Here is a 144,179-nt window from a genome sequence, read left to right on the forward strand (position 1 = left end):
GTGTCTCGGTGTGTTTTTCCTTGGATTTATCCTGTATGGGACTCTCTGCACTTCCTGGATTTGATTGACTATTTCCTTCCCCATGTTAGGGAAGTTTTCAACTATAATCTCTTCGAATATTTTCTCAGTCCCTTTCTTTTTCTCTTCTTCTTCTGGGACCCGTATAATTCAAATGTTGGTGCGTTTAATGTTGTCCCAGAGGTCTCTGAGACTGTCCTCAATTATTTTTATTCTTTTTTCTTTATTCTGCTCTGCGGTAGTTATTTCCACTATTTTATCTTCCAGGTCACTTATCCATCCTTCTGCCTCAGTTAATCTGCTATTGATTCCTTCTAGAGAATTTTTAATTTCATTTATTGTGTCGTTCATCATTGTTTGTTTGCTCTTTAGTTCTTCTAGGTCCTTGTTAAACGTTTCTTATACTTTTTCCATTCTACTTCCAAGATTTTGGATCATCTTTACTATCGTTACTCTGAAGTCTTTTTCAGGCAGACTGCCTATTTCCTCTTCATTTGTTTGATCTGGTGAGTTTTTACGTTGCTCCTTCATCTGCTGTGTATTTCTCTGTCTTCTCATTTTGCTTAACTTACTGTGTTTGGCATCTCCTTTTCGCTGGTTCCAGGCTCATAGTACCCATTGTTTTTGGTGTCTGCCCCCAGTGGGTAAGGTTGGTTCAGTGGGTTGTGTAGGCTTCCTGGTGGAATGGACTGGTGCCTGTGTTCTGGTGGATGAAGCTGGATCTTGTCTTTCTGGTGGGCTGGACCACATCCAGTGGTGTGTTGTGGAGTGTCTGTGAATTTTGTATGATTTTAGGCAGCCTCTCTGATAATGGGTGGGGTTGTGTTCTTGTCTTGCTAGTTGTTTGGCATGGGGTGTCCAGCACTGGAGCTTGCTGGTCGTTGAGTGGAGGTGGGTCTTGGCGTAGAGACGGTGATCTCTGGGAGAGCTGTCGCCTATCGGTATTATGTGGGACCAGTAGGTCTCAGGTGGTCTGACGCCTCAACTCAGCTCTCCCACCTCAGAGGCTCAGGACTGACACCTGGCTGAAGTACTAAGATCCTGTCAGCCACACGGCTCAGAAAAAAAAGGAAGAAAGAAAGAAAGAAAAATAAGGTTATTAAAATGAAAAATAAAATTATTAAAATAAAAAAATTAAAAAGTAATAAAGAAAAGAGGGGAGAACAAGCAAACCAATAAACAAATCCACCAATGATAACAAGCACTAAAAACTATACTAGGATAAACATACAAATCATAAACTAGTCAGTCACATACAGCAAACTCCAAGTCTACAGTTGCTCCCAAAGTCCACCACCTCAATTTTGGGATGATTCATTGTCTATTCAGGTATTCCACAGATACAGCATACAACAAGTTGATTGTAGAGATTTAATCCACTGCTCCTGAGGCTGCACAGAGAAATGTCCCTTTCTCTTCTTTGTTCACAGCTGCTGGGGTTCAGCTTTGTATTTGGCCCTGTCTCGGCATGTAGGTCGCCTGAGGGCATCTGTTCCCCACTCAGACAGGATGGGGTTAAAGCAGAGGCTAATTAGGGAGTTCTGGCTCACTCAGGCTGGGGTGCGGGAGGGGTACGGAATGTGGGTTGAGCCTGTGGTGGCTGAGGTCAGCATGACATTGCAGCAGCCTGAGGCATGCTGTGTGTTCTCTTGGGGAAGTTGTCCCTGGATCACAGGACACTGGCAGCGGTGGGCTGCACAGGGTCCCTGAGGGGTGTGGATAGTGACCTGTGCTTGCACACAGGCTTCTTGGTGGCTGCAGCAACAGTCTTAGCGTTTCATGCCTGTCTCTGCTGTCCGGCTGATAGCTGCGGCTCACGCCCATCTCTGAAGCTCGTTTAGGTGGTATTCTGAATCTCCTCTCCTTGCGCACTCTGAAACAATGGTCTCTTGACTCTTAGGCAGTTCCAGACTTTTTCCTGGGCTCCCTCCTGGTTAGCTGCAGTGCACTGTCTCCCTTCAGGCTGTGTTCACGCCGCCAACCCTGGTCCTCTCCCTGGGATCTGACCTCTGAAGCCCCAGCCTCAGCTCCCAGCCCCCACCTGCCCCAGCAGGCAAGCAGACAAGCCTTTCAGGCTGGTGAGTGCTGGTCGGCACCAATCCTCTGTGCAGGAATCTCTCTGCTTTGCCCTCTGCACCCCTGTTGCTGTGCTCTCCTCCATGGCTCTGAAGCTTCACCCCTGCCCCCCTCCTCCCCCCCCCCCCACGTCTCAGCCAGTGAAGGGGCTTCCTAGTGTGTGGAAATTTTTCCTCCTTCACAGCTCCCTCCCAGAGGTGCAGGTCCCATCCCTATTCTTTTGTCTCTGTTTTTTCTTTTTTCTTTTGCCCTACCCAGGTACGTGGGAAGTTTCTTGCCTTTTGGGAAGTCTGAGGTTTTCTGCCAATGTTCAGTAGGTGTTCTGAAGGAATTGTTCCACATGTAGATGTATTTTTGATGTATTTGTGGGGAGGAAGGTAATCTCCATGTCTTACTCTTCTGCCATCTTGAAGGTCAATCATATGGTTTTTATTCAGTTTGTTCATGTGGTGTATCACACTGGCTGATTTGCGGATGTTGAAGAATCCTTGCATCCCTGGGATAAATCCCAATTGATCATGGTGAATGATCCTTTTAATGTGTTCTTGGATTCACTTTGGTAGTATTTTGTTGAGTATTTTTACATCTTTGTTCATCAGTGCTATTGACCTATAATTTTCTTTTTTTGTGATATCTTTGTCTGGTTTTGGTATAAGGGTGATGGTGGCCTCGTAGGATGAGCTTAGGAGTGTTCCTTCTTCTGCAGTATTTTGGAAGAGTTTCAGAATGATAGGTGTTAACACTTCTCTAAATGTTTGACAGAATTCACCTGTAAAGCCACCTGGTCCTGGACTTTTGTTGGAAGTTTTTAAATCACAGTTTCAATTTCAGTACTTTTGAATGGTCTATTCATATTTTCTATTTCTTCCTGGTTCAGTCTTGGAGGGTTGTACCTTTCTATGAATTTGTCCATTTCTTCTATGTTGTCCATTCAAGATAGCAAATATAGAATAATTTCTCTGGACTTCAACTTATTTCGTTTTTAACATGCAAGAAGATTTAAATTTTGTACTTTCATTTCTTCCAGGGATTTTTTAATGGAAGAGGATTTATACAAAAGTGTGGCATGTCTGTTTTGTCAGAATTTTATGATGGAAGTGCTTTTATACATTTTAATATTAGATATGCATGTGTTATGTAATCTCACTACAGAACCTCTGATTGACTGTACTGGATAATATGATGGACATAGTTTTGATGGCAAAAAGAAAGAGGAGGTTGTTGGGTTTTTTTATTTGTTATTTCTTTTTTCAGTCCTGAGTGTAGTGTGATCCTAGGGTTGATTGAGTTAGTGAACTATTTTCATCCATTTTACAATTTTCTAGGGATAAAATCTCAATTGCTTGCCACTGGTCCTGAGAGGATCCATAAGTAAGGAGTGTTGGCATTGGGGAGATGACCTCATCACGTACTACCCTAGTAGCTTCTCAGATTTTGGTTAAAACCCATATCTTCACCATAGACAAAGGGTTATGTACAATTGATTAAGAATATAAAGATCTGGGGAATAATATGGGGAGAGGGTCTTCTAATCCTTCATGTTAGTTTAATGTGGAGTGTATAATAATCTTTCTCTCAACTCCATCCCTCACTCACTCCTTTCATGTGGTATGAATTATCCAGTTTTAGAGAATTTCAAATGAGATTATTGGATGAGAAATGCATAGTTCTGTCCTTTCTCTACCCTTCTTCTTTGGCGCTAACTTCCAGAAGAAAGTGTATCATTCTGTTGTGCCCATCCAGATGGTTAAGTTTTACAGGGGCATTCCAACAGGTAGAAGTGATGTTGTCTAGCATTGCCTGAGAAGGGGCACAGAATCTGTCTCTTTCTGGTGTCCTCTTGCCCACAGATACATGCCACACTTTCCAATATTGACTTTATCAGCCATAGGGTAATCTGTCATCTGCCTTTCTTTCTTAACCTTTTTCTCAAATGGTCTGAATTTGGGGAAGGAGAAAGGTATAATGGATTGTTTCCCCTCCTCAAATCCTGAGGCTATATAGGGTATTTTGTTTCTTGGCTAAAAAAGGGAAATCAGGACAATTCGTCACTTCTAGAGCATCTCACTGAGCTCAGTGGAAAAGAAAAATATCATCGATATGATTGTTATAATCTAAAAATATACTGTAACTTGGAAATATAAATGTTCTCGATTTGAAGAAATGGATAACTATTTAATAATATACTAAGTGACTAATTAGAATAATGTGGGGAATTATTTCACCAGTGCTTGAGATGTCTTCAACCATGACCTCTAGCTATGGGACTGTTTTAGCATCATTAAGCTGCCATAGCTGTACTCAGTCCATTCCACTATGTCACAGAATGTTTATTTCCCACATTTCCAGCCCATTAACATCTCTAATACAACATGGACTCTTGCAACCACTCCTGGTCTCATAATTGGTGAATAATGTTTGTGAAACACTCCTGACATCTTTGTATTCAGGAAGCAGAGGAAAGACCTTCCTAGGAAGTAGATTTTAGTTCACGGAGGGCCAGTCTATAGCTATATAGGGATAAAGATATTTTGTATTTTCTTTATGCCATAGAGGAATGAACCAATACCCTAAGCATGTTGGCATCTCTATTGTGGGGAATTTTAACCTGGAGAGAAGAGTATAGGAAATATGGTAGGTGACTTCAAGTGTTTTAAAGAGGTTTTTGGAGAGTTTGTGTTCTAAAATGTTCCAGAAGGCAAAGTAAGAATAAATGGGTGGTAAGCACAAGCTGGGATACTTTAGTTTAATGAAAAAAGAACTTTCAAACAAACAATTACAGCTGTCCTGCCATGAAATAAGCACCTTCAGGAATAGTAAAACTGCCTTGGATCAGCTCATGGTGATGTCATCCAAAGGATTTCAACTAAGACTGCAACATCAGACCCAGTCCACTTGAACTCAGAGAATCTATGATTCTATAAAAGTTTTTCCCATAAGCAAAACACAAGGAAGTTTGAATTCCATTTTTGGAGGAGAAAAATTTAATATATTTTATCTTATTATACATTTCCCCTAAATTACAAAGTCAATAGCTGCAAATATATTCTGCTACAGAGCTTTCTGTAAGAAATATCTCTATAAGAAAATACATCTCATTAACATTTCCTGTAAATAAATTACTTCAAATAATAATTTTTGAAGGGATGTACATAAGGAAAAAAATGTAGAAACCAGATTGCTATATAAGAAGTGTTTGACTAAAATGTTCCATTTTCATGTTGCCAAGCTTATAGAAATCTGCTTGTGTACAGACTTTGGTTCTTGGATAGATTAGCTAATAAGAAGTTTTAACAGACATGTGGGGAAAATGTAAATCTTAATCATACTTGTAAATGTATGTAGGAAGCTGAAATTCTTAATAGACATGCAGGCTCAGGTTGAGTTTCTACTGGGAGAACTTGAATGTGAGACTGCAACTGGGATTTAAGTAAAAGAAAATTAAGGAGTGACTTAAGGTCTATAAAAGTAAAGGTCAAAAGTAACAACTATAAGATAACTTTTTTGCTTTATGCTCTAGACATAATATTTAGAACTGAGTAAAGTAAAAAAGTAATAAAATGGATTCAAAGAATTTAGAACCTGTGGTTTCTATAGATTAGCAAAATGTACACTTTACAAGTTATTCCATTTATACTTTTTAAATCTCAATGACTGCAGAAAACAGAAACTGTTTCTTTGGCAAAGAAACAGCTGTTGCAGAGAGAGGCTGGTGCAGAAAAAATCAGATGGTGCCAGCCAGTTAGAAAGAAGCTTACCGAGGGCAATGGAAGCTTACTATCCTACCTGCCTTGGAGTCCATTTAATGAGACCTCCTCATATAAAGATTATTTTAGGACCTCAAAAATAGAAAATAAATATTTTGAGGTCAAGTAGTTAACTCACGCTGAACTCATCTGTGTAGTAAATATTTTGATAGCAAATCCCATGGAAAACTTCCATTTAGGTTGTGCAGCCTTGGGCTTCAAATATGAAACGTGAGTTTGTGCTTCAGACATACGATCTATGTGTTGCCAAAACCTGGACACTTGACAACATTTTCCCTATTTATTTCCTTGCTGTGCTTCAGTGCAGGACACATGTAGCTCGTCTCTTCTATCAGCTTTACCCTACTATACTGCAGAGTATGTAAAGAATAAATGTCCAATTCTATCAAAAATAGGGAATGCCAAAGGTTTAAAAAATGTGATCTAGTAACTTTTATTTTGGGCATCTTAAAACTTTTACAATCTGAAAATTCTGCTTGGTGCTATTCACAAATAACGTGTATAATATGGAGAATAAAATGGGTAGGAATCACATACGATCAAGAGAGATGAAATTTAGATCCTTTAGAATCTGAATGGATTTTTTTTGTCTTATTATACTGGTTCTTATTAATTATAAGTGAAATTAAAATTTTGAAAAATGTAAATAAGCAGTGTGAGGAAAAAGGAGTTTGTTTTTTTCTGAAGGACTAGACAAAAGACCTGTGGTTATTTTGATATTATTTGGAAAATATCGACTGCTTTTTTTCTTATCATCTACGAAGGTCTTTAATTGAGTGGTAAGAAGTAGTGTTCCAAATTAAAAGGTGATTCTGTGTTGCAAATTAACTCTGCTCCACGCTTTCATTTCCTATTTAACAACTCCTCTTTTCATGTTTTAGAGTCTGTTGTATGCCAGGATATATGGGGAGTAATTTGTTGTTAAAGTATAACTTAAAAGAGAAATATGGCTTTTAGGTTATTTTTATAGGCAATCAATCACCAATGTGAAGGAAACTGATCCTCTAGCACAACCTAAACTGCTGGAAAGTCACATGGTATTCGTCAGTAATTTCACTGTTTTTTTTTTTTTTCCCGAGTCATAGCATTTTCACAAATGTATACATTATTTACATAAACAAGGTGCATGGTGGAAACACAGATTGTACCACACTTGTCACCCTTTCTAATCTGCTCCATTTTCTTTCTCTTCCTGTGATCTATATTCTTATGATATTCCTCATTTTAGCCCTTCTGAAATCCAAATCTGTTTGCCCCCATGCTATAATGTATTAAATACACAGATTCACAGTCTGCTAGTGATGCGTTTCTTCCCTCAGAGGTGGTCATATTTTCTGGCACACGTGGAGTCTGGCTTTAGAGGAGTAGGTGGCATCTTTCCATACTTTACAAGACAGGCCTTTTGCGCAGTCACACCGCTGGAAGATTTCCAGCCCGTGAGAGCCCTTCTTGCGTTGCTTGGTACAGACTTCTCCCTGATGGAGCACTGGTTTGCAGATTTTGGTCCAGAAGTGACGAGCACAGCAAAACCCTTCAGTGCAGTCTGATGATCGTAGACAGGGGTCTCCTTCATGCCCTATGGAGATGATGACCAAAAGATTTTACCATGACACTTTAGAAAAAAAATCTTCTCTTTACTTTGGCATGGTGTGCTTTTAGATATTTCTCTGTTCTTTTTTTGTTTGCTAGGTGAGTGAAAATAAGTAAACAGAATTGCTTTCAAATTAATTAATTTGGTATCTTCTTGGAAAGAGTAAACAAACTCTGATTCAAGGAGAAGGCTGTAATTGTCTGGGACTCCTAAAGACCATTGTATCAGTTAAAATCTAGCCAGGAACACAGAATCTCTGAGTATTCAAAAGAGAAGATATTTATTGCAGAGAACTGGTCACATAGATAGTGAGTGGCAGGGCTAAGAAGTACCAGAGGATGGTAAAGCAACACAAAAGGAAGCCACTACCACATTTAGTCTGGAGGATCCAAAGGAGCTGGTGGTATCTGAATGGGGCAAGGGCGGGAACTGGAATCCCAACAGGCCCACCTGGCAGGAGCTGAGGCCCCAGTGAGGTATAGCTCTGCCAGGAACACTACCCGAGGCAGAGAGAATCTGTTGGCTTTTCCATTCCTCTGCCTCTCAGTCTCACCACAGCCAAACCCATGTGGTTGGAAGCCATCTGACGGGGAGCCCAGGAAATGAAGTCTATAAAAAGCTGAGATGCAGAGTGGAGCAGAGCAAGGGCAGATAGCCTCAGGGTCAACCAAGAACCCATCATAAAAATGACGTAGGAGCCCAAATCTGGGTATTTAATTCAGAAAAACAATCAAGACAGCAAAGAACACCCACACATCACAGCTGTGTTGATGTGTAATCTTTATAAAAAAGTACTAGTCAACAAGCTTCTTTGTAACCTGCCAGATTGTAAATACTTTAAACTTTTTAGGCCATGTGATCTGTGTCACAGCTCCTCATCCTGCTGTTGTATCATAAAAAACGCCATAGGTAATGCCTAAGTGAATGGGCAAATCTGTGTTACAGTAAAACTTTATTTACAAAAATGGTGGCAGGACAGACTTGGCTCACCAGTTCCACTGTGTGATGTGGATGCAACTCACTAGCTGAGTTGTATAAGATTTATTACTGGCTGCCATCAGAAAATTCCACATATAATTAGATAAAAGCAATAAATTTGGAACTGTACTGTGACATAGATATCTGTCAGAATAAAGAAAGATACTCAAATACTAACAAATGCATGTGAATTTGGTGGACTAGAAATAGGAGATGTGGATAAAGCACTTAGGCCTTCAGGGGGTGTAGACAAGGGATAATTGAAGAGGAATTGTCAGTCTCTTTAGCCCTATTGATTTGACCATTAGTATTCCAGGTTGGACTAATAGGTCAGGTATTCTCTAGGATACTAGCTCTGCAGAAGGTGAAAATGTGGGGAAATGGTTTTGTGGTCAAGTAAACCAGGGAAATACAATGTTTAAAAAAGTTAACCAGTTTTCCTCATTGCTGGACTTCAGTATATCAATGTTAATTATAAAGTTCCAGAAATGGGGAGATACCTTATTACAAAACTCTTGAACACAGGGCTCTTTCATTCACAGAACGTCTTGAAAGAATAGTGCTCCACAGAATACACTTGCAAAAACTTCCTTTAAAAATATAGGTATTTCAAAACAAAAAAATATAGGTATTTCTATTTTTCAAAATTTTACTATTAGTAACTGGGTTCAATAATTTCATACTTTTAAATTTTACTGTTAGTGATTAGGCTTCCCAAATATTTTGACACAAGGAAGGGCATTTTATGGGCATATATAATCTCAATTATTTTTGGTAAATTGGTTTATGTGCAGTATATTATCTGGTTGTTAAGTGAAATACAATTTTTGAATCTGAAAAAATGAGAAAAAGACTCTAAATCTTAGTGATTTAATCATATGGCAGCAAACATTTTCCCATTTATTTTTTGGAATGCTTTATGCTTGAATATAGAAGAGAAATGCTTGTATAAAAGATTTATTCTAAACATCCTGTAAAAAGGCTGTTCAGAAAATGGCATGGTTAATTAGGGTACTGCAATTCTTGTAATAAGTATTTTCTAACAATTTAAGATCTCTAAGAAACCTCTAGCATCCTCAAAATTAAGAATTAAGAAATTCAGTTAAAATCTTGCTATTAAAGTAACTTCCCAATATTTTTTCAAATTTCACACAAAACCAATGGAATTAATTATCGATATTTTTCTTTTACTTCATTATAAAACAAGAAAAAGTAAACATAGAGCTACAGATATCCCTACCTTTTATATGTGACATCTTAGTGTGTGTTCTTCCTAGATTCTGCCATCCCAAGTCGTGGTTTGAGTAGTGACCGTGGTTTCCACCTCTGTGCCGAGTGCCGTCCAGAGCTGGGATGTGAGCAGTTAAGATGCTCTCAGTGACGGGGATACAGATGCCTGGAGATGGTCAGGTAATCAGTTAGATTTATTCAATTCTCTAAAGTGTGATTCTTATCCAAGTATTCTCCTGATGTGAGGTATGAAGCCATCTATCTATCATCTGTCTATTCATTCATCTATTCATTTATTTACATATTTGTCCAGACTGAGAATTGAATAGTTTGGTCCTGAGCCAGGCTTTCTTGATTTGAATCTTGCCACCCTCAAGACCAAGTGACCTTGGGCAAAAATAAGGATGAAAACAGAATTCATTTCAGTAAATTACTGTGAATACATGTGAAGTGCTTAGAATAGTGACATAGTAAAGTATTAAGTTATTATTAGCTCTTAATACCTTAAAATTGTCTAATCAGACATCTGATCAGAAAAAGATCAAGGTTCCTTTTTCAATCAACAGTATAATCCTTGTCTACACTATAAACACCTCTAATGGTATGAGGTCTTCTTCCCTTCACCTCTTCTTGTCCAGGGTACTTCCAATAGGACTATGCCCAGAGGTCAGGAATAAGTATAGGAATATGAGCTTGATTATGTTGTTTTGTATGACTAAGTGTATGTTTCTGATCACCTTCTGCAATTATTTAATGGTTTTACTATGTGTTGTTGGTGGTTCTTCATTTTATCATTTATGCTGAATTGTCTGCCTCTAAGCTCATTGAGATTGGGTGAAGGCCAGGGAATAGACTCCTGTGTCTCCTTTTGGAGGAACCAATTACTCCATCAGCATTTGTGCATGCCACGGGGTAGGGCCTTCAAAAGAGGACACCTTGGGGGCTTCCCTGGTGGCACAGTGGTTGAGAGTCCGCCTGCCGACGCAGGGGACATGGGTTCGTGCCCTGGTCTGGGAAGATCCCGGAAGATCCCACATGCCGCGGAGCGGCTAGGCCCGTGAGCCATGGCCGCTGAGCCTGCGCGTCCAGAGCCTGTGCTCCACAATGGGAGAGGCCACAGCAGTGAGAGGCCCACGTACCACAAAAAAAAAAAAAAAAAGGACACCTTGAGTATAAGAGTAAAAGTATGAAACTAGTATGGAAATGGAAAACAGATTCACAAGTGTATTGCTAAATCATAGCATGTTCCTTTCTTTGGTTCCTTTGCACATATTTGCTTAAGTGTTTAGTGGAATAGAACATCTAGCTATTTATATGCAACATTTCAATACGGCAAATCCTAGATCAGCATAGATTATAAATTATAGGAGATGGTCAGAGCCCAGGAAAACTAAGATTTGAGAGGGAATGCAGGTAATCTTATACATATCTAAACTCTGATCCCATTCCTGCCAATTTTGAAAGGCTCCTTACATTTCAGGAGTCTGACTAAGGAGAAGGCAGCCTAACTTGGTAGCCAGGCCTCCTACATGAAAGGAAAGAGGCCCTTCAACACTGAGCGAGACCTTTACCATTATTGCAGCGGGTGCCAGGACAACACATGCCATCTCTATGGCAGCGCTTCTTTTTCCTTCGACACACCATGCAGGCCGAAGGTCCTTGGTGGGGACTGTGGCAGTATCTCCCAACTTCACATTCCTTATCACTGCTACAAGGGTAGGCCTGTCATGAAGTGGAACAACAACACCAAAAGCAAAGATGAGATCTTGTAACAAAAAGTTACTGCACCAAATCATGATGGAAAATAAATCACAATTTATCCCTCCTCAAAGGAAATATACCATTGTAATAATGTGCTCAGCAGAGATATTACACAGTAAGTTACTTAATTGAGGACTTTATAAATATTTACTCTTGATGGTGACGAAGATAAAGTTGGCACTATTCATATATTTTCATTGACACAAATTAGCGGTTAGGATTTAGACTTTATGTTGATTAGTAGAGCCCTAAAGAGTGACTCTGGGAGCTCAAAACCAGTTCTAAATGTTATATCGCCACTGATTTAAGGTGTAAATGAAACAGCCTAGCCACTCCGTTTTTTATCCACTAAACTAGGATGAGGAGAAGGTTAAATAAAGCAACAAAGGGCTGTGGTAGCAGCTAAAACACATCTCCTGCCCAATTATGGAACAGATAGAGGAGCAAAGAGGGGAGACGCTTCTAAGAAGAGCTTGAAGCAGTGAACCTTTTGGCACAAAGAAATCAAGGAGCAGCATCTTCATTCCAAACTCAGTGGTGAGCAACAGCAGAGCTCTGAGTGGTCAGAGAGACGCTGAACTCCAGTGACTGATATACAACATCATGTTCTCAGGAAACAAAACAGCAGGCTCTTAACACACAAAAACAGCCCTATGGTTTACTGTACCTTCAACTTATACAGAAAGGACTTCTGTTCCTACATTTCTCTACCAAGTTGTATGTTCAGAAGGCTACTTAAGCAGTGTCATATATTATCTCAAAAACAAAAGAATATATATTATATATATATATATAAACACACAATCCAGTTATATACTCCTTGTCTCTTGCAAGTTACTGGAACACTTAAAATGTCCCTGTTTTCAGAGACTGAGAGTTGAGACACTGAAATATCACACCACACATCAAGTGTACAGTACTCACATTTTGAGGCATGTTGACAGGGAAAATTATTTGTAAGTCCTTTTTTTTTTTTTGTAGTTCATTTTTTTCCCTGCTTGTCAGAGTAATGCATTTTTTAAAAATTGAAAAATATAAAAATAAAAAGAAGCTATGTAGCTGTTTTTAAGCAAGCATAAATGATATGACTGTAAACCTACGGGATAAAATTTTTGTGACACTAAAATAAGTAGTGTGGTTTGAGCGCTTTACTTTTGAAATGAGGCTTGATGACCTCACCCCTGCATGCATTGCTTATTCCTTCCCCCCTCTCTCGTTCTCTCTCACTCTGTTCCATCGCCTTTTCTCCCTGTGCCCTTCTGCGTACGTGTGTATGCATTCTGCCCCGTGTTTTCCATTTAGATCTGTTCATCTTAGAAAGAGGAAATAAATACGAAGTTGATATGTGACTCTGAAAACTTTACATTGTTGTTCTATGAAAAAAAAATACACTTTTAGCATCATTACAATTTACTGTTTACCCTCAGAAGAGAATAGAAAAACCTCTAACTTCAAACTGAAAGTGCTTTTGAAAAATTGCACAGTGGCAATGTTTGACACCCACATTATAACTGAAGCCAGATAAAGCTATAAAATTAATTTGAATACTATTGTCCCATTCTATAACTCCATCTTTAGACTTAAGAGAGACTCTGAATGAGGTTGAATTCAGAGTATTAGGCCATTTTCAAGAGTCCAAGACGGATGAAAACAAAACAAATGTCACTTCCCGACCTGCTACACTCTTTCCCCCCTGAGTGCTTTACTGCCTTCATACCTAAACCCATTAATTTTAACTGAAATACAATTCATATGTTTCTGATTCATTTACATTTATTTCACCAAATTGTTTTGCAAAAAACATCTGATGTCTCACAAGTTTCTTTTCCTTCCTCAAAAATAAGACATGTTCTTTCAATGGAAGTAAACACATGCCACCTAAAACATCATGTGCAATTCAACTCAAACAATGACTCCTCAAGGGATTCTGAATATAGAATAATACTTGATTCCATTCCTAAAAACTAGCCTGTATGGTAGAAAGCAAGTTGTTTGCTAAAAGTAGCAGTTCATTTACGCAGAAAATTGTGGAAGGCACATCATAGTCTTCCCATTCTCAGTTGGTGGGAAATGGAAAATATTGAAATGGAAAATACTTGAGATGGGAAATATTTGATGCTATTACAAAAAGTAATATGCACAGTAGTACTTTGTGAATAGGATCACAGTAAAATTCTCACCAATTTTTAGAGGGAAGAGAAAAAATATCAGGTAGTTTTATTATGTTCCAATATATCTTTTAATTGGCTTGAAATATAAATGATATAGGCAGAAAAAGTATGCAGGATTTTTTTTTAAATTGAAGGTTATTGTTAATGTGAACTTGTCCTTGGAATGGAATCCCAGAACATAATATTAAGAGGAGTGCTATGATAAAAAAAATAAATTTTAATAATTGAAATGAGAGGTTATATTACACAGCTTCTAGTATGCTTATGGAACTCCTGGCTCCAAAAAACAGCCTTTATATATGAATAAAATCAAGAATGGATGAGAAAAATTGATTGAAACAAGTTTAGGGAAAGCAAGTGATATTTCAGAAACATCTGAAATCAGTGTTCCCCCAGGATGGATCTAGTCAGCCATAAAGTTTCCCTTGGTGTAACCATTAGCAAGAGAATACAGAACAGGAGAAAATATGACTCTGACCCATTAATACCAATTCTCATGTTTTCAGCCTAATGCATTGTTTTTTAGTAAAGAGTTTTCAACTCAAGTATGAGGCTCTGCAGCTTGCTATTGGGTTTTTCCTACGTTAACCCTTTTAACATGTCTGGAAATGGTATCATATTAGGCAAGGGAGTGAGGGAGGGAGGGAGATTTGGAGAGAGACAGAGATGGAAAGAAAAGCACATAGTTAAAGCAGTTATGGAGAATCCTGAAGAAGTGACCTGTGGCAATTAACAGACCACTGAAAGGAATTATATACATTAATAAAAGTGTCATTAAGAAGCTTTCCCATGGAAAAATACTTTACTTTGGCCTCCAAAGGTCCCATTTAATGATGATTTTTACATTTGAGTACCTTAGTCTTAAGTTTCCATTTAACAAAAATAATAATAATATGCTTCCCTGGTACTTATTTTATAAATGAATAAGACTGATTTTCTTAACCTGCTATGGAAATTATTAATAGTCAATTTTTATGGTTCTTCATTTACTTGAGTTTAGGAACAATGACAGTCTGTGTGGAAGACTGGAAATCAAGTGAAAGAATTAGGGAGAGACTTTATACATGCCTCTCCTGTACTAAAAGTTCCAAAACTGAATCAGAAATTTGGTTGCCTGAGCATCCAGGAATACTCGCCTTCATGCAGAATCATTCATGACTTAGCTTTAGTCACACTTAGGGGATAAATTCATTTGTGATATCTAATAATAGCAGATGATGGTCCATAAATTAAGAAAACATGAGAGCTGTCCATGATCAGGCCAAAAAACAAAGAAGTTTTGCCCAACCCCCTTTCTAGGCTAAAAATACAGTTGTTCCCATAAATAGCAGTGCTACTTATTACCACCATGACACGACTAAAATAAGAGTGAACACATTGGACACAGCCTGAAAATAAGTCTGTCAGAAGTGAGCATTTCTTTTTTTAGTATAAAGGATATTTTTGCTAATCTAGAACCTTTATTTATTACAGTTTTAACAATGAAGTGAAGAGAGGTTAAGTAACTTCTGCAGATAAATCACATGTGCTCAGTGGCAGAACACTTGGGGATCAGAGCCCTGCCCTGGCTTTTAGGCCTCCGTGTAAGGTGTCGTGACTGAGAGCATTTAATAATGACTATTAATGCACACATAGAAAAGGTGTTTGAGTGGTGACCTATGTGCTGAATTTAGAGATTAGGAAAATAAACTTGGCCACTTCTCTTTCTAGAAGCCTCCAAATACCAACAGCATGTCCTGCTGCAGCTGTTGGAAAAAACAGAATACTGGCGGAAAACACAAGACTGTAAACAACATCTTTTCATTCCATTTTTGTGACAACGGTTTTATGTCCACTTAAACTCAGTGTAATCAGAGTTATAAGCAAAACCCCATCATGCAAATAATGATAATTAAATAACATTCTAATGAACAAAATAAAATGTTACTGCATCTTATTTAAACTAATTGAGCCTTTTTTTTTTTCAATTATTCTTAAAACTGCAGGGAGAAAAGGCCTGTTAAATCAAGACTTAGATTTAGGGCTGAATTTATTCTTTTTTTCCAATTACTGCCCATCCCTTAGAACACCCCAGTGCAACAGTGAAGTGATTATGAAAGGAGAAAAAGTGTTTCAGGTGTCTCAGCGGCACTGACTATTCAATAGACCTTTGGCCACAGCTAAAACCTTAGTTTAACTCCCAGGCTTTCAAAACAATGACATGTTCCTGTTTAATGATGGGGGGAACGAAGAAGAGAGAAACAACATAAGATGTTCATGTTGGCTACCCACCCATTCGGATTCTTGCAAGACTGTCCTAGTTTTGTTGTTGTTGTTGTTTTAATTGAGACAATCCTTTGTCCCCTGTAAGCACTGTTTGTAACAATCTCGGAAGTTTTCTGGAGCCAGAAAAACGTCATCAGCTGGGCAGGCAGAAGAAAGCCTGTAGGGGGACAACCCAGCTGTGGGAATGAAAAACATCTGAGGCAAGTGGACAGAGGGGGGTAGCAGCAAAGGGCTGGGGATTGGAACATGTCTGGGGTCTTAAAGAGAGCACAGCAAAGGGTTGGCAATTACATTTGGGAAACCAGATCACACTGGTGTCCTCTAGGTTCTTAAAGATTAATTTCCCTTGTCATGGCATTCCACATGATAGATCTTTATTTCAGTGAGCATGCAAAATATGCTATCCTTTAAGGTCGTCATTTCAAACTCAAACCCTAACATTGCAACTGCAGGAGGTGCAGGGAAATATAACTCAATCCGGCTAATGTGCAGTTGTACACTTCATGCCAAAGGCTATGCAATTTGATCTTTTCCTTTGTCCACAATTACCTCTAGGGGATAGGGGTTTACTAGATGCATCTTTGAGGATTCCTGAACCTAAGGCCAGGAGAATTGAGCTATTTTAAATTTGAGAGGAAATTTTCAGATATTTCATGGTGTTCTGGCTCTGTGCCATAGGTTCTTAGGGTGGCTGCTTGGGTATTCATTCAGTAATCAATAATTATTTATTCAGCTTTTATTTATTGAACACCAGCTATGATCCAGACACTAACAACTATGTTCTGTGATCTACAAATGTTTTGGCTGCATTACCCCTAAACTAACTTTGAAAAACATGTATCATTGCATTTGACATGTAAAATGTTTCAGCATAAGTTTAAGTTTGTTTTATTAATATGATATATAACATTAAACATTTTATAAGGTGAAGTTCACAGTAATTTGTCATGATTCAATAAAATATTGATCAACGCAGCCTGATCCTAAATGCATCCTGATCCTAAAATAAATCACAACATATTTACCAATAGATGATATTCTTCCTTGAACAAGTTAGTCTTAGAAGACATTCAGTTAAATTTTAAAATGCACAAGTCATAACAACTATTTTGAATGTTCTATATCCAGAACTTTCCAACTGGGGCCAAGATTCACTTTTTAAAAATTAGTAATAGGAGAAGGATATTTAAAGTGATGAAAAGGAAAAACCTACAACCAAGAGTATTCTATCCAGTAAGGCTCTCATTCAGATTCAATGAAGCTTTACAGATAAGCAAAAGCTAAGAGAATTCAGCACCACCAAACCAGCTTTACAACAAATGCTAAAGAAACTTCTCTAGGTGGGGAAAAAAAAAAAAAGAGGCCACAACTAGAAACAAGAAAATCACAAATGGGAAAGCTCACCAGTAAAGGCAAACATACAGTAAAAGTAGGAAATCATCCACATACAAGTATGATATCAAAACCAGCAACCATGAGAAGAGGAGAGCACAAATGCAGGTAATGGGAAATGGATTTGAAATTAAGAGACCAGCAACTTAAAACAACCTTGGATATATATATAGACTGCTATATCAAAACCTCATGGGAACTTCAAACCAAAAAACTACAACAGATACACACACAAAAAAGAACAAGCACTCCAAACACGACACTAGAGATAGTCATCAAATCACAAGAGAACAAAAGAGGAAGGGAAGAAAAAATACCTGCAAAAACAAATCCAAAACAATTTAAAAAATGGCAATAAGAACATACATATCGATAATTACCTTAAATGTAAATGGATTAAATGCTCCAACCAAAAAACATAGACTGGCTGAATGGATACAAAAACAAGACCTGTATATATGCTGTCTGCAAGAAACCCATTTCAGATCTAGGGACACAAACAGACTGAAAGTGAGGGGATGGAAAAAGGTATTCCATGCAAATGGAAATCAAAAGAAATCTGAAGTAGCAATACTCATATCAGAAAAAATAGACTAAAATAAAGACTGTTACAAGGGACAAGGAAGGATACTACATAATGATCAAGGGATCAATCCAAGAAGAAGATAAGAGAAGGAAAGAAAGTGCCTTTGTACATTTAGGATGCCCTGATCAACCATTAAGAATATCTTTGTTAAAACCAATATTCCAAATTCTATTTTAGTTTTTCATCCAAAAGTGGATTTTATACCTCTGGCTAATGCAATATATCAAGATTTGGAATGCGTGACGGTTTTGCTTTTTTTCCCACATAAAATAGCAAAAGACTTATTGTAAACACAGGCATATTCCAGACAATTCTAAGAAAAAGAACCATGGAAGTTGAGGATCTGGAAATTGATTCCCTAAAACAATTCATGCTGTGCACACCGTGGAAAACCTTTGAATACTTTTTATACATATTCATTTCAAGGCTAAGTTTGTTAGACATTTGATTTTTGATATAAAAGTTCAAAATTGAGAGAATTTCTACAAATACTGCCTGGATTATAAATTAGGAATGACAGATTTCTGCCAGGGGTTCATTGACCTCCCCAATGTATTCAGAAAGCCTCATTTAAATCCTAAGAAACAATAATTCTGTGAAATAAAGGCAGGGTCCTCTCCAACTTTAGCTGCTTCACCCTGTTCTCTGTATGTCATTAAGCAGAAAAGAGATTCCAGGGAATTCTCTACTTTGAACATAGACCACATTCTCAACTGTAACATGTCCATTACTGCTGTTGATCATGGGGTGAATGGGAAGAGGAACCCTTCCCGTATGGTCTCAGCACCTAAAGAAATCTAAACAGTACTTGGCTTTTTATTTTTGCTTGTTTTTGACCATTTCACCCTCATTTGGAATATATAGGACAGAACACTTCTATCCCATGTTCAAAAAGCATTTCCAGAGTAATTTGGCAGCAGTGGTTGGAGCCCTTTATACTCCGCATATAACTATGAAGCCCTTTATAATTCTGCAATTGGTTCAGTATAACTGTCCTAACCAAAACAGAGGAAGGAACTACACAATTTTATGTTTTCTTTTAAATCCAGAATTGAATGTCTATAATACAGAATTTTCATTGTAGCCTTACATATTTGCTTGACCTCATGACCTACAGCAAGGTAACATGGTAGGAAGAAATTTGGAGTTATATTGCAATTTGAATTATGCCTTCACAGTTAATTTGTTGTACAAGTTACTTAACTGAGTCTCCGTTTCCTCCTTGATAAAATGGATATAATACTACCTTCAGCAGCATTTCCCTCCTTACCTAATCTTAAAAATCTCATGAGGTGTCTTTAAAAACTACTTATTCACAGACTCCTCATAGAGACTAATTCTGTAGGACTGGATGTGGTCCAGGAATCTATATTTTTTAATGAATACTGTCCTGGTGATTATATGATAAGGTAAGATAGGGAAACACTGCTTTATAGAATTGTTGCAAAGATTAAAGATGCTCTTATACATTTTTATACAGACAGTGTCTGGTCTACGTGAGATATGAACTCCGTAGTACCTCCCAGATAGACATGGGTCTAAGGGGGGGATTGGTTCCCTAACATCAATATGAGTCTAAGAGACCCACTGACAACAACTATTTCCAGGCAGGTTCATCTTCACTCCTAGTACTTAGCACTGTGTTTAGGAGTGGGCTTGAGGATTTCTAAAACAAATTAAAAAGTAACAACATAAACACACCAGTGCACTTTGGGAGAAACACAGTGTGGACTCATAACTGTCAACACACCCATTACTGCTGGCTTGTTTCATATCCTCATGTGGTGTACACCTGTGGCGTGTTGGCGGTGTACAGCTTTGCAATTTTCTTTGCATTGTGTATCCTGTTGGTCTTACAAAACAAATACTCTTCCTCCCTGTATCAAGTATGATAATAGATGATGTATGATTTTATTATTTTCTATTCTTTGTATAGCATCAAATTTTCCTTTCCAATGAAAAGCACATTGAAAATTCAAATACTGATGTACAGGTAGATATGAAAACTTAACATACTTTCAAACTGCTGTTTAGACCTTCTTTATGATTATAGAGTAGGTCAATGTTGGTAAAGATTTCTGTGTCCAAACATAAACACCTGTGAATTTGAAATGTTTCATTAGTTGGAGTAAGTTTTCACTTATAATATCATGGGTTTAGAAATGAGAACATGAGAACTCCATGAAGATGTGTGTGGCATGTGTGTGTGTGTGTGCGTGGAACACACCGACATGGGACCCACCGACACAGAGGCTTGACTGTACTAAGCCATTTCACCTAAGGGACTTGAGCATCCTTGAATTTTGGCAACAGTGGGGGTTCCTGGAACCAATCCCCTGTGGACACCGAGGGACAACTTTAATATTTTGAGATTGAAAGTGTAATTCTTATTACTTGCTAATTTTATGCCTCATGGTTTTCATATTAGGAAGGCTTGGAAGAACTTGGGTTTCCTAGAGACAGGGCTTCTTGCAAATGTATCAAAAATACAGATTGAAGTTTCGTGATTAAAAATTCTCTTTTGTTTCATAAATGTCATCTTATTAGCAGAATAAGACCATCAATGCAACATTCAAATGATACATACACACACACACACACACACACACACATATAAACAATCCATTGTTCCAACAGTTATTTAATTGAGCTAATGTTTATTGCTTTGGCTGATTTCATTTAGTATAAAATGTACAAACTTTATGCTTTTAATTCTCTTTTACTTCTTCTAAGAATTAGGCTAGACTAATAGACAAATGGCCTCTCACCATATTCTAATCTGATTTTTGAGGAAACAATTGATGGAAGCTGATAAAATTGAAAATATTGCTCTTTTATAGTTGGGAAGATGGAAAAAAGCACAGCAAAATATAGCCCTCAGTATTCATTTGCAGTGAAAAATACTCAATTTCTGTTTAAGAAAGAACTACTTTAAGTCCTGTGTAAATACTGCTTGAGAATATAAAATATACCATTTAAATTTAGAGTCATAAATAAGAAAGCAGGCAGCATTTTATCCTCTAGGTGTGCTGGGAGGAGAAGCAAACATTTGAGATGAAGCACGGTCTCAAAAGATGACCCAGAAGGTTGGAGCAAGAGGTTTACGCAATAGCAATAGCCACAGAGATTGAATCAAAACCTAAGAAACCTTTTGATTAAAAAAAGTAGGGCGAAGAGGTGGCTCACAGGTCTAACACAGAAGAACTCTGCCTAAGTAACTCAATCTATTTCTGCCTTTGCCATTTGGAGGAAAATAAACAGTAAGTCCATGAAGAGTCATGGACTAGAATCATTATGATATTACACACTCCTGAGATATAGAGGGACAAGAGGCAAGTTATATGTGCAACAGGATGAAGCACTTCAACTCCTGAACTTTGGATGAGTTACTAAAAGATAAGTTTGTGTAAGTTACTAAGCTTGTCTGTTACCAAGAGAAAGGAATAGGAGTTATCTCATATAATCAGTTATTTTACCATCCTTATTCTTTCCCATTTTCCAGTTTGATTCCTTCCCTAGGTATTTTAAGCTGATATTTATATAACCTGTAAAATAGGTAGGGACCTATGCTACATGCCTGTGTTTCATTTTTATTTATTTGGAATGTTCAGTTGATAAGGCAGATCTCACATAGGAGTTCTTCATGCAAAGAGCACTCTAAGTACACCTATGTTGTCATTTCTGGGTTCCAAAGATCAGGACAATGTTTGAGAGAGTTTGAATCAGTCTCAGAGTCTCTAACATAATCATAGGTTTAAAGCATCCAGGGGAATTATTGCCTGACTTCCTGACACATGAAATTACAATATCCAAGGCTACTCATTTATTTCAGGTATTCACAAGACGATTGGGTTGAAAAGTCCCAACCTGGAGAGTATTTCTATTTTTAGTGTCAGATAATAGCAATTATATGACCATATGTTGTTTATTAAAATAAAACATTTTTCCAAAAAATAGTCAATATCTTGATACATATGTGGTCTTACTTCTCAGCCTCCTGCCCCCGTGAACAAATTTAAATTCTTATTGTGTAGAAGGAGGAAGGGACGGTCAGCACATAAGGACAAAGAAAATTTACTTCTAGTGAACAATATGGCATAAAGACATCACTGATTGGCTTATAATCTTCTATCAAAAAATTCTATTTAAATGCTTTGCTAGAGGATTGGAAAGGAAGGAAATTATGAGCCAGATGACAGATTCGTTGGTTTGTGTGACCTTGGTGTTCAAACCTCAGCCTCAGAAATGTGGTTCATTTAGGATGACATATTCAGTGTGTTAATAATCTCAAAGAAAACACATAGAAGACATCGGTCCCCCCACACCACCCACATCTCTGTATATCTGCTTGCTGTGGTGACCAGGACACTCTCAAAAGTGTGAGAGAGATCAGATGATTTGTTACTAGATGAAAAAAATGAAATCATGTCTCAGGGCTTAAGTCACTTCATCACACTGGTCCTTCCAGACCCTGCAAAGAGTATGCTCCTCTGTATTTCTGCTACTCCTTTTCTTGGCCCTTGTTCATTCCTAAGGATCCCCAGATGTACTGGCATTGGACTCTTTGTAACACCTCTGTGTCTGGCCTCACATTCCAGCAGAATTTTCAGCAAATATGGGGCTTTAAAATGTGAGATGTGGGAGGGAGAGTGGGAAAGAGAAGTGGAGTGCAGCTAAGAAAGCAAGTATCACCCCAGGGATTGGGGTAGATATGTCCTGCCTCAACACAACTCAAGTGCTATTTTGGTCAAAAGGAAGTCTAGACAAACAAATCAAAATTCATCAGCCAAGTTGTTAATAAAGTTTGTAATACAACTTTACTGGGGTCAATCTGAAATCCTATACTTTTTTCAAATTTTTTTCCCTCACATGCAGCAGTAAAGTGTTTCTGGAACTATGTTTGGGATGCTATCTGAAATCTATCCCATTTATTTTTGTTTGTTTGTTTTAACCAAAGAAGGCAATTTTGTAGCAATGAAGATGAGCAGAAAATATTTCTGTTTTTAGCATGGCATATGACCCCTATCTACCCCCCCAGCCAGTACTGCATTATATATTCCAGTGATAGGGGCTGCTTGCACATCCCTTAGTCAGCCACACACCCTCATGTCTATGGATCTGCAAACATTTTTCCTCTGCCACAAATACCTTTCCTCCACTCACTTCATCATCAGAATAATTCCAACTCATTCAGAGATTATATCAAGTAACTTCACTTTTTGGAAACCTTCTGGGCAGCTCCTCACTCCTAGCTGATTTGGATGTCCAATTTAACCTTCATTCTGCTAACACCTCATGCTTATTTGTCCCATGATACAGATCATGTTCTGTTAGATTCTTCCTCTGCCTTCTTTATACTCTCTGATTATGGAAATCATCTTTCATGTCTATATTCTCCAATGGTCATGTGGAATAAGTTAGCATTCCACATTTTGTCCAGTAATGAATTAATGAATGAGATACTGTTGCAACAGTGGTTTGAAATTTGTACCATTGATTTGATAAAAATGCTCATATAAGTACCCATCAGCAGATGGTAAAAGGAATGAAGTTGAAAATCAAGAGATGATTTTGTATATATTTTGAAATAGATTTTTAAAAATCAGCTAAGTCCTACATAAATCATTTGTAACCTGTAACTGTTTAACTTAGGACGCCATATGTGTTTAAAAAAAGAAAGAAAATTGATTGATGAGTAATTTTCCAACCAGCAACTTGGCTGCAGATATTTCATGTTGAGCCTCAGATTCACATTTTCAAGTGCTATCATCAGCTCCTTTACATTACAGTCCTATAACTGATGATATTTTTCACATATAAATTATCTAAAGGGAAAAGTAGGCTCTTTATATCTAAGTGGTATTGATGGTCTCTATCACAGCAATAATGCTGCCCTAGCAGCCATTCATAGTAATGACTCTGTATCTCATCTCTTTCCTAATTGTCCTCAGGAAATTGTTTAAGCCTCTTGGTGGGTGGGAACTATGACACTGGGTACTTCTGAGGATCAGATGAACCTGTTGACATTCCACCCTAAATACTTCTTTATAAATTTTCTTTGCCTTTGTCTCTCAATATTTTTCTTATTGGAGGTCATATCTGATAGTGTTCCTAGTTAACCTCAACCACTGAGATATTTTTGTAAAGAAGCAAAAAGGTGAGCAACTAATGATGGCTTCCTTTAAACATCCTAAAGGTATGTAGGTGGAATACTAAAGGGATTCAATTTCTTGATACACCTTCGTCACTGCGATATAACAACCAGCACAAAACAAAGACTAATGCTTGCCAAATTGCTCACCCCATGGAATGCCACCACCAAAACATTTATTTAATGTCTAACTTGTTTATGATCTTAAACAAATTGAGTTAAACAAGGTTCTCACCATGTTAAATTAGTTAAATCTCACTGGCATGTCAATTTTTACCCCAAAATGTGGACAGCGTGTTTATGTTATGAACCAAATTCAATTCAAATCATGTCTACAATTCTTACATACACCTAACAACTCCCCTCATTATGCCCACACATCAGAATTTTGGGGACATCCATACGTTTTTCAGGCCCTGCTCCCAAGTTTAAGAACTTAGAGAAATTTGCAAAGAACTTATTCAGCTTAAACTAGATTCACATTTGGTATTTGTAGAAAGATTCTATGAGCCTATTGCGTGTGCAAAAAGGAAAAAAATAAGAACTCTACCTTCTAGGTCAAATTTCCTAAGTGAAATGTTTGTTACATGTTTTGAGTCCAAGCAGAGATGTCACTGTGTGTTTGAAAAGGTTAAGTCTCTATAAGACTCCTGTACACTTTAGCTGCACAGTCTAGAGACTAGAGTGATTGGATTCCCTTGTTCTGTAAGGAAAGGAAAGACACAGCCACACCTGGGCACAGCAGGTATCAGATAGGATGGATTACAGTCTGACTATAACATTTCCCGGGTTTAAATGAGATCACCAGAACTTTATTCACCCAAACAAATCAAGTTGTTTCCACATTAACATCGGATGAAGTGATTTTTATTACAAAACCCAGTACTCGCCAGGCTCTTTTCTGAGGGTGGATAAAAAGCATAAGGATCTGGTCATGTACTGCTTTTCATCTCCTCTGCTTGAGCACAGCACTGACTAATACACACTGATCAAATTCTGCCTACGATTTTAAACAGGATGTTTTGGAAAAGCCAAGAACGAGCTCTTGAAATAATACTGTTTATCCCATAGTAACGAGAATTGGAGCTGTACTTTCATAAATGGTACACTGAAAGCTGTTTACAGCTTGCAAATGATGATTCCAAGAAACATCAGGATGCCTTTCTTATACTTAGACATTAATAAATAACAGCAAATTTGCTAAAAAGTCCAGTCCTGCTTTTTGGGAACCTTCCAAAAAGAAATCACAGTTCTTTAAAACACAGTTTCATAGAATGAATCAGTTAAAAGAGTAATCAGCCAGTTACTGACTATATAATAATAGTTATTATTAATATTTAACAGTAACTGTGCATAGAGCTATTTGTCTTCAAAGCAGTGAATTTCTTAAGTATTAACAAATTAACTCTCTCTGTCACAACTGCCAACATGTGTTTGGAGAGCTCTACAGAGAAGTTCATTTAACATCTATACATCTTGTCCTCGTAATGTCTGCAGAAGGTCTTTCCATTGTTAGATAAACATGTTTGGATGTACAGAGATGGGGTAATAATATACACCCATGTCCTGCTGTCTGGCTGGTTCAATGCCAAGTTCTCAACCAATACCCAATCACAGGCAAAAAATGTATTTCCAGTGATAGAGCAGGATGGTTTTCACTGAGGACAGACTTTGCCGAAAATAACACAAAAATTGGGAATTTGGGTGCATAACCTGGGTGTGGTGAGGATGAATTCAGTACTCTCCACATAACCTCAGCCCAGCCGTAGATCCTTAAATTCACCATCTCACCAGCCAGAAAGACTCCTCCTGCTAACAGATGCCACAGTTGCTAGAGCTTCTCTACAAACTGCACATATTTTCATGAGACCCTGAAAATAACAGGCTCCTGGAAACTACAGATATTTTGCAGATGTGCTTTTTACAAAATGATTTCACAATTTGCCTAAGCACATTATCGATGTGTCAATTTACAGACAAATAAAGACCAAGCACTGGTCTTCATTACACATTACAAATTTCAATTGTAATCACTTTTCCTTGATAATTTCCAAAATTGTAAACATTCAAGAATTCTACTTACTGGATATTTAATGATATTAAGGAATTACTGTTAACTCTAAGTTTTGATAATATTAATAGTATTGCAGTTATTTTTCTAAAGTTCTTTTCTCTTAAAGAAACAACTCCTCAATAAAATACTAGCAAACCAAATCCAACAATACATTGAAAGGATCATACACCATGATCAAGTGGGATTTATCCCAGGGATGCAAGGATTCTTTAATATCTATAAACCAATCAGTGCGATACACCACATTAACAAACTGAAGAATAAAAACCATATGATCATCTCAATCGATGCAGAAAAAGCTTTTGACAAAATTCAACACCCATTTATGGTAAAAGCTCTCCAGAAAGTGGGCATAAGAGGGAACCTACCTCAACATAATAAAGGCCATATATGACAAATCCACAGATGACATCATTCTCAGTGAAGAAAAGCTGAAAGCATTTCCTCTAAGATCAGGAATAAAACAAGGATATACACTCTTGCCACTTTTATCCAACATAGTTTTGGAAGTCCTAGCCACGTCAATCAGAGAAGAAAGAGAAATAAAAGGAATAAAAATTGGAAAAGAAGAAGTAAAACTGGCACTGTTTACAGATGGCATGATACTATACATAGAAAATCCTAAAGATGCCACCAGAAAACTACTAGAGCTCATCAATTCAGTAAAGTTGCAGGATACAAAGTAATACACAGAAATCTGTTGCATTTGTATACACTAACAGTGAAAGATCAGAAAGAGAAATTAAGGAAACAGTCCCATTTACCATTGTATGAAAAAGAATAAAATAACTGGGAGTAAACCTACTAAGGAGGCAAAAGGCCTGTATTCTGAAAACTATGAGATGATGAAAGAAATCGAAGATGCCACAAACAGATGCAAAGATATACCATGGTCTTGGATTGGAAGAATCAATATTGTCAAAATGACTAAACTACCCAAGGCAATCTACAGATTTAATGCAATCCCTATCAAATTACCAATGGCATTTTTGACAGAACTAGAACAAAACATTTTAAAATTTGTATGGAAACATAAAAGACCCTGAATAGCCAAAACAATCCTGAGAAAGAAAAACAGAATGGAGGAATCAGACTCCCTGACTTCAGGCTATACTACAAAGCTACAGTCATCAAAGCAGTATGGCACTGGCACAGAAACAGAAATAAAGATCAATGGAACAGGATAGAAAGCCCAGAAATAAACCCACACACCTATGGTCAATTAATCTATGACAAAAGAGGCAAAAATATACAATGGAGAAAAGACAGTCTCTTCAATAAGTGGTGCTGGGGAAACTGGACAGCTACATGTAAAAGAATGAAATTAGAACATTCTCTAACACCATACACAAAAATAAACTCAAAATGGATTAAAGACCTAAATATGAGGCTGGACACTATAAAACTCTTAGGGGAAAACATAGGCAGAACACTCTTTGACACAAATTGCAGCAATATCATTTTGGATCCACTTCCTAGCGTAGTGAAGAGGAAAACAAAAATTAAAAAAATGAGACCTAATTAAACTTAAAAGGTTTTACATGGCAAAGGAAACCATAAACAAAACAAAAAGACAACCCACAAAATGGAAGAAAATATCTGCAAACAAAGTGATAGACAAGGGATTAATCTCCAAAATATACTAACAGCTCATGCAGCTCTGTATCAAAAAAGCAAACAACCCAAGCAAAAACTGGGCAGAAAACCTAAACAGATATTTCTCCAAAGAAGACATACAGATGGCCAAAAGGCACATGAAAAGATGCTCAACATCACTAATTAGTAGAGAAATGCAAATCAAAACTACAGTGAGATATCACCTCATACCAGTCAGAATGGTCATCATCAAAAAGGCTACAAACAATAAATGCTGGAGAGAGTGTGGAGAAATGGGCCCCCCCCACTACACTGTTGGTGGGAATGTAAATTGGTACAACCACTATGGAGAACAGTATGGAGGTTCCTTAAAAAGCTAAAAACAGAACTACCATATGATCCAGCAATCCCACTCCTGGGTGTATATCCAAAGAAAACCATAATTCGAAAAGATACATGCACCCCAATGTTCACTGCAGCGGTATTTACAATAGCTAAGACATGGAAGCAAACTAACGACAGAGGAATGGATAAAGAAGGTGGTACATATGTACAATGGAATATTAGTCATAAAAAAGAATGAAATAATGCCATTTGCAGCAACATGGTTGGACCTAGAGATTATCATACTGAGTGAAATAAGTCAGACAAAGACAAATATCATATGATATCACTTATATGTGGAATCTAAAAGAAAAATGTTACAAATGAACTTATTTACAAAACAGAAACAGACTTAAAGACTTTGAAAACAAACTTATGGTTACCAAAGGGGAAACATGGGGGCAGGGTAAATTAGGAGGTTGGGATTAACATATACATCCTACTGTATATAAAATAGATAATCAACAAGGACCTACTATGTAGCACAGGGAACTCTACTCAATATTCTATAATAACCTATATGGGAAAAGAATCTAAAATAGAATAGAGGGACTTCCCTGGTGGTCCAGTGGTTAAGACTCCACACTCCCAATGCAGGGGGCTCGGATTCGATCCCTGGTTAGGGAACTAGATCCCGCGTGTCGCAACTGAAAAGATTCTACATGCTGCAACAAAGACCTGGCGAAGCCAAATAAAGAAACACTTTTTAAAAAGAAAGAAAGAAAGAAAGAAATATGTGTATGTATAACTGAATCAGTTGTACACTTGAAACACAACACTGTAAATCAACTATACTCCAATATACAATAAAAATTAAAGTTTAAAAAAAACTGAAATACTTGTGGATGAAATAACATGCTGTGTAAGATTTATTTTCAAATGCTCTGCAGAAAGTGAGGATGAGTTGGGGTATGTGGATGAAGCAAGGTTAGCCATGAGTTAAAAACTGTTTAATCTATGGGATGGGCACATGGGGGTTCACTCATACTATTCTCTCTACTTTCATGTATGTATAAAAATTTCCATGAAAAGAACACTAAAGAATTCCTGCAACGTAGGCAGAACTCTAAAACAAATCTTTAAGGAGCAGCCAACTACAAACGTAATCTGAAATCACTCGGTTCCACACAAAAAGCACAGGCAGCATCTTGACAACATGGAATCAAAATTTTGTCCTTCTCCTGATTCCATCCTCGCCTTGGAGAAGCTGAAATCAAGGCCACCTCGGATAAGACTGCATCAGGCTGACAAGACCTCTGATAATGTGAGTAAACTTAGAGCTTCTATAAACTGGATTATTCACAATCTACCATATGGTGGTAGCCATGACATCACTGGATTTATAAATTAGTGCTTCAGCCTCTGGTCCTCAAATCTCTGTAGTGAAAAATTGTCCCAGGAGCCCTACAGGAAAACATCCATTTCAAGCCATTGTCATACATTGACATTTACTAAAGTGCTACTAATGTAGGCATTTTAGGGGTGGTAAAGATGCATAAGACATGGTCACTGCCCTCAAGAGACTCATATAGGATAGAAACAAGCCATTGCTTTTGTGAGTAGTCAAAACTCAGGTAGTGGCAGTACACATACTCTCAACTCATCTTTTCAGGGAGCACACAGGAACTCCATTATCTTGGAATGAGCAAACAAAGGAGAAGAGAATTGATAATCAGACTGAGTGAAAAGTTTCTAAGTACATTCGTGTACTTTCAGTTTGGGGATAACTTGGGTGCATGTATGACCTGTAGTTGTAGGACTGTATCTCTTGATACTAACCACATCAGCTGCAGCTGGTGTTCCCCTCTGCCTACCTCAAATTCACCCCTTGACAGTTGTTTGAAAGGTACCATAAAAATAAAATGTTTTCTTTAAAATGCCACATTGTTTGGCAACACTTGCTAAATGTCTATCTAAATGACAGGGCTCTCTGTTTCTCAGGAAAAATAAAAGTACCTGAGGAAAGTTACTTTCTGAATAGCCTTCCTATAAGCCCACATCTGTATAGCACCTTCTGATTGGCAAAGAGCCTTCACGCACATTCTTTCATTCAGTTGGGAAGTGAGTTGAATAGGATTTTTTAAAAAATTTATTGATGTGAAATTCACATAACAAAATTAAACATTTTTTTTAAAGTAAGTCAGTGGCATTCAGTACATTCACAGTCTTGTGCCACCACTACCTCTATCTAATTCCAAAACATTTTCATCACTCCAAAATACCCCTCCTCTGCCCACCGTACAGATTAAGCAGTGTGGGTAGGCATTATCAACTTCAGCTTTGTAGGTAAGGAAGCCTAATCAGAGACTGTTAAGTGGCCTGCAGTTAGTAAGTGCTAGAGCCTGAAACAGAACCCAGTTTTTCTAACTCTAAATTCTTTACCAGACCAGTTCTCAAACTTTAGCCTGCATGGAATCACCTAGAGGTGATTGCATGGCTCCAGCCTCAAAGATTCTGGTTAAGTCTAGAGCGGAGCCTGAGAGATTGCATTTCTGATAAGCTCCCCAGTGATACTTGATGTTGCAGGAGACCGTACTTTGAGAACCATCATGCTAAACTGAGTTGCCTATTCACCTATTTTCTAATTATAGGTTTTGCTAATTCAACCAAGGACCGTTGTATATTTAAACAAAGTAGGCTTATAGGAGGTGTCCACTTTCTCTACATCACAGGTTTATTGGCTGGATCAACATCAAAATGAAAATGTGTACGTAAAAGCACTGTATCAGCTTTAAAATCATTATGTAAGTTAGTCTTATTCCTTGCTGAAGATCAGTCCTTTTACTTAACTAGTTAAGCCCTTCCAGCATGGCTGAGGAAACTATTAAACTGTTTCAATTTGTACTTCCAAAATGCCAGAACTAGAGGTGTCTCCTATCTTGGGTCTGAAACACAGTGCCTGGCATGGTATAGTCATTAATGTTGAATGAATTAGTTTGCTTAAAATCAAAGGTAAGAGGGCTTCTTTTAGTATTACTTGAGGCACTTACTAGATATATAGCTTCAAGCAACCTATCTCATTGACATGATGGACACAGGTCAATCCTTACACATAAGGTTTCCTGCCAGTGTCCTAGTCTGTATACACCAAAAGGTCTTAGAAGCACTGATAAGGGCATCCACTCCTCTCCTGCATCTCTGCAGGAGTCGATGCCAGTGTTTTAGCATCAACCCCCAACCACTTTCTTTGCCCTACCCCATGTGTGTACATGTGTATAGATGACAACTGGCAATATAGCCAACATATATTCCAACATCTGCCTACCAGATCTGTGCACGCTCTCCCGGTCACTTTGCTTGGGGTTGAGTATGGACAAGCATTGTTGGGGAGTAAACAGTAGAGCTGACAATGTCTTGTTTCTAAAGTGCTGGGATCCTTTAATCTTCTTTCTTCCTTTGATGTCTGAGATTTCCTTCTTTATGCACTGACACTGGGACTAAATGAAACACCAGGAAACCATTTACCAGTAAAGGGTGTGTGTTACAAACACCTGCAGAGCCCATGGTACCAGGTGACTTGAATTACACATTTCTAGAGCTCTGCTCTGTGTGGGGGGTGGCTATTTGGACTCTTATTTTGGGTAAAAAGATGACAGCTCTAGTCACATTTTTATGACTTCTATTTATTTTCTATCCATACATAAAATAAAGGCACAAACAATGGAGGAGGGGAGCTTTTTGTCTCTGATGAATATAAAAGCAGTTGCTTGAAAACAAATAGAATCTTTGTACAAATGGCTTTTGGATTCAAACAAAAGAGATAATATTGTTGTGGTCCAAATAGCTGAGCACTGGGAGGTGGAATTCTGGGTTCAAGTCCTGACTCTTGCATATCAGCATGTAGACTTTGAACACATCACTTAACATCTGTGGGCTCTGGTTTCCATCTACATAATGAAGGGAATCACCTTTAAAAAGCTTTGTTTTGGGGCTTCCCTGGTGGTGCAGTGGTTGAGAGTCCACCTGCCAATGCAGGGGACACGGGTTCGTGCCCCGGTCTGGGAAGATCCCACATGCCGTGGAGCGGCTGGGCCCGTGAGCCATGGCCACTGAGCCTGCGCGTCTGGAGCCTGTGCTCCACAACAGGAGAGGCCACAACAGTGAGAAGCCCATATACCGCAAAAAAAAAAAAAAAAGCTTTGTTTTGGTTTTTGTTTTGAAAAAGCTATTTGTTGCAACTAATTAAAAAATTGCCCATTTTCCAGGGGCTACTTGTCATTAACCTGTTTCTTTAACATTACAGAAATAATATGATATTACTTCCTTTTATTGTTTGTTTCTATCTAGTAGAACAAACGAGATCTAGACAAAACCTTTGATAAATATGAAATAGCATCAACCTCTCAATAGCCTGACACTACAACAAATTCTAATAATAGATAATATTTATTGAGTGTTTACTATGGACCATGGTCTGTGTTAAGTGCTTTACAAGCAATAACTTGGGTGTGAGCCTTCTGCACAGTGTAAAACATGTCTTGAATTGCAAAACTTCAGTTCATTTCCAAATTGGAATGTGAAAAAGGTCCCAGTAGGTAATATGTTTTGTGAAAATCAATATAGGTAGGGATGATCCTTTGGAGATCTTCAAAAAAATATTACAAATGCTATTCTATTTCTTTTTCACAGAAGTTCTCCCCATCTCAGTAAATGGCAAGTCTATAATGGCAGTTGTCAGGCCAAAACCTTGTTGCCTTGTATTCCTCTCTTTCACTCTTAACTTCATATCTATCACCAAATCCATTGAGCTCTATCCTTAGAGTGTTTTTGGAATCCAATCTCTTCTCACCATCTGCACTGCTCCACTCCACTCCATGCCTTCCATCTTTGCTCTGCCATCCTAGAAGTCTCCTACACCATTTTATTCTCAACACAGCGGCCTTAGTGGGCCTGTTGAAATGGAAGATCAATCCTGTCAGTTGCTAACTAAAAACTGTCCACTGGCTTTGCATCTCCACACAAAAGCCTGAACCCCTTCTGTTTGAGATGAGCTGACCCTGTGCTTCTTTGTCACTACTCACCCCACTCCAGCCATGCCGATCTCCTTGCTATGATTCCTACACACCAGACATCTTCAAACTTAGGACCCAGCACCAGTTCTTCTCTTTGCTGGAAGGCTCTTCCCTAGAGAGCCACCTGGCCCACTCTTTCCTCTCCTTCAAGTCTTCGCTTACTTTATTATTGAGGCCGCCCGTGACATCTCGCTCTACTGCTCCCTCAGCTCCTTTACCACTTTATTTTTCTCTATAGCATTTTTCACCCTCTGACATGCTGCTTATTTTAATCATTTGCTTGTTTATTGTCTCTCCCTTCACTGAAGTTTAAGCACCATGAGGGCAGGGATTTTTTATTTTGCTTTGTTTATGACCGTATTTCCAACATCTACAGCTGTGCCTGGGATATAATATATGCTTAAAGATAAATGAATGAATGAATGGATATATTTTATAAACATGGTTTTGCACATCTAGCATTAACGGGGTCATTTTCCCTCCTGCTGCTCTCTAATTTAGGCTCTGTAGACCCTTATTTCTCTAATCTTTTTTTCCTTTCTCTTGTAAAAGTTTGGCCCACTACCTGAATATATTGTTTTCCTGAGTTTGACTAGTGAGAGTTTAGTTAGAAAGAGTGGTGTATCTTTAGTTCTCCCCATCTACTAGCAAATTGTCTTTCCCTAGCAAAATTCTCTTACTAAAACAAAATCTCGGCGGCTAACAGCACAGACCCCAGAGACAGGCATGAGACGCTAAGGCTGCTGCTGCCACCACCAAGAAGCCTGTGTGCGAGCACAGGTCACTATCCACACATCCCTTCTGGGGAGCCTGTGCAGCCCGCCACTGCCAGGGTCCCAGGATCCAGGGACAACTTCCCCGGGAGAAAGCATGGCACGCCCCAGGCTGGTGCAACGTCCCCCCGGCCTCTGCCGCCACAGGATCGCCCTGCATCGTGCCCCTCCCTTCCCCTGGCCTGAGTGAGCCAGAGCCCCCGAATCAACTGCTCCTTTAACCCAGTCCTGTCTGAGCGAAGAACAGGCTCCCTCCAGTGACCTACATGCAGAGGCGGGGCCAAATCCAAAGCTGAGCCCCGGGAGCTGTGCGAACAAAGAAGAGAAAGAGAAATCTCTCCCAGCAGCCTCAGGAGCAGCGGATTAAATCTCCACAAACAACTTGATGTACACTGCATCTGTGGAATACCTGAACAGACAACAAATCATGCCAAATTGAGGAGGTGGACTTTGAGAGCAAGATTTATTATTTTTTCCCCTTTTCCTCTTTTTGTGAGTGTGTATGTGTATGCTTCTGTGTGAGATTTTCTCTGTATAGCTTTGCTTTCACTATTTGTCCTAGGGTTCGATCCATCCGTTTTCTTTCTTTTGTTGTGTTTTTACTTTTTAAAAAACTATTTTCTTAATAATTATTTTTTATTTTAATAACTTTATTTTATCTTTATTTTATTTTCTTTTATCCTCTTTCTTTCTACTTTTTCTCCCTTTTATTCTGAGCCGTGTGGATGAAAGGCTCTTGGGGCTTCAGCCAGGAGTCAGTGCTGTGTCTCTGAGGTGGGAGAGCCAACTTCAGGACACTGGTCCACAAGAGACCTCCCAGCTCCACGTAATGTCAAATGGCGAAAATCTCCCAGAGATCTCCATCTCAACACCAACACCCAGCTTCACTCAATGACCAGCAAGCTACAGTGCTGGATAACCTATGCCAAACAACTAGCAAGACAGCAACACAACCCCACCCAATAGCAGAGAGGCTGCCTAAAATCATAATAAGTCCACAGACACCCCAAAACACACCACCAGACGTGGACCTGCCCACCAGAAAGACAAGATCGAGCCTCAACCACCAAAACACAGGCACTAGTCCCCCCCACCAGGAAGCCTACACAACCTACTGAACCAACTTTAGCTACCGGGGACAGACACCAAAACAATGGGAACTACGAACCTGCAGCCTGTAGAAAGGAGACCCCAAACACAGTAACATAAGCAAAATGAGAAGACAGAAAAACACACAGCAGATGAAGGAGCAAGATAAAAACCCACCAGACCTAACAAATGAAGAGGAAATAGGCAGTCTACCTGAAAAAGAATTCAGAATAATGATAGTAAAGATGATCCAAAATCTTGGAAATAGAATAGAGAAAATGCAAGAAACATTTAACAAGAACCCAGAAGAACTAAAGGTGAAACAAGCAATGATGAACAACACAATAAATGAAATTAAAATTACTCTAGAAGGGATCAATAGCAGAATAACTGAGGCAGAAAAATGGATAAGGGACCTGGAAGATAAAATAGTGGAAGTAACTACTGCAGAGCAGAATAAAGAAAAAACAATGAAAAGAACTGAGGACAGTCTCAGAGAGAGACCTCTGGGACAACATTAAATGCACCAACATTCGAATTATAGGGGTCCCAGAAGAAGAAGAGAAAAAGAAAGGGACTGAGAAAATATTTGAAGAGATTATAGTTGAAAACTTCCCTAATATGGGAAAAGAAATAATCAAGTCCAGGAAGCACAGAGAGTCCCATACAGGATAAATCCAAGGAGAAACATGCCAAGACACATATTAATCACACTGTCAAGAATTAAATACAAAGAAAACAAATTAAAAGCAGCAAGGGAAAAACAACAAATAACACACAAGGGAATCCCCATAAGGTTAACAGCTGATATTTCAGCAGAAACTCTGCAAGCCAGAAGTGAGTGGCAGGACATATTTAAAGTGATGAAGGAGAAAAACCTACAACCAAGATTACTCTACCCAGCAAGGATCTCATTCAGATTTGATGGAGAAATTAAAACGTTTACAGACAAGCAAAAGCTGAGAGAGTTCAGCACCACCAAACCAGCTTTACAACAAATGCTAAAGGATCTTCTCTAGGCAAGAAACACAAGAGAAGGAAAAGACCTACAATAACAAACCCAAAATAACTACAAAAATGGTAATAGTAACATACATATCGATAATTACCATAAATGTAAATGGATTAAATGCTCCCACCAAAAGAAAGAGACTGGCTGAATGGATACAAAAACAAGACCCATATATATGCTGTCTACAAGAGACCCAATTCAGACCTAGAGACACATACAGACTGAAAGTGAGGGGATGGAAAAAGATATTCCATGCAAATGGAAACCAAAAGAAAGCTGCAGTAACAATTCTCATATCAGACAAAATAGATTTTAGAATAAAGACTATTACAAGAGACAAAGAAGGACACTACATAATGATCAAGGGATTGATCCAAGAAGACAGAACAATTGTAAATATTTATGCACCCAACATAGGAGCACCTCAATATATAAGGCAATTACTAACAGCCATAAAAGGGGAAATCAACAGTAACATATTCATAGAAGGGGGACTTTAACACCCCACTTTCACCAATGAACAGATCATCCAAAATGAAAATAAATAAGGAAACACAAGCTTTAAATGATACAGTAAACAAGATGGACTTAATTGATATTTATAGGACATTCCATACAAAAACAACAGAATACACATTTTTCTCAAGTGCTTATGGAACATTCTCCAGGATAGATCCTATCTTGGGTCACAAATCAAGCCTTGGTAAATTTAAGAAAATTGAAATTGTATCAAGTATCTTTTCGACCACAATGCTATGAGACTAGATATCAATTACAGGAAAAGATTTGTAAAAAATTCAAACACATGGAGGCTACACAATACACTACTTAATAACAAGGTGATCACTGAAGAAATCAAAGAGGAAATAAAAAATAAGTAGAAACAAATGAAAATGGAGACACAATGACCCAAAACCTATGGGATGCAGCAAAAGCAGTTCTAAGAGGGAAGTTTATAGCAATACAATCCTACCTTAAGAAACAGGAAACATCTCGAATAAACAACCTAACCTTGCACCTAAAGCAGTTAGAGAAAGAAGAACAAAAAAAGCCCAAAGTTAGCAGAAGGAAAGAAACCATAAAGATCGGATCAGAAATAAATGAAAAAGAAATGAAGGAAACGATAGCAAAGATCAACCAAACTAAAAGCTGGTCCTTTGAGAAGATAAACAAAATTGACAAACCCTTAGCCAGACTCATCAAGAAAAAAAGGGAGAAGACTCAAATCAATAGAATTAGAAATGAAAAAGGAGAAGTAACAACTGACACTGCAGAAATACAAAAGATCATGAGAGATTACTACAAGCAACTCTATGTCAATAAAATGGACAACCTGGAAGATATGGACAAATTCTTAGAAATGCACAACCTGCCAAGACTGAATCAGGAAGAAATAGAAAATATGAACAGACCAATCACAAGCACTGAAATTGAAACTGTGATTAAAAATCTTCCAACAAACAAAAACCCAGGACCAGATGGCTTCACAGGCGAATTCTATCAAACATTTAGAGAAGAGCTAACACTTATCCTTCTCAAACTCTTCCAAAGTATAGCAGAGGGAGGAACACTCCCAAACTCATTCTTCGAGGCCACCATCACCCTGATACCAAAACCAGACAAGGATGTCACAAAGAAAGAAAACTAATGACCGATATCATTAGTTCATATGAACTATGTTCATATGAACATAGATGCAAAATTCCTCAACAAAATACTAGAAAACAGAATCCAACAGCACATTAAAAGGATCATACACCATGATCAAGTGGGGTTTATTCCAGGAATGCAAGGATTCTTTAATATATGCAAATCAATCAACGTGATACACCATATTAACAAATTGAAGGAGAAAAACCATATGGTTACCTCAATAGATGCAGAGAAACCTTTTGACAAAATTCAACACCCATTTATGATAAAAACCCTGCAGAAAGTAGGCATAGAGCGAACTTTCCTCAACATACTAAAGGCTGTATATGACAAACCCACAGCCAACATCATCCTCAGTGGTGAAAAACAAAGCATTTTAACTAAGATCAGGAACAAGACAAGGTTGCCCACTCTCACCACTCTTATTCAACATAGTTTTGGAAGTTTTAGCCACAGCAATCAGAGAAGAAAAGGAAATAAAAGGAATCCAAATCAGAAAAGAAGAAGTAAAGCTGTCACTGTTTGTAGATGACATGATACTATACATAGAGAATCCTAACGATGCCACCAGAAAACTACTAGAGCTAATCCATGAATTTGGTAAAGTAGCAGGATACAAAATTAATGCACAGAAATCTCTGGCATTCCTATACACTAATGATGAAAAATCTGAAAGTGAAATCAAGAAAACACTCCCATTTACCATTGCAACAAAAAGAATAAAATATCTAGGAATAAACCTACCTAAGGAGACAAAAGACCTGTATGCAGAAAATTATAAGACACTGATGAAAGAAATTAAAGATGATACAAATAGATGGAGAGATATACCATGCTCCTGGATTGGAAGAATCAATATTGTGAAAATGACTCTACTACCCAAAGCAATCTACAGATTCAATGCAATCCCTATCAAACTACCACTGGCATTTTTCACAGAACTAGAACAAAAAATTTCACAATTTGTATGGAAACACAAAAGATCCCAAATAGCCAAAGCAATCTTGAGAACGAAAAATGGAGCTGGGGGAATCAGGCTCCCTGACTTCAGACTATCCTACAAAGCTACGGTAATCAAGATAGTATGGTACTGGCACAAAAACAGAAATATACATCAATGGAAGAGGATAGAAAGCCCAGAGATGAACCCACTCATATATGGTCACCTTATCTTTGATAAAGGAGGCAGGAATGTACAGTGGAGAAAAGAGCCTCTTCAATAAGTGTTGCTGGGAAAACTGGACAGGTACATGTAAAAGTATGAGATTAGATCACTCCCTAACACCATACACAAAAATAAGCTCAAAATGGATTAAAGACCTAAATGTAAGGCCAGAAACTATCAAACTCTTAGAGGAAAACATAGGCAGAACACTCTATGACATAAATCACAGCAAGATCCTTTTTGACCCACCTCCTAGAGAAATGGAAATAAAAACAAAAATCAACAAATGGAACCTAATGAAACTTCAAAGCTTTTGCACAGCAAAGGAAACCATAAACAAGACCAAAAGAGAATCCTCAGAGTGGGAGAAAATATTTGCAAATGAAGCAACTGACAAAGGATTTGTCTCCAAAATTTACAAGCAGCTCATGCAGCTCAATAATAAGAAAACAAACAACCCAATCCAAAAATGGGCAGAAGACCTAAATAGACATTTCTCCAAAGGAGATACACAGATTGCCAACAAATACATGCTCAACATCATTAATCATTAGAGAAATGCAAATCAAAAGAATGCTCAACATCATTAATCATTACAGAAATGCAAATCAAAAGAATGCTCAACATCATTAATCATTACAGAAATGCAAATCAAAACTACAGTGTGATATCATCTCACACCAGTCAGAATGGCCATCATCAAAAAATCTAGAAACAATAAATGCTGGAGAGGGTGTGGAGAAAAGGGAACCCTCTTGCACTGCTGGTGGGAATGTGAATTGGTACAGCCACTATGGAGAACAGTATGGAGGTTCCTTAAAAAACTACAAATAGAATTACCATATGACCCAGCAATCCCACTACTGGGCATATATCCTGAGAAAACCATAATTCAAATACCAAAACGTTCATTGCAGCTCTATTCACAATAGCCAGGAGATGGAAACAACCTAAGTGCCCATCATCGGATGAATGGATAAAGAAGATGTGGCACATATATACAATGGAATATTACTCAGCCATGAAAAGAAACAAAAATGAGTTATTTTTAGTGAGGTGGATGGACCTAGAGTCTGTCATACAGAGTGAAGTAAGTCAGAAAGAGAAAGACAAATACCATATGCTAACACATATATATGGAATCTAAGAAAAAAAATGTCATGAAGAACTTAGGGGTAAGACAGGAATAAAGACACAGACCTACTAGAGAATGGACTTGAGGATATGGGGAGGGGGAAGGGTAAGCTGTGACAAAGTGAGAGAGTGGCATGGACATATATACACTACCAAACGTAAAATAGATAGCTAGTGGGAAGCAGCCACATAGCACAGGGAGATCAGCTCCGTGCTTTGTGACCACCTAGAGGGGTGGGATAGGGAGGGTGGGAGGGAGGGAGACGCAAGAGCGAAGAGATATGGGAACATATGTATATGTATAACTGATTCACTTTGTTATAAAACAGAAACTAACACACCATTGTAAAGCAATTATACTCCAATAAAGATGTAAAAAAAAAAGTAACTGGTGGAAATAGATCTATTAAGACATTTTTGTAACTATAGAAATGATTAAATTATTCTTTACTAATAAAAAAAAATCTCTGTCTATGCGCATTCTCTCTTTCATTGGTAAATTTCTTGAAAGAGTAGTTTACACATGTAGTCTTCTCTTTCTGGCTGCTAATCTATTCCTTAATCCATCATTTAACCTGAGATCTGACGTTACCAATGTGCAGAAACTCATCATTCACCCCTGGTCATACTTCACCTTCTAAAAGCTCGATTCAAAGGGCTATCCTTGATCATGTCATTCTCTCTCTTTCTGAAGGAAATGATTGTCCTTTATGGACAGTGATTTCCTCCTTAGCTTCTAGCACTCATCATCCTGGTTCTTCACCTTACCTTAAGTGGGTCCTCTTCATTCCCTCACCTTTCTAACACAGTAATTCTAAACAGCTCTGGCCTCAGATTTTTAATTTTTTTTGTAGAATCTTTCACTCCAGAATTCTATCCACTTCTATGGCTGATTGTCTTCTATAGATAGCATTCTCAACAATAATGACATTTCCCATTCACTGCCTAACATCTTCTGGGTCTCTTCTGGCATCCTAACTGTTGCATATTTACATCTGCACTCACTAGAGTTCAATCAAAACCATCTCTTCCTCCTGACTTTCCTATTTCTCTTTAAACGTCCCCTAAAAATGTGAAAATTTGGAGTGGCTCAAAAATTCGAAAGGAGACCAGCAGAACCTTGTAACTAAGGGAGTAGAGGATGAGATTATAGAGGGAGGGAAGGGAAGCAGTGTTCAGAGCATTCTTAATGATAAAGTTAAAACTGTTAAACTAACATTTAATGTTTAATCACATATGGAAAAACTTTAAAAGCTCTTGATTCTGAGTGGTGGAAGTCAGAGACTTAATTATTCTTTTGAATTATTAGTGTTTTAAAATTTTCTCCAAAAATATGGCTCTTAAGAAAAAATAATTGATATGTCTATCATTTGGGAAAACATTTTTATTAAATAGAAAATAATGCAGTCAGTAATTTGCTTATTTTTTCTAAACGCCATTAAACAAAAATGCATGTTTGGAAATAACTACATGTTTGGTGTGGTGTTGACTAAACAACAAAACTAAATCTTAGATTTGGATGTGAGTGTAGCCCTTATTTAACTCAACGTGAATCTTTTATTCAGCATCTCATCCAGCTTTGGCTCCAGTGAGGGAATGATGACCTCAAGGGACTGTCTATTCCATTTTGGAAACGAATTCCTAAACTGTTCTTCTCTACATCAAGTAAAAGTCTAATTCCCTTTCCAATCCTATCTAGTTGTCCTGGTTCTGCCTATTAAATCTACTCAGAAGTTTTATACTCTTATTAGCCCAGTTTTATTTAACTGTGATTATCTTAAACCACAAGAAAGTCTCTGCTTAGCTTTGGCCAGTTTCCTTATAGGAAAGGAAGGACCTATCTCTATTTCAAATATTCTCATATCACCCAGTATGAGAGTAGGTATAGTAGACATTTTTTAAACTATAGTAATTGAGAATTTAATTAACTTTCCAACTTAAGAGATGAAGGTGGAGAGCTATCACTAACTCTGTTAACAACTTTTTGTAAATAATCAGACCCTGTGCCCTTCAAAATGAAGAGTAATATTGATGCCAAAATTCTTTATTTGTATTAACATTATGATTTATCAGTGGGCCAAATAAGTACTACTTCAGTGTCAATATGTATTCAGAGTCCATAAAAAACTACCTTCTCAAAAATAAGAATAGCCTCAAATCCTTTGACTATAATGATAATGTGTAATTCTATGAATAGAAATGAGAAGTTAAAAGCTATTGATCAACCACTTCTAGGAGAAATCCTGCGTATTTTCTCTCTCATCTTCAAACACTTTACCAAGAATTCTCAAAAGGTTTAACTGCACTAAGATTTCCACTTCTGTTAGGATTTATAGAGAGTTCAAAAAAACAGCCTGTTAGGCCATATTCTCCAAAATTTAATCTTGACCTTTCATGTTTCCAACATGTCAATTTGCTTATAAGAATAATGCAGAACTTAAAACAAAATCTTCATTTTATTTTTTCAGGATAACATTATCTTTTATCCATTTTTTAATCCCTGATATTTCTGTGTTTTGCAAGTTGCATCTAATTTCCTGCTTTAGCTTAGTTATTTCTTGGTATTCCTCCTAGGTAACTACTTTTATTTTATGGTATTCCCATTTGTGTTTCAACTCCTTGTTCAAATTTTTCTGTAGACAACCAGCTGTTAAACTTAAGAACACCAGATGTTAGTGTAAGATTTGAGATGCTGTTACCAGGACAACCAGCACTGAGTGCTGGCCATCCCATCACTATGTTCACTGCTCCAAAGGGGGGATTGAGCTTCACCTTTCTCTATGGAAATAAAACAGACAAAAACACATTTGTAACACAAATTTAAAGAGGTGGCTGGATACCCTTCTGGTATAAACTCTGTTCATACCTTTCCAGTGGTTTTGCTCTATATAAAAAGAACAAAGTAACAAATGTTTAATAAAGAAAAATGTGAGACAGAGAAGGCTTTAACCCATTACCACTTAGAGGATCAATTACATTTTGATGATTTTTCAAGGTTATAGAAGAGTTGCCTCATTCAGTAGATAAAAGGGAAAACTTTGAGACTTCCCATCTTTCCTTCCTTTCCGTCAGAAGCTCAGAGGTTACTGAGATTTTTTTCCCTGTGTTCATGTGAGGCAGTCCCTCACATAAAAACAGAAATCCTACATTTAAGTCACTACATAGCCCAGTGAAGAGTGGAGCGAGAGATTCAGAGTGTTCCCTGCAGAAAGGGAAATACTTTAGCCTCCTCTGACATTCCAGAATCACAGAATAATGGGACATAGAACTTATGATAATGTAGCACAACCCTATCAGTTTCAGGTAATAAAATTAAATATTTTAGACTTCAAATCTGTACTCAGTTTATGATTCTAGCTTATTTATCTTAAGCTCTTGACATCTAGTTTTCTTAGGCTGTCAAAGTCCTGCTATGCATTATGGTGAGGAAAATCCAAGTTATGGATGAGTGTGAGCACCATCTTTTGCAAATTATCAGCCAAGCCTCAGTTTCCACAAATATACAATGAGTATAATAATAACTACTATTCTATTTGCTACACCATTGAGTGGTCAAAGGAGATAACCTGTTACTTAAAGTACATTGTAACTGTTGTAAAGTGTTATCATTTTCATTGATTTATGTAAAATCCCTAAAATAGAAAATAACCTGAATGATGAAAAGTTGTCTCCTCCTCCGTATATAGCCAAAGTCACCACTGTGCCAGCTAAAACTTCACAGACGCAAGATTTAGACGGTTAGCTATTATCTAAAAGTCCTAGGACTGTGCATATGAATTTTGAAGTTTTGAGTTGTTTTATTTTTTGATTCATTTTGCCTAATATTATCATCACTTCCTTATATTTTCTATTTGGACTGCCTAAAAATTTATTTTTATCATAGCAAAATAAGAGAGGAAAGAGAGATGGCTTCTGTAATTGCATCTTAAGGAACAATACATTCTTTAATATACCACTCCATTATGTCAATGACAGTCTAAATCAGATTTGAGAAATGTTCATTTTTATGAGACAGAGAAAAGCAGGGATCTGGCAGTTCATGGTGTACAGAAACCACCATCAGTGTTAGATGGCCGTGTCTGTAGAAACTGGAATGGAAACACTTCCAGACAATGTGGAGAGATTTCCCCATTATGGAATATGACCCCACAAGTTCATAATTAATAACACTACTTTGTTTCAATTGGAGAGACTTGGGAAATTGCACAGTGAGGCACCTTTGCTTCTCAGTGGAACTTCTCAATGGAAATTTTTTTTATTCATAAATAATAATGAACGGGCTTCCCTGGTGGCGCAGTGGTTGAGAGTCCGCCTGCCGATGCAGGGGACACGGGTTCGTGCCCCTATCCCGGAAGATCCCACATGCCGCGCAGCGGCTGGGCCCGCGAGCCATGGCCGCGGAGCCTGTGTGTCCGGAGCCTGTGCTCCGCAACGGGAGAGGCCACAGCAGTGAGAGGCCCGCGTACAGCAAAAAAAAAAAAAAAAAAAAAAAAAAAAAAAAATAATAATAATGAACAAGATGCTAAATTAGTATACTAAATTCTAATGTTAATTATCTCTTAAAATACCAACTTACTGGAAATGTAATGGGTTTTATTTTCTCTTTAATGTTATACTCATGCCTTTCTCCAAAATGAAGGCTGAGTGGCTTTTTTTGCTTCTCTTTCTTACCCATATTTCCTACCCATCCTTCTAAAGTCAGAAAGGTAAACTTTCTCTATAGCTGAAACTCTCTGAAAGCAAATGTAAGGTGAACACATTTTTAAAATAGGCTCATTGCTGGCTCCACTTACTAGGCTTGAGCATGACACCTGGGGAGGTTTTATAGGGCTGGCAAGGGAACCACCACACCAGAGTGTGTCTGTGGGATAAGTATTTTCTCTCCTATGGAATCACGTCTAGTAGGTATCAACACACCACCCATGAATTCACCACCACTCATCTTTTGATGCTTAACAATACAAAAGGAGAAGCAAATTATTCCTTTTTTCCAATACAGGTCAACAAATATCTGATGTACCATGGAAACCTTTGGTGAATTGCAGCTAACCCTAGATATGCAAAATGGTTTTATTTGCCATAATCAGAAATACAAAGGGAGCAAATGAAGAACATTGCTTGGTAGTAAGCTATTGTTATTAACTACAGAACACCGATAAAAAGGGAAATCCCACATTTAAGTTGCGACATAGCCCAGTGAAGAGTTAAGTGAATATTAGCCCTCTGGCGGAACCCTTTCCTTGATGCCCTCCTCCTGCACCCCAACCCCAGAAACAGAACGCCCACCCCTGCTCTCAGTAGAGCTCATTTCCCTTTATTGCAGCATTTATCACAACCTACTAATCGTTTAGACATTTCCCTAAGAGCAAGTAAGGTGTTTAGCTCATCTCTTTATGCAAGTTCACGTAGTTTCTGGTACATAGAGGAGGATCAGTGAATAATTATTGAATACAGGAATTCTGAACTGCAGAGACAATTTAATCTAAGGAGTAAGAGAATGTAGTCCATATTTGTTAATATGATGATCTACTAGCATTTAAAAAAAAGAACGAGAACTCTTCAAAAAATTTAGCTGACCACTTCTACTGAAGTAAAAGAACTGAGAACTGATTCAGAATTGTCTGCATGGCAAAACTTTATTTTTGCAATTTCTGTGACCTGGGATAGAAATGATTGATAACATGACAATGTATATTAAAAAGGTATATTAGATATATAAATTATATACAGGGTTCTTGGAATGGACTGTTGTACTATCTTTTACCTTTGTTGAGAGTTTTATTAACAAAATACTAATTATCCCAAGCTCAAGTATCAATACTAATCTCAATTCTTTTTAAAAGGATCAATAAAAAAAATAGATGCAGGGCTTCCCTGGTGGTGCAGTGGTTGAGAGTCCGCCTGCCGATGCAGGGGACACGGGTTCGTGCCCTGGTCCGGGAGGATCCCACATGCCGCGGAGTGGCTGGGCCCGTGAGCCATGACCGCTGAGCCTGCGTGTCCAGAGCCTGTGCTCTGCAACGGGAGAGGCCACAACAGTGAGAGGCCCGCGTACCGCAAAAAAAAAAAAAAAAAGATGCAAACCTGAGATCTATGAGAATATGCTTGGATTGAGCATTACTTATACTTTACAAGATTTGCACCAGTAGTCAAGAAACAAGGGTGATATTGTCACTCTTGATCTCCCATTTATGTTATACCTCCCCCAAAACCAGACATATAAACTAAAAAAAAATAGTCCTACTGTGCTGAATATTTGGTAGGCCCTGTGAAGGAAGTCTAAATTCATGGACACATGGCTAGCATCATTTTTAAAGGATATAATTTGGTAAAATTTTAATTAAGCAAGAAGGGCAAAAATTATGTGCTTGAGCACAGCTGCTTTTAATTTTTGGTATCCAGTTCAACCAGTTGCCGTCCTGCCTAATAGATTCTATTTTCCTTATGTTCTCCCCATTCCTTAAATAAAACAAAATGAATCAGAAAGGTTATTATTAAAAAATTAAGAAATGAAAAAATGACATTAAATACAGACACGTTTATATTTCTTTTCTTTATAGTTGATCATATCAAGCAGACAACATTTTGGAAAATCAAAAAACATGCCCAATCACTGTATTTGACTTTCACAAGATGTCTAAAAAAAGATTTTATTTGTCTGTGTGGAAAAATATTCCAAACATATAAAAGGATTTTCCTGGTGGATAGAAATTAAATTTTGCAAGTATCCACATCACAAAATTTCATTACATTAAGCTGTTTTTATGAGTGCCTGATTGCCTCCCACTCCAATAAGTTTATGTTCTTTTTTTCTTTCTTTTTTGTGGTACGCGGGCCTCTCACTGCTGTGGCCTCTCCCGTTGCGGAGCACAGGCTCCAGTCGTGCAGGCTCAGTGGCCATGGCTCACGGGCCTAGCCTCTCCACGGCATGTGGGATCTTCCCAGACCAGGGCACAAACCTGTGTCCCCTGCATTGGCAGGCGGACTCTCAACCACTGTGCCACCAGGGAAACCCTAAGTTTATGTTCTTGATTGATCTCACTCTTCTTTCTCAAGGACTCTAGAAAATTGGTCTTTGGTGCCATTAAGCAATGATTGGCTTGCAGTACTCAATGCAAGGAAATTACCCCTTTCCCTGTCATATAAATCTCTTCAGTTTTCTGGGAAGTCTACTTGATTCTTTATGCCTATTTTTTCAAAGGTTTCTTAAGAGGATACAGAGATTAAGTGGGACCTAGACCTACAACTGGTAAAATTCCCATACGTAACTTCATTCCTAGAACATAATAGTCAGATTTTAATGGGAATTTCAATTTTGTTTTTAACTACAGAATATGCTTAATAAAGAATAAGCACAAAATATGCACAAATCTATGACAACAGTAAGGATATTGTCAAAAGTGAAGGATATTGAAAAGGTTATCATTGACAGAAGATCACTTTTAGTCACTCATTCATTCATTCATTCAACAAATATTTTTGCCCCTTGTGAAACCAATTTGCCCTTCTTACCATAGAGTGTATAGATATTCAATTAAGCTCAAACACAATGAAGCTCAAGTAATTTTTAAAATGCTTAAAATCTGAGTTTTTTCAATATGTCATCAATTTATAAAACAATTTGCTTACTGGCATGAAAACTGAACTGAGGGGGTATGAACTTAGAAAAAAAAGGATAAAACTAATCGTGCATAGAAAGAAGAACTTAGATGTCTAGATATCCATTATAAATTTATTTTGTAAACGGTGATTTATGTCTCACTAAATATGTGGTCAACTAGCCTTAAGACACACCGCTTGAAGTTTCAGTATGTTTCATATTAACATTCATATTATTTTCAAATGTGCAAACTTTCCTTCACATTAGTTATAATTTATAATTAGAAAAAATGCTTACAACTAATTAATTAAATAATCTTTTTCTATTGAGTCTTAGCAATAATTATTAAACTGTAAAGCAACAATGAATTGGACAGGTTTATATTTTTCCTATTTTCTTCTTTCCTACTGGTTTCTCCATTCTATTGTCATACACCTGCTCTACTTGAGGAAAATAGTTTAATAATATGGTCAATTATATTTATTATTCATTATAATTATGCATATTTGGGGGATCCAAGCATCTGATTTTTTCTCTCTTTTTATCTAAATTTTTCTCTTTTGCCAAGTTAATATATGAAGAGGTTAATTCCATTTAAATAATTCATCTACTTGTTAGAAGCTTAACTAATATTTTGATAAAAGAGGTTTATATTAATATTAAATACTAAGTTTGGCTTGACACTGCATATGAATCCTCATGCCATCTCATCTCCCCTTTCTCTGGAAAATCAAGAGTTGGCTCAGTTTCTGTGTGTTCTAAAATAGTAATCCTAAATTCATTAAATCTTAAAGAAAAAAAAAGTGTTTTGACCCTGTTGAAAAGTTGGTACATATTGTGGGTTTTCTCTTTTGCAAAATTTTTAGAGTTGAAAAATATTTAATACTTAATTATATTAGCCATGTTTTAACACCATGTTAATTTTCCTAAATTTTTAATCTTATTAAAATTTCTAAGACCTTGACATTTTCACAACAGAGTGGTTCCAGAATTCCAAAAGAGTCAAACAAACATACAACAATACATTTTAAAATGTTTTAACCTTATAAAGAAATTTCAAACTCTAATGTTTGTAACCACCAACAGCTTGTACTAAAAAAAAAAAAAAGAAAAAGAAAAAAACAATCTGGTAACAGTTAACAGTCACAGACTTTTTTTGGAAGCATGAGTTTTCCCTTTCTTGTGCTTCTGACATTAACAATTTAGTTTCAACAATTTATAAATTAGACAATAATAAACCCCCTATGCAAATTTATAGATATTTAAAATATGTTTCATAACTTTTTGTACTGGAAAAAAGTCTCACATAATCCTGCCCTTCCATCATTTGCCACAAAACTCAGGCAAATACAAAGAAACCACTTGTTATAGCACAATAGTTAAAAGACCATGATGGACCTGGCTCTATCACTTACAAAATTGTGTAACTTTAGACAAGTTACTTCACGTCTCTGTGCCTCTGTAAAATCTTACCTCATAAAGTTTTTCTAAGAATGAGGTGATGTGACATATTTAAAGCACTTAAAACAATGTCTGGCACTTACTAATTGCTGTAAGTGTTTAGCTATTGCTATTGTTCTTTTCATCAGGACAAAGCTTGAGAAATTAAATCCATAGGTAATCTCCAAGTCTCAGTTGATTAAACCATTTTTTTTTTCCTCATCAAACAGTGGACTGGTTCTTAACCAGAGGTCTCTGAACTTGGTTGGGAAAGCATAACATCTTTATTTTCACTAATCTCCAACTCCACGTCTTTGAATTGTAAATGTACACATGGATCACAGTGGTATTAGCAGTATCTGTGACTTTGTCAACAATAGAAATCACAGATATCTTCATATCACATTACAGTCATTTCTGGATCTCAAAATACTGTTTCATCACCATTTTAAAATTATGGGACAGGGACTTCCCTGGTGGCACAGTGCTTAAGAATCTGCCTGCCAGTGCAGGGGACATGGGTTCTATCCCTGATCCGGGAGGATTCCGCATGTCGCAGAGCAATGAAACCCATGCGTCACAACTACTGAGCCTGCACTCTAGAACCCGCGAGCCACAACTACTGAGCTCGCGTGCCACAACTACTGAAGCCTGCTCGCCTAGAGCCTGTGCTCCACAATGAGAAGCCACCTCAATGAGAAGCTCACGCACTGCAATGAAGAGTAGCCCGCACTATCCACAACTAGAGAACCCTGCACGCAGCAACGAAAACCCAACGCAGCCAAAACAATTAATTAATTAAATAAAATTGTGGTACCTATTAAACCTACAGCTAGATCTTATTATTTAATATATAAACACATATATTGTTATATCACAAAGTTGGTTAATCATATTTAAATATAAATGGTATTCCTTTTAGTCCTATTATTTTATTTATTTTTTAACGTCTTTATTAGAGTATAATTGCTTTACACTGGTGTGTTAGTTTCTGGTGTATAACAAAGTGAATCAGTTAAGACATATACATACATCCCCATCTCTCCTCCCTTTTGCTTCTCCCTCCCACCCTCCCTATCCCACCCCTCTAGGTGGACACAAAGCACCAAGCTGATCTCCCTGTGCTACGTGGCTGCTTCCCACTAGCTATCTGTTTTACATTTGGTAGTGTATATATGTCCATGCCACTCTCTCACTTCATCCCAGCTTATTCTTCCCCCTCCTCGTGTCCTCAAGTCCATTCTCTACGTCTGCATCTTTATTCCTGTCCAGCCCCTAGGTTCTTCAGAAACATTTTTTTTGTTCCATATATATGTATTAGCATATAGTATTTGTTTTTCTCTTTCTGACTTACTTCACTCTGTATGACAGTCTCTAGGTCCATCCACCTCACCACAAATAACACAATTTCGTTTCTTTTTATGGCTGAGTAATATTCCATTGTATATATGTGCCACATCTTCTTTATCCATTCATCTGTCAATGGAAACTTAGGTTGCTTCCATGTCCTGGCTATTGTAAACAGAGCTGCAATGAACATTGCGGTGCATAACTCTTTTTGAATTATGGTTTTCTTAGGGTATACGCCCAGTAGTGGGATGACTGGATCGTATGGTAGTTCTATTTCTAGATTTTAGAGGAACCTCCATACTGTTCTCTATAGTGGCTGTATCAATTTACATTCCCAACAGCAGTGCAAGAGGGTTCCCTTTTCTCCACACCCTTTCCAACATTTATTGTTTGTAGACTTTTTGATGATGGCCATTCTGACTAGTGTGAGGTGATACCTCACTGTAGTTTTGATTTGCATTTCTCTAATGATTAGTGATGTTGAGCAACCTTTCATGTGTTTGTTGGCAATCTGTATATCTTCTTTGGAGAACTGTCTATTTAGGTCTTCTGCCCATTTATGGATTAGGTTATTTGGTTTTTTTTTGATACTGAGCTGTATGAGCTGCTTGTATATTTTGGAGATTAATCCTTTGTCATGCTTCATTTGCAAATATTTTCCCCCATTCTGAGGGTTGTCTTTCTGTCTGGTTTATGGTTTCCTTGCTGTGCAAAAGTTTTTAAGTTTCATTAGGTCCCATTTGCTTATTTTTGTTTTTATTTCCATTGCGCTAGGAGGTGGGTCAAAAAGGATCTTGCTGTGATTGATGTCATAGAGTGTTTCTGCCTGTTTTTCTCTAAGCGTTTTAAAGTGTCTGGCCTTACATTTAGGTCTTTAATCCATTTTGAGTTTATTTTTCTATATGGCATTAGGGAGTGTACTAATTTCATTCTTTTACATGTAGCTGTCCAGTTTTCCCAGCACCACTTATTGAAGAGGCTGTCTTTTCTCCATTGTGTATTCTTGCCTCCTTTATCAGAAATAAGGTAACCATATGTGCATGGGTTTGTCTCTGGGCTTTCTATCCTGTTCCATTGATCTATATTTCTGTTTTTGTGCCAGTACCATACTATCTTGATTACTGTAGCTTAGTAGTATAGTCTGAAGTCAGGGAGCCTGATTCCTCCAGCTCCGTTTTTCCTTCTCAAGATTGCTTTGGCTATTCAGGGTCTTCTGTGTTTCCATACAAATTGTGAAATTTTTGTTCTAGTTCTGTGAAAAATGCCGTTGGTAGTTTGATTGGGATTTCATTGAATCTGTAGATTGCTTTTGGAAGTATAGTTATTTTCACAATGTTGATTCTTCTAATCCAAGAACATGGTATATTTCTCCATCTGTTTGTATCATCTTTAATTTCTTTCATCAGTGTCTTATAGATTTCTGCATACAGGGCTTTTTTATCCTTAGGTAGCTTTATTCCTAGGTATTTTATTTTTTTTGTTGCAGTGGTAAATAGGAGTGTTTCCTTAATTTCTCTTTCAGATTTTTCATCATTAGTGTGATTTCTGTGCATTAATTTTGTACCCTGCTACTTTACCAAATTCACTGATTAGCTCTAGTAGTTTTCTGGTAGCATCTTTAGGATTCTCTATGTACAGTAGCATGTCACCTGCAAACAGTGACTCTTTTACTTCTTTTCCAATTTGGATTCCTTTTATTTCTTTTTCTTCTTTGATTGCTGGGGCTAAAACTTCTAAAACTATTTTGATTAATAGTGGTGAGAGTGGGCAACCTTGTCTTGTTCCTGATCTTAGTGGAAATGGTTTCAGTTTTTCACCATTGAGAATGATGTTGGCTGTGGGTTTGTCATATATGGCCTTTATTATGTTGAGTAAGTTCCCTCTATGCCTACTTTCTGGATGGTTTTTTATCCTAAACCGGTATTGAATTTTTTTGAAAGCTTTTTTTCATCTATTAAGATGATCATATGGCTTTTCTCCTTCAATTTGTTAATATGGTTCATCACATTGATTGATTTGCATATACTGAAGAATCCTTGCATTCCTGGGTTAAACCCCACTTGATCATGGTGTAGGATCCTTTTAATGTGCTGTTGGATTCTGTTTGCTAGTATTTTGTTGAGATTTTTTGCATCTATGTTCATCAGTGATATTGGCCTGTAGTTTTCTTTCTTTGTGACATCTTTGTATGATTTTGGTATCAGGGTGATGGTGGCCTCATAGAATGAGTTTGGGAGAGTTCCTCCCTCTGCTATATTTTGGAAGAGCTTGACAAGGACAGGTGCTAGTTCTCCTCTAAATGTTTGATAGACTTCACCTGTGAAGCCATCTGGTTCTGGGCTTTTGTTTGTTGGAAGATTTTTAATCACAGTTTCAATTTCAGTGCTTGTGATTGGTCTGTTTATATTTTCTGTTTCTTCCTCGTTCAGTCTCAGAAAGTTGTGCTTTTCTAAGAATTTGTCCATTTCTTCCTGGTTGTTGTCCATTTTATTGGAATATATTTGCTTTTTGTAATCTCTCCTTTGTATTTCTGCAGTGTCACTTTTTACTTCTCCTTTTTCATTTCTAATTGAATTGATTTGAGTCTTCTCCCTTTTTTTCTTGATCAGTCTACCTAATGGTTTATTAATTTTGTTTATCTTCTCAAAGAAACAGGTTTTCGTTTTATTTCATTGCTTTTTCATTTATTTCTGATCTGATCTTTAGGATTTCTTTCCTTCTGCTATCTTTGGGGTTTTTTGTTCTTCTTTCTCTAATTGCTTTAGGTGCAAGGTTAGGTTGTTTATTCCAGATGTTTCTTGTTTCTTTAGGTATGCTTGTATTGCTGTAAACTTCCTTCTTAGAACTGCTTTTGCTGCATCCCATAGGTTTTGGGTCACTGTGTTTTCATTGTCATTTGTTTCTAGGTATTTTTTGATTTCCTCTGTGATTTCTTCAGTGATCTCTTGGTTATTTAGTAGTGTACTGTTTAGCCTCCATATGTTTGTATGTTTTATAGTTTGTTTCCTGTAATTGATATCTAGTCTCATAGCAGTGTGGTCAGAAAAGATATTTGATACGATTTCAGTTTTCTTAAATTTACCAAGGCTTGATTTGTGACCCAAGATAGGATCTGTCCTGGAGAACGTTCCATGAGCACTTGAGCAGAAAGTGTATTCTGTTGTTTTTGTATGGAATGTCCTATAAATATCAATTAAGTCCATCTTGTTTAATGTGTCATTTAAAGCTTGTGTTTCCTTATTTATTTTCATTTTGGATGATCTGTCAATTGGTGAAAGTGGGGTGTTATGGTCCCCTACTATGATTGTGTTACTGTCGATTTCCCCTTTTATGGCTGTTAGTAATTTCCTTATGTATTGAGGTGCTCCTATGTTGGGTGCATAAATATTTACAATTGTTATATCTTCTTCTTGGATTCATCCCTTGATCATTATGTAGTGTCCTTTTCCCTTGTAATAGTCTTTGTTTTAAAGTCTATTTGACTGATATCAGTATTGCTACTCCAGCTTTCTTTTGATTTCCATTTGCATGGAATATCTTTTTCCATCCCCTCACTTTCAGTCTGTATGTGTCCCTAGGTCTGAAGTGGGTCTCTTGTAGACAGCATATATACGGGTCTTCTTTTTGTAATCATTCAGCCAGTCTATGTCTTTTGACTGGAGCATTTAATCCATTTACATTTGAGGTAGTTATCAATATGTATGTTCCTATTACCATTTTCTTAATTGTTTTGGGTTTGTTACCGTAAGTTTTTTCCTTCTCTTGTGCTTCCTGCCTAGAGAAGTTCCTTTAACATTTATTTTAGAGCTGGTTTGGTGGTGCTGAATTCTCTTAGCTTTTGCTTGTCTGTAAAGGTTTTAATTTCTCCATCGAATCTGAATGAGATCCTTGCTGGGTAGAGTAATCTTGGTTGTAGGTTTTTCCCTTTCATCACTTTAAATATGTCCGGTCACTCCCTTCTGGCTTGCAGAGTTTCTGCTGAAAGATCAGCTGTTAACTTTATGGGGATTCCCTTGTATGTTATTTGTTGCTTTTCTCTTGCTGCTTTTAATATTTTTTCTTTGTATTTAATTTTTGATAGTTTGATTAATGTGTGTCTTGGTGTGTTTCTCCTGGATTTATCCTGTATGGGACTCTGCACTTCCCGGACTTGACTGACTATTTCCTTTCCCATATTAGGGAAGTTTTCAACTATAATCTCTTCAAATATTTTCTCAGTCCCTTTCTTTTTCTCTTCTCCTTCTGTCTGCACTTCCCGGACTTGATTGACTATTTCCTTTCCGATATTAGGGGAGTTTTCAACTATAATCTCTTCAAATATTTTCTCAGTCCCTTTCTTTTTCTCTTCTCCTTCTGGGACCCCTATAATTCGAATGTTGGTGCATTGAATGTTTTCCCAGAAGCGTCTGAGATTGTCCTCAATTCTTTTCATTGTTTTTTCTTTATTCTGTTCTGCTCTAGCTATTTCCACTATTTTATCTTCCAGGTCACTTATCCGTTCTTCTGACTCAGTTATTCTGCTATTGATTCCTTCTAGAGAATTTTTTATTTCATTTATTGTGTTGTTCATCATTGTTTGTTTGCTCTTTAGTTCTTCTAGGTCCTTGGTAAACATTTCTTGTAGTTTCTCCATTCTATTTCCAAGATTTTGGATCATCTTTACTATCATTACTTTGAGTTCTTTTTCAGGTAGACTGCCGCCTTCCTCTTCATTTGTCTGGTCTGGTGGGGTTTTACCTTGCTCCTTCATCTGCTGCGTATTTCTCTGTCTTTTCATTTTGTTTAACTCTACTGTGTTTAGGGTCTCCATTTCGCAGGCTGCAGGTTCTTAGTTCCCATTGTTTTTGGTGTCTGCTCCCAGTGGGTAAGGGTGTTTCAGTGGGTTCTGTAGGCTTCTTGATGGAGGGGACTTGTGCCTGTGTTCTAGTGGATGAGGCTGGAACTTGTCTTCCTGGTGGGCAGGACCACATCCAGTGGTGTTTTTTGGGATGTCCATTAACTTATGATTTTAGCCAGCTTCTCTGCTAATGGGTGGGTTTGTGTTCCTGTCTTGCTAGTTATTTGGCATAGGGTGTCCAGCACTGTAGCTTGCTGGTCGTTGAGTGTAGTGGGTCTTAGCATTGAGATGGAGATCTCTGGGAGACCTTTTCCTGTTTGATATTACATGGGGCTGGGAGGTGTCTGGTGGACCAATATCCTGAACTCGGCTCTCCCACCTCAGAGGCTCATCCCTGACACCTGGCCAGAGCAACAAGACCCTGTCAGCCACATGGCTCAGATACAAGGGAGAAAAGGAGAGAGAGAGAGAGAGAAGAGAGAGAGAGGGAGGAGAGAGGGAGGAAGGGAGGGAAGGAGGGAGGGAGGGAGAGGGAGAGAGAGAGAGAGAGGAGAGGGAAGGAGGGAGGGGAGAGAGGAGAGGAGAGGAGAGAGAGGGAGGGAGGGAGAGAGAGAGGAGAGGGAAGGAGGGAGGGGAGAGAGGAGAGGAGAGGAGAGAGAGGGAGGGAGGGAGAGAGAGAGAGATGAGAGAGAGAGGGACGGAGGGAGGAAGGAAGGAAGGAAGGAAGGAAGGGGAAAGAGAAGAGAGAGAGGGAAGGAAGGAGGATGGTAGCAGGGAAGAAAGTTATTAAAATAGAAAAAAATTATTAAAAATTTAAAGTAATAAACTAAAAGATAAAAGAGAAAGAAAGAAGAGAGCAACCAAACCAGAAAACAAATCCACCAATGATAACAAGCGCTAAAAACTATACTTGAAAAAACCAAAAAACAAACAACAAAAATAAGGACAGTCCGAACTCTAGGACAAATTGCAAAAGCAAAGCTATACAGACAAAATCACACAAAGAAGGATACACATACACATTCAGAAAAAGAGAAAAAGGAAAAAAAAAAAAATATATATATATATGTATAAAATAAAAAACGGAACAGAGCAACCAAATCAATAAAGAAATCTACCAATAATAAGCTCTAAACACTAAACTAAGATAAACATAAAACCAGAAACAAACTAGATGCAGAAGGCAAACTCTAAGTCTACAGTTGCTCCCAAAGTCCACAGCCTCAAGTTTGGGATGATTCATTGTCTATTCAGGTATTCCACAGATGCAGGGTACATCAAGTTGATTGTGGAGATTTAATCCACTGCTCCTGAGACTGCTGGGAGAAATTTCCCTTTCTCTTCTTTGCACAGTTCCTGGTGTTCAGCTTTGGATTTGGCCCCGCCTCTGCGTGTAGGTCACCTGAGAGCATCTGTTCCCCACTCAGACAGGACGGGGTTAAAGTAGAGGCTAATTAGGGTGCTCTGGCTCATTCAGACCTGTGGGACGGAGGGGTACAGAATGCGGGACAAGCCTGCAGCAGCAGAGGCTGACATGATGTTGCAACAGCCTGACGTATGCTGTGTGTTCTCCTGGGGAAGTTGTCCCTGGATCACAGGACCCTGGCAGTGGTGGGCTGCACAGGCTCCCTGCAGGAGAGGTGTGGATAGTGACCTGTGCTTGCACACAGGATTCTTGGTGGCTGTAGTAGCAGCCTTAGCATTCCATGCCCATCTCTGGGGTCCGTGCTGATAGCCGTGGCTTGCGCCCATCTCTGGAGCTCGTTTAGGCAGTGGTCTGAATCCCCTCTCCTTGCACACTCCAAAACAATGGTGTCTTGACTCTTAGGCAGTTCCAGACTTTTTCCCAGACTCCCTCCGGCTAGCTGTGACGCACTCGCCCCCTTCAGGCTGTGTTCACGCAGCCAACCCCAGTCCTCTCCCTGGGATCCGACCTCTGAAGCCTAAGCCTCAGCTCCCAGCCCCCACCTGCCCCAGTGGGTGAACAGACAAGCCTCTCAGGCTGGTGAATGCTGGTCAGCACCAATCCTCTATGCGGTAATCTCTCTGCTTTGCCCTCTGCACCCCTGTTGCAGCACTCTCCTCCGTGGTTCCGAAGCTTTCCCCTGCCACCCCTCATCTCTGCCAGTGAAGGGGCTTCCTAGTGTGTGGAAACTTTTCCTCCTTCACAGCTCCTTCCCTGAGGTGCATGTCCTGTCCATATTCTTTTATCTCTGTTTTTCCTTTTTTCTTTTGCCCTACCCAGGTACATGAGGAGTTTCTTGCCTTTTGGGAAGCCTGAGGTCTTCTGCCAGCGTTCAGTAGGTGTCCTGTAGGAGTTGTTCCACATTAAGATGTATTTCTGATGTATCTGTGGGGAGGAAGGTGATCTCCACATCTTACTGCTCTGCCATGTTGAAGGCACCCCCCCATTACGTTATTTAAACATTATTCTGAGAAGGTTCCCTAAGTTTCACCAGACTGCCAAAGGGGTCTTGTGTACTTGACCTACTGATTAAGTGCATGGATGGATAGAGGAAGTTTTATTTACTCTCTCTGTATGATTCTCAGATGAATGTACCAATATTCAACAAAATGACTAAAGGATGAGAAACTAAAGGAAGAAAAGTTAATTATCACAAATACCACAGTTTTCAAAACTGCTTCATTTTGAAATTTAAATTAAGAATATCAATTGAATTGCTGGCAAGTGGCATATAAAGTTGGAGGTTAATAAGCAACTTGGTGTCTGTGATGGTTTGTTTTATGTGCCAGCTTTGGTAGGCTAATATACTGAGTGTTTTAATCAAACATTGATGTGTCTGAATGTTCCTGTGCAGGTATTTTGTAGATGTGGTAGCATCTGCAGTCATTTGACTTTAAGTAAGAGAGATTACCCTCGATAATGTGGGTGGGCCTCATCCAATCAGTTGAAAGGCCTTGAGAGCAAAACCTGAGGGTTCCCAGAGAAGCAGAAATTCGGCCTAAAGACTGCAGTGTCTACTCTTTGAGGTTCCAGTCTACAGATTTCAGATTTTCCTGTCCCACAATCATGTGAGCCAATTTCTTTTAAAAGATAGATAGATAGATAGATAGGAAGATAGGGAGATAGACAGGGAGATAGGGAGATAAATAGATAGAGCCAGATATATATATATATATATATATATATATATATATATATATACACATATAGATCTATGTATCTATCTATATCTATAAATATATTACATCTCTCTCCTATTGGTTCTGTTTCTTTGGAAAACCCTAACTATTCATTTTCACTCAACCTAACTTGATTTCAAATAGAATAAAAGTAAAAGAAGAAATCTTACTCCTTCCACATTTTTCTTATATTCATGTACTTTATGTCTTATAAATTTCATTTCTTGACATTTAAATACCACTTAAGAAGCAGTTTTGAAGACATAAATTAGAAATATACCTTTATCTTGTTTAGCTAATATCCAGATAATTAGTATTTCTTTTTTGTTTCTTGGCATAGGTAATATCAACCATTGTGTTAAAGCTACAGCAGCATATCTTTTTGTGAGCCTAATGAGTTATTTCTAAAAGTTCGGCAGGAATAGGTTTCCCAAGAATGTCAAAGCCAAGAGTTATACAGGTATTCCCAATTAGAAAGGAATAAAAACTGTTTGGAGCATCCCACCAAAAATATGATTTAATATATGTAACCTACTTGACTTGCTTTTAATTGTTTATATAATTCTTTCAATTTTCTTCCAAAATATATTAATACCACTGAGAAGTTCTTGGTTATGTTTGAAGGCCAGTGAAAAATCCAGTGATACACATAGTAATTTAAGATATAAAAATAATTTAGGAAAACGTAAAGGATTTTACATACATAATTTCAAATGAAGTTGGTTTAGATGTTTGTAGTAAGTCATGGATAATTTATATTCTAAGCTGATTAAAATTATGACTTAATGACCAACTAGTAATTTAACACAACAACTCACCAAAAAACAGTAGCCAATATAATGTCTCCAGTAAAAGTTGTCTTTTGTGACATAATATCAGACTCTGAGTTTAAAGAAATTCATTCATTATTTTCATATGCCTTACACACAATGGAACTTATGTCAGTATATGCATTACAGGCCAAAATTTATGTAGCATTACTCTCAACTCCAGTCACAAAAGCTGCAACTGAATACCAACCTAATCAATTTCCTGGGGGTTTTCTCAATAGTAGCCAACTCTCCATCTCTTCTAAATTCTCAACCATTTAAATTTTCCCAAGAATGTATGTGTGTTTTTTATTTAAACCTCATCTGTTAGGAAGTAAACTAAATGTCTTGACCATTGTTCGCAAATAGTCGTGTTTGAAAGAGCATATTGTAAGCCTCTAGGGTTCTTTCTTTCTTTAAACAATATGCATCTTAATGAAGAGCCTGGAAGTCATAATTCTCTGGAGGCTGTCTCAGAAGTACCCGGCTCTTCAGCTGCAGGTTTCTGGTTAATAATAGATTACAAGAAAGGTCACAATAAGGCACTGTCTTCAAAGAATTATCTTCATTATTATAGTCCATTTGTATTATAGAGAAGTGCGCATTTTTTTTTTAAATTTAAAGGAGGGACTGCTTTATATAAAGCTTTACAATAACTGATAGGGACAAGAAATGAGTACAGTGAAGTTCCTTAGTGGATTCACTCACTCATTCATTCATTCAAATAATAAATATTGAGCACTTATCATAGGTCAGGGATTGTGGGAGGCTCTGGCTTCCCAATGGTGGAAGTAAACAAACACAGTGTTTGCTCTTATGGAGCCTGCTGCTTGGTAGAGGAGAGAGTAATAAATATGATAAGCTTAGATAAGTAAATGTGGCACAGTGCTATAGAAGCACACAGCAAAAGAACCTCATCCAGATGACGGGTCAGAGAAAGTTCTTCTGAGGAGCTGAAGGGCTGAAGGGTGCCTGTGAGTTAACAAATTGAAGGGAGAGCCATGCTGAGGAAAAGTTTTAGAAAATGGAAATGGTTTGTGTAAAATCCCTGTGGCAGGAGACTGCATGGTGAAAAAGAAGGCCGAAGTGTCCAGAGGGATGAGAACAAGATGGCAGTGGAGTGAAATGAGGCTTGCTAAGCCATGACCCAGATATTGGTCTCTACTGTAAAAGTACTAGGAAGTTACATAAGGATTTTAAAGAGGAGGATGCATCCATCTTAGGGTACAGATCTTTCTTCTCTGCTGGGGATTTTGTTAATTACCTCGAACACAATAGATAGCACTTAATAGAGTTGATAAATACATGTTAAGAAAGGAAGAAGAGAGGCAGAAAGGGATGGAGGGAGGAAAGAAGGGAAGGAAGGAAACCTCAGAGAGTGAGACGTAGTAGAGGTCCAAGATTTGGAGATACCTAAGTCAAATAGAGTCCCCATCCACTGTGGCGCTCTCAACTTTTTACAGAGCTTGTCTCATTTTGGTTGTTATTGTTTTTATAGATGGGGATAATAAAGCTAGGATAGTTTAGCAACTTGCTTAAAGTGATTCAACCATACCAGCCCTCTCTCTAGCATATTAGTGTATGTGTGTGCGCACGCACATACACATAAATCTTTTTTTTTTCTCTCCACTAAGGAGGCCTTGATTGTGATTAAGATTTAAAGTAAGAGTCTAAATAATGGGACCTTGCTTCATATTCTTAAATTTATTGCAAATATTATATTTACTTTTAATTAAAGTTGTTGTGAAACACAGTGTGCCTACCAGATAGCAGAAATACATAATGCATAAAATGCTCTGCATAACATAATGAGGTCACTGAGTCTTCATTTTCCATATGGCTTTCTGGGCAGTTTGGCTTTGAATGTGTTGGCAAGATTCCCGAATGCTTGTCACACATGGGATTTACAGAAAATTGAAGAGCTGGCTCTGGTTGTAGTTACCTCAGGTTAAGAGAAAAGGAGTTAATATTATTGACTCCCCCACTGAAGAGAAGATAAAAAGACACTCCCTCAAGATATATGGTCATATTCTTTCTCCCTTTCCCATGTTGCCAATATGGATTTCACAGAAGCATGACTGGTCAACTTAGAGACACTCCCAGAGTAAAACAAAAGTACTCAAGAAGAAATTGCAGCATTTGACCTAAAACAAATCCCAACTCCTTTCTGGAATTAAGTTGAGTGCTAGGTTCCTGGAGGATGAGGCTGATTTATGCTTTTATTTTTTTATTCTTTTTTTCTTCAGGAGTCAATTACTGCAGAGAAGCAGTTTCATGATCTTTGCTGAGAACCGAAGCCTGGCTTTCCTTCCTCTGCCTTTGCTCAAACTTTTAGGCTCCGGTTTGGGACCCCTCTTCCCTCTTGTCTCACACAGCCTGGAGCCATCCCACGTGCTCCCACTTCTCCTTCTCCAGGACTATTTCCCTGAGCTCCATCACTCCTGGGACCTACTTTCTCAGTAGTGCTAAGGCCCCCCTTACCTCATATATCTGTTCCCATGTGTTCCAGCCCTCTCCTCAGAAATTCAGCACCATGCTGACTCCAGAATTACACACCATAAAAGCTTTACTCTGAAAATCAATTACGTAACTTGGACCAATTGTAGTGTTTAAATGATGGGGTGGGGAGGGGAAAAGATAGTTTAAAAAAAGAAAGGAGGGATATGTTTTCCCTTCTGACATACTTTCAACCTGTTTCTTTCTGCCCCCTGGCAATAGAAACTTTACAAGTTTTTGATACGGGCTTCCCTGGTGGCACAGTGGTTAAGAATCCGCCTGCCAGTGCAGGGGACACGGGTTCGAGCCATGGGCCGGGAAGATCCCACATGCCGTGGAGCAACTAAGCTCGTGTGCCACAACTACTGAGCCTGTGCTCTAGAGCCCGTGACTCACAACTACTGAACCCATGCACCAGAACTACTGAAGCCTGTGCACCTAGAGCCCGTGCTCCGCAACGAGAAGCCATTGCAATGAGAAGCCCACGCACCGCAAGGAGTAGCCCCAGCTCGCCACAACTAGAGTAGCAACGAAGACCCAACGCAGCCAAAAAAAAAAAAAATTTTTTTTTGATACACTTTGCTTGCTTTAGGTTGAGAAATATTCTACTGCCTTCTGAAGTAAGGGGAAATGAAGCAACTTGGAATTTACTGGTGGTAGCAAAGGAAAGGAGCTGACAAGAGGAAGACAGGGAGTCCTCGAGAGCACAGAAATATCCCCAGGAGGGTAAACTGGTCAGAAATCTCCTTCACTCTATAATTCCAACCTTCCTCTCAAATCTACTATGTGGGACCGCCCCCCCACCCCGGGGGGGGCATAAGACCTGGAGAACTTCCTATTTCTACTATGGAGCTGGATGTGAAATAAAGGAGGGAGATACATACCATACAGTTCCAGGGATATTGAGTTGGAGAGGACTTCATGAAAATCCAACCACTATTATTATTTTCCTTAGAACATGTGTTTTTGAGTTTGGGTCAAACTTTAGTGTGCTTGAGCCAGGTGGCTTGGGTTTGAATCCCAGTTTTACCACTTTTGAGCTGCATGACCTTCAACAGTTTATTTAACCTCAGTTTTCAAATTTATGAACTAGGGATAATGTTGCTATCTACTTCACAGAAAACATTTTCTGGCACTATATGAGATTGTTAAATTAAGACTATAAACAAACAAACATTTTGGAAGCTTTCTGAATATGTGTATAACTGCAAGCATGCAATTGTAGTCCATTTAGAAAAGAGGGACTGTGCTAGGACTGTGGCAAAACAGGCAATGCTGATCATCGGAAAAGTCTTTAAACCATACAGTGCAGTTCCAAGATTGCAGGCCAACTATGAATACCCATGTGGCTACCTTGTGCCTAAAGAGGGAGAAACTGGTGGCCAAGATATACATTTGACAATGTCTCTTAGGAAATCTTGCTATAAAATGCAATCGACCACTTCTTTGAGAAGGATCAGAAAGGTAAATGTTCCAAAATGTTAACACAACTATTTGGAAACAGAAAAAAGGAATCAAGTAAGTGTTGCTGTTACGTTTCAGACTTTTAAAATACCCAATTAGGTTTTGTTTTGCTTTGCTTTGCTTTACAGAAGTAAACATTTGTTTGGGTGGCCATCTTAGAATCTGTTCTAGCACTGACTTGTCACAGTGTGCAAACACTTTCTTGCTTTGTATTTTCTCTGGGTAAACATACAGAGAATGTGATTTTCCATATGTACTCTGTCATTTGCATTGCTTTGGGGGCTTTGATTAGTCTGAGATATACAAGATCCCTAAGTCAGGATAAACCGAGCCACTAACTTTCTAAGTGATATTGAGCTATTCCCTCTAGACATGCAATTTCTTTGTATTACAGATTTACCTCTCCTTAAAAACAAAAAAAAATTTAAAAATACCATGATATGTTCCTCCTCATGTTTTTTATATTATTAAAGCAATAGTGGTTGCAAATTCAATTTAACGTATTTCAGAAATAATTCTTAAACAACCTATACCTATACTCTGCTTAGTGCTGGAAGAAGAAAGAACCAGAAGATTAATGGCGCACTCATGAGACAGGGCAGAGGAAACTCCTGCCCTCCAGATCATCAAAACCAAAGACGTGTACACAACTACCTATAATGTAGGCCAGACCACATAAATGTTAAGCAGTGCTTTAAAGTCTTCTGAAAAATAATGCCCTAACTAAACAAAATCACCCTGAACTCAGAGTATGAATGATACTGTTGTTACTTATTTCTACTGTCTTCCATCTATTTTATGGTGTTCTTTGATCCATTCTTTGCATTCTTGTCTGAAAGTAATATTCTTGATATGTTTAATAAGGAGACCCCCTCCTTTGTTCCTGGATGCCTTGGCTGCTGACCAACAAAAGCCATTGAAAAACTTAATCCTCTAAGCTTGGCACCACATCAGTCTGGGAATAGTTTACATGCAGAGTCCTTTGGAGTAAATACTCATTAGAGGTTCCGTTGGCTTATTTGGTCACCCACATTTTGCAGTGGGTGGCCCAGTTGGTATCCTCAGTATTTTATTTTCCACCCCTGAAAATAATCCAGATGTAGCAACCTAACGCTACTCCCTTTGGTACTCTAAGTCCATTGTAATGGAACATCCATTCCTTTGTGATGCTAGTTAATAGGTTCAGAGAAGTAAGGGTCTCAGACTGGTCATGCCATAATAAATTTTTTGCTAATACACCTGTTTTCAGCGCAACTCCTGAAATGCAATCTGAGTACTTCAACAGTAATTCGCTAGTAATCTCGGACACTTGAGGATTTTGAGAACTGTCATCTCCCTTCCTCCCTCTCTCTCACTCTTTCTCTGCCCACCCCCTACCCCACCTCTCCACCCCATCTTTACATAAATGAACAAACCAGTTCACAAGGTTTGAACTTTATCAAGGTTATTCACAAATTACAAAGCAGGACTCTTGCTTTTTCGCTTACTAGATACATCTTTACTGCTCAGAGCTTCTTCGTTAATACTTGGATCAGGGAAATGGAGTCTCTATACTGTCATCGTTCTGGGTTTAGCAGTGAAAGTTCTCAGGAAAGAACAATCAACTAATGTTTCCTGACTGCGTATTAAAAGTGCAGAGCAAAGTAACATTAAAATACAAGGTGGTTGTTAAACATGCCTTCCTCTTGCTGAGCTTGTATTCTTGTAATAAGGCCAATATAAGTAAGAAGTTGGTACTTTCTTCCTCATGATTGTTATGATAAGCATATGCAAAATGCTTAGAATAATATCTACCAGATGGGATATTTATTAATGTATGGATTAAAATAATAACATATATAAAGTTCTTAGAACAGTTGCTGGCTTTTTCTTATAGGTACCAATATCTCACAAGCTATTGCATTCTTTTTATATGAATCAGCATCAATTTTCAACAGGAAAGCATTCAAAGTTTTTACTTTGAAAATGTATAAAACTCTTAAGATTTTTTTTGTTAGTTTCTCCTTGGACGATAGGAAATGGAAAGGAGATGTGATGTTGAAGGATGAGGGAGTGTGAGCATCTAATAGATGTTGGGCATTATATTGAAGGTTTGCATCCATTATCTCATTTAATACTCAAAATGACCATACAAGGTGCATATTGTTCTGTCTGTTGTACAAAAAGACTAAAACTTGGGCCAAAAAAAGCTAAATAAAGAGCCAGGATTTGAAGGCAAGTTCATCTGGCTCAAAAACTCATGTTATTCCCATTCCTTGAGTTCTGATTAGACTACTTAATATCACTTTTTCAAAGACAGGAAGAGTGTAGGAAGCATCCTGTCATCTTGTGTAAAGTCATACAGTATCCTAGGTTTTAACTGCTGCTAAGATTTAATAACTCTGGAAAAAAACAACCAGCAAGGTATCCTCCTGTGTACCATAAATAGGCCACTCCATGGTAAATTACACACTTGTGACTTATCCTAGAAGGAGCTCCATATCACTGTTGGACACTGTTGCTGACCAAAGCCGCGAGGACTTGCACGTGTTCAGGATCTGCTCTGCTAAGTGTGTGACACACTCAGCAGATGCCGTCCTGTTCACAGACTTACTACCAACTTAAACTTGCTGCACTTGTGCACAGATGCAGTTTCTGTCTTTTCTCATATATCACAGTATCCAGGTGTTTGTTTCTTTGTTAAACCTGGACATTTAACCACATAAGACTTTTACAAATGGTCAAATAGATTCATAAGGGGACAATATATGAAACTAGTCACTTTACTACCACAAGTCTTAAATTACTCATCCACAACCCTACACATAAAATTTCATTTTGGTAGTTGTATTACAGTTTCTGATACACCAATCTATATTACAGAAAGCTTCTCCCATATAGACTGCAGTAAGAGTTCTGGAATAAAATTTTAATTTTAACAACATAATTGCTTTATAGCTATACATGTTTATTTTGTTTCACTATCAATGTGATTTGAAACTCAGCACATTCTGAGGCACTAGCAGTATTAATTTCAATTTAGACCATATGGTTGTATATCTGTAATATCTATATATCTACATATTTACATATATAGGTATATACTGATAGATATATTTATGTTTATATATATACACATATATAATCATGTTATCAAAAATTAAGTTTAAATATTTAGTTTAAACTTCTTAACTTTTCTGCATGTTATATATTGACTATATTATATCTGCTTAAACATAAAGTGAAGCCAGTAGAACACATGTAATTTGACTTTTATTCAGTATTACACTAGATATATCATCCCAGAAGTATAACAAGTAATAATTCTGTGAGTGATGTTTTCTTTGACACAAGTAATATGACTTTTCTATTCTGAATGGTTCGCTATGATTAAATAGAATAATTACATAATAAATTCTTTATAAACAAGTTCATAGAACATTCATTTATTCATCAACAAACGTAAAAACAGACTCTGTGTACAGGCAAATAAATGTACTGTGGTATTGTTGCTATTTTCAATAATGCTACTGATAGTAAATAAGTGCTGTGTGCCGGGTACCACAGCAGGCACTCGGAGAATGCAAAGATATATGAAGGGCAGTCGAAGCCATCATGAAGTTTATTATCTAATAATATTTAACTTGCGCTATACCAATTTTTTAAAAAATTCGCATACCTGGTCTCCTTTTATCCTTGCAACAACAACATGACATAAACATTATTATTATTAAGTGACACGAGCAAGGATCCAGTACAGGTCAGGACTCCAACTCTTGAACATGCCCGATTGAAAAAAGCAACAGGGTAAGAAGGATCTGCTCATAATTTTGCTGATGCAAAATATATTGGAATATATATTGTAATAATGGATGGAATCAGAGTAAAGTAAAATTGTGCCCTGTGGATTCATGAAGGTATGGTCTGAATTTACTTTTTTAAGTAAATTGAAATAACAGTCAAATTATTGTGATTTCATGTTGACACATTAGTTAAGTATTTCTAGCCTTTCATTTGAAAAATAAAAATTTTTTAATAAAACATTACACTTTAGTCATTATTCAGTCTAAAATCTTAAAAGCTATTACACAAATGGAAACAGTCTTCCATCCTCTTTAAAGCCTGAATCTTTGTTTGAATTCTTTTAGAAGCTGTTGTGAGTATAGGGTCAGGGTACAAATAGACATCTCTCCACTAGCATTCAAAATGCATTGCCATGCATTTGTTTCCTTTGTATTTGAATCTCCTACTTTTTAAACTATGATGTCAAACCGGTCTTTGTATCATTTCTGAAACAGAGGAGTCGTGTTTTCTCTCCACGCTGAGCCTTTCTTACGGCCATCATTCCATTACCCTTTGCCTCCTCCATGGTCTTTGACTACTTGAAATCCTGTCTTCCTTTAGGAAGGTTGGCTGCAAAGCCCAGCTTTACGATGTTGCCTACCCATGCTTTTCCATGATTATTCCCAAGGGAAGGGACCGTTCCTCTTCACTGAACTCTTGCCATTTTTTACTTTCATGTATCATTCATTCTCTTTATGTGACACTTGTTTTTGTATATTCTTATCTCCTCAGCTAAATTATAAATTCTTGGAAATCAAAACTTATGAAGTTTTTTCCTTCGGGATTATAGCAGCAACTAGCACAATGTTGGTATATGCAATAAATATTGAGCAAATCAATAAAATAGTGTCAATGAATCAAAGCATATCACTCTAATGACACATTTTATAATTCTGTTATCACAGTCAACACAACTAATATTTGAAGGTTTGAAGTATTTCAGTGTATGACAATGATAAAACCTTATAAAATGGCATTCATTCTAATCTGTGATTATTTAATCTATTTACTTGTCTTCTTCCTCTGTCACTAGGATAAAACCTCTATGAAAGCAAAGACCTGTCTATTTTGTGTAACATATTATTCCCAGTTATTTATTAACTATTCATAGAAGGAAGGAGAGAGGGAAGGAGGGAGGAAAGAAGGAATGTATACGGTCTATTTGCATAAATTACTGCTCTCAGCACCACTTTTGCTAACTACAAAGTCACCTGTGCCTCATTCCCAAGTTCCTGGTGCTCCTAATACACCAGAATAGAAAGAAACCCAGATGAACTGAGGCTGCTGACACTGAGTACATTGTACAACAAAGAGAGGACGGGAATGTTTTACCTGTCTCCATCTCTCTTTTGCTCATTAGTTAACATGAAGATTATGAAAGTACAAAAATGGGCTAGCAAAATGCTGATTTAGGTGTTTTATAAATATATAGGAGAACATAAATTTGTGCCTTCCATACACACAGTCATCAAACTTCATAGCATGAAGGTGCCAAAACTTCTGTTTACAGAAAGAAAAGCAGCTACAGTGAAGATACTGTTGATAATGTAAAGCAGTGGCCAAAAAGAGGAAGGGGGGAGGGGGGAGGAAGAAAAAGGCATGATTTCAGGGTTACTTAAAAAATTTGATGGAGAAAGGATACTCTTTTCAACAAATGGTGCAAAAGCAATTGGTTATCCATAAGGGAAATAATAATAATCTTGACCTAAATTGTATACCTTATACAAAAATTCACTCAAAATAAATCATGGGTTTAAATGTAAATGTAAAACTATAAAATTTTTAGAAAAAAATAAAAGGAGGAGAAAACTTTGGGATCTAGGACTAAGCAAAGAGTTCTTAGACCCGACACAAAAAAATATTATCCACAAAAAGAAAAAATGATAAATCAGACTTCATCAAAATTTAAAACTTTTGGTCTATGAAAGAAGCTATTAGAGGGATTAAAAGACAGTGACAGAGTAGTAGAAAATGTTTGCAAACTACATCTCTGAGAAAGGTCTAGTATGTAGAATATGCAAAGAGCTCTCAAAAGTCAACAGTAAAAAAGCAAACAATACAACTAGAAAGTAGGCAAAAGACACGAAGGGATATTTCACCTAAGCAGATATATAAATTGGCAAAATGCATCTGAAAAGATGTTCAACGTGATGGGTTATTAGGGAAATGCAAATTAAAACCACAATGAGATAGCAATACACACCTATCAGAATGATTAACATTTTAAAAAATATTAGTGACAACACCAAATTTTGGTGAGGATGCAGAGAAACTGGATCACTCACACATTGGTGATGGGAATTAAAATGCATAGTACTCTGGAGAACAGTTTGGCAGTTTCCTAAAAAACAAAAATGTAACTATCATACAAACCAACAATTGCACTCCTGGACTTTCAGCCCAGAGAAATTAAGACTTCTGTTATATATTCTGTTATATATTCTTATATATTCTTTTTTTTAAATTGCAGTAAAATATACATAACATAAAATTTACCATTTTAAGTGTACAATTCACTAGCGTTAAGAACATTCACAATATTGTGCAACCATCGCCACTCTCCATTTCCAGAACTTCTCCAGAACTTCTTCATTACCCCAAACAGAAACTTCATGCTCATGAAATAACTCCCTATTTCTCTCTCTCCTTCAGCCCCTCATAACCTCTATGCTACTTTCTGTCTCTGTGAATTTGCCTATTCTTGGTAATTCATATAAGTGAAATCATACAATGTGTCCTTTTGTGTCTGACTTATTTCACTTAGCATAATGTTTTCAAGGTACATCCATGTGTTTAGCATATACAGAATTTCATTCCTTTTTAAGACCAAATAATATTCCATGCTTATATATATATATATACCACATTTTGTTTATCCATTTATCTGTTGATGTGCATTTGAGTTGTTTCTGCCTTTTGGTTATTGTGAATAATGCTGCTATGAACATTGGTATGCAAGCTTCTGTAGCAGCTTTATCCTTAATAGATAAAAACTGGAAACAAACCCAGATGTCTTTCAACAGGTGAATAGTTGAACTGGTATATCCACACCATGGAATACTACTCAGCAATAACAAGGATGAACTGTTGATACACATAACAGCTTGAATGAAGTTTCAGAAAATTATGCTGAGTGAGAAAAGCCAATCTCCAAAGATTATATACTGTATGACTCCATTTATGGAACATTCTTGAAATGACAGAATTAGGTCAAGAGAGAAGTAGATGTGACTATAAAAGGGAACATGGTAGGTCCCTGTGGAATGGAAATGTTCTATACCTTGACCTATATCAATGTCATTATCCTGGTTGTGATCTTGTACTACAGTTTTGCAAGTTGTTACCACTGGGAGAAACTGAACAAAGAGTACAGCAAATCTATGTTATTTATTATGACTGTTTGTGAATCTATAATTATCACAAAACATTTAAGTAAAGAAAGAAAGGAAGAAAGGGAGGGAGGGGGAGAGGAAGGAAAGAAGGAAGTGAGGAAGGTGGGAGGGAATGAGGAAGGAAAGGAATCTCACTCAGATGTTCAAATATACAATACAAAACCCACCTGAGTCTTTGATCAGGACTCAGTTTAGATCCCCGCTGATGCTGGATCAGAAAGCAGCCAAGATGGTAGAGCAGAAAGACCCTGTGCTCACCTCCTCTCATGAGCACATCAAAATCACAACTATCCGCATAATAACCATTGATGATAAAGACTGGAACCTACCAGAAAAGATCTTCTACAACTAGAGACATAAAGAAGGGACCAGAACGAGGGGGGGTTCTGGCTCCAGAAGATCTGGCACCAGGGGGTCTGGCACCAGGAAGATGAGCCCCCAGAGCATTTGGCATTGAAGGCCAACAGGTCTTAACTGCAGGAGCCCCACAGGACCGGGGGAAATAGAGACTTCACTCTTAAAGGGTACACACAAAATATCATGCACACCAGGACCCAGGGCGAAATCAGTAATTTGATAGGAGCCTGCACCAGACTTACCTGCTGGTCTTAGAGAGTCTCCTGGAGAGGTGTGTGTGGCGGAGCTGCAGCTCACCTTAGGGACATAGACACTGGCGGGAGACATACTGGGGAACACTAAAATGCGAGAGCACTCCTGGCATATTGGCTCATTAGTGCCAAGACCTGACCCCACTCAACAGCCTGTAGACTCAAGTGCTGGGACACCTCAGCCAAACAACTAACTGGGTGGGGACATGGTCCCTCCCATCAGCAGACTGGCTGCCTAAAGATTAAAGAGCCCACAGCTGCCTCCAGGCATGCCCCTAGACATGGCCCAGCCCACCAGAGGGCTAAGACCCAGCTCCACCCATCAGTGGGCAGGCACCCTCCCGACAGGAAGCCTGCATAAGCCTCTAGACCAGCCTCACCTACCAGGGGCAGACACCAGAAGCAAGAAAACTATGATCCTGCATCACAGGCCAGACCATACCCTGGGACTAGCTGGGCCCTGGCCCACCTCACAACCTTCGGGACACCCCAGACCTCATACCCAACTGTGTCAGGAACTCCCCACCCCAACCAGCTGAAACAAGCTCTGGGATCCCTGGGTCCTGTAGCCAGACTCCAGGAACCAGCTCTGCCTGCCAGTAGACTGGCACTAATCCCACATTCTGGCTTCCCCTGCCAGTGGGTCTTCGGGCACCCTGGCTCTGCCCACTGGTAAGCGAGCACTAGTCCTAGGGCCCCCTAGGTTTCTGCAATCAGCCACCTTGTAACCAGACTCTGCTAAACAGCAGCCAGCAGCATCCATACAAGACAGGGCCTGGCAACCAACCAGACTAGGAGCCAACCAAGCCTATCAGACTGCCCACAAAGTCAGCCTGCCACCACAGAAGGACCCACACATCTTAGGGGAAACCCCTAGAACTTGGGTGACTGGAGGGGAGTGCACAGCTGGGACCCATAGGGCACCTCCTACAGAGGGCCACTTCGCCAAGGTTGAGAAATGTAACCAACCTACCACATACATAAAAATACCAATAGCAACTTAGACAAAATGAGGTGGCAAAGGAATATGTTCCAGATGAAGGAACAAAATAAAACCCCAGAAGAACAACTAAGTGAAGCGGAGGTAGGCTGTCTACCCAAGAAAGAGTTAATAAGGATCGTAAAGATGATCAGAGAACTTGGGAAGAGAACGAATGCACAGAGCCAGCAGTTAGAATTTTTTAACAAAGAAAATATAAAGAACAATCAGGACAATACAATAATTGAAATGAAAAATACACTGAAAGGAATCAATAGATCCCAGTTAGCCAAGCTTCTTCCACATTTCCCCCTAATGGTAGCTCAGAGTCACTGTGTGAATGTTAAGATATTTCCAGAATAGAAAGGGTGATTTCAATATCAAGAGTGTACTGCACACAGTACAATTATAAAACGGCGCAATTTAAAATTTCCTTCAACCCATATTTATTTGCAGAAGTCACTGAAAAGTTTTTTTTTTTTTTTTTTGAGGTACACAGGTCTCTCACTGTTGTGGCCTCTCCCATTGCAGAGCACAGGCTCCGGACACGCAGGCTCAGCGGCCATGGCTCACGGGCCCAGCCGCTCTGCAGCATGTGGGATCTTCCCGGACCGGGGCATGAACCCGTGTCCCCTGCATCGGCAGGCGGACTCTCAACCTCTGCGCCACCAGGGGAGCCCCATGAAAAGTTTTGACAGGCATTATATCTTGACACTATGTAGTAGTGCAGCAGGAGTTTCTCTTACTAGAGATGTGTTATAGAAGCAGAGGGCATTCTCTGGTTCCTCTTGATATTGAATGAATATCTTGATTTTTACTAAAAATTTCCAATGAGGGAAATAACTTCGAGTCTTACGTTAATTGTTTGAGGCCTTGCTTTAAGGTGCTAATCATTTGGTTTTAATGGAAGACATTATTGTGAAGTGAAAGCAGAAGTTTGAAAAAAAATAATAAATATAGTTGGTTCCTTTTAAGTTCCTGGCACTTTCGTTCAACTCATAAGCAATTTCAGGCCAAGTGTAAATAGAATCTCTCTTAATGTTCTTTAAAAAGTTACAAATTTCAGTGTAGATTCGCAATCTTAGTGTGGGATAGCAGTTTACCACAGAATATTTTCCTCTGTAGACCAATAGTTCCGGGAAGTGTTCTAGACTTTCTGTTTGCACATAGCTGGAAAGACTTATTCTCTCTCTCTCTCACACACACACACACACCCCATCAATGAACCCACGTCAGAAGAGTCTACAGTCTCTCTAATTTGAAGCAGCTGGTGCATTCTAAATATGGAGAGCCCAAGCTTCTATAATCATCAGTACCATCATTAAGAATCAGAATCCTTGATTTAAATGTTCTTTATTATTCTCTTTATAGGGGGACTTACATCACATGGCTGTTAGCTCTTCCCCTATTGTTCCAAGACTGTCATGCATAAATGTCAACAAGAGTGTATTTCATTCATACTCTAAAATTAAATCCTTTATCCCACAATTAGCCATAATCACGACCACATATGACTATGATTTACCATAACTAAAATAGATGGCGTGGGATTTATTGTTGGCTTATGTTTGAAAAAGTGAAGGCAGATTTTTTAATTAAATAATTGCATGCTAACTATTTGGGACATAATTACTACTTATTTTGTTTTCCATATATATCTATCTAGTTAGCAAATTGTTACAATACCCCCGTTAGTAAAATCTAAGGGACTGCTCTGTTTGTGTGCATGTGTGTTTAAAATATGCTCTGAGAGCATAATGAGAAGAATAAACTAAATTATGAATTTTTTCTTATTGATAATTTTTAAAAATTATCTTTATTGACAATTTATATGTACTGTTACTGTGTGTACCTATGTCAGTGATCTCATTTGAACAGCATGATGACTCTATAAGTCAAGAGAATACAAAATACTTCATTTCTTTTGCTTGTCCAGTACCCATATCCCTTTCCTTGGTAACACCACCCGATGTTTTATTTAAGAAATCAGCCTCCCTCATTTACTACAGTTTGTCAGTGGGGGCACCCTTCCTTCTCCTGCCCTCCCTTCATCAAGGAAAGGAAGGCAGGACCTAAACTAGGCCACTCAGACTCTTTCTGGGAGTTTGCATCTTGAGTAAAAAAGCCAAAGGATGAAATTTTGTAAGAGGTCTTTTATTTTGGCTGAGGTGCCCTAATAAGGCCCCAAAGGTCTTGTTTTCTAGAACCCTGGAGTGCCATGGGTTCATGCTCTTCTGAGGCTCAGTTCATTCCTTCATTTGATTATTTCAGCTTTCTCATATCCTTACAATAAATTCCTTCTTAAAAACTATTTTGTATAGGTTGCTTAAGAGTTGGTTTATATTGCTTATACCTGAAGAACTCTAACTGCTATGCTGTTACCCTCTTCTTGCAGACAAGGAAATTGAGGTGTAGAGAGGTATAGGAACTAGGCCACAGTCATACAGCATCTAGATAACACAGCTGAACTCAGGCCTGCCTGCTTCCAAGCTCTCTTTTAATCCCCAAGTAACATTGCCTCTGTTTTCAGTTTCAGAAGAGTTTAGATGAGAGCATGTCTAGATGGTCACACAGTCATATTAGATCAGACCAAAAATATAAAATGGATACAGGAAGAAGCATCCCTTTCTTTGTTACATTTAATCAGATAGTCACTATTTATTATGCACCCAAAGAATTCCTTGCACTAAATAAGGAATACAAAACCATGACCAATTTTGCAGTGATTCTGGCGGTTCCTGTAATTCCCTTTTTAGTGTTTAATGTCACACAGCTGTGCACAATTCCAGAATTAACATGGGTTCAAGTACAGTCCCTACCTGCATTTAAAAACATATTTATTTCACACCCATTTAGCTAGGGAGGATACAGTGAAGTCCAAAGCAACAACTGCTAACGTGTGTAAACATCACTTTAAAACTCCCATGAAGAATTACAGAGTAGGTCAGAGTCAAATGCAGGAGGATCAAATTATGCATAGACTGAAAATAAGAATGGGGGCAGCACTATGATGTTTTCAACCCCAAGCTCAAGGACCTTCGTCCCTTTTGTGATTTGGTAGTTTACATCTCTGAGCCTCTCTTTACATCCTCATCCTTTCCCAGCGTCATTAAGGGGAAGCAAGACTGTCTAATGGTCCACGTAGCACTCTGATTAAGGATGGGGTGAGACTGCGCTGGGGTTGGCGGTGGGCTCAGCAGAACGCAGCCTGCCCAGACCAGCTTGATTTATCCCACCAAACCTCTGTCTCTGCCTTCCTGCAAGTGACCTGACAAGCCTCCGCTAGAAGCTCCTTTTCATGGAAGTTTTGTGAGCTATGGTCTTTTCTAGGTCTGTTTGAAAGTGTTACCCGTGGGGCTGCGGGAGAAATGGAATGTGGTCTGGGAGATTGGATAGATTGGATAATCTATCAAAAAATTTTCTGGCATCTGATAGCTACTTAACAATATTAATACTTCCTTCCATTCCGGAAACATTTTTGAGGATTACTCTTCTAGAGCACACTGTAAAAACTGTTTAGGAAACATTAAAAGCCAAGTGTCACCAAGCTAATAGTGCCCACTGAATATATGTATCCCCCCAAAGAAGCCTATTTTTTTTCTCTTTAAAAACAGAGTGGTGATTTAACTCACAAGAAATAAAATTAGTCACAGTTTTTTGGTTCCACCAGTCAAAACTGGTGGCATATTTAAGCTGTGTATTTGAAGAGTATAAAGGGGCTATTTACAGTAGTGTGGGCAAGATTTACAGCAGGAATGTCCATTAGTGGGAGCCACATACTAATTTAGAATTTTCTGTTAACCGCATTAAAAAAGTGAAAAGAAACAGGCAAAATTAATCTTAATGATATAGTTTAACCCAACCTATCCAAAATATTATTCTAACATGCAATAAATATAAAAAAAGTTTAGTAAGTTTTTTTTTTTTCATAGTAACTCATTGAAGGACTTCCCTGGTGGCGCAGTGGTTAAGAATCCGTCTGCAAATGCAGGGGACACAGGTTCGAGCCCTGGTCCGGGAAGATCCCACATGCCATGGAGCAACTAAGCCCGTGCTCCACAAGTACTGAGCCTGCACTCTAGAGCCCGCGAGCCACAACTACGGAGCCCGTATACCACAACTACTGAAGCCTGTGCGCCTAGAGCCAGTGCTCTGCAACAAAGAGAAGCCACCGCAATGAGAAGCCCGCACACCCAAAGAGTAGCCCCTGCTCACAGCAACTAGAGAAAGCTTGTGCGCAGCAGCGAAGATCCAACACAGCCAAAACTAAAATAAATAAATAAAGTCACTGAAATCTGGTGTGTATTTTACATTTACAGTCCATCTCAGTTTAAATAATAAATTCTCAAGTAAAATATAGCCCTACCAAAATAATAAAGCTGTTTAATGGAAAAATGTTTTATACTGTCTCTGGCTCTTTAATTTAAATTTAATTAATTTTAAATAAAAAATTCAACTCGTCAGTTACACTGTTGTGTTAATCACATCATCAAGTGATCAATAGCCACATGTAGCTGGTGGCTACCATGTTAGATGGTACAGGTTTAGAGAAACAAAAGAGAAAGTGCAGGATTCTGAGGTGAGCAAGGCAGGAAACCATTATGTCTCTTAAGCCTGAAGACGAAGTGGTGGTTGCAGAAACCTGAATAGTGATGCTATGTGGAGACAGTCCCCTCCATATACCTTTGGTTAAGGTACATAGCCGGCCTAGATGGCCAAGTACAAAGGGAACAAAAGGCGTAAGTGCCTGGAACCACACACCTCTAGGAGCATGCAGGTAACCTGACTTTCCAAAATTGAAAGCCCTGATTTGTAACATGTGCTCATGGCCATGGTATAAATTCTCCAATCATGACTGAATGAAAGCTAACAACATGATGTCACTGAAGGCAGAGTGGGGCCAGGGGAATGTCTCCAACAAAACACAGCATCTCCTCCTACCACGCAGTCTCCTGACTGGTCTCTTCTGATGGCCAGACTCAACTGGGAACCAGAAACGAGGGTACCCCTGACATATTTCTTGTAGGTCAGCCTTCTGGTGCAGTAAACAGGTTGAAGAGGATCAGGAAGCACACATGGAAAATATACTCAATGTTCAAAATAAAGATCTATTTTTTCTCTTTCCCTTCTGCACATATAGAAGAAAATGACCACGAGGAAGCTGAAATCTATGGCACAGACTTTGAAGGCAGGATGTTAATAGAATAGGCATCAGATTATTTCTTTTTTAGATTAAAAAGTTTTGTTCTCTGTGAGTATAGAATTTATGCAAAGGAAGAATGCCCTTCCAATATCAATCCATGGTGGATACCACTGGGGAAAAATAATTGATATAGTCTCACAAATTATGAGAGCACATTTCAGTTTTTTGCAATGGATTAGGAAAAATTTTTGTGAAAATAATTTTTACAATTATTGAAATGGCAGTTTTTTTGGTATGAAACAATGTGTTTATACTAATAATTATTCAGTGTATTGACAAAATTGATGTGCTGCATAGATAAAATGTGGTTCAGAGTTACTTATTTCAACCTCCGTTTCAGGAATCACCCAGGTTTGGATGCCCATCTTCTTCTACAGCTGTCTTCACCCTTATACTTAATAATCCTTCCAATCCCTCCTTTTGGCTCCATTCCACTGTAGTACAAATCCAGGTCCTCATCCTGCTGCACCCCATGCCTCTGTATGGCCCTCTGTCTCCTCTCTTTCTTTCCAGATTACCCCGCCTAGCACCAGTGGATGATTCTTGTTAAGACACCACTTCTTATGTCATCCCACTGCTCAAGAACCTTCAAGGCTCTCTTTTGACTACCAAGACAAGTCCAAATTTTTGGCCTGACCTTCAGAGAACCCCATAACTTGAATTTAACCTATATTTCTCAAGTTTCCTATGAGCACTGTCATGCAGCCAGATCAAGTTCTTGCGATCTTCAGAACACGGGCCCAGTTTGCCAGTCCTTTTTTCCATACTGACTCCGTATTTTCTTCTGGCCTCCAATACACACATGTACAGATGCACATACACACATGTGTATATCATAATACGACTTTTCTTCATCTGTATCTTTCCAAATCCAACCCATCAATGAGGTTCCTCATCGGGGCTCAAACTTTTGAAGGCCTCATAACCATTCATTCTACATCCTCAGCTTCAAACCCTGAACTCCAGTGATAGTTCATTCCCTTACTTATTTTGCCACTTGGATCCTCTAACTCCAGTTGTTTCCACGGCCAACCTTGCATGGCTCCTTTGGTCTCCGTCCTGTTGCTAAACTCTAAAGTGATCCCATGGGGCCAGAAAGGTGACAGGATTTTGAATCTAAATCACTTGCTAAACCTTTCCCCAGAGTCCTGAGTTAAGCAGCAGGCTGTGAAATACCAACAATTTTCACAAGTAAATGTAAAAAGATTACCTCAGCTTGAACAGACTTATCCTGTTATCATCAGTTACATTCATGGTGCTAGTCTGCCCTAAGCCATGGAATCACCAGATCATTAGATGAAAGATTTGCATTAGGAAATAGCAGAAATGCTCAAAGGTTTGGGTCGAGTGCCAACCTGTAGTTAAGCGCCAGACTTTCCCTCTATGTATTTCTGCATCGGCAAACAGCTTTCTAATTGGCAGGTGGAATGCAGCTTTGCTCACCTGAGCCCAGTGTCCCTGGTGTGGCCTATAGAATCACTGGAGTAACACTCCTCTCCATGGGCTGCCCCCCTCCCCACCTCCTAGCCATTAAAGAGTTGCCCATGGTTTTGCTTCTGAATTCAGGCTATTATTGAAGACCTGGAACAGCAGTCCTCAATCTGTACTCTGAGGCATGTTAATAGGTGTTAGTGGCGATAGGAGTATATATTAAAATAAATTTTGAATACTCTGGCTAGAACAAAGATAAGTTTCTTTACTGCAGAAATTCTTAGAGCCTTTACTAGGCTAATGTGAACTGTGAATCATTAAAAAGAGAATACAGTAGGTAGCGTTTACACACATATTTGAGTAGAAAAATCTCCTCCCAACCCCCACTTAACTCTGGCCCCAGAACATGAGAATTTACCTCATAGGGTTGCTGTGAAGGTGGAATTGAGATACTGCATGGAAAGCGCTTAAAACAGTGCCTGACAGAGATGAAATCTCTTTGGGCTTATTGCTATCATTGATATCACATAGCTGTTTCAATGAGACCTCACCAGGTGTTCCTGTGCCCTCTGAGAAAGAAAGAGTTGCATATGGATTGAGTGGGGACCTTTTCAGGAGCTATGGATATCTCATATGGATACTGCACAGAAACAGTATGGCTCTCTCTTTGGGTTCCTTTCAATCAGAAAACGGTTCAAGTGCAAAGAAGTTTATTCTTTTCCGTTCTTCCCAAAGCCTGGCTAAGCAGGGTTCAATTAAATAGCATGGAGGGGGCTTCCCTGGTGGCGCAGTGGTTGAGAGTCCGCCTGCCGATGCAGGGGACACAGGTTCGTGCCCCGGTCCGGGAGGATCCCACATGCCGCGGAGCGGCCGGGCCCGTGAGCCATGGCCGCTGAGCCTGCGCATCTGGAGCCTGTGCTCCGCAACGGGAGAGGCCACAGCAGTGAGAGGTCCGTGTACCAAAAAAAAAAATAGCATGGAGCAGCAAGGGTTCAGAGCCTAGCCCTCAGAGTCTTGCTTAAATCTTGATTCTTCCATTGGTGACCATGTACCCTTGGGCAAATTGATTAAAGGAGCAATGCCCAAAAATCTGTAAAATTTTTAAAATAATGTTTCTCTCTCTGGTTGTTGTCAGTAATTCAAGAGATTGTGTCTATGAAGTACTTAGCCCATGCCTGATACATGGTAAAATATGCTCAATAAATGGAGGTTCCTAATCGTTCTACTAACAGACTAGTTTCTCTAGTTTATTTAAACTGTGAAATTCTAGTTAACTTTGCCCACGTAATCATTGCCACAGTGTCTATGAGGACCAATTTGCTTCACACCTGATCGATATTTAGTAAATATACTGGCCACTTGGATTGGTGACTATTAGATTGCTGGATTAGGCCCGTGAAGCCTATTGGGTAACTCCGTAATGTTAGGAATTGATGGGGGATGCCATATAAGCTCTCAGGGATCACTGCTCCGGGCAGCTAAAACAGGCAAGCTAGATTTCTTTGAAATCTCTGAAGCAATTCTGGTACCCCTTTATTTTCTAAAACCTATAAATAATTTCTAATATCATAAAGATTTTTAGTTCCTAGGTAAAATAAAAAGTATTCCCAAGTTCATTGCTTTGATTAGGAAGGTTGTGAATAATATCGAAGTTATTCACAATCCAGTGGTCGGAAGCTCTGGGAGAAATAATTTTAATTTTAGATGTTTCATGCAACGTTGCGAATGTTATCTCTCCTGTTTGGGCAGGGAGAAAACTGGCAAGCATTGTGAGATGGGGAATTTATGTGAATTAATGGAAATGTTGTGGCTGACCAACAAAGGAACTTCCCCAGCCAAAATCAAAACAAGGATATTAACTTGGAAGGGGGGAAAAAGGCTGCAGCATAATAATATCATGCATTGAAACCTTATCTAGTGGTTGAAGTAGTTTGGTTTGAAGAACTTAAAGAGCATTTTGTGGTTTATGGAAACGGCCAGCAGACACTGTATTTAGCAGCCTCTCCACTATTAAGTTCTCATACCTTCCTCCCCTCTCACCAAGTGGGACCATTTAGCTTCCTTTATCCCCAGGTTGTTACCAACCTAAGACCTCATGAGGATAAAAGCCAAGCTATGAGTTTGCCATGCAATGCCCTTGCATTGCAGACTACTTCCAAAGACCAATGTGGCCACAACAGACCTGAAGGTTTGCTTACATTCACTTAAGATAAATTTTCTGAGTTCATTTACACAATTTCAGTCCAAGTTTTAGACAGATCCATCCCTCTTCCAAAACGATCTCCCTCTCTCTCTCTCTCTCTCTCACACACACACACACACACACACACACTCACTCACAGATGATCCTCATAACAAGTTCACAATTAAAGTTTATAATAATTCTGAATTAGATAAGAGTGGGTTATACTGAGTGAACCAGATATTGCAGAAGAAAAATAATTTGAAGGTTAGAGACCAATTCTTTTTCTCTTATAATTCAGCACCATGACTTTTTTTGTGTAAATAATAGGAAAGTTGCCAGGGAAGAAGACACTTCGCTAAGGAAATTACCAAATTAACCCTTTCGTGGCTACCACTCGCCTCATCTGGCCCCCAGCTGCTCTCCTTTGAAGTCCCAGTGCTCCTCTGAGGACCGTCTTGCTGACTGACACAAGAGCTGACACAAGAGCAAGTACTACAAGGGCTCTTGTTTGGCCAACACATGGACACATGCAGTTAACTGCTCAAACAGCTTAAAAGACAGTAGGAGTTATTTCCTCATTTATTTTTCTAGTAAAATATGCTGTTATTCTACCATGGAAAATTTCTCAGGATTGGTATATTATTTTATCAAAAAACCTGGCTTCATTTGTTATAGATAATATTATTAATACTATAATATTATAATACTATTATAATTAGTACATTAACAGTACTAATTATATGTAAACTAAAATTATTACCTAAAATATTAATTTCCTATAATCCAATTTGTTCCCTTTTTTGTTTCCAGAATTTCATATTAAATATTATATTGAGATCCATTATAGTCCTAATGTCATTTTCTAAGACAACGTTTTTGAGAATTAACAAGTCAGCAATTAAAATGTATAGTATTTTTGTTAATCCTTTTATTTCACTTTTCTTTAGCTATAGACATTATTGTAAATATATTGACCAGAGTTCTGAAATTCTTTTTCCTACTTCAAGTACTTTATATAAAAATTTATAATTTAAAATTAAACTTTACTCAGAAATTTCACCAGTGTTCCACTCATTGACATTTTTTTTCACTTTCAGATTAGATAAAAGCCTCAATGGATGTTCTACTATTTTTCATGAAAGAAGAATGAATGAATTCATTTTCCTCGTGCTTATTCACGTTTTGCTGAAGAAATTTTTAAAAAATAAATTCACCAATATGAATTTTCATGAGCCTACATAATGTAGGAGAGAAAACAAATCATTCTCATGTGCAGAATAAGGTCACTATGGAACAGGATTCTATGTACCTTTAAGTACCCTTTAGCCATGAGAAATGCAAAAGAAATTTTACTTCCATATTTTTACTTAATTAGCCATCTGTCCCAAACTCTTAATTCTGTAATATTCCTTAAAGTGGGGGAAAAGTGCTGAAGAATAAAAAACCAAAAAAGTCTACTTTGGAAAGCTTTCATTTGTAATGAAAATCAAATAGAATGTATAGAGACAAAGTTTATATGTCATTCCAGATCTTCAGAGTCACAGAATCTCTTAAATGATAAGTGTTCAGATACAAAGCTGGCCCCAACTGCAACGATTTGTAGATCAGATTTGAAAAATAGTCTATGATTCAATTTATGGAAGACAGAGAATATGCAACTATAAGGAAAAAAGTATAAACTTAGAGATCTCTTGTTTCCAGTGCTCTGATTAGGATTCCATTCTATTTTCAGGAAAGGTAACTGAACACCTCTCATTTTAAGTTTGTAAGATTGTAAATTTAATATGCTATCAAGAAAAGTTTTTGAATGAAGTTCTTTCGAGCCCAGAATTCTATGGTAAATTATGAAAATCAGGTGGATGTTGAAGTTGACAGATCTTGGAGGCCACAACTACCCTCACCCTCCAAGACATCAAAGAAAGGGCAGGATCTAGTGATTAACCTCACACACAAAATTACTGGGCCATGGGATGGAGACAGGTTTTCATAGGTCCGTCGGTGGCCTGTTTTTTTGTAGTCTAAAAACCAGTGAGATGAGGAAAAACAGCTGCACAAGATTGGCCCTCTCCTTTCTAAGGCAGTTGTGACAGGAACACAACTAGTAGGTTTCCCTGCTTCTCTGAAAAGTGTCTGACACCTAGTTTAGCTTTTTTCTGTAGGCCAAGGTTAACTCTGAGTTAACTTTGACTAATAATAAATTACATATGATTTTGAAAAGGAATCATTGAGTTGAGAGGAAACATAGGAAGTTTCGCCATATTTATATACTAATATATATTAAATATTTCCTACAAATTGGCACACAACTACCTTTAGAACATTCCTAGAGTTCTATAACACAAAACAGCCCATTTACTTTCGTAAAATCTCCGACTTTTAGAAAATTTTACCTTAAACAAAATTCAAGTTTAATCTCTGTAATGCCTACCTAACCATTAGTCCCAGTTATTTCTTTCAGTTACAAAGAATAACTGTTTCCATCACACTAGCTATATAATACAAGAACTCTTTCTGTATCCTCAGCATCTAGCACAGGGTCCTGACATGTAGCACCTCCATATCAGCACTTAAAATATTGCTAGACATTCTTTCCAGGTTAAAAGTTTCAATTATTTTATTTGTTCATCCTCTGAAATGGTTTTCAGATTTTTTATCAGCCAAATGCCACATGTTTTGGTGGGAATATATAGATCATATTTATGCATATAATGTCAATATGCAAATAGATTCAATTCCTCCTGAAATATAGGAAATTACCAAGAGTATCAACAAGTTTATCTGGGGGCGATCAGCTATCCAGACACTCAAGAGCTATATTTTTTAATTTCCTTAGTGTTCAATTCTTCCTTTACCATGCCAATGAAAAATCTTCCTTGTAATTGCATACAGAAAAAAATTATTGGACGACAGGAACACAGGAAGTCCACAAACCAAAACATCCATTATAAAGGTCCTGGTAGCTAAATACTGATATTTCTTCTCAAAACTTTCCAAGCCTCAGGTGTATTGAAATAAATATTCATGTCTGCAATTACGTATGTATGTTTAATCAGTTACTCAGACACTTTTTAATGGTCATTATATCAATACTTGCCCTTCTCATTTTAAATAGTTTCTTCTTTTTCTCTTTTATGGTCTACCAAACTGCATCTGACTAAATGTACATATTTAGTGAAAATGGATTCCATTAGAGTGTAATGTTACCCAGCTATTGTTTTCTTTGGGAGGAAATAATGGAGAGCATGTCCAGATGCTTAATATCAGGCTCCTGTTTCTAGAATTACAGTCTTAAAGCTGTCAGGACTGTTCAAGAACAAGGATGATCCAGAGATTGTTCAGCATATGAAACACCCTTTTTGTGAACATTTAAGCAGGTGAGGGAGGAGAATGCTAAACAACTGGAAGAGAGAACTTGAAATATTTAAGCAAAGGACATTTTTTCCTTCTCACCTATCAAGACATCCTGTTTTTCCATGAAATAAATGAATCATATTTTCTGATCTATTTTGAATGTACTGAGTTTTTCTGGTCCATTCTGTTTCAGTCTCACAATGTTGTAGCCCTCTGTCTGGCCACAAACAAGTTATTTTGCTTGCATCTTTTCTGGAAGAAGAGTACATTAAGTGTACCCACATTTTTCTTTTTTTTCTTTTTTTTTTTTTTTGTGGTACATGGGCCTCTCACTGTTGTGGCCTCTCCCGTTGCGGAGCACAGGCTCCGGATGCGCAGGCTCAGCGGCCATGGCTCACGGGCTTAGCCGCTCCGCGGCATGTGGGATCTTCCCAGACCGGGGCACAAACCCGTGTCCCCTGCATCGGCAGGCAGACTCTCAACCACTGCGCCACCAGGGAAGCCCCCCCACATTTTTCTGACAAAGTACTGTAATCACTTTGGTTATGCAAGGGCATAAAGGTATGTTTACCTCCCTTCCTTTACTCTAGTAAAGGGCAGCTCTCTGAGATGGATGCCACCAAGCAGTTTACAATAAGTCTCGTTTAACACAGTAGCTCTAGTCAAAAGAGAATAGTGATGTAATTTTAAAAGAAAATCTTCAGTGTATTCTCATTTAAAGGGAACAGTTCTACAAAATATGAATAATACTTTTCACAAGTGTATATTCAATAAATTTGTTGTCAAATTTTCGGAAGATGAGCCATATACAAATAGCTATAGCTAATCAGAAAAACTGTCCTAATGTCTTATTTAGAGAGAGAAATCTGTTTATTTGTACTAATTACAGAAAGCATTAAATAGTACTTCAAATTGATGACCATATAAGAAAGCTTACATTTGAGGCAATAAATCCAAAGTATAATCACATAAATTGATTATAATTATGTGATTTTGCAGCTGATAAAAATAGCTTCCTGAATACTATCAGAGAAACTTTCAGAGGAACAACTGAAACATTAAAAGTGAGGGTCACTGAGTTAACCAAGATGCATAAAGTAACTCCTCAGAACCATCCACTTTAAGTTTCTTTAGGGTAAAAAAAGCAGGAGTTGGCTGCAGTGAAAGCATACAAACTTTGGAATCAGAAAGACCTGGATTAATAACCTGGCCTCAGAGTTTAGCTTTTGTGTCCTTAGGCAAGTTACTTTACTTCCCTGATGATAATCCTAAGCCTACCTTCTACAGTTGCTATGAGAATCACAACTGAAATACGTAAATCACCTAGCACAAGGCCTGGGTCACTGCATCTTTTAGGGTTTTAAGAATGCATTAGATGTGATCCTACTTTATAAAGAAAATCTTTAAATATATATATATGTGTGTATGTGTATGTGTATACATATATATGTATATATCTTTTTTTAGGGGACTTCTTTTTCTAATTCAATCTTTATTTCTTTAGTTTGAAAGTACATGGCTACATAAAAAACAAATAGCTTGTTAAAAAAATCTAAGTCAAATTTTCATATTTTTCATCTTCTTACTTTAATAGTGTATAGACATATGTACAATGTAAATTTTAAGTATAAACTGGAGTATTTTCAATTGGTAAGAGTTCAGCTCTTCAATAATTCTGGTAGAAAGAAGTGTGCCTATGAAAGGAAGGGGAATGTTTTGTAACCTTATCACTATGAAAATGAATAAACGTGATAATGAAATATGTAATATGAAAAGAAATACATAAAGAGATAAGAGCAGACAGATTTGCAGAAAAGGAAAGTGTGTAAAGGGTGATAAAATGAAAATATAAACATCAACAGGCCAAAATGTTTTAAAACAATGCATAGTTTTATAAATAATCAAAGATAAAAACCCACTAAAACTTACTTATTGGACTTAAGATTTGCTGTATATCTAATAAATTCTTACTTTTAAGAATGGTCCTTGATTAATGGCAAATTTGCTTTTACTATGGATTTTTCTTTGCTAGCATTAACAGACTGGAAAACCACAGTTTAACAGTTTTGAAGTGATGTTAATGGCTAGAGATTAAGTTACAGTGTTTCTGTTTAATTCATCAAAAATATAGCACTCATTTCAATTAGAATAAAGAATGCTGCTTATAAGATTTAGACAAAATGATTATGGATTTTTAAATCTAAACAAAACTTGTACCATCCATTTTGCAACACTGGACACTAAACTGCTTTTAGCACCTGAGACTTGACTCAGGATGGAGGCTTCTATTCAAGGAGAAAAAGGGCAGTTTATACCTGCGTACCTCAGTTTATTTGGTAACTATTCGGTGTCTTTCTGTATGCTAGTCTTTTTTCATCTGACTATTTTTCCTATTTCATATGCTAACAGAGGCGGCCTTGTACCAGATTTCCTAAATTGTGACCCCTTTGAGATAGAGGGCACCCACATAAGTCAAAGGACAAAGATAATGAATGGTCCATTGTCTGCCAGACTCTTCAAATGTACTGTCTCATAAAATCCTCTTGCACTGAATATTATCTCAGTTTTACAGATGAGGAAACTGAAATTTGAATTCAGTCTCTTGTCCATGGCCATACAGCTAGGAAGTTTAGATCTCACTACCTTCAAAATCTGTGAGAGTTGAGGTAAGTAGTTATTCTCCGTTTCACAACTACCTGACATGTACTAACTGCAGCTGGTTCTAAGATCGTAGATTTGAAGCTTCCTGAGAGAGAAAACCCAAGTATGACTGGTCTGAGGACTGACCTCTTTTGATTTTTCCCCATATCATATGGACAGGGCTCTTCTCTCTTCTAAAAACAAAACAAAACAAAAAACCTACGCTCTGTCTAGAAATATAAAGCCCCAGTGCAACCAGGCTTTACAACTCTCCAGCATTGTAAATCTATACAACATACAAAGCTAAGGAATGCCAAGGATTGCCAATAGCCATCAGAAGAGAAAGAATCCTTCCCTATAGAGCCCTCAGAGGCAGAATGGTTCTGCCAGCACCTCAGTTTCAGGCGTCTCCCATCCAGACCTGTGAGAGAATAAATTTCTGCTGTTTTAAGCCACTCACTTTGTTAAAGCCACCCTAGGAAATTAATAGAGATCTTCGTAATCCTAAAGGCTTTCCTTTTCTAAGAATTTTCTAAATAAGCAACTTAACTCTTATATGATGATATTCGTACTTTCAAGACTGGATTAAGGAAATAGGTTTTTTGGGGTTTTTTTTTTTTTTTTTGCGGTACGCGGGCCTCTCACTGTTGTGGCCTCTCCCGTTGCAGAGCACAGGCTCCAGACGCGCAGGCTCAGCGGCCATGGCTCACGGGCCCAGCTGCTCCGCGGCATGTGGGATCTTCCCGGACCGGGGCACGAACCCGTGTCCCCTGCATCGGCAGGCGGACTCTCAATCACTGTGCCACCAGGGAAGCCTGGAAATAGGTTTTTTAAGGCAACAGAACTGGGGTTTAAATTAACTGGTACTGATTGCTGTGAAGATTAAATCATATCGTTAAAGCTCTTAGCCCCTAACCTGGGAGGTATCTCTTGCTCAGTAGGAACCGTACCTTCTCTTTCTTTTTCTTCCTTCTAATCTCAGATTATCTGCAGGTTTTAAGGTCACATAGGGCAGAGAATCATGGCTTGCCACCTTTCACACCATTTGGTGCGTTGTCTTGCTCATAAAGTACAATATGTTGTGTTTACAAAAGAATGGACTGTTATTTTTTTAACCTAAAGGAATGAAAAGTTATTTGTTTTCCATAAGGAAAGGCATATAACAATGCATTAAAGAAATTTTCTGGAACAGTTAGGAAAAAATAAACATTTTAATTCACAACAGAGAAAAATCATTGTCCTTTGGAATGTGAAAGCCTTATCATTACATCATTACTTTCAGTGGATTACTGCAGACCTCAGCCCTGGAAAACCCTCTGGTCTTTGCTGACAAGAAATATACTCACCCAATCAAAGATAAGCAGGAAGTGAAATGTTACCTACCATGAAAATCTTACTCTGCACTTAATTTTTTGCACTCGGTACATAATGACTTTTCCATCTTGCTTCAAAGAAAAAAAAAAAATCTTTGATTTCAAAACCATGTGTTGGAGAAAAAAAAATCTGTCCTGAATTATATCATTCTGAACTAGCTACAAGACACTGTTTCTTCACAATGCCTGATTTCACAGTGCATAGATATGCAAACAAATTGTTCAGATCTTTTAAGTCTACATTTTTGTATCCTGGCACTCAGAGTATCACCGTGTGGCTGTATAGTTAGCAGACCTACCGCTCTTCTCCCTGCCTTTTACTTGCTTTTTCCATAAGCAGAAGCTGGATCTAATTTCCAAATGAAAGACCTCTTCACCAAAAATTTATTTTTATGAAGGAATGGCTTTACAGTGTTTGCCATTTGGGTTCTTTTATTTGGTTTTTTTATTCTCTTCAAAATGTGAATGGAAAATGTTTATCTGCTGGAGGGCTTCACATGCGTCTGCTTTGCTGGCTCAATGACTTCTACTGCCAAAAAGAAAAAGAAGAGAAAAAAGAAAGAGAGAAAAAGGAAGAGAAAAACCACTAGTCATCACATAAATGTTGAGTCAAAAGCAAATTTGGCACGCCCTAAAAATGGTATGAAAAATTAAAAATCATTCTCATTCTAATAGTCTAACCTCTGGACCTGGGGTTCTGGGTCTACTCCTTGTTGAAATAGTTACCATAGCACAGTGATTAAAATTCCAGGATCTAGAATAACGTAGATGTGTTTGACTTCAACTGTGCCACTTACAAACTATGTAATCTTGAACAAATCATTTGACTTTCCTCAGCTTTTACTTGCTTTTCTGTAAAATGGGGATAATACCCATCTCTTGTCACCATTGTGAGGGTTAAATTAGATACATAAATAAAATGCTTAGCATAGTGTCAGATAAGTTATTACATTCCATAAATGATTAATAGTACCTAATTCATGCCACCTCCTACAGGATTAGGGATAGATTGATAGTGAGCTCTTCCGTAGCTCAAGTCCACTAAAACCTTGTTACTTAACAGGTAGGGGCTGTTCGGAGAGCACCTTCTGAGGGTGCTGAGGGAGAATTTGTTCCTTGTCTTTTCTGGTGGTTGTTGACAATCTTTAGCCGTCCTTGGCTCATAGATAGCTGCCTTCCTCTTCACATGGCACACGCCGTGTGTGCCTGCTACCCTGACAGAAACTTCAGAGGGAACCAGCTCCTGGACGGCTTAGTCCTTCTCTCCTGCAGGCAAGTCAGAAGAAGCTTCTGCACAGGACAGCTATGGATCTCCACCAGAGTTTCCTTCATTCTGCCCAGGCATAGTTTACCGTTATTCTAGTCCTAACAAACGTGCTCATGTTCCCAGTGTTCCCTTAGCTGTCTAGGGAGGCCTCGAGATCCCAGCCCAGCAGCCTTCATTGTCATTGAGCCAAAGGCTATAGGAGGATCGAGGCTTGGTGGCACTGCCCTAAAGCTCGGCCTTGGCAGGATTCTGACTTAGAGGCATTCAGTCATAGTTCCACAGATAGTAGCTTGGCCCCCTTGGCTTCTTGGCCAAGCATATATGCCAGATGCCTGAACCAGCAGCTTCCTTTCCTGCTGGTGGGGTTACCATGGCAACAACAAATCATCAGCAGGGTACAACTAAGCTGTCTCAGACTAGGTCCATCATCATCCCATCACTTGGGACCTTGTTAAAATGCAAAATGTTAGGCTCCACCCCAGATTTGCTAAAGCAGAAACTGCAGTCTAATAAAATGCCCAGGTAATCTGTATGCACATTATAACTTGAGATACCCGCTCTAAGAAGTTGTGTGTGTAAGTCTTGCATTCCAAACTGAACTGCAAGATGGGGGGGAAAAACACATAGGGATGGAATTCATATTCCCTATTTGTTTTACTTATTTATTTTCTCATGAGGGATGGTCAAAATTAGAAGTGATGAAGCAACATGGTTCAGCATAACATATTCATAATACTATGTGGATTGGGAGAGAGCAAGAATCTATAAAATAGAGTGCAAGAGAGAGACCAATTTTAATTAAGCCCACCATTCCAAATTGTATAACAGAGTGAGTAAGGGATTGGGTATATGAATATGCTACTGAATTACTCAGTTTCAGAGTGCCTCTTATATTGTGATATCGTGGTATTTCACTTCACTGTGATTCAAGGGTTTAGACAAATACATTTTTCATCTATTAACTACTGTATCTGATGCTCATACACATCACAGTTCTAGTGATCACTTCCAGTAATGAAGAAAAAAATGGATTGTATTGGTTTTTATTGATAGACCTATGCTAGGGTTCACAATGATGTCTGCCTAAGAAATTTTCAAGGGTGATTTAGACCAAAGCCCCAATTAAGAATCTATTAACATCTATTCTACCATTAACCACAAGTCATGTGCAGTTGCCAACAAATTCTTTTACTAAAGTTTTAAAATTGACCTCACTCACTATATAATACTATAATTTAATAAACTTATAGAAGATGGGGTGTACAAAAGAACTGCCTAAAGGTCACACATGTTATAGGAGGAATAATGTCCCCCCAATGATGTCCATATCCTATAACCCCTGGGACTTGTGAGCATGTTATCTCACATGACACAAGAGACTTTGCAGATACTAAAGACCCTGGGATGGGGAGATTATTCTGGAATATCTGGGCCGGCCCAATCCAGTTACATAGATCTTTAAAACTGGAAAAGGTTTCAGAGTGATGCAATGTGAAAGGATTTAACCGTCTGTTTCTGGCTTTGAAGATGGAAGAAAGGGGTCCAATGAGCCAAGGAATGTGAGAAACCTCTAGAAACTGGAAAAGTCCAGGAAATGGATTCTCCCCTAGAGCTCTAGAAAGGAACTCAGACCTGCTGACACCTTGATTTTAGCCCAATGAGACCAGTGTTGACCTGCTGACATATAGATCTATAAAATAATTAATTTGATTGATTTAAACCACTAAGTTTGTGGTAATTTGTTACGGCAGCAAGAGAAAACAAAAATTAGAAAATTTAAAAATGTGCAATGGCAGAAAGACCTAGAAGATCTGTTTCTTCCTTCTTGATGCCTTCAACACAGTTCTCCCCAAATATATGGAGATATTTTGATGATGCTCTAACATCATTGCATTCTTTGTTTTTTCTATGGTATCTGATGTGCACCATTCTCTTAATTCACCTCTACACCTCTTGTAGCCTGTTTGCATTATTATTCTGAACTTGCAATTAAGAGGTAGAAGCTGTTTTCAAGTATTTTTTAAGTGGGAGGGTAAAATGCAGAGATTTTTATTTTATTTTGGTTTTAGTTTCTAATGGGCTCAGACACTGTTAGACAAATTATATTATGATCTTACAATTATCAGTAGAGTTTCACTGATTATGCTACACTAGTTAACAAGAAGTTTTTCAGTCTCACTTAATAAATACTTTTGTTTCTAGAGCAGTGAGTTCCCACATCTGGCAGCTTACCAGAATCACTGGGTAGACTCCTCAGAGAAGACGATGGTCTCCTGTTTTAAAACAGCATAACTATACAGAAACTAGAATTGTAATGCCAATGGGAATTTAAAATAAATAACACCCTTCTGTGTAAAACTCAGTCGTGGCTTCAAAGACAATTCCACCATTTAAGAAAATGTTGGAAATAAAAACTAAAGAGCTAAGAAAGTAATCAAAGAGCTAGAATGTAGCTAATGAGCTGGAAGGTAAATGTCGGAAATAAAAATTAAAGGGCTGGAGGGTAATGGTTTGAGGGCTCGCATTAAAATGACTTAAAAAAACAAGCAGCTTTTTCTGTGTTATTAATGATCATCATGGCTGAATATATAATTTTGGTAATGTGGGTAGGGTGTTACAGCATGATTCAGAAGGAGGAATTCCAACATAACAACGTTTCAAAGCAGTCCACTCTTCTATACACCTAACTAAACCCCGGGGAGGGAGTCCTCCCTGGTCTCAGCTCCTCTTTCCATGCTTAGCAGCACCTGGTTGTAGGAAAAAGAATACCTTCAGCAAACAATCTTTTGGTAACCAAGAAGGTTTGTTTGTCTGAATCAAGTTTCTAGAGTCTGGTTGAAATCTTTAGTGACTCCAAGATCATGTTAAGTGCACAGTATTTGTCAAGTGTTAAATTCTGTGTGATTCATTTGATGGCCGAATTGAGGGCAGGTGGTTTCCCCTTTTCTGTTTACTCTCTGCTCATCCCCTCCCCTGCACTTACCCTCTCTACCTTCCAATTTGACTTCAGTGAAAGAAGTGAAAAGGCAGGTGACAATCTCTGGCTTGTGTCCTGTTTCTGTATAAAGCAAATCAAGTGAAAATTAAGGAAACATACAACTGTTACATACGATCCTTTTGGCAAAAATATTGTTCTCAAATTTTGAATGGGAAGTATAGTATTTTGAGAGCAAACTGAAACAAAATTTTAACCTTCCTTGGTTATAAGTAAAATGCAGCTATTTTGGAGGAGAAAGTGAAGGGAAATAAGGAGTGTTAATAAGACAAATATATCAATCATTGACAAACAGTGAAAACTTTTCAAAAGGATAGTGTTTTAGATGTTGTAAAGAGAAGACATTCTTTAAAATAGAACTTCACTTCAAATTTTCAGAGCTAATGGATAAAATAAATGGATGCATATATCTTGAAAGAGCAACTATCACAGTAACTTTGCTTTTTTAGGTTAATGAATGATAGAATGATCCTGAATTCATTTTAAAAAGACAGAAGATTTGTGCTTTTTTTTTCTTAAGTTTGTGCTTAAATTTAAGCTCCTGCATGGAACTTTAATATGCCCTCTGTGTCAATGGACTCAAAAGTAATAGAGGCTCTGTTTTCTCTTTATATGATCATGAAAAATTTAAGTTCTTTTTTTCAGCAGAGGCTTAAGAAAGGTAAGAAAACAGGTTATTTTTTCATATGTACTAATGATCTTTTCTTGTCAAAGTAGCCATTTATTTCAGCACTCCTGAAAATAATCAGAGTGACTCCATTAGTATTTTTAAATAGAGTTTTAAATTATACCACTACAAAATAAGAAATGTTTTGAGAAGAAATCAAATATCTGAAGTATGGTGGTGCTATGGCTCACAACTTGAGGTGATTTTCTAACCCAAAGATGCCCTTCCTTGAGCATGCTCATGGAGTTTAATATAATTCCAAATCAATAGTTCTGTTGTCACCTTCAAGGTCAGTGGATCTCAAGTTGGCTGCACACTGTAATCACCTGAAGAGCTTTAAAAACTAACCATGCCTGGATTTTACACCAGGAGATTTCATTGTTCTGAGGTGCAACCGGGGCATCTGGTAATTCTAGTATGTAGCTAAGTTTAGGAGCTGGTATACTAGTTGATGAAGTCATGCTGTACGGCAAGGATAGACATATAATGACATACTTGATATTGCTAAGACTCAGGTAAACAGTGGGAGGTGATTGCATGTCATTATACAGGTTTGCTGATTCCTTGGGAAATATCAACTCTCAGAATGAGAAACTTCCCCAACTAGACCCCCATCTCATCTCCTGACCCTTACTCCTTTCCTGGCTGCACCTTGTTTGATTCAACTCCAATATTCTCTACTAGTAATCGCCCTGCTTATGTTTCAGCCTCTGATAAAACAGGATAAAAGAAAATAGGTATTCTCTAATTACCACTAATTAAAAACTAAGTAGACTACATAAAAAGCAACATGGAATCACGTTTCATGTTTGAGAGACACTTTAAAAGATTTATAATTCAACACTTATTCATTCATTAAAGTAATATTTACTACACGTCTACTCTGTGTCTGTACTAGACACTAGATACACAGTGGTGAAAAATACGATTTTCAGTTTGAGTAGAAATGGGGACTGAGGGGTACTACTGACCAAAAATATTCACAGTAGCAACAATTATAATGAGAGTAAATACAGGGTGCTATTGGAACATGTAGGAATCTTAGTTTGTCTTGAGAAGTTCAGGAAAGCCTGCAGGATGAGCAAGAGTTACCCAAGTAAAATGTGTAATGGGAAAAAGAAGAAGCACCAAGTGTTAGGCAAAGATAAGCACTTTTATAAGTCATGGACTTGTAAGTCATGTTAAAGCAGTTAGACTTTATCTTAAAAGGGAGAGAAACCATCAGATTTGCAATTTTGAAAGCTCACTCCAGCCAGAACGTGGAGGAACAAAGGGAGAGGCCAAAGCTCCTGTAATGTCTCATACACACAACAACATCTTACACACACACACACGTGCAAACCGAACACTCTCTACACTTCAAGTTATTTATTTAGTGTCAAGTAAGACTTATAGTTGTTTCCAAGTTTGAGGGTTTAGTAGTCTAAGAAAATTATAAGTCACATAAAATTGTTACTAGTAGTAATAACATAGAAGGGTTTCCTAGACTTGATATTTTACTAAACAGACATTTTCAAGAGTCTTTAGAAAGATGATGAACAAATATAATCAAAACTGGACTGCATAACAGATATATCAATTCATTACTCTGTGATCAGGAATATTTGATTATTTGTAATGTATTCTCATAGAATGCCAAATAACAGAGAATTTTCTGTTCGCAATCTGATAAATGAAAACGAACATGAACATCAAGGATTATCAAAGTAGAACCAAATATATCTTCTCAACAACTGAAATGCTTTTATATATGTAACATTTTTAACATGAAGGAATTCTAGATTACCTACTAAGGGATCAGTTCAAAAGGTAGGATGTCTATCATCTTCAAGCATAGAAAAAAAATTCTCCTTAGTTTCAATACTAGAAAGTTATAACATGCCCTTCCTTGGCTACTGGTCATTTAGTAATGTTTTCAGGACTGGAGAATTCAAAAATAAAATAAAAATAGTGGAATTGAAAAGCAATGTTGCAACTGAGGAAGGGCCTGGGCTAATCTCCACTGGCAACAATCAGAACCACTGAGTCAGGACAACAGTGTGGGTTTGGAAAGACATACCAGAGAATCTGAACCTGTTCTGTATTTATGAGATACTACTACAAACAAAAAGCTGAAAAAACCATGAAAAGGCTAGAAATCTGCAGCTGGAAGGATAGAGGGGTGAAGATGAGTTCTTATTTTCAACATATGTGTTAATTATTGCACAAAGCAGGGTAGGAGTTTGCAGCTGGAAGGGGTAGAGCAAAGGAAAAAAGAAATTTTATTTCAGATTAATTTTATGAAATCATGGTTCAACAGGGGATCTTGCAGCTGGGGGAGGGCAAAGGGACAGCAACATTTTTCAAGTAAGTCACTTTAATAAAATATGCAAGCCCTCACTTTGACAGCATTGGAAGGGACGTTCTTGAATCAGTATCAAAGTGGACTAAGACATTTTGTTATGCAAAAAAAACAATTTTAGGCTCCTTGGATAACAGAGATTTTTCTTTAAATGAGTACTTGCTAACCAGTTTCTAAATCTCTGTAATTCTGTGGGAATTCTTCTCGAATTACAGAGAATAAGATTTTGGCCCCAGGTGACTGTTCCTCAATTCTTCAAGTTTGTACTTCAAAAGGATTTATTTTCCTCTAAGGATCCCAAAGCATTTTGCCATCTGTGAAGTGCACCATCACTTTATCACTTTAAATGAGATGTTTTTTACACACACACACATACACACACACACACAAAGCAAAGCAAAGATAAAACCCTGTAGATTTTTTTCCCTTCCTTTTAAATGACTTGATTTACCTGCAAGTAGGCTACCTTCTTACAAGGTGGGAAACAAATAACGACACAACATCTATACTCACTTGTGTGCTTTTAGTTGGTTAAAGCTTCATCAACTAAAAACTATAAACTATCCAATGATTCCCTTTCCAAGTACAGGTTAACCCTGTATTAAGACACCTAAATATGAGAGTCATTAGGCAATAAAAATACATAATACTTCTATTCCTATTTTTAAAATTGAAATATCTACTAAATTGTGAAGGAATGAATAAAATGGAGCCTGTAATGCCAAGAGAGCACTAAAATGGAGCCAGGAGGCCACTGGGAAGTGGACCTATGCATGTCTCCACCTGGGTGGAACATGAACTTTGAACTGGGCCACAGTATCCTGAAAGAACACTTACACAGCAGACTCTCAAATAATAACAACTCTAGCAACCAATCAAGTATAGACAAAAATGGTTCCAGTCGGCCAGCACCAATCATAATTCTTGCAGTATGACTTATGTCAGATTCCTGCTTTTTCCATTAAAAACCCTTTGCCTTTGAACCCTCCTGAGAGTACATTTGGGTTTCTACCAGATTCTGTGTCTCCAGATTTGCAATTCTTAAGACCCCAAATAAATGCTTTTGTTGCCTTACAGCAATGGTCTTATTTTTCGGTTGACAAAATACACATCACTACTTTCACACAATCTTTCACTGTTATCAATTTAAGCTAAATCCAATATCTAATTTAAATAACATTTCTAAGAGAGGACAGGAGCATTTGTCTTTTCTCTATATTCCCAGTTCTAGGACAATACTTGTCATATAAAATGCTCTCAAAAAATATTGGTTAAGAGAATAAATGTTGGGTTCAATTTTAGTAAGAGGTGATGTCTCAGAACTTAAAGAGAGTGGATCAAGTTGCCTTTCTAGTTCTGTTAAGTTCTAAAACTCCTGAAAGTTTTCTATTTACCTTGCTCCTAACCACTGGAAGAGAAAGACCAAGAATTTGCAAAAGAGAATTGTCCTCAAACTTTTGAGTCTAAGGACCCTATAAGAATTTTAAAAACTATTGAGGGACCCCCAAAAGCTTTTCTTTATGTTTGTGATATCTATCCATAATGACCATATTAGAAGTTAAAACTTTTTAAAATATAATATTTATTAGTTCATTACAAAATAATAATATAACCCCATTATATTTTTCTGAAAAATAACTATATTTTCTAAAACAGAAGAAAAATGTAGTGAGAAGCATGGAATTGTTTTATATTTTTGAAAATCTCTTTAATGTCTGACTTAGTAGAAGACAGCTAGATTCTCTTATCTGCTTCTGCATTTAATCTCTTGTGATATGTTGTTTTCGTTGAACTAGATAAAGAAAATCTGGCTTCACACAGGTATGTAGTTTGAAAGGGGAGGAGTATTTTAATAGCTTTTTCATATAACTGTGAATATTCTTCTTTGATTACTAGAACAAAACTCAACAGATGGTAGTTTCTTAAAAGTTAGTTGCAGTATAGAATCCAAAGCCATATTAATGAAACTTTCATACTCTATTACATTAAAAACCTTCGGTCTACTTTGCACTATCATTCTGCAACATCATCCATTGATCATTTAGGAAATGTTGGTTCGTAGAGTTACATAGACCTTGAAAGCTCATATCTTATCGTGGCAACAAATATCATGAACTGTTTTCCTTGAACTAACAGGTTCACTTTGTTCTTTCTGAGAAAACACTTGCTAAATAACTTGGTAAGTCTGAATAACTACAGCTTGTTTTTCAGTCATTCTTTTGGGTAAAAAAAACAAAACAAAAAACTGCTGTCCCTGAAAAAAAAGCAGCAAATTCAACTTGCAACTCAAGTATTGCAGTCGTATAATGAGATTCAACAAAAGTGCTTTATGCATACTTTCTATTTCATTTTACAGAAGGTTTAAAAGATATGTACTCAAGATGTAATTAAATTAATTAACTTTTACTGCTTCATCAAAGACTCTCTTAAGGGAAAGTGGCATACATATGTATGTATGTATAATTTTATTAAGAGTATGTTGGTGAAGAATACAATGGCTACTAGCACAGTTTGGTGCCACTACACTGATTCATGTTAAGGCACCAGCAGTTTTACTCACCATTGTTTTCTGCACCATTGATAACATAGTAAAAGAAAGGCAAATAACATCTTAGTGTTACTATGAAAAGAGTTTTGATTTTTTAGACTTCTTGAAAGGGTCCTGGACATACCCAAGAGTTCATGGACCAAACTTTTTTTTTTTTTTTTTTTTTTTTTTTTGCGGTACGCGGGCCTCTCACTGTTGTGGCCTCTCCCATTGCGGAGCACAGGCTCCGGACGCACAGGCTCAGCAGCCATGGCTCACGGGCCCAGCCGCTCCGCGGCACGTGGGATCTTCCCAGACCGGGGCATGAACCCGTGTCCCCTGCATTGGCAGGCGGACTCTCAACCACTGCGCCACCAGGGAAGCCCCATGGACCAAACTTTAATAACCACTGGCATAAGGCAATTTTTCATGTCAACACATTAGAAAAAGTAATTTTCTCTTTTGCTCTTAAAGATAAGAGTTATAGCACCCACCCTTATTCTCTTTAGAACAGGAGGTTGCTAACCAGATATAACTTACCATTCACATAATAAAAATCATTTTAATCACACTCTCCAAATGCAACAGGCAAAATGCATCCAAAGCTGAACGGCTGAAATATCTCATATCCCATATAAATAATATTGCTGTTTAAACACAGATTTTAAAGATATTTCACCTGTTTTAGTACAGCTTAAGAATTATCACCTACTTTACAAGCAAGGAACCCACAAAGCAAATAGATTTACTAAAATTCCCAGCAGAACAGTTCAGCAAAAATTTTCTGTAAATGTGATTAAATTCATCCAGTATTTATGTCAGCTTCAGTGTTGAGACCTTAAAATTATTATTCTCTTCATTTATAATAAGTAACTTCATCTCTATCAAATCTCCTAGGAAGTTACAGTAACAAGATAGAGACATGTTTTGCAGAAGGGGTTGCTTATTGAAGCCATGAAAGCTTTTTTAAAAGAAAAAAAATGTTTCTAGATTAGGGTTAGGTAGAAAATACCCCCAAATCATGACATTTTCAGAGATGGTGAGTAAGCAGAGGGATATCCAGGTTCATAGATCAAGGGAATATGCTGGAAGGTGGGGATGTGTGAGAGTAGGAAAGAGGTTCATCACTGGTTAGGGAGGAAACTCATGAAAGCTTTAAGTACATTCTCTAAGGGGTCTGAGTCCTACTTTTACTCAACTTTCCCTAATACTGTTTATCACAGTGTCAACATACGACCTCTAAACATCATTTTTAAAATGATAATCTCAGACGATATGCTGAGAGATATTTACCTCTCTCTCAACACTCATCTGCAGATATCTCACCTGAATGGATGATCCCTAAGCTATACAAGGATTCTCAGAGCTCTCTTCTGTATTACCTTTTAATTTTTATTTTTTAAATGTACTAAAATATATTTGATACATGCAAAATATATTTAAATATTTTAAAGTTGTCAAGCACAACTATGAACCCACCATCCAACCCAAGAGCTAGAACAATATCAATAACTTGCCTCAATTTAGTATACCTCCTATATCCCAACCCTCTTGACTCCCTCTAAAATTAACAGTATCCTCCATAATATTTATATATTATAAATATAATATTAACATGTATTAAAGAAAATAATATATAAATAATATAACTGTCACATTTCAAAGCTTTATTTGTGCTCACTTCTAGCTATAGTTTATTTTTCACTGCTCCATAGCACTCCACAGTATTACTCTACTATAATTTATATATACGTCCTTTTGTTGATGAACTAGGTTGTTTCCTGGTTTTTTATACTACAAGCCATGCTGCTATAGCCCTTTTTATACATATATTGTGGTACACGTAAATAAACACTTCTCTGGGTTATATCCTTAGGAGTAGGATTGCTAGGTCAGAGAATATAGGAATGTTCAGAATTACAAGATACTGTCAAGTGGTTGTAGCAATTACACTCCCATGAAAAATATATTAAAATTCCACATATTCTCTTACACACTTGGTAGTATCAAGTTCTTAATTTTTCATCATCCAATATGTGTAAAATGGAAAGTCAATATCTTAATTTGCATTCTCTTAATTACTAATTAATACTGAAGCTCTATTCAAATTTTTATTGGCCATTTTATTACTCTTCTGTCAAGCACTTGTTCATGTGTTTTTCCCCATTTTTATGGATTGTGTACTTTGGTTTTAATTTCTTATTGATCCATAGGAATTTGTTGAATATTCTGGACACTAATCCTTAGTCATAAAAGATTTGGGGGCTTCCTTGGTGGCGCAGTGGTTGAGAGTCCGCCTGCTGATGCAGGAGACGCGGGTTCGTGCCCTGGTCCAGGAGGATCCCACATGCCACGGAGCGGCTGGGCCCGTGAGCCATGGCCGCTGAGCCTGTGCGTCCAGAGCCTGTTCTCTGCAACGGGAGAGGCCACAACAGTGAGAGGCCCGCGTACCGCAAAAAAAAAAAAGATATGGGTTGGCTACGTGTGCTGCGTACATCTCCCAGTTAGTGACCTGTTTTCTACTTTCTTTATGGTATCATTGGGTAGGCCAGTATTACTTTAAATGTAGTCAAATTTATCATCTATTTTCTGGTTGGTGCCTTACTTAAAAAATCTTTTCTTTCTCAAGATTTGAAAGATATTTATTATTTATTTTCTTCTAAGTGTTTTTCAATTTTTTTTCTTTTTGCATAAAACACTAATTCATTTAGAATCGATCTTTGTATATAGTAAGGTAGTGTTACAATATCAGTTTTTTCCTTATGGATACTCAATTTTTCCAACATCAGGTTTTAAACAGTTCCTTCTTCTCTTAATGATCAATGTCTCAATCTTTTTTTGGCTCTCTAGTCTGTTTCATTGGTTAATTGGTCAATACCACAGCATCAATTAATATAGCTTTATATTTTTCATCTCTCTTGAGACATAAATATTAAGTCCTGTAAATGGGATTATAGAATAACCTGAAACTTTGGCAAAATAAAATACTTTTAGTAGCTAAAATAAAATACAATTTTTCTCAAATGTCTATGTACCAGTATGACAGATAAATCATATTGGTAATATGAGTAAACACCAAAAGAGAGAAATGTAATACTCATGATAAAAATTGAGACCATGATAAATGGCATAATAACAATATCATAATACCTCTTGTGTGATATCATTTCCCCTTCCTTTTTTAAATTAATTTTACTTTATTTTATTTAATTTATTTTTTTGGCTGCATTGGGTCTTTGTTGCTGCGCGCGGGCTTTCTCTAGTTGTGGCGAGCGGGGGTTACTATTCGTTTCAGCGCACAGGCTTCTCATTGCAGTGGCTTCTCTTGTTGCGGAGCACAGGCTCTAGGCACATGGGTTCCAGTAGTTGCAGCATGTGGGCTCAGTAGTTGTGGCTCGTGGGCTCTAGAGCACAGGCTCAGTAGTTGTGGCGCACGAGGTTAGTTGCTCTGCGGCATGTGGGATCTTCCCGGACCAGGGCTTGAACCCATGTCCCCTGCATTGGCAGGTGGATTCTTAACCACTGTGCCACCAGGGAAGTCCCATTTCCCCTTCCTTTAAACAATAAATAAAGCTTGCCCTTCCAAAGAGTCAAGTTAGAGCAAAGTTATTTGAAAATTTGAGTTTGGGAAACTAAGTCACATCTCAAAATAAGATATTAGAGAATATAATGGCCAATCCAAAAAATCATTCTCCTTATCTGCTAGCTATGTATGTACTATAACATAAAGAAAAATTAAAGAAGAACCCCCCCAAAAGGAAGAAAAAAACCAAAACCAAAACCAAAAAACATTTGGAAAGTATCAAGAAAGCACAGCTAATACATGGGGTTGGTGTTGTCTGGTCACTAAAAAAATGATTGAGGAATCCAGTCTAACAAATAATAGGATTTTCAAAATGCTTTTGTTTTTATAGGGTATGGTCAATAAATGCTTCTTGATTAATTTTTCCTGCTCTGGCAATGGCAGACTTGATGATTGAATTGGTTTTTAGGATACCAAATTTTTTAATACTCTAGATGTATACAGATAAAACACTTCCTAGACTATAAAATGAATGTTTCTCATGTTTGTATGAAGGTATTTTCTTAGGAAGGTCTGTTCTGCCCTGTATGTATCTTGTCCTGCCTCAGTTAAATTCCTAAGTCATTATTCTGTGAGCTACTGATAACTCATACTTTTGTAGAAATGCCTGTATTGATCTATGGATATGTTTTTAAGACAGAGCTAAGGGGCTTTCCTGAGGGGCTGGATGTGAGTGTAAGGGAAAGAGAGGAGTTACAGATGAATCCAAGCCTTTTTGGTTGAGCAATTAGAAAAAGAGACTTACCATCAAATGAGATGAAGAAATCCATGGGTGCAATAGGTTTGGAAAAGGGAAAAGATGATTTTGATATGGTCAGTATGAAATATCTATTAGTGGAAATGTTAGGTTAACACATTATTCTTATTATTCTGAAGTTCAAGAGAGAAGTATTGCTGAGAGATATAAATATGGGAGTCACTGGCATATAGTGGTATTTAAAGCCAAAAGGTCATTAACTCACAAAGAAAATGGCTATAAATGGCAAGGACTAAACATCATACTGGTATTAGACCAGTTCCCATGCTGAAGAAATAATAAAATTAGTTTGTTGTGATTTATTCTAAGTAAACCTGTATTTTTTCCTTGGGTAAATCTATTTCCCTAAGTACCTAATTTTATAATCTGCTTTGTAAGGTAGTCCACATTCATCATTCTATAGAATAAACCTTCACTTTTTTGAAAATCAGGATATCTCTTCCATATTATATTATTCCTTTCAGATCCATGGTGATAATTGAATTAGCTTAAAACAGTGGGATAAAATCACTTCTGGGTAATAAACTTTTCCTTCTTGAGCTGAGCTGAGTAATTTTATCTGCTTATCTAAATGCAGACCCAACCAAGTTTGTAGAACCTACTAGAGTGAAAATGAGTAGCTTTTAATAAATAAGATATCAGTTTCAAAATTATGTTTTGTGAGAGAGAATTAGAGTCAGGGCAAGACCACAATCTATAGCTCTAAATTATGATACCACCTACTTCCCTCATTATTTCCCCTTATGTTTTTCCGACTCAGACATATTCATTATAAGCAGGTGCTAGAGGCAGCTGTTACTAAGATGGAAAGGAATGGGAAAGTTCTTAAATATCGCTTTCTTTATAAAAAAAAACTTCAGAACATCTGTGTTCTGGACTGCCCTGGTGACGCAGTGGTTGAGAATCCACCTGCCAATGCAGGGGACACACATTCGAGCCCTGGTCCGCGAAGATCCCACATGCCACGGAGCAACTAAGCCCGTGCGCCACAACTACTGAGCCTCTCTGTAGAGCCCGTGAGCCACAACTACTGAGCCTGTGTGCCACAACTACTGAAGCCTGTGTGCCTAGAGCCTGTGCTCTGCAACAAGAGAAGCCACCACAATGAGAACACGTGCACCGCAACAAAGAATAGCCCCCGCTCGACGCAACTAGAGAAAGCCTGCGTGCAGCAGTGAAGACCCAACGCAGCCAAAAATAAATAAACAAAATTAAAAACAAAAATCTGGGTTCTGCCCAGAACTAAGAAATATTTTTGGTGTGACTGAAATGGTTATGCAAAAGATTATGCAGAAGGAACAGCAACTAAATTTCTTCCTTGTTGCCTGCATTTTAAAAATCTTTTACTTTCAGAGTAGTTTTTGTAAAATGCTATGAAAATTTAATGCATTTGCCTAGCTTTGCTTATTTTTAAACCCTTGCAGACTACTTAACATTGGAATGTGGTTGCTCAATATTTATTATTAGAAAACTACCTTATAATGTACAATTTTTAGCTTTATTACAGCAGTATTTTCTTTCTCTAAGAAACTTTCTCACCCTTCTGAGATGTACCCCAAATCCTAAGATGTGAAAGGAGGAGATATGGATGACACAACACAATATACAAAAGGAAATCAAAACCAAAAAGTTGGCCTAGACTCCTAGAACAAACCCTGTACCCTGGGTCCCAGCTAAATATGAGTTAGAGGGTTATGTTATCACCTTAGTCGAAGCTGTTATTGTTAGGCCAGTATATCTGTTGTCACTAGAAAACAGCATGGTCAAGTCATACTCCCCAATGGAGGAAAGTGTGGTGTCAGAATTTCAAGAAGGTCCAAATCAGGACACCTGTGTGCCAGATAGGCCCAGCTACACATGCGGGCTGGCCAGAGCTGCAGGACGCCGTCTGCTCAGCACATGAAATGCCAGTTTCTTTGCCGAAGATGGGTTTGAAGGATGGGATTCTTTAAAGAGAAAGCTCACCACTCAGCTGTGACATCCTTAGCCTTTCTCACATTTTAAAATAAACAATTTTAGGAAGAGGGGATTAAAGGCTTATGTCTGAGAGATGACAAGTATGGTATACTGCTAGCTCCAGAAGAATTGCCTCAGAAGTCCTCCTTCAGATCGGCATTTGGCTTTTCATTCTGGTGACTGATGAAGAATGACCATAACTCTCAGGATATTCCAGGTGTTAAGCATGTGCAAATTCCAAAAATGCTCTATGTTCTTGTCACTGGGTTTGCAACAAGCAGACCAACAAGGGAATATCTCTCTTCCCTATTCCCTTTAAGACATAATGAGACATTTGGCCCATACCTTGACTTCCTGATCTTTAATGAAAATCTGGTCAGAGAAAACATGGTGGACAACCCAGAGTCTATTGAACAATTAGTATTAATTGTCTTCCCCCCCACACCACTAAAACTGACATCTAGAATAGTATAAAGTAAGACTCGCTTCTTTGCAATTTGCGGGGCTGAATTTCCCACAACTTATCTTTAGGTCTTTATTTAGCAATTTATTGCTACCTTTAAGTCCCATTAGTTAATTATTAGATATTTAAAATGTTTATTTTTCTTTTAATCAATATATATACTCTACTCCCCTTGAAGCTTGTGGCAATTTTGGTTTCTTCTTCAGAGATAAGAAAACAAGGACTTCAATAGTGTTTCCAGAGTTTATATGCACAGTTCTATAAAGTTGTTAAACTCCAAAAAAAAAAAGCCAGTATGGAAAAACAATCTCACTTTTACAAAAAAAAAAAATGAAACTTAAGTGTTCTCCCCACTTTGCTCATCAAGGTAAAACTTCTCCATATTAAAACTGTAGTCAAATAACTACAGTTATTGAAGCTGATCTATCACAGGACCACAGATACCAAATATTGAGCTTGCTCATAATGTATAGAGTCACTTTTCTAGCATCTTCCTTCCTGCCTAACTGCCTACCTCAAATATTTACTGTGTGCTCTGCACATGACAGATGCTATAAGGTACTGAGAAAATTAATTTAATGTTATTAATATAGTGAAATTAATGTAAATTTCTTGGCATAAAGTAGGTGTTCAACAAATGTTAGTTGCACTATCTTCTAGAAGCAAGGGCCCATGTATTGCCTAGATATCCAATCACAGTACCAACCACTCTCATGCTGGCTGTAGGATATTGGTAGGAGTGTGCTGGAGGTGTACAGTCACAACACATAATATCAGATTGCATTATCCATGGGTAGGCAATGAATACAATTTGGAGGTTGGCCTGTTTATCCTGTTTGGTCTTGTGATTAAGTCACAAGTAGCTCTCAGTTATGTTCTTCCTTTCCTTTCCATGCATCTTAGCTGCAGATTATCATTCCTTCAAATCCTTACATTAAATCTTATTATGGTGATTGCTATTGGCTCTTCATTGAGTGTGCAATTCTTAAATCTGGTAGCAGGGATTTGAAATCAATAATTTGTCCAGTGCTCTGGCCCCTCTGCCTTGATTCCCTAAGATATTTTAAATAGCCCTTGAAGATTAAGAACATCTTGGTCCCACCCCCAGAGCATTTTCTCCAGCTAGTCTCTGACTCTCCCAGAAGTGGACTTTTAAAAAAAAAAATTACTGGTGAGGTTGGGCTACAATTTTTTTTTATTGATGTCTACTGAGAATCAGAATTATATTTTTTGGTCTTATTTTTTTAAGTGACAGGACATCAAATATAGTTGTTATTTTGTGTCGAAAGCTTATATTTTCTACCAATACACACACTCCAATCCAATTTGTAATCAATCACTGGGGTGGCTATGGCACAAGACCTGACTGTTGGTCACTTGTGTTTTTAACAATGAGAACCAAGAGACTAAAATTTAGTCACAATGTGTTGCAGCTGGTGTGGCCAGGACCCCACTGGAAATGTAATTTCAAGAAGATTTTTCTTGTTAAGAAGCCATTTCCTTCTGAAGAGTGTTGGGAAGATAGCAGTAGGGCAAATAGGCAAGTAAGGAAATTTACAAGGATTTCCAAAGAGCATTTTGGAAGCGTTGTATTAATTTTGAACAATTGCCAAAACATTTTTACTGAGTTAAGCCACTTAGCCTTTTCTCTGAAACTTTAATAGGATATGTTTGCATTAAAAAAATAACTTATGACAGACGGTTTTTTTTTTGGCCTCAGTGCATGCATCTTTACTAAGTGGCACATGAAGTAACGTGTGTCACCAGACTGGACTCTATGGCACTGCACTGTGTATGATTTGTTCCTGCCTCTTCTTTCAGGAAAAGAGTGGGTTTGGGGTGGGGAACATACTACTGGTTTGCACTCATTAACTGCTTCCTGAAAATGATGGTTTACTGAGGAACGGTAACCATGCTACATACATTTCAACCAGGTTCTTCTAATAGAGAGGACCTGGTTACAAAATAATATTACAGATTTTTTTTAAGACTATCAACCAAACTGAGAGTATACCACCTTAAAGCAATCAACACTGAAACGTTTATAATTATAACCACAATAGTGACTCTGTGACTCAGAATGCCTTTTGAAACTTTTCGGAATTGTTTTCAGAAAGTACACTACATTTCTTTGACTGACGTCCTCACCTTCTGTGGGACATTTCGTTTATGGAAACAACACAAAGCCACTCAGAGCCAAGGATTTTGAATGTGGTGTGTTGGTCAATATATATAATCTTGTTTATGGTCATAAAATTATGGTCTAAAATAAATAAACATGTACACTACTTCTGAAGTTAGTTTCAAAAGAAAGGTCTAAATGACAATATCAGAGGAATGAGTTTTCTGCAGTGACTTAATTTGGAAAAATAATGTTTGAGCATGCTTGTTAAAAAAATCGATGACATTTTAAACTTGCACATTTATCACATTCTTGCTTTGATATATTTCAGCACACATTCTATTCTGTTCCTCCGCCTTACCTGTAGGAAGATCTTGTCTACTTTACCTAATACAACCCCTCTACCATCTGTTCTGAAGTCACCAGACTCCTACCCTCCTACTAGCGCAACCTTGTTATTTCTTACCATGCTTCTTATTCCTTGTAAACCTGCCTCTTTCCACTTATGTTTCCTTAGTGCTTTGTAAATGAAACTAGGATCAGACTTCCTCAGGGAGCAGTGATGCATTTACAAAGGAAAAAAAAATCAAAATTTAATTCCTTCCAAAATATTTGGGAAAGAAAAGGCAGGCACCACCTCTTTACATTATCACCATAATGTCTAGCATGTCAGACCTTTTCTTGACTGCTGATGAAAACAGTCTTACTCTTCCAGGGCATCCTGACTGTTCACCAAGGGAACCAGAGTATACTCCATGAAACATGACTAAAATAGTTTGATTACATTTTCTGTTAATGAGGAAGTGTTTTTTGCTGTTGTTGTTTTGGGTTTTTTTTTGCGGTACGCGGGCCTCTCACTGTTGTGGCCTCTCCCATTGCGAAGCACAGGCTCCGGATGCGCAGGCTCAGCGGCCATGGCTCACGGGCCCAGCCGCTCCGCGGCATGTGGGATCTTCCCGGACCGTGGGACGAACCCGTGTCCCCTGCATCGGCAGGCGGACTCTCAACCACTGTGCCACCAGGGAAGCCCAGGAAGTGTTTTTACCTAGAGATCGATAGCCAGCTTTGTTTTATCCATGCTTCACTTACAGCAGAGAGCAGAATGTTCCCATTCTTAACATAATTAAAGTTAACTAGATAACTAAGAGATACAAGTATTCATCCTTAAAAATCTTTAAAAGAAGGAAAACTCACCAAATTGCTCAGCTCTCATACTGTATTGAAAATAGAGGCCTGAACTGGACAATATCTGGGATCCTCTTTCAACCTGAAAATTCCAACTGGATTCCTCAAATATACTACACTTGTTTTTACGGCTACTTATACCAAGGGCCCAGCGTAACATATGTGTCTAATAAATGTTTGCTGACTGTGATCATAGCATCTAATATATCTAAGAAGTAAGTAAGCAATTAACAAGTTGACTGGCTTACCAGAAGAACTTAATCACATCTAAATTCTAAAACATCCCAATAAAAAGTCTCTAGCTGGATTCTCTGGCCTCCAGTTTATATGAGGATGCAGCATAGCATGATTAAGTAGATAGACTCAAGTAAGACTGCTTGGCTTTAAATCCCAGCTCTGCCACTCATCAGCTGTGTGGCCCCAGGGACAAAGTAAGAGAAACAAGATAATTAATGACACTGTGTGCCAAGTTGAGAAGTTTAGACTTCATTCTCTAGAAATGAACATTTCTAGAGGACCCTTATCGGATTTTTACTTTAGAAAGCTCACTTTAGAAGTAGTGTGGAGGATGGTTTGGAGAAGCACAAAAATACCACAAAATTGTAATGTTACACTGGGAAATGATAATGGTCTGAATCAAAGCAATGGCAGTTGGGATGACAATAAAACAACAAAAGAGATCAATATTAAAAAAGAAGTAGAATCCTATCAATTAGAGCATAATTGCCTAGGAGCAGGGATGGCAAGCCGGAAGCCTAGACTGTTTCTAGCTTGGACAAATGTTTGGGTGAGATTCCTGCACGTGGAACATGAAAGATCAGAACTACTACACTGTACATTAGGAAATGCCTACTTAGGAAAACAATAATATGTTTTCACCAGCTTTGAAAAATACCCACTTTCCTGTTGGAAGAGTTTGTGGCAAAATATATTTTGTGTGTCACAGTTCACGTGATCTCACACCCATACAGCTTGACTTTATAATCGGCTATTTCTCTGAACTTTATCCATTGTGAACCCTGTAACCTATAATGTGCCCAAAATATGACACTCAAGTTTAGTTTTAGAGCTTTAAAGATACATTTACTTCTATTATTGAGGCCCTTATAATGCCTTTCCAAGATGTTTTAAAAATATATAAACAGTAACACATCTCATACATGATAGAATAAAAACACATAGGGCTCTTGAATGTTATAGGCAGGATATTCTAATAGCAGGCTGTTTTTAGCCTGCAAGAATAAAAATAATAATCCTTATAATAATACCACTAAGTTCTAATAAGAAATGTGGAAGAATTACTACTGGTACTGAAATTTTTGATGAAATACAAGAAAATCAAGACAAATAGGCAAAGAAAGGAAACAAAACCAAAAAACACCTTCCACTTTCAGTCTTTCTTCCCTAAAAAAATAAAGGCAATCTGTCAAAACAGAAACTGAATTTATGATTCCAGAATCATAAAATCCAACTCGAATAACTCATTCTCGGGTTGATTCTGTCTAATTCAGATTTGTCTTTCATAAATTCAGAGTAGAAAGGCCTTAATTTTGTTTTTCATAACATAACCTCTAATGATGTAATACAAATAAACAATATTTTGTTTTTTGCAAAGAGATAGGGAAAGACACTATTGTCACAGCTCCCACTTTACTGATAAGAAAACTAAGGCTTAAAGGTGTTAGATGATTTCTTCAATGTCCAGCATATTGAAAAATAGGCTAACCAGGTCTTCTGAATCTTTATCCCAGGCTCTGTCAAGCTCATCTGCTGTCCTATGTAGAAACTGTAGCCATCTTCAACTGCATATTCTTAGAAATAAAGTATGATGATACACATGGCATACACCCAGAAAGAACAATACTAATGTGGGATAACAGATTGACATGGAAATTAATTAACAGGAAACATTCAAGGACCAAACACAGCACTGTTATAAGTCAGTTACTCCTGGAAGTAGAGAGAGAGCCAGAGGTTAGGCACATCCCAAGATGAAGAGTTCCACCACATCTAGGCCAGCGGCTGACATGACAGTTGCAGAAGGGAAGGTGGGAGAGGTCTGAGATGGTGGATGCTTCTCTCCATGAAAACCCGCCTGCCTCCGCTTTCTATCTCCCTGCACCGGGGCTGATTCCTCAAGTACTACCAATCCCTGAGCATAATGCCCTGAGTTCCCTCAGGGTGAGGACAGTAGCAAATGAGTCAGTGGTTTTTCAAACTACAGGTTTTGATCCGTCATTTCTATAAGTAATGACCAGTATTTAAAAGAGAGAGAGCAAAGAGAACAGAACAAGAGAAGAGTGCAGAGTAGAATAGAAGGAAAGGACTTAAAGACTCACTGCATCTTAAAAGTATTTATTGTTGAAACTTTTTTTTCAAGGGTGTGTGTGTGTGTGTGTATGTGTATACGTATGTGTACTTGATCCAATGAAAAATATATTTCTTTGGTACAGACTTTCTTTAGCCAGGCTTATTACGGTATTATGAATGAAAAAGCAAGCAAGGATAATATAGTCAAAGCCACATCCTTTCATTAATTTTGCTTAAATCCTACTGACACCGTTGGAATCATGACATAGTATTCTTTGCCAATACATTTTGACATACACAAATTTAGAGCTGAAAAAAGAGCTCTACCTATAATTTATCTCCCATCAGTTTCTTAATCAACTGAATTTAATTCTTCTACAGAGCTTTGTTATTATTCGAAAGGCTTGTGTTAGAAGTCAGAAGATCCAAGTTCCAGCAGAAGTTCCTTTGTCACAGGCATTATTTGTAGTACATTGTGCAGATCATGACCGTCTCCTAAATTGGTTCCCTCATATGTAAAATGAGCGAGTTAAACTAAGTGATTTCTAATGTATCTCCCGGCTATAACTATGCCCACTTTCGTCTCTTGTACAAGTTCTTGAACTTGTAGATAAAAGGTTCTCTTGTTTCTTTGTATAAAGCTCTCCATCTTGATTAATAATTATTAGGCACATTTGAAGAATCCTCTTATTCAGTTACTAAAGAGGCAAGCACTTTTAAGAGTCTATCAGGTGGAAAATAAATGTTAAGGAAGCATTTTACACTAGAAATTAGTAATTATTTATAAAATGGCAAGTAGCAAAACATTACTCTTTAGTGCGTAGTTCAAGCTATAAAAACAAACATTATATACTGCTTAACATATGTATTGCATATTATAATATGTAACATTTCATGAGCATAAATAATAGATACTTTCATATTCTCATCAGACACTAGTTGATGTAACAAGTCCATCATAGAGAAAAAAAACTGGAGGCCCTTTACATCCAAAGCATTCACATAAATAGAGTTCAAGAAACAAAAGCACCTGTCTTGATAGGAATCTACACAGGTTTATTTCATGTTCAGTAAGTGATGAAAGGGAAAAGAGCATGAGAAGTTGGGGCAATCAGACTTGATTCTTGTGGCCTGCATTAGTCTAACCCGGGGCACTTTTTAGCAGACTTTTTTGATAGCAATGAGAAATCATAAAGACTTTGTTGCCTGACTCCTGACAATTTGTAGTTAACCGTAAACGGTTTAATTTTTGATATGGAGATTTTTTGTTTGTTTCTGCAAGGACTTCAAAACAGTTGAGCAGGCAAGGGGGCTCAGGAGTTTTTACCAAGAACATCTGCATATGTGACAAATGATTTCAAAGAAGGAAATAATATGAGCAAAGAAAAGAACACGGAACAGAAAGAAAAGAGGACTGGGGAGAGAATGTGAAGGAATGCCCACGTTTATGGGCAGAAGGTTGTGGAGGAATCAGTGAAAGAAATAAAGAGGAACAAACCAGAGAGGAAAAGAAAACTATGTAATATTACAGAAGGAAGGGGCTATACTAGGTATAAAAGACAGAAGACAACAGAGTACAGAGGATGGTTACTGGAAAAAAGACTTTGGCTTTCAAGTGACAAATTAACACAGCACTTGTTCACAGTGCCAAATTCCAAATGGTTAAGATGAAGTTACAATGAGCAAGTGAAGACTATTATTTGAATGTGAGCTGTCATTTCAGTTGGTTTTAAATGACAATTTTCCCCATCCTCCCACTTGAATGAAGTTTTTTAGTTCATTACCAAATAGAAACTCTTATTGGCAAACAGTTTGTGTCCAGTATGTTAAAAGAACTTTATCCCATACTTCAATGAGATGACTTTCACTCTCAATTTAACATTATTAAAATATTTCCAAATTACCTGAATCATGAAAAAAGAACTCAAAACAAATAAACAAACAAACAAGTAAAGGGAATGGCACGAGAATAATGAGCTCCAAATTTCTGAGTCCTCTTAGCAGGACAGTCTGACACTCAAAGAGAGTTATAAGTCTTCCAAATTCTCAGCAAGCCCTTTGGGCTCCAAGCACTGTGCAGACAGTGTCAAGAAGCTTGCCTTGGCATAGGCTGTCTTACTTTGGAGAATATCAAATGAATGCTGTTGGCAGCAGACTATAACATGTTGTTCAATTATTTTGGTCCCCATGTTTAAATAACTAATATTGCCATAGTTTTTAGGACCTCTCCTTACCATGGTTGTATTTTTAGTCTGCTATACTCTTGCTTCTGTGTAATTTCATCAATTTTCAATTATGTGCTATTTTGCTTAAGTTTTACAAGACAGCACTGACTTACCATCCCTTTAAATTCTAACAATCAGTGCAAGAAACATGATAGCGTGTGTGTGTGTGTGTGTGTGTGTATTTTGTCTTGCTTTGTTCTGTTTTACAATTCTTGGCCTTGGTATAACTGAGTTCATTTGTTTCCTTCATGTACATCACATGCATTCATTTAGTTACTCCTTCCCATCTTGGTGGGGAAAATTAAGCAGCCACTTTCTATTTCGTGCAGGAGCACTTGACCTTACTTATTTCTGTAATGGTAATGGTAATAATGGCATCAGTTCAATGACTAAGTGCACTTTCCTCTTCCTCCCTGTTGCCCAGTAAGATGAGTATTGTTACTATTATGGTTGCTACTGTTATCCTATTTTACAGATTTTTTTTAAAAAGACCAGAGGTTAAATGGCTTTTCCAAAGACATTAAGCTAGCCAGCTGAAATTTGGAAAAATTCCCCTAGGAATTCTGTTAGGAGGCTGTAGTGCTGCAGTGTTACTACAGTTCAACTGATGCTCTGAAAGGCAGCTCAGAGGGGTCAAAAGTAAAGAAAAAACAAAAGCAATAGCAGGTTCTAAACCTAGACAGCTTCCCCCAATCTGATCAGAATGTGAGGGATGCCAGCCAGACCAACTTCAAGCCACTGGAGAGAAGCCATTGAGAAGACCTCCACTTTGCTGATGTCAGTGGGCACGTGGCATCATTTAGATGAAAGATGATGGGTACTGGGGACTGTATGGTGGTTACCATGAGAAAAAAGAGAAAAATAGGATCTATGCAATAGTATTCCCTTCTATTTGGGGCAACGCAATAATTTAATGGGAAAGAGTAAGAGAAAGAGGTGTGTGTGTGTGTGTGTGTGTGTGTGTTTTCCTTGTTGACAGTGAATTCTCCCTGGCAGGGAGGCAAGTAAAGGCAGAGATGAAACTAGTGTACTACTATGTGCGTGCTTTTGTACCCATGAACTGCTATCATACTTTGGTTACTCAGAGTAGCAATTGGCATCAACAGAGGGTTTGGGTTTTGCTATGGTTTTAATGAATGTAGAGTTATATCCATGTCATTAGAAAATAGAATAGAGAAGAATAAAATAAAGGTCCATGTTTCCTCTCAAGTCCTCACTGTATGGATATTGTATCCATATTGTATATTGCAGCATATTGTAGCACATGCTCTGGTAGTTAAATATGCAGGCTCTGACACTAGATCACTTAGGTTCGTATTCTGGCTTTCTCCACTTACTGCTGTGTGACTTGTACAAATTGCATAACCTCTCTGTGTCTAAGGAGAATTATTGTTTTATCATTTATAAAAATAAGGATGATGTTAGGACTTGCTCCAAAGGCTGCCGAGATAATTAAAAAATTAATTCAAATGAAGCATTTGGAGCAGTGCCTGGCACAGAGTAAATAATCAATAAATGGAACCTCTTACTATAACTTGATGTGTGCTATAACTATTTGCAAGCCAGTTTAAGGAAATAATATCTGAAAATCACTGTTTTCTTCTAGTCCTGGGAAGAAAGAACATTATTATTCCACATGGTAAAGCATAATATGGAGAGCTAACATTTTTTAGGAGATATTTGGACGGATCCACCACTTTAAGAAGTCTCTCCCCCTAATTGTGATGCTTTGTTTTGCCACTTAATGTACTTATTCATTCATTGATTTTATTTGTTTGCTTTAGACAGTTTGGGACAGTTAAAATGTTGCATGATAATGAAATATTTAAATTTGAGCTATTGTGTGTGCCAAATTACAATACATAAGTAGAATCAACCAATTAAATTAGACGCTGTAATATATTTTAAAGGATATCTGATGCATATTTGTCCCTTTTATCTAACTATGGAAGAGAGATAAGTAACTTTTAAAAATATTTACTACTTTTGTGTTTTGCTGATTTTATTTCTACATTTATTTGAAGCACATAGATAAATCTAAGCTAGTGTATTAAGATCCCACAAATATAGTCTCTTATTCAAGTTCATTGGTTGTGGATAAAAGTTAGAATATAGACACAGACCTACACAGACCTACTAGAGAATGGACTTGAGGATATGGGGAGGGGGAAGGGTAAGCTGTGACAAAGTGAAAGAGCGGCATGGACATATATACACTACCAAACGTAAGGTAGATAGCTAGTGGGAAGCAGCCGCATAGCACAGGGAGATCAGGGAGATCTGGGAGATCAGCTCGGTGCTTTGTGACCGCCTGGAGGGGTGGGATAGGGAGGGTGGGAGGGAGACGCAAAAGGGAGGGGATATGGGAACATATGTATATGTATAACTGATTAAATTTGTTATAAAGCAAAAAATAAAAAAAATTTAAAAAAATAATAAAAAATTCTGTTTTTAGTGCTGCATAAACTGAGTTAAAATACAGCAATTTATATCTGATATTGAAATCCCTTCCACCTTAAAGGTTTCTGATTTAATTTACCATTACTAAGACAAGGATTTATGGGATGAACTCTCCCTGAGGACCCTGATTAGATGTTGGTGTTATTCATGGCCTTCCTTCCTTGTTTCGAACCCAAAGAAGTGGGCAATAACCCAAAATTGTTAGCGTGAGAGACTCATTGGGAAGCCACAATTTAAAATATTTGGATGGTGACTTTCCTCCTGTGGACAGATGTTCCTATCAAAAAAAATCTCCCATATTTTATATCAGTTGACCTCTGTGTTTGGGAGAATGGTTTATATTTATCCTAAAAAAAAAAAAACCCAACAATTAGAGATAAATATGTTGTTCTCTCATTCCCAGAAAGTGGGGACAGAGAAAGAAAACAATTAACTTCTGCTTTCCTTAAACAGTAATACTAAACTTTTCTTATACGCTCCATATTTAATCTTTCTATGTAATCTTAAAGCAATCCTACACAACACAAAAGTCTATCTATTAATTATTATTAATTTTGTTTTGAGGGTTGCTTCAGATTTTTTAAAAAAATGACTCAATAAGAGGAATATAAATATAGCATAAATCTTTTCAATGATTGAATAATAAACTAGGAGCAGCTTTATCTCCTTTTCATGGATGAGTACAAGTGACTAGAGGTATAATGAAATAAAACGACTTAAAAGGGCATTCAGGGAGTCACAGACAGAAATAAGATTGTAATTCATTTCAATGTTACATCAATACCAAAGAATGAACAGCCAGAAGAGACTGAGTCTAAAATAGTAAATATATTGAATATTATAAAGGCCTCTATAATTTAACAGATCATTTTAATGTACACAAAACGATTGTGCAGGGAAAAGAAGAGGAAGCGGCAATATTCTCCTAGAACAGAATATACGTTACCTTTCTCTTACGGTGCTTTCTCTACTTTAAAAATTGTAAGATTTGAAACATCCCAGGAACGAATATGTATCAGAGGGGAGTGCTAAAGAAGACTATGGTAGGGTCAAAGTCACAGCTGGAGTGAGTTTAAGTAACCTTGTCCTTTACTCTCTCTCCTCTAGCACAGAAATAAAATGATGGATGCCCCTACTTAGATTATCATTAAAATACTTCTCTTGCTATTCACGAGGTAACTTTCACTTGTATCAACCATCAATTCTCTACTATCCACAGTGAAAGAAAAGAAGTAGTGTAGTGTAGATTATTTCAAATATATTTTATTTTGAAAAATTTAATTTAAAAACTGATTTGCTTTCCTAGTTATGTTTAGTATTAGTTGATGTCCAGAGGAGATAGCAAATATTTATCCTCTAGCAGGGGAAAGTTGGACTGGGGTTTTAAAAAAAAAAAGCCATGGATAATTTTAGAAAGTGAAGAAATCACCTACAGAAAATAGGGTATATAGTTTTTTCAATGAGCATATTTATGAGTGTTTGTGCATACAAATAGATACAGCATTTTTATTAAAGAAAATGCAATATACAAATATGAGTGTTCTCTAACCAATGTCCTCAAGCTTCTGTTTCAATGTATATCAAGCGTTCTTTTCTCACAACATAACTTCATCCAAACCACTGTCCTTCAAGCATCAAAATTATATCAGAAAATAATGGAATCTGAATTTACATTACCAATTTCACCTTCGTTTTAGAGACACATGCCAGGAAGCCTATCTACCTTTAAAATATAATTATTTTCCACAGTTCTCATCATAACTTTTAAAAATATTTCAAAATCATACAGCATTGTGTTCAAATTAATCTGCCAGTCTAAGACAAAGTAAGGAGTAAAGACTAAAAGAAGCTATTACAAACACATTCCAAAGGGTTTTCATTCTCAAAAAAAAAAAAAATCACTGTTAATTTCAAGGGTAAATTGATTTTATAAATTGCTTTACTTTTTTAAAATCTGTCTTTAAGGTGACCTGTAAAACTTGATACCTCATGCTCCAGAGGTGATGTTGAACAACAGTGTACTTAATCAGAATATATTTAAGCACATAATATTGAATGTTTTGTTTAATAATACTTTTGATTTAGAAAATTTGCTTTAGAAATTGAGATATATAAATATTGATATATATGTTAGTAACAGTCCTACAATCTAATTTATCCCATATACATACACACACTACCTTTTAAAACATTAATAGATGCAAAAGGAAAGTCAAATTAAAATATTAATGTGAATAATTCAGCAAAATAATTTTTGCTACTTTTGTATCGATTCACCTGAATGAATTCAATTTTCGATGTCAGTTTCCAATCATAACTCATAACTGCATCTTTGAAAGCAAACCTAAGAATGAGAATTTTAACAACCCTGGAGAACAGTTCATTTTCTTTGAGCACCTTCTAAATCTTTCCTGAAATTCAAAGGCTACTCCTCCAGAAGTGATTTACAAATGATTCACCTTGCTGACAGGACAAGTAGAATTCCTACTAATTAGAATGTTTTCTTCATATGAAATCAGCTATGGTGAATCAAGAAAACCTTGGTGCCAATTTAGTCTCATTTTCACTTTTGTAGATTAATGAATTATTAAGTCTCTTCAGTAATTTCTTCTGTAATTGCAATATAATTTTAATTTTAATTCTCTATTCTGAAAGTAAATCAGGAAAAATAGACCATTATTCAATTTTCACTTAAGGAAAAGGAGACCAAAGACTAAGTTTCTGATATGCCTACTTGAAGTTGTATCTTACAGTCTCTGGTTCCTGTACCTCTGAAATGCATACAGTTCAGTATCATCAATCAAAGATTGGGGACGGGGAGACAACCAGACTTATTAGGCCTAAGGATGACACTACATAATTAGCTAGTTTTATCAGTTGGCATTTTACTTACAAATTTTCTCAATCAATCATGTTATGATGGATAAAAATTCAGTTCAGCTACATTTTACTTCTAAAGTTTTTCTCCTTAAAAGGATGTGGCATCTTCTGTTTTGAATAGTCTTTCTAATTTCCATTCCATTATTGAAAATAAGAGTACTAAGAATTTTGGTAACCACCTAACTAGTGGAAGAAAGAAGATAAAGAGACCCATAAATATTCAAACAATTCCTCTTTCTACTTCAAAGAAGAAAGATTTTTTCTATTTCTTCCTTCATAACAGTACACATTTTAGATCACCCAATAAACAAGCGAGAAGCCAGAATATACAAGAGATAATCCTTTTATTTTCCAGCTATCTTACTGTGAGTCAACTTAATGTTTCAATTCTATGTTACCATTGTCTCTAATAAGTTGTAATTTTCTCACAAACCCAATGTCAAATTTTAAGGATCCTGTATTATAATTAAGTAAATATAATGAAATATATTCCATAGGACCACTAAGTTATGGAAAGCATACAAGACATTCAACTCAAAAAAGAAAAAAAAAAGAAAAATTCAACTCATTTATAAAATAAATCAATCTTCAATTTGAAGACATGCGAAACAGAGTCACAACCTCTTTAAGGAGCAGATATTTGGAGAGACAGAAAAATAAGCACACATATTTTATACATATTTATATGCAAATATGCTACCAAAACATAAAGGATAAGCCAGGTTCTGGGATGGATGCATCCCACAGTCTAACCTATGTAACCCTATGGCTAGCGGCAGTGCTGACATAACTGATAATTTGACTGAGGAACATCAGGTGTTAGGGCCCAGTGGTGACGGAAACAGAAAGCCCTTTGCAGAAACTCACAGAATGTACATGGATTAGAATCAAAAGGAACCTCAAAGATTATTGGGTCCATCCCTCTGTTCTTGGCTAAACTAAACCCAGCTCTTTTCAGCAACTGACAAGGTTGAATTTGAAGTCAGTAGCATTAGAAAAAAATCTGATGACTTGGACTGAGAGCATCCTTTCATTATAATCTTTGACCCAGCACAATATGGACTTCTAAGAGAAGTCCATTCCTATTGAAAATGGCTGGGTGTTTGCCAAGGAAGAGAAAAACGGAATGAGAGTGGTCTTGTAAGTGTGGATGGAGGTATGTACACATGTGTGAGAATATGCACAGGACATGTATGCATGTAGTGTGTATGCAGATGTATAAGTTTATTTCTCTTGAGACTTAAAAAAAAGAACTACTGTGGTTGCAGGCTTTGTATTCCTTTGAGAGGATAGCTGAAATGTTTGACATTTCAAAGCCCAGGAAGCATTCTGGAACTGCAAAAGGAGCAAAACTCTCCCCGTGAGAGGGCACTAGGGGGCCAAGCGGAGCAGAATCTTCCCTCGCTGTCCATCCAGGACGGCCTTGGTTGTCAACCTTCGCTCTGCCGCCTGCGCTGGGGGCAGGGGCAGCGGAGGACGCCAAGAGCGCGCACAGCAGCTGCAGCAGGATCCTCTCATAAAACAAGGAAACCCAGGATCTGTGGGGCAATGAGCCGCCTTTACGGGTTGACAGTTGTGCTGTGGCTGTGCCCGTGCTGCTTGGCAAACTGGCTTTCGGTTTTGGCTTCGCAAAAAAGGAGCGGAAGGGGGAGCTGTAGTGGTTCCCAGTGCCCGCAGGGCCCCCTCTCCTGGCCGCTGTGTGCTGGCCACTACGGGTGCAGAGTGTGCGCGCCACTACGGGTGCAGAGTGTGCGCACTCGTGTCTCTCTGTGTCTGTTTGTGTAACTGTTTGCATGACTGTCAATCTATCTGTCTGTGTGACAGAGAAACAAAGATGCTCGCGGAAAGTTCCCTCTGGAAAATAAACCTCGGGAGTTTTCCTTGCTATGTCCCAGGCACCCTGGTCCTCCGTAACTATGATACTGCCATTGTCGCTTCGTTATTTTGTTTCCTCCGGGATGATTTATATCCAGGAGTGAGAAATGCACGTTTATTGAAGTTTTCTGTATGTGACCTTACTTCATGGAAATGAGAAAGTGGCTGGGAAGGAAGGAGAACCTGAAAAACGGTAAATTCCCTCTTCGGATTGTGAAATGAAACAGTTAAGAGCCCAGAAACTGGACTCAGACTGTCCGGATTCAAATCCCGCTCTGCCACTTACACTAACTGTGTGCCGTGGGCAAAGAGCTTCTACTCGGTGCCTAAGTTTGTTCATTTGCAGGATAGGGATAGAAACAGCGCCCAGCTCATAGGATTGTGAAGATTAACCATACGTAAAACGCTTAGAACAGTACCTGACACATAACAGTTGCTGTGTGTTAGCTATTAACATCATCCTCCACATCCACTGTGTTAAATGTGGAGAAGGACTATTCGGGCCCTTTCCCCCATCTGTACGCACTAGATCTCCGTACATGCCCATTATATCCCCAAGCAAAGATGAAAAATTACCCTCCCGCGCCCGCTCCACACCCGCCAGCACTCGCAGTCACCCAGCCACCCCCGCCCGTGTAGACGTGCATCTGCGAACCCCTCCCCAGCCGTCCTGCGCGCCACACCTGGGGGCGCACTCGGGGGCAAAGGCAACTGAAGTGTCCGAGAGTGCCGGTCCCTACCTCTCCTGGCTGAAGAGTGCATTGGGGGTATTTTCCTACCTGCCCCAGGTTTTTGCCCTTCTTACTGCCGCCGAAAGCCAGTCCTTGGTATGTGCCCGCAGATCGATTGGCGGCCTGGGCTGGCGTCTCCCCGCCCAGAGAGGACTTGATGGAGTTGAGTTTGGCCCGCGAGCTGCCGAACTGGGAGCTCTCCACCATCAGCACCGCGGCCAGTAGGAGCAGGCAGCGGGAGGAGTCCTTGCCCCGCATCAACGCGGCCATCGCCTGGCGAGGGGTCCCCAGGGAGGGGCAAAGCCCGCAAGGGTGCGGGTACAGAGGGAGGGAGGACCCCAACACGGGGCCCTACGCGCGGGGCGCCGGGACTCGCAGAGACTCTGTTTTCCCCCAACCCCACTTGGCTTTGGGGGCCCAGCACCGTGTGAACTCAGTCTCACGCCTCAGACCGGGAGGGAGCGCGACCCAAGCAAGACCTGCTTCTCCGCCAGGGCAGGAAGTTCTGCAGTAACTGGAAGCAATCAAAGGCGAGGCGCCTTCTTGCCAAGGAGGCGTGACCCGAGGTGCAAGAAGTCCCAGCGCCACGGCCCGCACCGCTTCCGTTGCTCCTTGCCCCGCACCTCCGAGTTCCCGCCCGGTTCTCCGCGGTCCAGTCCTCCTCCCAACTGCTCAAGAGGTCCACATTAGTTCCTTCGCCTTCGGCCTCAGTTGCGTTTTCTCTCCTCTTTTCCTTCCCTACCCCTTACGTCTCAACCTTTGCAGGACATAAGTCCTCCTTTTCAAAGTTAGCGGGCACTAGATGGGGGATCAGGAACCTCCCCCAGACAAGACCCTTGAGGTCTGAGGCCAGCCACGGTCCCGCACGCGCGCACGCACAGGCGCCCCGAAGCGTTGTTCTCCGGCTCACAGCCCTGCAGCAGCCAAGCGCTGCCAGGGACGCCTAGATGCCCTGGGAGCTGTCTTGTGCTCCACGCGGTCTCCCTCTCTGCGTCTGCTCTCTCATCGCCGCCCCCTTTGCTTTTTATAGCTTCCCACAATGTTTTTTTTTCCTCCGCCCCCAATTCAATAGTGACAAAGAGTGAAAACGTATCTATCACCCCCCACGTTCCCGCCCGTCTTCGCTTTTCCCTGCGGCTTCCCCTCCTGCTTCTCCCTCGCCCCCTCCCACTGCCCTTCCACCGGACAGCAGTTGAGGAAATGGGATTCACCCCCAGAGGAACAGACCGGGTTCTGATTATTCCTGAAAACCAGCCACTCCCGAAGACGTTAGAACCTTTGCAAACAAACGGATGGCAAATGTGGAAGTGGAGAGGGGCGAGCTGCCACCTCGCTTCGGGACCTCCAGCACCCCTCGCCAACCCACCTCCAGTCCCTGACTCCTGGAGGAGCATTGGGAAAGCCCCACAGAAGACTGAAAGAAGTGAGCATCTGGGCGTTAATGGTCTGTGTATGCTCAAGTTGGGTTTTAGCCTGTGCCTCCCAGTGGATGTGTGAGACTGGCACTGTATTGGTGCGCCAGGGAGTGCCCAACCGACCCAAATGGGGCTTTGGGAAGAAGAGTACCAGAGAAGGAGGAAAGATGCTCCTATTTCCCCTCTGAGAGGCGTTTAGGACTTTCTGGTTTCCTCTTCACCCTCCAGTCCCCCTCCCCACCACACAGGCACCGTTTGTCTACGTCTCTGAGGAGCTGGGAGCAATGGGGGCCCCCTGAGTACCTTCCGAGCTTTGAATCTCACAGCTCTACCGGGCATCTTTACTGTCCCAGGCAACTCCCCCCTTTGCAAAGAGGAAATCCCAGACAGGAATGAACGGGGCGTCAAGGGAGTCTTGGAGGTTCCGCTTTCTGCCCCTTAGCCTCTGGGAATGACATGCGAAGCCTTTCCTGCGAGACCCGAGGCTCCCCGGGTCCGGTTCGCTTCTGTGGGAGAGAGGCTCAGAGACGGGCTGGAGCGCGCGGGTGTGCGGCGCTTGGGGGCGCCAGTGGCAGCCGCTGGGCAAGGCGAGGAAGCGTTGCTGGAGACAGAGATGAGGGCTGTCCCAGGCAATCTCTGGGACTGGAGAAGTTCGGCGGCAGTAGAGAGCCAAGGCTTCCAAAGCAACCCAAGCGCTTAGGAATTTGTTGCATTTCTCCTTCTCTGGTGCGCTAACATCTGTGCACAGAGAAACCGAGGCTGTGCAGTACAACTTGATGCCTAATAGCTAGGGGAGGAGGCTGTTCTTTCTAAACACGCTCTAGAATCTTCAGACCTGAGTTCCTCAGCTTTCACACCTGATCCTGGCACACACCAGCACGGACAGTGCGGTATACAGTCAACAGTTGCTAGGGGAGAACGTTAGTGACTCCTTTCTTCTCCACCAAAAGGGCTGAGGTAGGTCTAAAGTGTGAATTTGTAGCTGGGTTCCTGCAGGCTGCACCAGCTTTGCATATTTCTCTGCCCTGTTCTGTCTGTCTGCCAGGAATTCTTCATTTTCTGAATGACTTTTTTCTTTTTGAATGCACAAGCAAGAGGTGATTAAAACTTGAGGAACCCTCAGGCATGTTTTCTTATCTTTGGATTGCCTTGTGCTTCCTCAGGGTAGAGATTTTCACGTTAAAAAAATTTTTTTTTCACTTTTTAAAAATATGCCCAGGAATGGATCTGTAAGGATTTGTAAGCATTCCAGGCACTAGTGGAGGGCAAGGAAACTGACTAACTTACACTCTACAGATAAGTACTTGGGATTCAATGCTTAGACTTTACACAAAGGTGTATCTTTTGCCTTCATTGTGATTTGCCAAACAGAAAACATGAGAGAAATGGAGAAAATTAAGTTAGGAGCCTACTGGTTTGGATATTTTTCAAGAGTATTTTAGAGCAAAAGGAAAAGAGAGCTAAATATGTAAGCAAGAAATCACTCTACCTCCACTTGAAGAGTGTGGGAATCCACCAGCTGCTGAAGAACAAACTCCTATGAATCAACAGAAAATCTGAAGATACTTTGCCTGTTTCTGTCGGTTCCCTCTTTCTTTACCACCAACCAAAATAAGATACCACATAGTCAGAACCCAACTCCTATCATATGCTAAAAAGAAACAGTGTACAATTCAGTATATGTACTCTCAAGAAACCCTTCAGCTCTAGATATCAGGATAAAGAGATTATCTCAGAGGTTTACAAAGGACCCTACAAGTTCCAAAAGCAGACTTTACAAATACGGTTAAAAATCAAAGTTCACATGAAAGTTACTTTCACAAACATTGTCCCTTTTATATAAAACAAAATCACGCTACGAAATCAAATGCTAAAACATACACAACTACACCTTAGACTAAAAAGGAGGTAAGAACTAATTTCATTCATGGTCCAAATGCTCTCTGTAACATTGTATAGAAGACAGAAACAGACACACATAACCCATATGCAGACAAGTAGGTATGCGTACACAAAATCAACTAACTGCAAATAATCCTTTGGATTACTGTTTTCATCCCACATGTGTTTTCTCATGTGTGTTTTCATAAGTATGAAGATACAAGCTTCATATTCTATTTGGAAAAATAGATTTTTTATGCCTTTTGCAAAACATTATTAGGGAGTAAACAAATAAAAGCAATACTGTACAGAAGTAAAGATAGGGTCCTCCTGTCCAGAAGAAAGTGCCTCTGTGGACACTTTCTCCTTTGGCCATAATTTCCCACTTCTCTTTGCTCCTCAGCTGTGGGGTGATTTCGGTTCCATAGAAAAACCACAGCTGACTCAGCAGTTTCTTCTGGGTCCTGGTTTCCTTCTGAATACTTAGGGCCAAGGTAAGCTAAGTGTACACCTCATTGCCTTATTCTTGTTTTTCATCCTATTTTCTCTCTCCCTGCATTAGTAACCACTTCCCACAATAGTCTATTTATCCGTTGTTCATTTATTCACTGCATATTTATTAAATTTAGGGCCTTGAGGATACAAAAGCGAGTAAGTCAGGGCCTTGGCCATGGTGAGTCTTATGGTCCACTGTGAAGGCCTTGACTTACTGAAATCTGCCTCTACCCCTCTCAGGAGCTGCCACTATTAGCCTTCCTCTGTTCTCATCCACCACTGAATTCTGCCAATCTCAGTCTCTCACAGGGTATCTGGAGCTTCCAAGCTGGATTGAATTCATATGACTATGGGAATAAAAATATTAGGAATGTCCCCCAGAGTCTTTCCTTTTCTCATAAGTTACATGTATGTTTTAGCAGCACACAGGGAGACAATATTCCCACATTTGTGGTTAAATGCAGAGAAATGACACTAGATGTGGTCATTTGGGTCATTTTAGATAAGTAAGAAGTACAGTACTCTGGCAAACTTGGGAAGGGACATTAATTTTTATTAGGTCCCATAGGCCCACGAATCATCTTGTTCACACAAGATGGACATGAAACATCTCCATCATTTTTCGGTGTTAAAGGATTTGGAATATATGGTTTTGTGTGTTTCCTCTCTCCATGGTAAACCAGCCTACCTGGTCTTCTATTCTAGTAGGACTCACACTTTGGATCTTATCACATGAGAATTTTATGTTTCTCACTGTCTAAGGAAAAACAGTACCATGTGTTAGCATCAATTACATTTTAAATAATTTGTGATAAATGAGTATTAGCACTGGTATTGTGAACATTTTTAGTGTCTCTCGATAGGACTAATTTACATACCAGATATGAAAAATTGCATCTCCTATTCTATCCCTGCCATAGTTTCACCTGTTAACTCTCTTCTGACTTGATCTCCTGGACAACAGGTCCAGTGAATGAGAAAAGACCCCGTCACTCACATTTGAGGCGCTAGCTGTGCTTGACCCAAACATGCACAAGTGAAATGGTTCAAGGTTATTTCAGAGTAAATCAATCAGAAACATAATTTCTTAGCCAATGGCTTGTTTTTTGATCCTTGACACATCAGTCATTTTCTCAATACTTTACCTATCACCCAAATGACAGAAACTTACTAAACAAATCCCTTCCTTAGAGACTGAACCCAACTAATAAAAAGCATGCAAAGAATATAGTCAGAAACTCAGGTAGACAAACTTCTGTTGATTCTTGTGCATATGGGTGACCTTAGGTAGAACTGAAATTAGAAATTATCCCCAAACGTTTAACACCAAACCTTTCCCTTTATGATGCACAGTTTCTGCTTCTTCTATACACTGCATATCCTTCTTGGTGGTCCATATACCCCTACTGCTGAGCTCTGGCAGGCTGTTCCAAGATTCATTTTTGGAAAGAGTACTATACTTGGTGGTTTGGAAAATATGTTTAATTCTTGAGAGAGGCTCATTGCAAGAAATCTCATCTTGAACAACAAAACACACAACTTGTAGATAATCTAGACCAGTAGTTTCCAAATTCTTTTCCTTAGATCTCCAGGGTTCTGTAGGAGTCTGACAAGGAAGTTAGAACTGCTGTTATTTTTGACAGGACCTCATGGGAGAGGGCTCCTGCAACATGAATTTTTAAGTGTCTATCTTGTTACTGTATTTATTTGGGGGAGGGTTGTGTTGGTTGGTTTTTTGGCTTTAATCAACCACACAGATTTGGATGCAACAATGAGTTGGGCAAAATACTCTATGAGTACTCAACCTGCCAACAAGATGGATTGATTTCTATCCTGTTATTATTGCAGATTATTGCCAAAACAAACATTACTCAAATGGGGAAACTATTGAAAATCTGGCAATTTTTCTAGTCAGATATGGTCATTTGAAGTAAGGCATATTAAAAAATAGAAGGGCAGGGTAGTTAATCCAGTCATGGTAAAATGTGTTTGTTCCTGGTCAGTTATCTGAAACTATGAGTAGTAAACATAGAAAAACTTCAACTATAAAACAAATTATGGCACAGATTGAAAAATAATGGGAAAACTATTGGCACAAACAAAGGAAATATGTTCCTAAGTGGCAATTTTAAATCTGTGTTTGAAGCATAACCATGCTTGGTAACAGGGAATGTAAATTGTGTTTAGTTTATCTTCAAATGATCATTCTGCAATAGATCGTAAGTTTTGATACTGTGAGAATAGGCTCCAATGCTCAAAAACATCTTGAGGTATGAAAAACTCAAAGTATTAAACTTCAATCAGTTTAAGGAATTTTAAAGGTAACTGGCTTGGAAGATATAGTAATAATAAAAAAATAATAATAACCAAAATATACTGAATGCTAACTCTGTGCTAAGCTTGTTAGGTACTTTACATGTATTGCATGTATTATCTCTTATTTGTATGCCTTAGTTCATGCCTTTAAAACAATGTCTAATATTAAAATAATACTAAGCAAAGAGTAACTTGCAGCACAGCAGGCCCTCATTTGTACTTACAGATGCCCAGTTATGGCAACAATGTGGAGTGCACCTAAGAAAAGAAGAATTCATCCAGAGAAAATGGAGGTGGCTTTGCATCACTGCAGCAGGACTTAACACTGATTCCTCTAAAAGAGCCAAGATAAATCACTTGATAAAGGGCTATAAATAACACCAAGAATACAAGTAGATGAGTACATATATTGCAGCTTCAACCAATATAGTAAAGCCTCTTGGAAGTTGAATGATCATAGAGCAGAAAACCAAAAAAAGACTCTCTGCTATAAGGATGGTGTCCTCACCTGCCCAGGCTGATATAACAAAATACTAGAGACTGGGGGGTTTAAACAACAGAAATGTATTTTCTTACAGTTTTGGAAGCTGGAAGTCCAAGATCAAGGTGTCAGCAGGTTTGGTTTCCTCTGAGGCCTTTTTCCTTGGCTTGTAGATGGCCTTCGTCTCACGGGGTGGACCCTCTGTCTTTGTCCAAATTTTCTCTTAGTAAAAGAATACATGTCATATTGGATTAGGGCCTACCCTAAAGACTGCATTTTAACCAAATTACCTTTTGAAAAACCTTATCTCCAAATGCAGCTTCATACAGAGGTACTGGGGGTTAGGGTTTCAACATATGAATTTGGGGAGGGGGCACACAATTCAGCCCATAATAGATGAATTTATAGACAGTGCATATAAAACATTTGAGGAAAGAGTAACATTTCTGGAACTCTGCCAGAGTTCCTGAACACAATGTGGGAGATGTGTCATATGTCCATTTAAAAGTGTTATTTAAAAAATTTTCCTATTACCACTTTACCTCTAACCTGTGTTAATGATATTAACTTCCTCACCTTCTTCTGCGTGTTATGCCTAAATATGAATGCAGCTGACTGCATCTGAAAGTGACTGTCAAGTTTCCACTGGGGCCCTGAAAAAGAACACAAAAAATTCAAGCTATTTGCCAAGAAGATAAGATCATTTCTACATTTAAAAACAGCACTTTGTTAATGAAAGATGGAAACAATAAAATACAGGAGTATATATGATACAAAAATGAAATTGTTGTAGATCAAAGAAAAAGGAAGAGGCCGTCAAAAATAGAGTGATCTAGCAATCAGCAAGTTGTTCTGTTACTAACTTAATTTGTCCATTTATTTAATTTGATTTGTTCAATTTACTCAGTAAATTAATAGTTACTTGGAATCACAGTACTTTTAATTAATTCAAGGCAGTGCTAAATATGTGGAAGCAGAGGGAATATCTAATTTCATTGAAACTGCTCATGGAATCATTTTTTAATATATGTGCACTTTGACCACTTAGTTTTAAATTATTAAGAAATCTGAGTTAGAATAAGTTCAAATGTCATTTAGTTTTTTGTTTTTAGTTGTTGGTCTTTCTGAAATCCATAAAATGTGTCTACAGCCATACCACCCTGAATGCGCTCGATCTCACCTGAAATCCATAAAACGCTATTTTGGTTGTTAGTGTCAAGAATATATGTGCAGATTTTATATACCTAAGATCAAATAATATCTCCTAGAATGTAACAACTGTTTTCATGTTCTAAAATTGGGTTAGCCTTGTTCTCCAATACCAATGTGTATTTTAATTAACAAGAAAATAACATTCTTAAATCTTTGATCAGTTTGCCTTTTAGGTATCAAAATGTATTATATAAATATAATCTTATCATGTTATAGAATTATTCAAAATTTTAAGCTATCCTATTGTTCTATAATACTTTCCCCCTTCCAATTTACAATGGAGCTAGCACTGGAGTCAGGGGTATGCCAACCGAGACGCTTTCTAACATGAAAAGTCAAGATAGGTTTATAATCTTTTAAGCACCATTTTCAAGTTCACAGAATTACATGATTTTTTTTCTATATGTTTGTACAATTCTAGGAGTTCACTCATTAAAAATGCTCACAGTTACAAGTTCTGATCAAAAGTTATTCTTGTTACAGTCCAACACTGTTAATTCTCTTTAGCCAAGTGTAGATACATCTAAGACTGTTAATTTTAAGTTAATTTGTACACTGTCACTCATTTGTTACACGCTTTCTGAATATAGCAGACATGATCAACTGATTTCTTTTCCAATGGCCATTTGATGTTAAAATGTCCTTAAGGAAACCACTCTAAGTAGTGCCTCTAAGTGAGACCATATATATGGGGGACGGAAATTGCAACCCATCATGATATTTTTCTCTGATAAGAGTTTCTGTTAACTGTTAGAAATGGGCTTTAAAAAAATAAGTGATCTTACATAGTTATTATTAGTCTACAAGACTAAGACAGGTCTAAGTTCATGTAGCAGAGGGCAGTAACGCACATATATCCATGGTTAGAAAGATGAAGAGCTAGAGATTATTACAATGGAACTTTCCTTTGTAAGGAAAGGAGAAACGCTTTTAAAGGCCATTCTTATACCACTATTATTAAATGGAAGAGAACTGACAAACGAATTCATCTACCCCTCTAATGAAGAGGTTGTGATACCTTTCAAATCTCAGATTGCCAAGACTGAAAAAAATAAAATCAAAAATCTTCCCCTTACCCAACTATACACAAGGAGCCATCTTCCTTTGTCAAGGCCTATTCAGAGGCTGCCCATGTGGCATTGAAGTCTGCTGTAAAAACTCTTCCACACCACTCAGAAACAAAGGCAAATAAAGTGTTGCTAGCAGTCCCATGAATGTGCAGAATGCACTGGAAATAAACAATACCTGCTTAATCTCACTTACCACCACTTTATCCTCAAACTTTCCCTGGCTACCTAAAAAAAAAAAAAAAAAAAAAGGCAACAAAATCTGAAGACCTCAGTACTTAACCCTCCGTTAGTTCCTTTGACTGCTCACCTCTGTAAAAATATTTGCATCTTTTTGTCTTGATTTTTTAAAAGATTATTTCAACAAACTGCTTCCCCCCTTACTCCCTCTGTCCTAACTTTACCCTTTGTTCTACTTCCTGCAATAAACCACCAAATAAAGCAGCCCCTGACACAAGGGGGTAGATAGTGTTATTTGAAAAGTCTGTAGGTAAAACTATGAAGGTAGAGTTTGGGAATACATGATGGAATAGTTTTTAAACTCCTGCTTTACAAAACCAGAAAAAGATACTAGGATAACAAAACCAAAAAACACAGACAACATCTACAGTATAATTAGGCAACATGGTGAGTGAACAAAATCATCAGTAGTTATAAGGCCCATACAATATCAGTTTCTGTGAAAAAGATTACAGTAAGTCCCCTACATATGAAGGAGTTCTGTTCCAAGAGCACGTTCGTAAGTCCAATTTGTTCATAAGTCCAACAAAGTTAGCCTAGGTACCCAACTAACACAATTGGCTATATAGTACTGTAATAGGTTTATCATACTTTTCACACAAATAATACATAAAAAACAAACACAAAAAATAAAGAAAACATTTTTAATCTTACAGTACAGGACCTTGAAACGTACAGTAGTACAGTACAACAGCTGGCATACAGGGGCTGCCATCCAGTAACTCAACAGGAAAGAAGAGTTACTGACTGGAGGAGGGAGAAGGTGGGAGGTGGTAGAACTGAAGGATCGTCAGCAATAGGAGATGGAGGGCAAGCTGCAATTCCACTCCCACCTGATGCTGATGGCACAGGGTCTGGTTCCTTGCTGGATTCAATTCTATCTACCCTCTTGAAAAAACCATCCAGTGATGTCTGGGTAGCAGCTCTTTCTTTCTTGTCATAGATGACACGGTAGCACTGGATTGCATTCTGAATGCACATTCACATCTTTTAAAGTTTGCAACTTGAAGGTTTATATTTAGGGGACTTACTGTATTGAGGGGAAGCAATGGAGCTCTGAGAACAAGCACAACCTCAAATCTTTATCTGGTCCTCATTGGAAAAAAATCAACCAATCAGAAAATAGTATACAAAGCCAGGAGGGAATGGGTTCTGCAGGCTCTAAATCAAGGAACAAAGCTCCTCAATGAAAAGCAACTTCTGGAAATAGAATCCAAATTGAGCAGGCCAAGAACAATCAGGACAAAAGAAAAAGTCTAGATAAAAATGAGCAAAGGGTGGAAATGGATCTCAAAAATATGAAGCCATTTTTTAAATCACTCTGTAAGAACAACCGAAGAGGGAGTACTGGAGCAATGTAGCTAGAAAAGTTATTTTGGCCCAACCCTGTCTCTAAGAGCAAAGAAAAACTTATTTGAATTAAAAATGGGCAACAAAAGAGGATTGTGGCCCAATCCTATATAAATTTAATATGTAAAAAAAGAGAATAAGGATTGGACTAGCATCACTACCTTCCAGCAGAAAAAATACCAAAAACCAAAAACCAAGCCAGCAAACAAAAACAATACCCAGTAAACACATAAAAAGAGTAACCTAATATTCCAGAACACACTAAAAGAAATTAAGAAAAAAATTGAAGCTATCAAAGAAATCATATGTCAGAATTCGAAAAACTCTAATAATACGTTTCAAGAAAAGAAAGATTTGAAAAGATATTTAGCAAGAAAATTCATTTCAGAAATGAAGCCTGAATGAATCTCCTAAAGGGAACCTTTAGAAATATCAGATGAAAAGGAGGGACGTAGGTAAATCAAGAAATAAGAGATAAAAAGAGTTCAAGAAGGGGAATTCACTGGTGGTCCAGTGGTTAGGACTCTGAGCTTCCACTGCAGGGGGCTCAGATCTGATCAGGGGTCTCAGATCTGATCCCTGGTCTGGGAACTAAGATCCTGCATGCCATGCAGTGAGACCAAAAAAGAAAAAGAAAGAAAGAAAAAAGAAGAGTTCAAGAAAACTAATAATAAATATAGAAATAGGAAAGCTGATTCAACATACTTATAATAGTTTTCCCAAATAAGAATCCTAGGCAATGGAACAAAACAAACACTAAATAATTTAAGAAAATGTTCTAAAATAACATGAACCAAAAGATTTGAAATTACATATGATAATGTTACACAGGAGAAAGTCAACCCAGAATGGACAACCCTGTAACATATTCTAGTTAAACTACTGAACTTGAAAAAAAAGTCCTTTGGCCAGTAGGCAAAAAGATCATGTCACTTTCATCAACCATGTTTTATACTAGGAGACAATTAAGTAACATATTTAAGATATTCAAAGAAAGAAAATGTGAACCAAGGGTTTTGAAACCAGGTAAACTGATCTTTATGTACAAAAGTTCCAGACAAAATGGTTTGTGAATCTGACGGGTCAGAGAATATTATCACATAAGCCCTTCCTTAGAAATTTACCAGAAAATAAGATTTAGAAAACCACAGTGACTGGGGAGATATTGAAATAAAGAGTGGTACTAAAAATGTAATTACCTGTAGAGCCTAGACTACAGGATGGTCTTCAGTGAGAGACACACAGTATTATATAATGGCTATATGCAGTAACAAGTAACAGAAGAGAGAGAGAGAGAACAACACTTGTGAATATGGATGTGAAGAAATCTTCAATAGTCGTAGTAAACAAAACTCAACAGTCCTTTTAAACAACATACTATGACTAAATGCGGGTTTATTCAGAAATGTAATGTACTTAGGAAATCCATTAATATGCTCCATCAGTGTAATAGGGCTAAGAGACTAATATAATCATCTCCATAGATGCAGAAAAAGCATCTGGCAATAATCAATACTATTCATGTTAAAAATTACCCAACAGAATGGGAATTTATGGAGATATATTCAGTTGACCCTTGAACAACACAGGTTTGAATTGCCCAGGTCCACTTATACGTGGATTCTTTTTCCAATAGTAAATACCATAGTACTACAGGATCTTGGTTGGTTAAATCCTTGAATATAAAGGAACTGTGAATACAGAGGGCTGACTAGACATTATGCACAGAGTTTTTACTTCATAGAGGGTCAGTGCCCCTAACCCTTCTACTTTGTTCAAGGGTCAACTGTCTAGGTCTAAGTCTAGGCCTAGGTCTAGGTCTAGGTATATATATAGGTTTAGGTCTAGATAAAAGGATAGAGATAGAGATATCATTACAAAAGTTGGAATCTTTACTTAATAGAATCACTTGATGCTTAAATGAGAAAGTCAGAAGTAAGACGAGGATGATCACAATCTCCACTACTATTGAGCACTGTGCTATTGGTAATAGTCATCAGTTGAGCAACAGAAATCAATCAGGCATAAGCCATAAGAACTGGAAAGGTTAAAGTAAAACTACCTCTATTTGCAGATAATGTTAAGTATATATCTGGAAAACTAAAAAGAAAAAAGGAATTTACTAAAGAATCAGTTTTTAAATTTAATATTCAATCATCTCTAGTCCTTATATACAAGAAAAAATTGTTTAGACATTATAAAGGCAGTGAAGACCCCATGTCAATTGCCAAAATCTAATCATACAATTCTTAGGTTTAAACATAACCTGATATGTACAAAAAATATATTTTTGAAACCTAACACTCCTGAAAGATAAAAAAAAAAAAGTGGACTTAAGCAAATGGAAAGTAATACAATATTCTTGGAGCAGAAGACTCAACATTATAAAGATGTCAGGTATGCCTGAATTAATAAACTTAATATAATCTCAGTAAAAATACATCATGTTTCTTTGAAAGTTGTTTTTAAAATTCTTTGGATTAAAAATCTTTCAGGAGAGTAAACAAGAAAGGTCAGGAAAACTCTGAAAAAGAACAGTAGTGATTAGAGAGACGGAGATAAATCTACGAGAAATTAAAACCTCTAAAAGAGGCATTGGTTTGTTACTGGCACATAAACAGACATACAGACCAACATGATACCACAGAAAACTCAGGAGTATACCCAACTGCATATGGACATTTAGTATATGATAGAAGCAGCACCCCAAATCGGTGGGCTAAAAGATGATTAGTTTAACTAGATAATAATATTTTTTTAAAAAGGTACAACTGAATCTATTCTTTACACCCTCACAGATAAATTCCAAATGGATCAAAATTTTAAATGTAAAAAAATAAAATAAAATAATGCAAGAGGTAAAAAGAAAACATGGATGAATTCCTCCATAACCAGGGAAATGCTCTTCTGACTTAAAATCCAGAAGTAATAAAGGAAAAGATTAGAAAATTTGATTTCATAAAGATCATTTTTTCATAGCAAAAATCACTATAAACAAAGATAAAATATTAATGACAAACAGGAAAAAGTAATTGGATCTTATATCAGAGATAAATGGTGACTGTCCCTAATGTGTAAAGTGCTTCTAAAAGATGGAAAAGTAAAAGTCAAACAACTCTACAAAAAAAATAGCCTAGAGATACAAACATAGTTTAGAGAAAAAAAGTCAATTGGCATTTGAAAATATGAAAAAGTGCTTGCACATAATAAGAGAAATACAAGTTAAAACTACACAAATATATGATTTCTTATCTATAAGACTGCAAAAATCCAAATGTTTGATAATATCTGTACAGCAAGCCTGTGAGAAAACAAGCATCCACGTTGATGGGAATACAAAATGACAGTACCCCATATGGAGGGGAATTTGGCAATCTAGTAAAACTACACATGCATTTTACCTTTGACTTAGTGAGTAATCCCACTTCTAGGAATCTTTTTGAAAGATACGCTAGCAAAAATACATTGACACAGGGTGTTTACTGTAGCACTGTCTGTAATATCAAGGGTTTGAAAAGAATCTAAATGTCTATACGTAGAGCACTGGTTGAATAAACTCAGAACATATCCACAATAGTGTTCTATGTATCTGTAAAACGGAATAAGTAATATATTTAATATATTAAATGGAGTGATCTCCAAGATGTATCATTAAGTGAAAAAAGGCAAGATGGAAATTGGGTACTATCATTTAATTAAGAAGGGGTAGTTAAAATATATATCTGTAACTGTATCTCTATCTGTCTTTGCTTATGATTTAAAAAATAATAAAGACAAATCACCACACATATAAAATGGAGGACAGGAATAGGGTGGAGGGGACCATGCATAGTAACTAGCTTAATAGTTTTTAAAAATGATAAAAAAGAAAAAATAAGCATTTATTCTGCTTTTCCTAGTCTCACCATACCTCAGGGTAACCAAATAAATTATCAAAACATTTTCTTCATATAGGGGTTAAATGATGACAGAATTAGAAGATCATCATCATTGTAATCCTTACTGAGTTATGGAATCTAGGCAATCATCATCAATGTTTGACATTACAGAAACTGAGACAGCCAAATATGATACGCTGCTTGATGGCAGTACACATTACAGTTGACCCTTGAACAACATGGGTTTGAACTGCACAGATCCATTTACAGACAAAGTTTTTCAATAAATACATACTACGATGCTACGCCATCTGAGTTTGGTTGAATTGACAGATGTAGAGCCAAGGATAAGGAGGGCTGACTGTAAAGTTATATGTGGACCTTCAGCTCTGCAGAGGGTTGGTGTCTCTATCCCGGGAGTTGCTCAAGGGTCAGCTGTACCACCTATCAAGCTGTCTTGCCAAAAAATTGAATCTGAATTCGATCAAGCCTCTAGATGGAAGTATGAATTTTCAGATATATAGGGAATGGAGGAACATATTAAATAGCACCACGGGGAGGAAATCGGTAAAATCCTGATCATGTGCAAAACTCTATTTAACAAATGATTCAGTTTTTATGAACTACAGCAACAACAACAACAAAATGCAAGGAAAAACGGATGACAAAGGAAAGATAATTAAGACAGATTAAAAAATCGTAATGCATGGATATTTGGATCTGATTTAGGCAAACAAATTGAAAAAATTATATGATGGATACTTGATAAATTTAGGAGCTTTTCTTTTTTTTTTTTCTTTTGCGGCATGTGGGCCTCTCACTGTGGTGGACTCTCCCGTTGCGGAGCACAGGCTCCGGACGCACAGGCTCAGCGGCCATGGCTCACGGGCCCAGCCGCTCTGCGGCATGTGGGATCTTCCCGGACCGGGGCACGAACCCGTGTCCCCTGCATCGGCAGGCGGACTCTCAACCACTGCGCCACCAGGGAAGCCCTAGGAGCTACTGTTAATCTTTAAGGTGTGATAATGGTTTCTGTAAATGAGTTTTCTTAGACAGTCCTTATCTTTTAAAGATACACACTAGAATATTTACAAGATGAGATAGCTTTATGTCTGGGATTTGCTTCAAAATAATCTCAGGGATGGGTTTTGAAATTGTTGAAACTGAGTGGTGTATGTATATGAATTCATTATACTCTTCTGTTTTTTTAGTTTTGAAAATTTCCATAAATAAAAGTGACAACAGCAACAGCAATAAAAAATTTAAGGCAAAATCTCCAATTAAAAAAGCAGGTGGCCTTTGGGGCAAAGTATCTTCATGAATATTGATTATATCATTTTATATTCTTCTAAACTCTTCAAGAGAACTGAAAACACTGAAACATTAGAGATGTAACTTAAAGTCCTCATGAGGAATTAACCTCTTCTAAATGCTTCTGCCATGGCAAGTTGGCTTCAGTGCCACTATCCGTTTATATTTCTTACCAGGAGATATATCTAAAATAAGCATGTTTTGACTTTTTTTAGGTGGCATCCAATTTCAACAATACTTTTTGTTTCAATAACAACACTTCAGACAATGTTTCCTGATTTAGTTTGGAAAAAAAACAAACAGTGTATTCAGATCTCAAAGTGTTGTATTTTACAGTATGGAATAGATAACTGTAATGCAGGTTTAGAAGCTAGAGAAGAATAAAAGAGACTGTCCCATCAATAGTTGTATAAGAAGATAATTCCTATACAAAATAATGCCACTGATACTAGAGTTTACCTTTGAGAGGTAAGTTTTACAACTGAATTTTTTTTTTTTTTTTTTTTTTTGGTACGCGGGCCTCTCACTGTTGTGGCCTCTCCAGTTGCGGCAAACAAGCTCCGGACGCGCAGGCTCAGCGGCCATGGGTCACAGGCCCAGCCACTCCGCAGCATGTGGGATCCCCCCAGACCAGGGCACGAACTCGCGTGCCCTGCATCAGCAGGCAGACTCTCAACCACTGCGCCACCAGGGAAGCCCCTGGATTAAATTTTTTAAGAGGAAGTTAAGTGTCCACTGAGTGGTCACTTATTGAATTGAATGCCTAGACCCCCATCTCTTTCTCAGAGAACCATTTTCTCTGAAAACAGACTCCCATCTACAGTTCTTTTTTTTTTTTTTGTATTGTATGGTATGTGAATTTTTTTTTATTGAAGTATAGCTGATTTACAATACTGTGTTAATTTCAGGTGTATGGTAAAATGATTCAGTTAAATATTTTTTTCAGATTCTTTTCCATTATACGTTATTACAAGGTAATGAATATAATTCCCTGTGCTACAGAGTAAATCCTTATTACTTATATATTTTATGTACAGTAGTTTGTATCTGTTAATCCCATACTCCTAATTTCTTCCTCCCCCTCTCCCTCTCCCCTTTGGTAACTGTAAGTTTGTTTTCCATGTCTGTAAGTCTGTTTCTGTTTTGTATATAGATTCATTTGTATTATTTTTTGGATTACACATGTAAGTGATATTATGTAATATTTGTCTTTCTTTCAGCTGCAGAACAAGGTTTCTGGCAGTCATATTGCTACAACACCATCTGCCTCTCTGGCCACACAGTACTTGGATTTGGTGTCACATCTGATCTAATAGGGCCAGTGACCCCCTTACTTCCCTGTGAAACTTGGAATTAACACTAAAAATAATAGTCTAACTTTATGCGTGTTCTTGATAAAGAAGATGCAAACTCAGAATCTGTGGGTAATATTTTCTGTCTTGTGAACAAGAAGGAAAGAAAGTTAGTCTTTGGTGAGAGATTGATGCAGATGAGCAGAAAGAGGTGGAGACGAATGATGGAGAGAGGGGGCTTACGAGGTGATGTTAAAAATGCGAGATTAGGTTTCCTTTGCTGTGCAAAAGCTTTTAAGTTTCATTAGGTCCCATTTGTTTATTTTTTATTTTACTTCCATTGCTCTAGAAAGTGGGTCAAAAAAGATCTTGCTATGATTTAAGTCAAAGAGTGTTCTGCCTATGTTTTCCTCTAAGAGTTTTCCCATATGACCCAGTCATCCCACTACTGGGCATATACCCTGAGAAAACCATAATTCAAAAAGACACATGCACCCCAATGTTCATTGCAGCACTATTTACAATAGCCAGGACATGGAAGCAACCTAAGTGTCCATCAACAGATGAATGGATAAAGAAGATGTGGCACATATATACAATGGAATATTACTCAGCCATAAAAAGGAACAAAATTGAGTTATATGTAATGAGGTGGATGGACCTAGAGTCTGTCATACAGAGTGAAGTAAGTCAGAAAGAGAAAAACAAATACCATATGCTAACACACATATATGGAATCTAAAAAATGTGGTACTGATGAACCTAGTGGCAGGGCAGAAATAAAGATGCAGACATAGAGAATGGACCTGAGGACACGGGGGTGTGGGTGGGAGGAGGAGGCTGGGACGAAGTGAGAGAGTAGCACTGACATATATACACTACCAAATGTAAAATAGATAGCTAGTGGGAAACAGCTGCATCGCACAGGGAGATCAGCTCGATGCTTTGTGATAACCTAGGGGGGTGGGATAGGAAGGGTGGCTCAAGAGGGAAGGGATATGGGGATATATGTATACTTGTAGCTGATTCACTTTGTTGTACAACAGAAACTAACACAACATTGTAAAGCAATTATACTCCAATAAAGATATAAAAAAATAAAATTTAAAAAACAAAAAAATGAGAGATTAGTCAAATGGATAGATGGATAGATGGATAAGTAGAAAAATAGATTTATAGAGATAGAGATAAAGCCATAGAGATAAATGAGTAGTTATCACATACAAAAAATCTCCAACATATATAACATATAACATACAGAAAAACATACTCTGTTCGTGTGTGTGCACAAAAGCTGAACATTTAAATGAAACATATTCCTAATATGTTGGTTTCACCATGGAAAGGGAAGTAGGATTGAGGGAAATAGGTTGGTGAAGGTACTTTTTATTATATACATTCCAATATTTTTAAAATTTTTATAGCTCATTTTTTTTTTGTTTACATAAGAGTAAAGATATACTTATATTCACATATTACTTAAATGGGTAGAAAAACAAAATTTATAACTGTTAATATCCAGGAAACACTGAGCAAGAACTCAAGGCCTAAAGGGGAACATTTTTTACTTCAAAACAATTAGTAGGGCTTCCCTGGTGGCGCAGTGGTTGAGAGTCCGCCTGCCGGTGCAGGGGACGGGGGTTCGTGCCCTGGTCCGGGAGGATCCCACGTGCCGTGGAGCGGCTGGGCCCTTGAGCCACGGCCGCTGAGCCTGCGCGTCCGGAGCCTGTGCTCCGCAACGGGAGAGGCCACAGCAGTGAGAGGCCCACGTAACGCAAAAAAAAAAAAAAAAAAAAACAATTAGTAAAAGATCTAAAATTCTATCAAATAAAAAAAAATGATCATTTCTTAACTTTACCACTAAAAGAAACAAGTCAAAGCATAAGACCCATTTTTGGAATGTAATATTTTATTTCCTTTCATAGACCTGCTCTCTTGTGTTTACTTAGGCTTACACTAAATAAATTGCTCTTCTCTAAGCATTCACAGTCCCTGGAAGAAAGAAGCCATAAATTGCATCATTTAGTAGCAAAGGCAGGGCTGGGAATAAATACTCAGGACAGAAAATCCGAAATGTATTATAGTTATCAAGAGTAGGGACTCTTCTGGTTTTGTAATTTTTTTCCAAAATACTTTAGCTCCATCCACTGGGTTTCATATTAACAAATGCTTATGAAATGATTATATATACAATTGCTAAATGCCAAACACACATAGTAAAAACTAATCTCAAATAAATTTCATCAGCTACTAAGTTACTTCACAATGATGCCATCAGACTTTTTCATTTATTTAAGATTTTGGTCAATAACTGGTCCACAGTTGCCCAGCACATCAGTGGGCAGGTCCAAACTAAACTTTATCTCGACTTCACTTAAGCTCTGTTTCCAACAAATTCCACTCAGCTGAGGTCTGCACGTTTTCCTTCTTGGACACTAGAGGGAGAGGGAGATTATTTGCAGTTATCCACTTTGAGGCATATTTTGCAGCAAGGCCTTTTTATCATCATCCAGTCTGTGGCTACATAGAGTCACATACGGCAGCTTCCCACCCTCATGCCCGGTCAAAAAAACACATTTTTGAGAATGCTCTACTAACATACATAGGAGAAACACCAATTTAGGAAATAGTTCACATTTATTTAAAAAATGAGATTATAAATTGAAGAAATTTAAAATAGGTAAAACTAACATCAAACCAAAGGAGACCATAGCTCAGAATTTGTTAATCTAATCATATTTACAGAGAAAAATACACTTAAAAATGTAATAGCTAAACTTTTAGAACCTCAGAGGATACAACCCATTTGTAGTCAAGCATTTTGGTAGAAAATATATAATATCCTCTGTGTTCTCATCTCCCCCAACTCTTCTCCTCGTTCATTCACTCCCAGTACACCAGCCTCACTGCTGGTGCTGAGCCTTCCAGACACATTCCCACCAGGAGCTTCTCGCTGGCTGCTCCCTCTGCCCATAGCTTCCTCCTGCCAACATCATATGGCTCACTCCCTCAGTGGTTCAAGTCTTTGCCCAAATGTCATCTTCTCAGTCAAGTCTACCCTACTTAAAACTGGACCATTACCGCCACATAGCCTTCCTTATTTCTGTTAATTTATTCTATATTTTATTTTTGCCATAGCATTTGTAAGTTTCTATTATCCTACATATTTTACTTATTTATTATGTTGATTACTGTCTATGTTCTCCACTAACATGTAAGCTCAATGAAGGTGAGAATTTCAGTCTATTTTACATATCAGTGTAGCCCAAACACCTAGATTAATGTCTGGCGTGTGGAAGGTACTAAATGTTAAAAGAGTTAATTAAATCTTCTTCAGTTCAATTCAATAAAACATTATTGCTTTGTACTTGAATTTAGTAATATTTTTCATGATCTCAACGTCTGTTATTGAATGAGTTTTTTTTTTAACCAGAAAAACTTGCAAAGATAATAACGTAATCTTTCTTTGACACAGAATCTGACTCCACAAGCACTGATGGATAGCTATCATGTCTTGTCTTCCTCGTGGTTTGGCACTTGAAATCCCTTCATTTTTTAAAAACATCTATGAATAATAAACGCTTTTGTAACTTTTTTCTCTTCTCTTACATCTGATACAATTTATCTGTATTTTTCCATTGGAGTTGAAGAAGTATAAACGATGACTTAGAGCTGGAATAACCATAAGAAAATTGTGAAGTTAGACCAAGTAAATCTTTGATGCTGTGCCAACAAAAATCATCTAATATTCCATCTCCCTTAGACACTGTCCCTCAGAAAACTTTTATCACTAGCCATCAGCTAATCCTTGCTAGAGCACCAACTCTGAGTGGCTTAAGCTACTACTACTCTAAGGGGATATTTGTGTTTAAACAAAACTGGAAAACTCCAGGACCCCTAGGATCCAAAAAAGTACATCTCTGTGTCAGGTAGTAGGAGGAAATATTTGGGGAAAAAAAGGAAATATCCAGGCACTCTTTGAATCATATCACATAAAAGGTCTCAGCTCCTAAGACTGTCACTGGATGAATGATTCTTGAATTGGTGGATCCAATGTGGAAGATAATGCACTATCAAGTGCATAAGAATGTGTAGGTCAACAGACCATAACTGACAAGAACAAAGCTATAATAACTGGGGTGGGAATGCAAAGTCAGAATAAATACAGAGATAGGAAATATTGGGTAGATATAGGGGATATCTTTGCTTATGTTTCCCAGCACCACCTGTCCTTCTCATAGTAAAAGCATCTTGGTTTTCCTTGGTGAAATTACCCATTCCTCCATTCTTACTTCATGTGACTTCAGAGTAGACACAGGACCCAGACCTTGCAACTCAGAGCATTCTATCCTTGGCCACAGAAGCAAATTCTTAGCAGTGGGGTCACATATTCTCTGGTAACATTCAGAATGAGACATTCTCCTTTTGTCAAGATTTCTTAACTGGCAGGAGGGAAGATAGGAGAGCACCTACTCAAGAAAGTAGGCTGTATAGGGGAAAGCAGAGTTAAGAGACAAAGAGAGAAAGATTACTAGTTATGGTTTGAGTCAAACCTGAAATCTAATGTTAGAGGATCCCATTATGAGAACCAATAAGTTTATCTTTTTGTCTAAGCTATTTCAAGGTAGGAGGTCTTGTCACTCAGAGTCAAAAGAGTCCTACATAAAAATATACTGAATTTGGGCCTCCCTGGTGGCGCAGTGGTTGAGAGTCCGCCTGCCGATGCAGGGGATACGGGTTCGTGCCCCGGTCTGGGAGGATCCCATATGCCGCGAAGCGGCTGGGCCCGTGAGCCGTGGCCGCTGGGCCTGCGCGTCCGGAGCCTGTGCTCCGCAACGGGAGAGGCCACAACAGTGAGAGGCCCGCATACCACAAAAAGAAAAAAAATATATATATATATACTGAATTTGGAATAAATAAGAACACAAGTTGAAAAAATTCCAGTCTAGAAACAAACAGAGGACATTTGTTACTTGAGCAAATAACTATACTGTCCATTAAGTTCAAGCTTAACACATGCTAGAGTTCAGGTTTGACTGGGGCCAAGAAGATGTTTGAGAATTTACTAGAGAACATCTGACATGATAGGCTTGTGTGATAGATACCATGTGAAAAAAATTGCTTATGATTTCCTAATATGGAAATATACCTTAAGATTAAAAAGTTATTTTTCAGATTGAAATGTATTTTATTATTCACATACTTTGGATCTGGTAAGTTTATATGAAATGGAACTGTAAGGAGAATCTCTTCCACTCTTTTGATTTATAATACCTCTCAGGTATTATTAAATTTACAAATACCTTTTGATTTTTAAATACCTCTCAGGATTATTAGGTTGCAATTAGAAAATCTGAAGCACGTGGTAGAAGAAATTTGATAGCACCTGAGGGTGAGACACAAAAGCACAACTCAGCTTGGTCACACTAGCCCAGACCTGAGAGCTGAGAACCAGGCCACTCCCTCTGCCTTTCATGGGACTGCCCGTTTCCTGTTCTTGCCTAGCTTTGTGCTTCTGTTTCATTGGGCTGCTTCTTTCTGAAAACCACCCTTCTTTGCTGACTTGTGGCAGTCCTCTCTCTGTAACTGGATTTGGCTTTTTTCAGAGCCAACTTCCAGTCATACCTCTTTGTTATCTTGGTACTCCATTTTTCTTAGCTGAATGATTCACTCAGTTTGATCTTTCTAAATTCCAACTTACTGGCTAAAAGAATCTGCTTGGTTCTCTTCAGGGGCAGAGTCACCTGGTACAAAGGAGCTACCTAGGTTCACCATTCCCCATAATGGAAGCTTCCAATGGGCACAGGTACTTTTCAGAAAGGATATGAACAGGGAGGCAAGGGTTAATTTTTCTGTTGCTGAAAGTAATACAAAAATGATCCTGATTACCATGCAAACACATATTCCTTCTCATTGGGGAAACGGTAAAATTATGAGACATAGCATTATGAAATAATAATGATTTGAATCATTAATTCATACTTTAAGGGTACTACTACATGATTTGGGTTCCATTCAGAGGACTTTGGTACCTATTAAGAGTAAACTAAAATATAGGTATCTTAGAAGTTTGATTAGACATGTTTGAAATTATTCTGTCCATTATGTCTTATAAAGTTTATAATCAACAGTATCACTTCTATAACATTCATAGGTGTGTGGTATAAATATATTTCAGAACAAAATAAAGATTTTAGAAACAAACCAGACATTACATTCACTCTGATAATTGTTTAGAGATGTTGGTTTCACTGGGAAGTTCAGGAGGAAAAAACGAAATGGAAAAACATCAACGACTAACCTGTAAGATCAACTGAAAAAGTCAAAATTGTTTCTGATGTTACAATGGATATAATTTCTCAAGACATCATAAAATAATTCAAAACATATTCATATAGCTATCTATAATATTTATCTAAAACAAATAAATTGTAACCATATAAAATCAAATGTGCCTGATTTAGTTTTAGGAAATCTTTATGACCTAATATACAAAGCAATTTTGGAGGAAACTAAAGTAAAGAATCTAAGCTCTCAAAGGTCTGATATTTTTTCTGAAGTGTGACATATTGAAATAATCTCTACTAAAAGGAGTACTGATGAGGCAATTGAGTAAATGATATTAGTTCAGGAGATGAAAGAGGCAGATGACGTATTAACAGTCAATAATATAAACAATGTAAAATATATAGTGTACAATACTTGCTGTGACTGTTTAGGGTTCCTATACTGTGTGGTATTTCAAGCTTATAAAGGTGATGATAACAATATTTTATTAATAAAGCAATTTGAACATGAAATTATGCTTACGTTTAAACACAGAAAAAAATTTTGAGAAAAAGATTGATTAAAGGAGCTTCAAAATTTTTATTCCATGAGGCACATATTCTGTTCT

At 37.9% G+C, this 144,179-nt stretch overlaps 1 protein-coding gene across 1 annotated transcript; it reads right to left on the reverse strand.

The window, feature by feature from the left end:
• Nucleotides 1-6,167: 6,167 nt before the first annotated feature.
• Nucleotides 6,168-120,616, reverse strand: DKK2 (dickkopf WNT signaling pathway inhibitor 2; the record flags this gene model as incomplete). Its single annotated transcript, XM_081218903.1, has 4 exons — nt 6,168-7,437; nt 9,671-9,826; nt 11,232-11,382; nt 120,395-120,616. 4 exons carry the CDS (start codon nt 120,614-120,616, stop codon nt 7,187-7,189), a joined length of 780 nt encoding a protein of 259 aa, XP_081075029.1. The 3' UTR covers nt 6,168-7,186.
• Between the last annotated feature and the right edge of the window lie 23,563 nt (nt 120,617-144,179).

This window comes from Mesoplodon bidens (assembly GCF_964165515.1).
Source record: "Mesoplodon bidens genome assembly, chromosome: 1".
Taxonomy (NCBI): Eukaryota; Metazoa; Chordata; class Mammalia; order Artiodactyla; family Ziphiidae; genus Mesoplodon; species Mesoplodon bidens.